This window comes from Hakea prostrata, chromosome 11 (assembly GCF_041222555.1).
Source record: "Hakea prostrata isolate BN-2017 chromosome 11, UWA_Hpros_2, whole genome shotgun sequence".
Taxonomy (NCBI): domain Eukaryota; kingdom Viridiplantae; phylum Streptophyta; class Magnoliopsida; order Proteales; family Proteaceae; genus Hakea; species Hakea prostrata.
The window spans coordinates 2,685,908-2,830,086 of NC_142610.1; the positions used below are offsets into that span (position 1 = coordinate 2,685,908).

The following is a 144,179-nucleotide window of genomic DNA, read 5'->3' on the forward strand; positions in this document are numbered from 1 at the left end:
GTATCAACGATAAACAAACGTGGAGCATTCCACCAAGACCAAGCCAAGGAGAACCTAGAAGTTCCTTTAGCAAAAAAGTCTGCAAACAAATTACCTCCACTAATAGCATGGAGTTCCATTATCATAATATTTGTTTCCAGCATTGCATCAGTGAAAAAAGCTCCTTGAAATTGCATTATCAGTGATGGTTAAACCCATCTCAGCGAATCATCCTCACGTATCATGCATGATACATTTGAAAACACCATCGACATAATACTCAACCTATCATTAAACAGCCAAAGAGTTTTCCTCTCCATCCAAAGACAGTAAATCATGCAACACAAGTCTCAAAGCGTTTTGGGTTGGTGTCAAGGTGGATGGCGAAGCCATTGATTTTCTTTCTGTGAACTGTGATGGGGATGCTCTGGTTGCTTTGAATGCCCATGAAGATACCTGCCGCATTTGCTGCAGCTCCAATTAAAGGAACCCATCGTCAGATCCCTATGGTGAATGATACTTCCACTTCTCAATCCGGAACTCATTGAAGTTTTGGCAACGTACTATAAAACATTGGCATTAGAAAGAAAATAGGATATAAGGGCTTTGCCTACACAGAGTTGTTCTATTGATGAAACCAACACCTCTTAGTGAAGATTCCGTAAATTCAACTCTTGCGAAGGCATATTAATATCCCCATTTCCAGCTTAAATAAAACCCTTTGTACAACAAACAAAATAAGGGCTTTGAAGGAAGGAAGTTATTTTTAGGTCAGTTCAGATCCGTCGACCCTCATGAGTAAACATTTCAATGAGTTAACATGAAAGAAAGAGCTTCCACCCACCCCCACCCAAAGAGTGTATAAAGAGAAAGTGAGATCAGATAAATTCACAACGTGGTTAGCGAGGGAGGATTGAACCAGCCAGCAAAACCTGCAAGCCAATGACCGAATGAGGTAATCATGCAAACAGTAAGCAGTTTAAGCTAGTAATAGTTTTTCAATGTATTTTGACCAGGGAAAAACTAGATAACCATTTTTTCCCCCTCCCATACTAAAAAGGACTTCAATGCAAACTTACATGTCTGAACGCCACTTTCTGCAAAAGTATAGACCCCAAGGTAAACCAACCAACCCCTCCTTCGCCCTCCCAAAACAACCCTTTTTGAGTTTTTTCAACTTTACATAATCACATCACAATGTTTCAAACCATGCAGTAAAGCAGCTATTGAAGAAAAATTCCTACCTACACTGTACAAACCTGCTGCTACACACCGCCCTATAAGCAAAGAAGTCCTAACAGTAAGTATCCTTCCTGATCCTCCTGCACACTTATTTTTATCAGAAAGGAATCATTTACAAGACATCAACATGGAGTTGATGATGTGCATAAGGATCCGCATGGTTGTAATATCATTGGAAGTTGCAGTTGGCAAAGTGATGTGATGAGCCAATACTTTATAGACCTGCTCAAAAATCGGCCTCACATGCATTGCAATCATTGAGTCCGTCGGATTTATGGCAACAACAACATCCATCATCCACGCCAGTTTTCGAGATGTTTCCTTGCTGATATCACAAGATAACTGCTGCATAAGGGATAGTAGAACTCCTTGATTCAGAGGTGGAGGCACCATCGTTAGCATACCTTTAAAATCAACCTAAGGGAAAGAAAAAGAAAATCAATAATATCAAATTAGCAGACGGGAACACAATCAACACCGGTAGTCCAATTATCAGTAATAAAAATTGTGAACAAACAGAGAGCTGACTAGTAACCAGAACATGTTACAATGATTTCAATAAAATACCAGCAAGTGTCTTATAGATGGATAGGTCAACAACCAGCACCAAGACTGAGAAAATAAGAAATAGCAACATAATTCTATCAAAAGAGTTTAATGACGTTTTCAATTAAAGATAACACACGCACCAGTGTTGAAGAATTAGTGTTGTTTAAAGTTAGTTTTCAATTATAATAAACACACACACAAGTGATAAATAAATTCTCTACTTTTAGAAATTGAAATTTTCTATTATTTAGGTCAAACCCAGTCTGAATTGCAAGTGATTGTTTCACTCGCTGATTCAGTCTGACAAAATTAACATGAACTTGAGTGCCTTTCCTGAGAGTTCCCTGAAATTATTAAGGATGCTGCAGGGATTATACACCTCTAAGGTTTTGATTCATTTTTGTTTCCTGAGAATAGACAACGAGTGAAATGAAACTGATAGATCTGATTCACTAGACCAATTTCACACATAAAAAGTATCTATAGCATAGAGCACAAAGAGTTATGTAAAATCCCCTATATATTAACGCAACTCTATATGATTATGTTAGAAAATTAACTCTATCGAGGGTGGAACTTGAATAACCCTATCTATAATATATGATTGTGGATGAAAGCACACCTGAGAACAAAGCCATGATACAATAGAGACATCACTTCTCTGTAGAGCTACAATAAATGCTTCCTCAAATTTGTGTTCGGATATCAATCTTGATAGCTCTTTCATAGGATCCAAAGGTGCCTCAACCTGTTGTACAGACATGGCCTGCTGAAAATCAGAGAAAGCCCAAGAGCATCTCTAGAGCTAATAATACTCAAAACTGATGCATGTCCAATAAAAGCTTTCAAAGAAAACACATGAGAGACTAGAACAGACCATCTCATGAAGACCACCTAAAGGACCATTGCTTAGTTGTGTGACCAAAGGATTTACTGCCTTTGAGTTTGCTCCTGCAGCCGCAAGAGCTATAAGCTTACGCTGGCCATCAGCAATCTCTCCAGTCAAGGTTTGAGTAATTGATGATGCCGAGTTAATTGTATCCTGCAATATCATGTTAGAATATTATTAAAAGAAAATACAAATAAGATGCGTAGCTCTACCTTGCACATGTTTAAGAGTAGGGGATCCTCACTCATTCCTGGAAAGCATATGGTTGGACGGCAAAACATAAAAGAATAAGAAAAATACATGAAATATAAAAATAGACAAGGTAGTCCACCAGTCTACAATTTTGTGAACTACAATAGACTAAGGCAAAAGGAGAATTTGCCAAAGGAGCAATCCTCACATGGCCAGCACGACATATAAAGGACATCCAACATCATAAGATAAATCAAGCCACCAGCCGAAACATTCACCATTAGCATCATCCATGCATTATAACTGCAATTAAAATCAACTGCGAGGATATAATATGTTTGCAGATGCTTCATGTTTGGAGCTAACAAAAGCAACTGCATTACAGTTCAGGTTCAGTATATTCAGCTAAGGTTTTCAGGGCTTGTGCTTCTTGGCTTCTCAAAGCCAGCTTCTGGAGATTACAAGGGTTAAAAGCATACATTTAATGGAAATACTTCTTTCGGATCTTTCCTATTAAAAGCTAGGATCAGCCCTTCTGTTCTCTTCAGTTGACTATATTTCAGAAAAGATTAGATGATTAATTGAATTTTGGTGTCTTATTCTTAATTACCACAGAGTACTAACTTGTGATACAGTCACCATGAAGGATTTTATAGATAGATAGTGACCCTCATGAAAGGATCTCACCAAAGATCCCCATGTCACACCTAGGGCAGCATATACAAAATTAAATGTCAGAATGCCTCTTCATTGGGTACTTCCAAAAATAATTTCAGTTATTAAAAGGACACGTTCCAACTTTCAAAGTATAAGCTAAGAAGAGAAAAAGACCCCAAGCAGCAACTTAATCAACATGTGTTTCTAGCTTCAGAGATAAATCTAAGTTTTGCTATTTCTTTGATTGCAAAAGCGACCATAGATTCAAAAGAATGTAAGATTTTATGGAATTAGCCACAATCCCTTCAGCCAGATTCATCCTTTTGCACGGCCAAGAGACAAGGTCAAGTCAACCATATATCCGTACCCAGAACAAATAATTTGTCTGACTGGAGCTTGATCCTAAGCTCAGGAAAACATAGAAATGTAGGGTAAAAGACCAGCAGTGGAAAAGCTGAGTTTGAGGAGCTACATCCAGAGAATAATACTGCACATAATTCAAAGGTACGAGTCCAATGTTTTGCAAAACCGATTGCCATCCGATTATGGTCATAAAAATTAGATGTTCATAAATGAAACATTTAAGTGTCATTTCTTTAGTAAGCAGTCAACCACAATTACCATGGGCTTGAATCAATTACGAGTATTAATTTGAAAAATATACAGATGCACAAAAAGTGCGGCTTAGGATAGCATTGTACATACCCTTAAAGCAGCAGCCAATGGAGAATGAGCAGACTCAAACTGCTGTTGAGCTGCAGCTGCATGTTCAACCATCCCTTTTTTAAATGTGCCATCAATTTGCTCAAACATGGCTTTGCATGACATGTCAAATGCTGGAATTACTGAAGCTTCAAAGGTGGACCTTAAAGCATCCTACATGTTTCAATGATAAAGAAGGTTCGGTCACATTAAGTTCATACACTAAATGATTATATATACAAGTGATAACCCAATTTGAATAATACTCATTAAAAGTGATCCCATGTTGAACCGTACTCAAAATTCAAGAGATACAAGAAGAGTTCCAGCCAAACAAAAAATGATACAACAAAGAATAATTATAGACAATTGACCTCAAACAGGATAATCCATCAATCTTGTGAATGAATCTACCTGAAGAGCTTGTTTTCCAGAAGTTTGGAATTGAGCCTGGATTTGCCTAGCTACCGTTGCTTCCAGTTTTGAATTAACTGATTTTTCCAACTGATTCACAGCCTTGTCTCCAACACCTCTCTGCAAAACAAGCTTCAATAAGATTCCAACAAGACAGAGAGAATGTTAAAATGGGGATATCTGTATGTGTGTGTTTCATTTTCGGGGGTAGGTAAGAGGAAGAAAAAGAAAATGGCACAAAATCAAATGTGCAGAAAAGCTTCCCAATGCAAAACAATGTAACACCTAGCATAAGTAATTTTAAATTGGCCAGCCATTGTCAAAATGATTCTATCAGGTGGATACCTCCTTGATGTTGCAGAGGTAAAAAGGATGACTATCCTGCAAGAAGTGGCGCAAGATGCGATAGGCTATAACCACCAAAAAGATACATATAACCTCCAGCTGGATTTTATGAGATTTTCCTGTATGAAACACTTCTTTTAGTTGATGGTGGTGAAGTATAAATGGCTTTGCCTCCTAGCAGGCTAGTTTTATTCATTCTATTATCAATATTCTGTTACTTATTAAGTATGTTTGAAGAGACTATTGAGTTTTGGCACCAGTCAAGAGTAGTTCAGGTATGCATTATTTGCTTATTTCTGATTTCACTATTGTGTTACTTACATATTGAATGAACTTTGTGCTTCAACACGAAGTGGAGAACTCCAAAGGTCTTTTCTCTTTTATTATTACTTACTTGCATGCTATCAAAGCAAGATCTCTAGCAACTGCTACAGCCTTTTAGCATCTTGTCTCCTCCCTTTTCAAGATCTCAGTCATTATTGATTGACTCATTCCTGTTAGAGTTTTGGAGTTGCTTCAATTTTTCTTTGAGGAAAGCAGCACAAATGCCACAATTTGGGATTGTTTTAGACTAGTTGCTGGTTGAAGATTGAGAACTAGGTCTCCTCTGTTGGTGATGATTGTTTATAATTGAAAGATCAATTCAAAAGCTTAAAATTTTAGTTTGCGATTAACAATTGTTGAAAATTAAGCTTTATCAATGTTTTTAAAGGACAGGTGATGTAACCCAGGGTCTGGCCCAGTCTCCAGGATCCTCTCAAATAGAACCAGTAGCAAATTAGGGTTTAAACTCCTGCTGTCTGGGTTGAAATCTTAATGGACAGCAGCTGTTTTTCATACCAAATACCTTGCGGATACACCAATTTGAGGCCCAAGTCATAGGAATAGTTTTAGGGTAGTCTAAGGGTTAATTGATAGGGGGTTTCAGGGTTCAGGCAGGTTAGGTCGGGGGCTGGAATTAATGAAAAGTATTCTGTTTTAACAGAGATGTAATTGCATAATCCTAATTAGGGTTTGTACAGTTTTAAGGCATCAAAGGTTAAGTATGGGATGATTGAAGGGTTTGGTTAGGCTAGAATTAACTCTGATTTCATTATTTTATAATTTCAGAATTAATCCCTTAAGGTTAGGGTTCAAACTAGGTTTTGTACTTGGCTTAGGACTCATGGTTAGTGTTAGGACTCTGTCCCATTGGGCTGAAAATTAAGATGGAAGGTCAGTGATGTTCCTAAAGTTTTAGACAGATCTAATGGTTAAATTGCTGTAGATCTGACCTTGAATTTAGGTCTAAGAAAAAGTCCAAAAATCCCAGAAAATTCTAGAAAAATAGAAAAACAGGTGATAATGGCAATAGGGTTACAGTTTTAGGGTCTGTGGGTAGGGAAGAATGGGTAGGGGTTGGGGAATGTCTGTAGAAGGCTGCTATTTCTGTTGAATGACCGCTGTGGTTTAAAGAAGATAACTCTCAAATTCCACCGTGGCCCTCTCAAGAAGACCACAACCTGGATTTCCCCGAAACTCAAATTTGTATTTATTTCAACTTGAAAAATTATATAACTAGAGGGCTTTATTTTTAGCTCAAATAAGAAATGAAAAAGGGCTCTTAAGTTGGAAAATCAACTAGAACTGTAATTGGCTTATCCAACAAACTCAACTACTCTGACATAAAAAATAATAAAAAATAATAAAACAAAAACTCTATAGGACTCCAATCCAAATTCTAAGAGTAGATATGGAGTCTTAAAAATGAGGAGATCAAAGTAGACTCAAATTGTGGGGTTCTAACCTAATTGGGAATTTAACCTAAACAATGACACAAATATCTTGCAAATGGTAATCAGAAAAATAAAAATACAAATAGATCTAGGGTCCAAACAACACACTAGACTCAACAATTGCCTACCCTTGCCCACCCTTGGGATAGAAGATCCCAACTCGTTACATTAGAAGTAACTAGATAATTTTTTAGCAGAAGAAAATACCTTGGTATATCTTTCATATGTGGAGAGAGTTACAAGAATATTTGCTGACTATAGATTGGAAGATTTCACATTGCTATCGTGAAACTAATACAGTGGCAGATTTTTTGGCAAATTCGGCAGCTAGGACAGGAACTTTTGATATTAACATTCTTTGGTCAGCTTCAATCCTTAATGAACTTGATGTGGATGCCTCTAGACGTCCTAGATTTCGTTTTATGAGTTAGTGGTTTTCTAATCTAAGTAGAAACTAGTGAGGAAGGGTGTATTGGGGGCAACAATTGTTGCGGGTAAGGGAGGTTGGTTCTTTATAAGGTATTAATTGATGTAATTTTAATATTTCTTCTTCGCTTAATATAATGATCCTTTTAGCGGAAAAAAACACACTGGACTCAACGGAACCTAGACCTAAGACACAAGCATTTTGCCAAGATGACCAAAATATGGCCAGCCCTTGGTGTGTCAGTTGGGCTTGGTTCTAGGGTCCATCTTTCAAGTTCTTTTTTTTTTTTCCCCCTCCCTCCTCTTGGTGGGTGGGGGGAAGGGGAGCTGCTAACATCATTGGGGTTTTGGATCAACCTTTTAGGCAAAAGGAACTTGAAATTGATTTACCAAGGTTCTAGATTGATATTTGTTGGAGTTTGGCACTCATTGAGTTAGAAGTTGGAAAGAAAGCTTCCCTGAGGTCGAGCATCAGTCTTTCGGGGTTTTAAAGAAAAAGGACATTATTGAAGGGAACTAGGAATCTATGGTCAAAAAAGGGAGAAAGAAAGGATGTTTTTTTTTCGCCGCCGGGGGGGTGGTTAGGTTGGCGATGATAAGCATACTTTGGATCGCATGGGAATAACCTAAAGGAGGGTTGCCCAAAAGGAAAGGCAGTTCTGAATATTGATGGTCCCTGAAATCTGCTATTGCAGATTTCACTGCGGTGTGGAAGGTTTAATGGAGCTTGTGGAGCTGAATCACAGTCTGAATGTGAAGGCCTGTTGGAACTCAGCTTTTATCCAAAGGAAAGTGATTGGGATAAGTGAGCTTCAATGGCAGCAGCTTCAAAAATTTGATCCGAATCAGCAGCCAGTTGACAATGAAGGTCCATAAAAATTGAGTCCACATTCCACAATCCAGCAGGTGACTTGGACTCTAAAACACCAGTTTGAAAAAAAAAAAACCTTGGGACTGATGCAAATCCAGCACTAAATTGGGTCTATTTCCCTTTGAAATCAACCTAGAGTTGACAGATTCGTGTGTTGAGCCTTTGTTCAATAGGTTTCTGAGGTCATGGGCCTACTCTGCGGGCGTAAATACATTACGAAGATAGAAAGGGTTTTTCTTTTTCCCCGGGTTTTTAAGGGGGGGGGGAATAAGCTAACAATGTCTAGAGCAAAGAAGTATCTAATCCCTAGGTAACAACAATGAGCCTACTCCTTGGGAACCCAACAAAGGTTTGGGCATGAGAAGATAAAACTTGAAGCAGACATGTTCACAGATGGCCTTCCAAATCTGCCCGGGAGAATGGGATTTGGAGGTGTCCATCTACGAAGGTTCTGCCCCAGCCAAATATGGACGACACAGGCACTCAAAAGGAGCTTCCCCACTGTGTTAACTATAGAGGCACCACCAAAGGAAGAGGCAAGACAGCGACAATCTGTCTCAAACAACTGAGGGCATCTAACGAAGGCCTAATTTTTGTCTAGGCCAAATACGAATAGGCTATTTGTTTGGTTTAATTGATCTAGATATGCAGATTCTAACCAACTAAAGTTATCAGGACAAATAGCCTTTTATGGTGTTTTTATTACAGTTTTTTAAGTGTCTTAGCCCCTCAATTAGTTTCTATCTTGAGTTAAGAGTTAAGTTAGAAGTTCAAAACATATTAGACCTCCAGCTTATTATGAATAAGGCCATCCCTAAACAGGAAAGGCACCCAGATTCAAATTAATAAATTCAGCCTTTTAAGGTCAGATTTGTGTTTACTTTGCTGTTCCATCAAGAATAGTGTGTTCTCAGCATTGATAGGAATCTCCAAGAGCATGAGAGTAGGGTCTCTTCAAGTAGGGATTCCTCGACAGCTGTGGATTTCAGCTTTCATTTAAATCATTCCACCTTGTCCACAGCATCAGTCAAGGCTCCTACGCTAATGTAAATGGCAGCTAGCATTATCTCATCCCCTTCTCTCTCACCTTTCTTTTTCTCGAATTTCCAGACCATATAAAACCTCTGGACTGTATAAAACCCTAAATCTAGACACTCCATACCTCCCATTTTAGCCATTGAACCTGATCTAGACTTAGGGGGATCATATCCTTATATCATCACCTACTTTCCCTCCAAGTTTCAGCCCATCCTGACCAGACAAAACCTAGAAATATTAAATTCCAAACCCTAAATTAAACTCCACATCAAGGTTGATTTTGAAAGAACTTTTGAAGAACCGGTGCTCATTCAATTGAGGCTACATCATAGACTTCAAGCATCAAGCATCTCAACCACTTTGACTTTGACGAAGGAACTCTGACCTACCTAGATCTGAAACTCTAAAAGAAAATAGCAAATATTGCACAAACTAACAACCTCTTTATTCCTCCCACATGGGGAATTTAAAGAATTAAAGCCTCAAAATATGGAGTCCCATAAGTAAAGGATTTGGAAAAATGACCAACAACTTCCACACATGGAGAATTAAAAGACCAGTAAGACTTTAGAACAGAATTAGAAACCTAAACAAACTCCTAAAACCAAACCAGTTATTTTAAAAGCACTTTAAACAACAAACCACTCCAGCTCTTTGGGGATGAGCGTGAATTCCAGAACAATCTAATAAAAATAAAAGCTACTAGACAAATGAAAAGATAATCTAAAAGTATTCTAACCTTGAATTAACTTGGACCAATAAAAAAAAAAAAACCAAATTGAGCCAATTTGATCCAACGTTGGACCTGGTTCAATTGGTTTAACTTAAAACTCTTCTTCCTATAGACATTCTTGTGGATGTGACTGCATCAAATTGACTACGGAGAAACATCTTCCACTGTCAATCTACCTGATATAAGCCTAAAAGATGTCCTATTGTTTCAAGTAGTAGATTGTGCTCAATCACTCTCTCCAAAAGTTTCATACAAATGCCGTGTATCACCCTGTTTGGTGCAACTATAAGTGTCGCATTGTCTTAGTAAATGGGAACCAATGTTGTACACTATCCCATGTTATTACTTATCATCAAATTCAAGCATTGAATTTTGATTTACACAGATAAACAACATAAATAAGTTTCTTGAGGTTGATCCACCCATGGAAGCTCCCATGTGATGACCACATAAAAGGATGACTTGACAAATCCAACCATTAAATAGGGACGGCATGGTCTGGATCAGCCCCACATAAAATTTCACCACTAAAACAATTATTTACACCAAACGTACTAGCCATTGATTCAAGATATAATACATCTTCTATACTGCTGCATGAGCTAACTCTGAGTTTCAATTTCATGCTTAATCAGGTTATCATGGGACTTTCTAGTGCACAGGATTTAGGACTTCATGATCTACCATGTGGCAGCTATCAAGTTTGACCACTTGACATGCTATGAAAGAACAGATCATTGGATCAGCTTCTGAATGAGTAACATGAAACACCTTATGAAGTTTCTGGAAGCCCTAGGTTAGCCACATCACTTGGAGAGTACCAAATATAACCAATAAGAGAACAAGTTCATTAGAAGACTGAACCTGGAATGCTTCTCCAACAACTGAAGAAAGCGTTTTCTCCACAACTGGAGTAATGGCACGAGCTACAGCTGGTCCTAGAGAAGACATTTCCTTTTTCGATGTTTTCTCTATAATGGCTGGCAAGTCTTTATTCATATAGTTGGTGACGACACTAATCATCTGCTGTGAACGATCTCGTTCCAGCTTCTCATGCTTTGCACTGTCCTCTTGAAGCCGAGCCCACAAAGCATCATTGTTGGCCTTTACAACTTTCTCTATGTTCCTTCCCAGAGCTGCCTCAATTCTTCTACCTTCTTTGGTGACTGGGACAGCCACCATCACTGACAACTGCTTCTGCATCTCTCTTTGCATGGTCACTAGCTGTAAATTTTGCAAAAAGCCAAAGTTAGGGGGGAAAAGGATGATCAAACACAGAATTTTACATATACATAAATAGGATGAGTAGAAATTTGAGAGAATTTTGGACATTTAACAGAAAGGTAAGCTTTTTCAAATTTTACATTCAACATAAAATTAGAGAAGACTAGACGGAATCAAATGGCAGCAGCAGATTTTTCTTGTTGCCATGCCTACTACCACCAATATAAAGGGACCTGTGTCATGTTGCCATCTACTTGGGCCTGCCTTCTTCCCTATCTCCTGATTACAAGACAACAGCAGATGCCCTAGTTGCTTGACAGAGTGGGGGCATATAAGACCTGGATGTCTCCCATCAGTGATGATAGGACGCTGCCCTGTACCAAATATCAAATTGCTCTCCCCACATCAGACTAGGTTACATAGTCACTACAAGTTTTCAGAAGCTTTTCTGCATCCACAAAATCCTGCAAGTGCATCTTCTCCCCAAAACCTCAAAAAATATTGGCCTTTCTTCTTTCTCAACTTGTTCAAATGAGTACATATACCTAAACCAATCTTCGAACCATTGACCATAAAACAGAACTAATTAACAACTGCCTGACTCTTAGAAGTTAAGATGTTTTTATTATTTTTCTTAAATTCCTTTGGGTGGGCTACTTAAGAAAAATAATTACAAATATCTTTAGGCAGCAGTCAAAAACTAAACTCGAATCCCCACTATGGTTAGCACTCCAGTGTGCAATTTGTATATGTAGATAATGTCATCAATTGGAACCTAGACTTCCATTATGATCTGGTTAAGTAAAAAAATTTGAAGCATTGCTTTCAATTTAAAAAATGAACAAATTGAAATATTATGAGCACAAGAATATGAGATCCATTGACAAGACATACTTCAAAACAAAATCATACGATGATGGAGTGTTGAGAGATTTTCAAGAATGTTCTCACCCTTAATAACATATATAACAACCCCGAAACCAGTTAGTTCAAGGATGAGAAGCTACACAAAGATCCTTTATGTGCAAAGGGATGAATAAAAACAATCACCTGGTTTAATGTCTCTTGCATGGCCATGATTTGTGCAAAAGCAGCCTCTGTAGAGGGAACACCAGAGCTACTACTTGGTCCACTGGAAGAATCGGTTGAATTGAAAGGGCTTGGAGAAGCGGATGAGAGTCCTGATACTTGAGAGTTTTTACCCTTCTGTTTCTTCGCTTTTGTAGCTGGAGCTGGACTCTGTGGAACTGTTGTAGCTGCAGTCGACTCAGAAACCTTTCCATGTGCTTCTTTTGAGACATCTTGCGATTCTTCCTCACCAACATTTGGAGGCCGGTTTACCACTTCAGTAACACAAGGATCATCAACTTGCCGAGTCTCCTCCACAAAAGTTTCACAACAATCTCTAGTCATCTCCATGCTAAGATCTGAAGCCTGGGAGCAGAAGGATTTCTCCTTCCTGTCTGCAAGACTGTGTGGCTCTTTCTGGGAATCAAACTCAACATTCTGGCTAGACCCAGTCTCACCAACAACTTTAACCTCTACCTCGACGCCCCCTGTATCATTGCTGACAACCACATCTTGTACCTTTTCGTCGGCCCTTTTCATTCCTTGATTAACCTGACCACTCTCTGCAGCTGTAACAGCCATTGAAAATATCTCTGATGGAGTTACCAAATGGGTTGGATGTTTGAACATCACAGGAGGATTAGGCATCATAGTAACGTCATTCTGTGCAGCTTTGCTTTCATCCTTTCTAGGGATTTCATCCAAAGAAGGAATATCTGGTGGTAAATTTGTACTAGCATTGTCCACTCTCCTGTCTACTGAATAATCATGAACTGGCAGGTCACTGCCACGATCTAGTTGGGGACCAGGCTCAAAGGAATTTGATTGAGTTCTAAAACCTGAAAGTTTCCGTGATAACCTCGGACTCAAAGGAGGAGGCTGTGACGCAACATGGATATTATCAGCATCAGAGGTTGCTGGCGGTAAAGCACTTGATTTAGATTCAATACTTGACACCAATTCACGTAAGCTAGGAACCTCAGCAGAATCTGAGAGTACAGGATAACTGGCAGCAGGTACACTTTCAGAACTGCTCACAAAGACAGTTGGTTTGGGTGCAGCATTTCCTACAGGCATCTCAATAGATGTACCCAAATTAGATGGCTCTGATGTACCCAATCCACTTGAAATCGTTGTATCTAGAGAACGCGAAGCATTAGACTCTGTCCTTTCAAATCCCACATTATCCAATGGCGGTGGGAAGCACTGAGACAGATCCAGAGCATATTGTTGAATAGCCTGTGTCTGGACACAGTAAACCTGAACCACATGCTCCCTTTCAGATATGTAGTCACTCGTACCGGTAAGACTCAAAATAGGCATTGTGACAGTAAATTCTGCAATATAATCCAGACGAGTTGACATTGGGTTTGGACCATAATCTATGTGTATCGCATATATAGCATTCTTCTTCGCATTTGCAAGAAGAATGAGGCCTGCACCCGGCAACGCTACAACTTGATTAAAGAATGCTTCCTCAATTCGGGGTTCTTCAGAACTCCTCAATTCCAATGTCTGAGTACACCGCCACGATTCAGCATCACCGGGTAAAAGCCAACCTTCTTCACTTGCTGACGCCCATATCTTCACTTCCCGATTCAGAGGGCCCTGCAAACAGATAACTTTTAAATTTTATATCTGATAGTTTTGAATTAAACACAAATCATAATCAATTGAAAAGTATTTATATGATTTCATGTAACTACAAGCCCCATGAAGTACAATACTCTATCATAATCCACAGAAGCACAAAAACCATGTTGATGAAAAACTACACATTATAAACAAGGAGTACAGGAGCATACCGCTGTGATAAGATTAATGTGATCAGGGCGGTTAGGTGCAGTTAAGAATGTGACTGAGTTAACTGACAGACCGTCATATGGCCTCAATACTACAGGGGGCAATGACTTAAGGTCTTCCCATATCTTTACCTGTTGCAGCATGAATTTTAGAGACAATTAAGAACATATATAATAGTTCTAAAATAAACAGAAATCATAATCAATTGAAAAGTAGATACAAATGAAGAAAATGAGAAGGAAAAGATTAACAACAAAAGTCCATAAACATCAGCTTATCTTTATGTTCTCGGGGAAAAAACATAAACAGTAAATGATTCCAAGAGAAGGCATGCAATATGAGATGCAGGACCAGTTTGGTTCAATTTGGGTTGATTTGGTTCTGTTCTAGACACCCCGCAAACAGATTCAATGAATCGAGGATGGTTCAAATACAATCTTATGATCTAATCAGGATGCCTCAGTCTAATGTGGGAATGTTTAGTACCGACTTACTTTTCCTTTATTATCATTAAATTGCATTGGTGTCTAGCTAGATATGGGACTCTATCAGTCCAGCCAGATTCTGTATTGTCTTAATTCAGTCTAATTACCAGATTATGGCACCCACATAGGCAGGTTGACTGGATGCAGTTCCCTTTTAGTTTAAAGAGAATCATGAAAAATACAAACCGTGCCATCTGTTGATGCAGATGCTAAGCGACTGGTCATCCATTGGCACATTGACAATTCAGTCACTTCCCCATCATGTTCACCAACGAGCTGAACACCCGTGATCAGCTTATCAATTGGACACTTGAGAGGATCTTCCGCTGAAAAGGCTTCACCTTTTCCAACCTTTGTTGTATCAATTTTCAGCACACGTCTTCCGATACCTACTACCAAAATCTCCTGTAAACAAGTGGTCATAGTTAATCATTAGTATATTTCCAAAAATAACATACAGTGTCACATTTACCTTGCCAAGAAAATTGAAGTAAAAAATATTATTCTTGTACAATCCAAATACTGAAAGGACTTTCCAAACTGAACTGCAACTTTGTTTACTTTTCTGAAAAATGCTAACGGTATAGGATCACTGGTTCACATGTCAAGAGAAGAACAAAGATACCAGGAAAACCTGATAATTGAACTTCATAGAGCTAATCTGGCAAACCAAAGGTCAAGGTAGCTGATTAAACTGTAGAATATAGCCTCACATTTTGAAAAAGAACTGAGACTTTCAATTTACAAAGGATCCTACAATAGTGGGAAACTGAGAACCAGAGGAACTAGCAGAAGCAACGGGCAGTCACAAGGGAATTCAATAATCAACATCAAATAGTGGTCTCATTTATATAATGATGAGGGAAAAAAAGTCTGATTTTAACAGAAGAATTGATGGACAGTTTCAACAGGTGATTAAACAAGGAAAACCCCACAAACAAAACTAGAGTAAAGAATAAAAGGTAGAACAAACATGCACAATATATAAGACAACCAAGATAATAAGACCAAGTGGTAAAAGAACAGATCATATGGCGAGGGAGAAAAGAAGGGTCTGTTTTATACTCCCAGAGATAGATTGCATTAGGGCTAAAACAGGGTCAGGTTAGGCTGGGCTTTCTAAAACCCTGTCCATGACCATGCAAGGCCTGGACTGGGTTAGACACTTAACCATGACCCTAGCCCCGACTATAACCACAAAATGAAAAAACAATGCATGACACCAAATGGTTGCTCTACTTAACCCAAAAATAACCTACAAGATGGTAGTGTTGGGCAACTCAAGCCACACAGAATTATGAGCCCAGACACTGTTATGACTCAGGCCAGGCCTAGGTGATTCTGACCATCACAGCCAAACTTGCACCCCTGGATTACATGAGAGGGAAGAGAAGATAGCCATGCCACAAAAGACAACATCCAAAACACCACAGTTTATCCATTCATTACATCTTGCAAAGGGTGGTTGTTTGTACACAAAAACCAATTAACTGTGATTGAATCCACCAATGACTCTTAAGTCTTAACCTTTCTAATATGTATAAAGATTGAATCCACCAATGACTCTAAGTCTTAACCTTTCTAATATGTATAAACCGACTCAAAGAGGGAGAAAAGTCACACGACTTAAAAAGTGTTCTTTCTATATTTGACAACTTAAGGAACTGAACAAACTTATCTTAATTTCATGTAACCTGCAAGTCCCAACTTCTAAGCTTATAAAATAGGTCCATTACGTTTAAACCAAATATAGAAAGTCCAAAGCCCATAGAATATGGACCCACATAAAATCTTTACGGTCCAATAGGGCCAATTGGATGCCCTTAATTGCATCAGATACAAATACACAATTTCCTATTCACCTGTTTGTGGGAGTGCCAACAAACTCGTGGATGTAATGGATCCCCTTCTCCTACGATTTGAATAGCAAGAACAATTTTTCCACTAATTTGTGGCTTATCTTCTTCGTCTGGGCCTTCGTTAATCTTCCATACAAAAACTCTCCCGTCTATGCTAGCACTGTAAACAAGCAAGTTAGCACATTCCAAGAATAACCAGATCAACAAAAGGAAGAAGTAAAAACAACGAGCAACCTGGCTAAAAGGTGAACTTCCTCAGCAAAGAAAGCCATGTCTGTGACCCTCTGACAAAAAGAAAAACAAAAATGAATAACAAAAGGTTCTTCAGAGAATAAAAATCTAGAAAGTAACATTTAAATGGTGCACTTATTTCTTGGGGGGAAAAGGGGGGGGGGGGGTGAAGCCCAAGCTATAGATATAATAACAAATATAAAATCAGAATCCAGCATTCATGCATATTATCCACAAGTTTAATAATATTACATAAAAAAGACAGATTCTTACAAAATTGCCAGAAACATGTACAACATTACACAAGTAGAATCATGAACTCCAATGGGTTCACTTCAAAGCACTGCAAGGGAATTGCTATTGTATCTCTAAAAGGAAGGATGGACAGAAAGCCTTCTTACACCTCATTAGCAAGGGTGATACAGGTCCGGTACCAAATTCGTATATTTTCCTTTGAAATCAACCAAGGGTTGATACATATGAGGGTAGGTCCTTTGTTTAAGGGAATTGCTATTGCATCTCTAAAAGGATGGACAGAAAGCCTTCTTACACCTCATTAGCAAGGGTGATACAGGGTCCGGTACCAAATTGGTATATTTTCCTTTGAAATCAACCAAGGGTTGATACATATGAGGGTAGGTCCTTTGTTTAACATGTTTATGTGGTCATGAACCTATAAAATGGGGCCCATAAGTTTAGTGTTTAGGTCAAGTACGAAAATAGGTTTTAAATTTAGTTTAATTGGTCTAATTATGTAAATTCTGCCCAACTTAAGTTATAATGGCAGAATAGCCTTTTTATGTTTTATTTTAGTTCAAGTAATGTTCGAGTCAATCTAGGATCTGATAGTCCTTTAAAGTTTAGTTATACGAGTCCAAATTGAATTTGGATTAGAAAGTTGAGTAAAACTGTGAAAGTCAGTTTCTAAGTCCTAATTTCACTAGGCCTTCTCATGTAAGGCTACATTAAAGCCATGGGCATGTAACAAAGGACATATTGGAGAAGATAATTAATAAAGAGTTTGTTGCTGTCTAAGAGAAAGGCATTAGTAGAGTTTCTCATCAGGATAAGGGGCCTCCATATGATCGGGAAAGCAACCTTGGTCTCTTTTTGAAAGATGATCCTTCAGTAGTGTTTGCAGCCTGCCTCCACTTCTTTCCATCTTCATCACACCCCATTGTAAGGCTTGTGCTCCAGGTAAGTAACAAGTCAGCACCCAATTCCATTCTCTCTCTCATACCATCCTTCTATATTTTTCTTGAATTTTCTAGAATTTTTGGACTTTTGACACCCAAAATTCAAGGTCAAACTACACCAATCTAACCACTAGATCTATCCCAATCTTTAGGGAGCTCATTCCCCCAACCCTAGTGACCTTCCATCCCAATTTCAGCCTTATCAGATCAATCGAGCCCTAGTCTAAGCTCTAATTCTTTTACTGCCCGAAATCCCTAAACCTAATTCCTTTGCTGCCCTAAATTCCCAAACCCTATCCTAATCCCTAAAATCCTCGCTGCCTAGATTCCCAAACTCTAACCATAAAATTGTGAACCCTAATTTGAACCTAGACTAAGGTTGGTTTTGATAAGATCCTGATGCAACCCAAGGTCTGGGCCAGTCTTCTGGATCCTCTCTTATAGAACCAGCAGTAATTTAGGGCTTAATCTTAGAGTTTTATGTCTGAATTCAGTCAACTCATGAAGGACAGCAGCTAAGTACACACCAGTATACCCTGCGGCTTAGAGTTCTCAGCTGAGTTAATGTTTGAGAATTATGTAATCTGGTTTTCTGATGTGGACAGCAGCAGTAATTGACCAAGAATGACCTACGGTTCAAGGGTTTTCACTTCCAAACTTGTGGATATGAATAGGGAAGTCTAAGGTTAAGTGGGGGAGGTCTGAAAATTGAAGAAACAATTATGTTCTAACAGAATTTTCAATTGCAGGATTGTTCCGCAATGTTAGTGTTCCTAAAGTTAGAGTTTTGTATTTTCTAGGGTTTCTAGGAAAGGGCTAGGATTAGGGTTAATATCAAATGTAGATAGAGGGTAGGAGAAGGTTATCCTAAAAGGGTTTCAGTTTTGGGTGAATGATTAAGGAAACATTCGGACTTGGATTAACTAGGGTTTCTACGGTCTAAGGGAAGAAGACGAATTACAGGTTTTTCCAAAACTAATGAAAGGTGAGGCTGTGATGATTTTGGAAGAATGAAAAGACAGGGAAGGGAGGTCTGATCCTAGGGGAGGGGTTCAATGTGGGGGATAGGCTGCTGCTGCCACTGGGAGAAGAGATGAAGGGAAAGGCTTGCGCAGGGCTGGGAAGGAGCTTAGGGTAAGTGTGGGAGTTGGAAAATCAAACTGACTTGATAAGGGATGGAAGGTCACTAGAAGGCTGCTGGAACTTGACTGTATCTAGGCTGCCACAAGCTTGAAGAAGAGAAAGGATGCCAGATAACTGCAGCAAACAGTAATAATCTCAGCTGTACGACTCCACTCTTTCTTTCAATTCTATATTTTTATTGTTGGATGGGGGGGGTGCTCTATTCATAGTCATATTACATTGAAAGAAACTAGGCACTCAATAAAGAAAACCCACTTGGACTCAACTAACGAATCCTATAAGGATTAGAGTTCCCTAGTAGAATTAGACTCAACTTCTAAACTAGGAAAAGGACTCTCTAGTTAGAGTTCCTAAACAAATACAATTTGCAAACCAACTTTAAAAGGAATCCTAATTGAAATTGGGTTCCAACTTGGACTCCTAGACAATGACTCTAACCACTTGCGCAATCTAAAAATAATAAGTAGATGTCGGATCCTAAAATTATTCTAGACTTGACTCTTTTGGACAATACCACTTTTGCCCCTCATATGGGGCAGCCAACCTATGGGTGGACCTATTGGGGTCTGTTTTAGGGCTCAAAATCTGAGGTACCCTATGGTTGCCAATCCTTGTTACATCAGATCCCGGAAGAACTGGTCGTCATCCACTTGAGGCTAAATCAAAGGGTTTTGACAGGCAGTAGTACCTCCACTAAAAGAGCGCTTTAATAGGGGAAAAATGAATCAGTAGAAAATAGTAATGTAGCCAGGAACTAAGCCAGGAGACTACACCTAACTCCTTTATGTGACAACCATATTTTATTTCCATTAAGCACCTAACGACCTAATAATGCCAATACTGTAGAACATTGAAAGGAACCCTAATTGAAATTGGATTCCAAATTGGACTTCTAGATGACGGCTCTAACCACTTGCCCAATCGAAAAAACAAAAAGTAGATGTAGGATCCTAAAATTATTCTGGGCTTAACTAGACTCTTTTGGACTCCAAATGGCATGGAAAAATACCACTTTTCCCCTCATATGGGGTAGCCAACCTATAGGTGCACCTCTTGGGGTCTGTTTTAGGGCTCAAAATCTGAGGTACCCTATGGTTGCCAATCCTGGTTACATCAGATCCTTGAAGAACTGGCACTCATCCACTTGAGGCTACATCAAAGGATTTTGACAGGCATTAGTACCTCCACTAGAAGAGCATTTTAACAGGGAAAAAAAATCAGCAGAAAATAGTAATGCCATCTGCATTAGCTAGTCAAATGTAGCCAGGAACTAAGCTAGGAGACTAAACCTAACTCCTTTATGTGACAACCATATTTTATTTCCATTAAGCACCTAACAACCAGAAAATGCAAAGACTGTAGTAGTAACATAGTCCATATAAACTTAGGCAAAACGATATACAAATAGTATAACAGGTTTGCAGATGAAAAAGTCAATCAACAAATGAAGAAAAAAAATGTTAACATATGAAAATTGAAGTTGTTCATTGCATTAAGGGAGGTAGGATAAATCAATTCTTAGCTGGATGAAAATAAAGCCGAGAATTCACAACGAAGAAAAGTCAGTGCCATAGAAATTCAGAAGTCAAAGCAATCACAACATGTTTAGGTAACTCTTAACAATATAATTACCTTCTAAATTTGGACATGGTCCTAATTTTGGAAGTTTGGCATCAACTTGCTCATTTTGGATAAAAATGTGTTTTCTTAAAACAGTACATAGAACATATAAGACTGCAAAGTGGGGAACGAGTGGCAAAGCTTTTATAATAGCATTGGTTCCATTTGATTTAGCAGTAATTGGATGGGGATAATTAAATCATCCGAGTGGTAAGTAACTTATGTAGAAGATTCATGCGGCTGGAACACAACTGTCCTAACTGTAACCTAAGCTTTTCGTTGAAAGGTAAGACAAAAAATATAAAGTTCACATCCGATGAAGCCTCCAGATTGGGTTTGCTTAAATATCTAAGATAATTCACGTATAACGAACTACACTGAAATTATTTGTGAAAGTTTCAAGGTAAAACAGTATGCTCAATTAGGAATAGTACCATATGCTCGATTGGATCCTTGCATCCCAATCAGCTCTAATTAAGGCCATATTAGACCCAAGGTCAAGGCGTCGAAACAGACTTCCAGGAAAAATAGTTGGGGCAAGATGGCACAACAAAGTTGCCACCCAGGACTTTGCTTGTGCGGAAGCCTTTAAGCCTAGGTTCGCCCTTTAACTCAATACAAGGCCTAAGCTATGCACATCCATCCTCACAAGTTCTCTTAAGGTTATCTTAGGTCTTCCCCTAGTTCTTCTATTTCCTTCAATAGAGATTAAATGACTTCTCCATATAAGGGCATTCAAGGGCCTGTGTTGAACGTAGTCATACTAGCTAAATCAGCTTTTCTCGTAGCTTATCATTTACCGGAACCATTCCCAAACTAGCTCCAATATGATCATGCATTACCTTGTCCTTCCTAGTTTTGCCACTCATCCATCTTAATTAGACCTATAAATGGATAGCTGAAATCCGCCTCCAAATTCGCATTTGTCTTCCTTTAAGGGTGTCCGTATCCAGAATTTTTCTTACCGAAAAATATTTGTATCCGTCCACTAAGCAACAAGATTTGGATTCGGATAATTGCTTATCAGATAGGATAATATCTGGACAAAAATTTATCTGGATAGAGTGAAGTATTCAACATTTTTTTCTTTGAAAATGGATGATAATTGGATTTGAAAACCAGTAATCGGTAACCAGATAATCAGAAATAGAAAATTATCAGGTTAGAGTAAAGTATTAAACAATTTTCTTTAAAAAAGGGCTGAAAATCGGATTCAGAAACCGGAAATTGTAAATCGGAAATCAAAAAAAAATGACAATCACCAATCAATAATCGAATAGTTTATCAAATCGGATTATTATCAGATATCCGATAAAATTCCGGATTCGGATTTGGATAGCGGTTTTGCTATTCGGATTCAGATACTGGTACATCCGAGCCGAATCCAATCCGTTTATAGGTCTAATCTTAACATCCTCATTTCTATTACCTTGAGTTTTTATATTTCTTAATAGCCCAATGTTCCTGCACCCTGAAACTATTTGCAGCTATTTCAAAGTAAAACAATACGCTTAATTAGAAACAGTTCCCTCTGTGAGTATAGAACTCACCCAAATTTAGGAGACTATATTTCATGGATGAAGAGGTCAATCAAGTACAACTTTATACTCATAACATTAGAACTCAAATGGAGCAATAAATTATATCAAAATTTAATTTTACTAGAAGCTACCAAACGGACATAGCATCTGAATATGAGACATACATACTCCTTTCTCTTTCAAGTTGAAATCCAGCATATAGACATGCACTAAGTGTACAGCCTCAATTGATCATAAGTGATTTAATCGCTGAGTATGGCTTAAGATATGTTGAATCTTCTGATATAGGCTTAAATTAAGTGGAATCCTATCTCATCCTTAAGACGGAACTAGACCTACTGATCAAAACATCAAATCTAAAATGAAGAGCTCATTAGGTCAACAATCTGCATAAAGACGTAAATTAGACAACTGAAAGTCATTAAACGGCCCATGCAAGTTATGACGCCACCCGCCAAGCAAATAATGTAGGAAGAATGGTTAGCATATCAAATTCACAGTTGGAGAAGATGTATCCAGTTTAACTTAAATACAAGTCACTTCAAACTAATATATTGGCATCCATAAACCTGAAATGGATTGACCCAGAAAACATACATATTAGCATTTGACGTTTTAACTAATTTAAACATTCATAACAAACGTAACATAAAGTTGTTAATTGTTACTAAGAACAGCCAACCTGGGTGTGGCCTCGCAGCAATGATCTCAATGCAGTGTTTATATTGAGGACCCGGATAGCCCCCAACTTCAATCCATAGCAGATATAAGTTCTATTAACTGCAATCTGCCGCCCCACGACAAGTCCCGGATCGGAGACATACTTGGTGATTGGGGTGACCTCTAGCTGGGGTTGGACCTCACCCTGCATCCTTACATCGACATCATACACCACGTTATCGCCAATCAAATGTCTGCCTTTGGGGAGCTTGCTGCTTGGTAACCTCATTGGGGCCGCCTGGGGAGCCCCCATGAGCACGGGCGGCGGAGATGGCATCGAAGGTAAGATCGGGGTATTGGTATGCAAAGGGAATTCTGATGCAGCAGCCATTGAAGAGGCTGCAGATGGTGAAGTCATTGTTGGAGTTGGCAATTCCATGTTGGCCGGGGCACTGGTGCCTAGTAGAGCCATCAGTCTTGCTCCATGGTTAGGATTGGGAGAAGCAAGGTAAGGAGGTGGCTGGAGATGAGGGGATGTTGGATACTGGATAGGCCTCTGATGGTTCATCCCAGAGAACTGTTCCTGAGTGTAAGAAGGGATGTAATGAGGGTTATGAAATGGAGTAGCAGTCTGGTTAGGGTACGAGAAAGGGCCAGTCGGTGGAGGGTAAGAAGAAGGTGGTGGAGGATAAGAAGACGCTGGAAATGGTGAAACGCTTGGACTAATAGGGTTTGAGGGAGAAGGGGTTGTCGATGGTTTGAAGAGCTTCTGCATATCGAAAGCCGCCGGTTGATTTGGATTCCCGGCGGAAGCCATGAAAGAACGAAAAAGAAGAAGAAGAATCTAAATCGGTGACAGAAACCAAGAATCACTGGAACGAGATCGCTAATCTGAACTATGAGAAGTAAAAAAAGAAAGAGCAGACACAAAAGAAGTGAGGAGAAAATGAAGAAGCTTACGCCGATACTTGCCCGAGTTCAAGATCTGAGCACCTGATGAATTGGAGTTAAGAACACGAAATCGAAACCAAAATCCAATCTCAGGAACGATGAGATTGCAGACAACAGCAGTGTTCTTTTCTCCCCCTTCCCTCAGATGGTTAAAGAAGAAAATGGAAGTGCGGAGACTTGTTGGACTTAGAGAGGAGCAACTGAAACGGAACAGCACACTATCACTTCCACTGAATCGAAATTATTATAAATTTTCTACCCAAAAAATAAATCCCCGAAAATCAAGTTTAAAGTATTCGGATCGAATATCTTATCGCTCAAATGATTGTAAGAATCGTCTTGTATCGAGTATTATATCGTTCTGGCTAATATATTTTAGTGCAATTTATTAGAGACATGGAGATGTATCGTATCGATTTGATCAAATATGGATATATATCGATAGTATCGTATGGTATTGTGGAATACTTAAACTTAGGCAAAAACTATTTTTCAAATAAATTATTAATCTTAATTATAAATATAAATTTTTCTTTTTGATTGAACATAAATATAAATTACGTAAAAGAAAATGAAGAACATGCTTATCATCAACATCATCATCATCATGACCGAATAAAGATAGGATTTCCATCCATTAGTGATAAAATTGACTAAGGTACCCTTTGGAAGTGAAGATTTTCTATTTCCTTTTGATTCTATCTGACGCGGGAAGAGTTTACTTGACCGGGTCTAAACCAACAGCACGGTCGGGTTCTTAGCCGACCGTACGTCATATATGGAAGGCTCCACTCACGCTGGATTTACATGGCAACACTGCCGTATACGGAAGGTCAACCCTTTCGGATGATTAGGCGGATTAATTGCCAAGAGATCTTGTCGGTATCCGAATAAGGTAACTTACATACTATTTAACAAAGACTCACTCCTTCGGTAAGACACAAACATTTTCTTATCAAATTCCTGTGTTGCACTCACACGGAATCTTAATCTGATTACCTACTGACTTAGCCAGCGAAGATGGCTGCCAGCATCCTAGCCGGCCTCGTATCTAACCTTTATTGCAAGGCTCATCATCTCTGAACATGAGAAGGTAATCGAGTATCAGCACGGCTTAGTCGGAATCTTGTTCGGATCTAAGACACATCGATAAATTCCTATTTTACCATTAACCTTTTAGTAGTTACTTATGTGTAATATTCATGTATGTTGTTAATTTGCACATCGTAAACTACGTTTTTTTTTTTTCCGAATTAGGTCTACCCTTTGTTGAAACATATGATTTTATTTAACATACATATCATATTTACTCAATTATTGGAACCTAAAAGAGTGTTTTTGCTTTTTTTTTCACCATAGTATGCCAAAAAAACAAAAAAAAAAAAATAGACAAGTACTAACATCATCAAATTTGCAGATTTTGATAGAATTTTCTTTTGTGTGTTAATGTGACCTATGACTATGTTACATTTAGATGCTTGTCACATCATCAATTTTATATCTAATTGCCTGAATCAAAATTGTTGGGTGTTTTTTTCTTTTTAACATTTTAGGGTTTGAATTTAACAAATTTGCAAAATCATGCCCTTGTAGACACCTGAAACTAAATCCAATTCATATAACTTTAGAACATGTTTGGTTACATGAATCTGGAAATTTCAAATTTATGGAGTCATAATTTATAAAATTAACTATTTGGTTAACCGAATATGCGAAATGAAATATGTGGATTCATCTGTGATTTTTGTGAATGCACAAATGTTTAGTGCTTTTATAGTAGAGATAAAATCTCTGGCTTTCCCCCATATCCATAAATCTACATATTCACGTTTTTAGTGTAAAAAGATGAATCTCTAGATTTCATGAATCTAGAGATTTCCACAACCAAATTGATATAAATATAGCATTCATGAATCTGAAATCTCTAGAATCGTGTAACCAAACAGGCCCTTTAGGCATTTTTTTTTTTTTTTTTGGTATCTGAGATTTATCCGGGCCAGCTTTTTGCGCACCTCGATTACATACTCAGAGGGTGCTTTGTCATCTGGGCCAGCTTCTTGATGTTGATGACTTCCTTTACATGTCATTCCAATAGATTTGCATATGTACATATTTTATGTAATATTTTATTATTTTACTCGTCCCTTTTTTTTTTTCTTTTTCTTTATCTTTTTTCCAGTAACCTCGTTTAAGTAAATTTTGTGTTTCCCAAAAAAAAAAAATCGTAAAATTTGAGTTTTATTAGTTTTAAAGCCTTTAAATGACATGTAAGTGGGAAAAAAGTAACAGAAAACAAAACCTTAAACTAAATAAAAACTTTTTGAATCTGGGTTGAAAAGCAGGTTCCTTTTTCAACGTTTGTCATTATTAATTTGAATTTATTGGATTAGACAAAAGAAGCGGAAAGGGCATTCGTAACGCCTAAGTTACGCCAGAGGTATATGGCATATCCTTACCCTCGTGAAAATTTGATGGTTATTTGAGTAAATAAATAGGAAAAATTACATTATCGGGTAATTTTAGATTTTTTTTTTTACAAAAGTTATTGCTTAATGTTTTAATTAATAAAACTAGCTAAAACTGAATTTGAGTTTATAAAACTATCCAAAATAGTGATTTCTCTCGATTTAGGGTCTGTTTGGTTACATGAGTCTGGAGATTTCAAATCTATGGAGTTATAATTTATAAAATTAGATGTTTGGTTATGGAATGAAATCTATGGATTCATCCTAAAAAACTATTTGATCGACGTGATTTTTGTGAATGTGCAAATGTATAGCTTTTTTGAAATATATGGATTTCATCATTTACCCACAAATCTACAGATTCACGTTTTTAGTGTAAAAATGTGAATATCTAGATTTCATGAATCTAGAGATTTTTACAACCAAACGGGTATAATTCTCAGATTCATGAATTCAGAGATTTGAGATCTCTGGATTCATATAACCAAATAGGCCCTAAGGAAAATTGACCATATCGGCATGGGATGAGAAAATAGTGATTTTTTCCCCTTCGGTTTGATTAGTTTTAGAGGTAAAAATGTCAAAAAAATAAAAATTACTGTTTTGGTTAGTTTTGTAAATCTAAATTAATTTTTGCTAATTTTGTTAATTGAAACATTGAATGTGTTTACTTTTGTAAAAGAAAACATAAGTAACTAATTATGAAATCTTCAAGATATGCATCATGGATGATTTAAGATTTTAATTTGACAATTATTGTTGAACTTGTCCAAAAATCTCGCTATCAGTGTGAATCAGATTTCAACATAAAAATCTTCCATCCATCAACTCAAAACTACTCAATCCTATTCAATCCCATTCATTTTCAATTGATTTGCATGTGTTTCTTGTAATTTTGTCTAACTTTACTTTCTTTCTCTTTCTCTTTCATAAAACTAAAAAGAAAAAAATTAAAGAGAATCCATGAGGGTAGAGAAGAAGAAAAAAAAAATAATAATAGAGTATTGTTAATTTGTCATGTCAATTTTTACCGAGTCCCAAACCCCGAGTAGACCAAGGTTAAGGCTGGGCCCATGGTTGTTGATTTCAGTTCTTGATGTCGATTTCTGGTCACTAATTCCCTTCAAGAGTTGAGGTTTAGCAATGAGGTCCCTAGGCCAAGGGGCTTCATTAGCAAGAGACCCTCGGCATGGACATCTTGGGACGTACCTATCCCCGTGGCAAGAGCTTGGACAAGATTGAGGTCTCGTACTCCTATCCCAGGATTAGCAGTGTAGTTTGTCCTCACCCACCTAAAGTTCTGACGTTCGTATCTGATAGAGATACATTGACCTAACCTCAATCTGCATGGGGCGCCATTTAGGCTAGTTTGTAGAGAGAGCAAATAAAGTCTTGTCAACATCAGCATTAATTTCCTGGTCAGTAGGCATAAGGCCGTTAGAACGGTTGTCTTGACATTTTAAATAGAATGAATGTATATTTCTTGGGTTTTTAGAATTAATAAAATAAAATGTCTTCTTTATTTTCTATATTAAGAAAGTATTTATGTTGAGTCCCACATCGAATAGCGACAAATTTTATTCCGAGTTAATTAATAGGTTTTACCTACTAATCCCAATTTATGATAATAGAACATGTCGTAACATGTATGCAGTGTACATGCAAGGACGGTTTATCATCCGAGCGTGCATGCGCACATGTTGCTTGGGCAATGGGTTGTTTAGGTCTTTTTGGTACACGAACATGGCACATTGGCACTTTGCATGCTTGCATCTCTTCAAGCAAGATTTGATCTAGACCGTTTCTTTTAATTAATGGTCAATCAAGGTGATGGAGATAGATCCATTTGAATCCAAGAAGATCCAATAGATAGATTGGCATTAGTAATCTAGCTGTTAAATCTACCTGTTATAAAGTATATCCAAATCAATACATTTGATCAATATGGACCATCAAATCGTGCAGCCGAACGATTTGACGGCACATATTTAGTCGTACATGGATGTGAATATACAAAGAGTTACATATTTGTACAAAGTCATGAAATTACATAAAAGGTACCTCTCTACTAATGGGTACACCCTGATTCACAGAATGAGCTCATCTCTTTCTATAAATACTCTGTGCTCAGATTAGTTAGTGCATAACAAAAATTTTAAAAACAACTTATGTTGGTGCTTTCTTGTATCCTGGGAGACTATTCGTTGAAATCCTCTTACACACAGTGGTAGGGGTGAATAAAGTCTTAGAGAAAGTGAATCAATAACGCACTTGAAAGTGCCAACATCCAATCGCCTTTTTGTGCTATTTCGAACCATTTTTTCAAACAACGGTAGCATCCTTGTATGCCACGTTATTATGGTGAAGATTAATTTTCATTACATGTGAAAATTGGTTTAAATTTAAATTGTTCGTAAAAATGGAAGCATAGAGGCGTCTCAACAAATTAAATAAAGTTTAATTTCATCAATATAAAATTTTGGAAAGTCTACGATTGCTAAGGTTGGATATGGATGTGGTGAAATGAACTTGGACTCATTTTGAAGGCCTAAGCACAATTAGAAAGTTTGTATCGACTTTTGGATTCCATATATAGAAGGCGTACATAAGGAAGTTGTTGCAATGGGTCTTAAAGATTATGGAAATTCTTGTATTTATTTTTAAGCATTCCTTTTGGGTACAGTGGAAAATCTGTCAATACTCATTTTTCTTATATCTATTTATAGTCTCTTAATTTAAGTTAAGAGATGTAAAGAGTGGGTAGAGAAAAATTGACTAGGTTGTAATATCTTTTTCTCCCTTCTCATATTGAAACACCAAATCTGCTCGGCCTTGGACATAGTCTTCGGGTGAACCACGTAAATTCTTTGTTTTGTGTGTTGTTTTCTTAACACACATGTCATCTCTGAAGGAGATCCACCACGTTGGACAATTCAACCACCATGAAGCATCAGGTTCCACTATAAACACCCCTCATCTGTCATCATATTTGATAACGTGCATTTTATTCCTTGAACATTTGATGTTCATCATTTTTCTAGCCTTCTAAGCCCCTAATCTTGGGGCGATGTTGATCCTAAATCTGACTTAAGCTTTGGAAGTGGTTCACCGGATTTAGAGTTGGCCTACACTCACTATTTCTCTTGTGAATAGGCTCTTGAGCCAACTAGTGGGACCAACCACGGTGTTGGTGCTAAAATTGCCGGAGGCTTTTAACCGTAATCCTTCGCACCAATCCACTCAGATTTGGATCGATCTGACTCGCTCTTTCGTCAATCAACCTCTCGCTCCTGAAAGATAGAACACCAGTGAGAAACGAAGCCAATTGTCTTGATCGGCCCGTCTCCAACGATCTAGTCAGTAGATGATCAGAAGTAGAGCTCTCAGAGAGCTTTAATGGAAAATAAGCGAGAAGTGTGAATATTCGAATGAGCTTACCTTTCATGAGAATCTTGGCTCTATTTATAGGCTTGAATATGTTGTCTCTTATCATTGATGACCGTCAGATGGAAAGTATAGATCGGATGGCTATGATTAAGCCTTTGTTTAACCTTTGGGTGGTCCCTTAAATTCATTCGTCTCATCAGCTGAATCCGGTTGAACCTGGTCAGACCGGTATAAACCGGAAGTGGATATTTTAGTCACAACACAAGCCCCCAAGCCTGGTGATCAGGTCGAACTTGTATGAGAGTCTGGTCAGGAGGTTTGAATCTTTCTGATAGATGACTTTGAATATTCTTCATCTTGTATTGGCTGTGAGAATTCTTCAATCTTGATCTTCTCTTGCATTTGGAAAATGTTCAGCCCCCAAATCATTTTAGAAAGGAAATAATAGGCGACGGAAGAGAATCTTGAGGATGAAAGGAACATAGAGGGGGCAACAATCTTTGACCTGCTGCACATCTACTATACTTCTGACCACTTGTTGTATTTCTGATCACTTGCTGTATCTTTGATCAGTTGCTGATGAAGTATTCTTAGGAAAGAGTGGCTGATGAAGCTTTTTGAGAAAGCAGCTGACGAAAGCCTTAATAACTGATCAGATGCCTTTTTGAGAAAATGGCTAATGAGAGCCTTAATAGTTGATCAGAAACTTTTAGAGAAAACGGCTAATGAGAGCCTTAATAGCTGATCAGAAACTTTCAGAGAAAATAGCTGACGAAAGCCTTAATAGCTGATCAGAAGTCTTTAAAGAAAATGGTTGACAAGAGCCTTAATAGCTGATCTGTAATACCCCTAGATTTTACTAAGGGTATTTTGGTCAATTTTCATAAAATAATCTTTTACTATATCTTTTAATTATATATGTTATTTTGTTTTATAGTAATTATCATTTCTTTAGAAAATAATAAAGTAATGATAAATTAATTAATTAATGAAACCAAATAAGTGAATCTTTTTTTTTTCAATTTACTTAAATAAACTCAAATATTAAACTAATAAATAATTTATTAGTTAAATATTTATTATGATCGTTAGCTTAATAAATCTTAAACATTTTTATACTTTAAGAAAATTAACTCTTCATTTTTTTGTAAACTTAAGAAAACAAAATACGTTAAGAGTTAAAATATAAAGTAATAAATTAGCTTTTATATATAATCTATACTTAATTCTTTGTTAATAATTATAATATCAGTTAAGTATTTATTATTATTAGTTTAATAATCTTAATTCATTCAATACTTTATAATCAAGTAAAGAAAATAGAATACGTTAAGAATTAAAATATAAAGTAATAGATTAGCTTTTATATAATCAATACTTAATTCTTTAAGAATTTATCAATACGTTTAGTTTTATTAATTTACTTAATTAAAATTATTTAAATCGTTATATCAACTTCTTGCTTATAAATAGAGGGTGAGACTTGGTCTCACGGGAGGGAGATTTCCAAAGAAGAGAGAGAGAGAGAGAGAGCTCATTAAATAGAAATTTTAAGTTTATTCAGAATCCATTTTTTTTTTGGTAGAAAGTAAATTTATTGAGACGGCACAGCCGAGGAAACAGAGCTACAAAGAGACTGCACCCAAGGAGAGGAAATGGGCCAAAGAGTCGTTATTCAGAATCCATTTCATTGTAATTGTTTGTGTTAATTTGTGTTTCCTTAGACCACTCAAAGCATTGCACTATTGTGATCTTGAACCTATCGTGAAGGCAAGTGATAGTTTTGCATTATATCCACTTGTTTGAATAATTACATATTTGATATATATTGCAAGTGAGAATCTTTTATGTATATCTACTAACTTGAACCATTGTAACATTTGATCTATATTTCAAATCCTGCATTATATCTATATGTTTCATTTATAGTCTTTTATAAATTTCTGAGTATCAAGATTTAGCATTGCATTGCATATTGCATTATAAGAAGAAGACATAAACTTTTCCATTTATCATGGTCCGATAGAGAATTGGATGGGTTGATAGGGCTGTGTAACGAGCGCAGGCCACGTAACGCGTGGATCAATCTTCATCCTTCCTATTGGGAAAACCCATGATAACACGGAGGGACCAACACACATATCGAGATAACGCGTGCAGCCATGTAACGGCATGGGGTATGATGTGTTGAATCCCAAATGGAGCAATACGCATGTCAAGGCGATAACGAGCCATGAACGGCATGGGCATCGATTGTTTCCAAATAAGATAAATAATAACTTGTGCATTAGCATTATTGCATTATTATTTCATTTGATTGTATTTCTTGTATTATTTCGATACATTATTTCAAACATGTCGATATCTTGCTAGATTTGATCTTGCTAAGTTTTTGAAACACCCAATATTTCCCAGATGGTGAAGTGTAGGGCATGACTTTGAAGAATTGGCCGTGATACGAAGAAGTCCATATCGATGAACCTCATTCATATATTATTTGTTAAGGACATAAAATATGTTTTTATCTATATTTAAATAATTATGTAATTGGTGTGAAATGTTCTACTTGATAAATGTAATAGTCGAACCCTTTTATTTTGGATATTTTAGAATAATGGAAATGTTTGGTTTAAAAATAGACTCACGCTTAAATATTCTAAATTTTTGAGTTTAATTTCGGTCTATTTTATCACGAATGGTTCACTACCTAAGGAAAAACTGGCTCTTGGGTTAAGTATCGACCTAACTTCCCATATTGGGAATTGGGGCGTTACATGATCAGAAGTCTTCTGTCCTTTAGACAATAGTTGAAGAGAGTCTTAGCAACTTTGATTAGAATCTTCAATATAATCTGCTTTGTGAGAAATTTTCTTGATCAGCTCCTTTTGTCTTTGACAGAGTAATAGTTTGAAGGAATTCTTTATAATATTAACTTATCATCTTCTGATCATTGCATATCTGATTAGATATATATTTCTGATCAAACTTGTATTTAGTATTAGCTTCTGATGAGATATTTTTGAAGAAAATATGGCTGATGAAGCTTTAATAGCTGATCAGATATTCTCAGATAATGGCCTGCAGAAAATCTTTGAGCTTTCGATAAATAATCCTCCATATAACCTGATCCTTGAATTGTTTTATTGATTAATTCCATTGTTCTCAATCAAAAAATTGCCTTGGGAAGATGCTGCCTTAGAAAGATGGCTACTGGAGCTTGACTTTGGAAAGTCGGGATCATTCCTCGGAAGGAACAATCCGAGATCACCCTCGTGAAAGGAATGATCCGTGATTAGCTTAGCATGACCTGGCTTCTTGAGCCTGACTTAAGTAAAGTCGGGACCACCCTCGGAAGGAATGATCCGTGATCAGCTTCGGAAAGCATGACCAGGCCTCGGAAGGCTGGCTACTTGAGCCTAACTCACGAAGAGTCGGGACCACCCTCGGAAGGAATGATCCGTGATCAGCTTCGGAAAGCATGACCAGGCCTCGGAAGGCTGGCTACTTGAGCCTAACTCACGAAGAGTCGGGATCACTCTCGGAAGGAATGATCCGTGATCAGCTTCGGAAAGCATGACCAGGCCTCGGAAGGCTAGCTACTTGAGCCTGACTTCGGAAAGCCGGGATCATCCTCGGAAGGAGTGACCCTGAGTCAGCGTTGAAAAGGCATGACGTGACCTCGTAAGGCTGACCACTTGGGCCTGACTTCGGAAAGTCGGGATCACCCTCGGAAAGAATGACCCTGGATCAGAAAATCTTGTCTCCTTTCTACTGATAGAAATAAGTCTTCAAGAATAATGATCAGTCTCTGCTCTATAGAAAATTGCTGGTCAGAAGCCTTCATAACTGAGATTAACCTTTTATGTGGCTGAGAGAAGCCTTTAGAGAAAGTTGCACAATGATCAATGCTTTAATGTTCAGCCTTTTTATTGCAGTAGATTTCTTGCTCCATGATCTCTTTCTGTACTCGAATTCTTCAAAAATCTTTGAAATGCTTCTTTGAGGAGTAGATGTTTGAGTACAAGAGCTATTGGAAAGGAAGATTCCCGTAGAGTTTGCATTTTCGAGTTTGCATTTTCTTCGCAATCCAGAGAAAGTTGCTTTGGCCAGGTTACTATGCGAAAGTCCATCTAAAGCCCTATCTATTGCAGATGCTGAAATGAATACAGTGGATGTTCTTTGTAGGATTCTTTCATCAAATTGTTCAATGGAACTGAAAAGAGATGCTGCTGAGTTATGTTATGTCCTTTTTGGAAATCCAAGAATCAGGTCTACAGTGGCTGCAACTCGCTGTGTTGAGCCTCTTATCTCTCTTCTTGTGACTGAGTTTAGTCCTGCTCATCATTTAGTTGTCCATGCACTTGATAAACTACTGGATGATGAGAATTTGGGAGAACTAGTTGCTGCAAATGGTGCTGTCATTCCCCTTGTTGGACTTCTTTATGGTAGAAACTACACCCTCCATGAGGCCATCTCAAAAGCTCTTATAAAGTTAGGGAAAGGTCGGCCTGTTTGTAAGATGAAAATGGTGAAAGCTGGGGTTGTTGAGAGCATACTAGATATTCTCCTTGAATCACCATATTTTCTCCGTGCTGTACTTGCAGAACTACTTCGGATACTAACCAATAATGCTACCATTGCAAAGGGCCCTTCAGCAGCCAAAGTGGTTGTACCCCTTTTTCTCTTATTATCGAGACCTGAATTCAAGCCAGATGGACAGCATAGCACTTTACAGGTTCTTGTTATTATTTTGGAGCATTGGCAATGCCGTTCTGAATATAACTTGACTCCTCACCAAGCAATGGATCCTCTTATCCCCTTATTGGATTATCCAACATCACCTGTGCGACAGCTGGCAGCTGAACTTCTCTCACATTTGCTCTTGGAAGAGCATCTTCAGAAGGACCCAATAACATAGCAGACGATTGGTCCACTCATACGTGTTCTAAGGTTTGGTATACCTGTTTTGCAACAGAGGGCTATGAAAACTTTGGTGAGTATTGCATTAACATGGCCAAATGAAAACTTTGGTGAGTTCCCATGTCCCATTGAGGCATTATATCGAACAATTCTATTGCTAAACAGTAACCAAATGAAATTGCAGAAGAAGGTGGTGTCAATGAGTTGTCAAAATTCACTTTACAAGTTGATCCTCCATTGCCTCATGCATTGTGGGAATCTGCTGCTTCTTAGATGTTGGTGGAAGCAACTTCTCAAATTTTGGAATCAAAGTATCTGTGTCCAGCTTTCTCTGCACAACCTTCGCATCCTCCTTATTCTGAGTATCAATATTCTGCACCTTCATTTTATTTCCCACCTCAACCAGTTTTCAGTGCATGGTAGAAATTACTATTTTACTTTCCAATTCACAAGTGCCCCGATAATTGATAATTTTGGATCAAGTCTTCCATGTGTATCTGCATCTGTTTCCAACTTATGATTTTCATTGTCAGAAGTTCTCTCTAGATTTATTTGCAAATCAGAATTCTCCCCCAAATCTTGTTTCTGATTCTCTTCAGATATCTCATTAACTGCAAAGAGATCATCGCCTTCTTTGCTCCTCTCTTTGGAACTCTTGCTAAAAGTCACCAACTCGTTTTCCATCTCACGCTGCACATTAGTAACCAGGGACATCGTTTCTAATTTTATGCCTACATCCTCATCTGTTGCCAATCTAGATCCAATCGGCAATTTTAGCAGAATTTGGAGAGATTTAAGATTAGCAGGAGCAAGAAGGAAACACTTAAATTCAGGGTCAGAAAACCTGTTCCAGAGCTTCGTTCTCAGGGGCAAAAATAGTGTTTGAATCCTTTCTTGAACCACCGGTTCTTCATAATTTCAAGAATCGTGATTCTTGTTCCTGGATTCATGTCGAGAAGACGAGAAAGCAAACGGATTAGCTCAAGGGAAAACCATCTAGGGCACCGGAACTGACCTTTATAGATTTTCTTATACATCTGCATAATGTTCTGATCATGAAAAGGAAGATAACCAGCCATTAAAACGAACAAAATCACTCCACATGACCAAATATCCACCTTGGCCGCATCATAACCCTTGCGAGCCGGAACTTGAGGGCTACATATGCGGGGGTTCCACGGAAGGTATGGAACAACCCATCTTGCCTCATCTGATCTGATACCGCGCTAAGGCCAAAATCAGAGACCTTAAGATCGCCATTTTCATCTAATAACAGGTTTTTAGGTTTGAGATCCCGGTGGTAAACACCTCTGGCGTGGCAGAATCCGACGGCGGAGATAAGTTGTTGGAAATACTTTCTTGCTACCTCCTCTTTCAATCTCCCTTTAGCAACCTTGTTGAATAGCTCACCTCCCTTAACATACTCCATAACAGAGTAGATCTTGGTTTTTGTCGCCATGACCTCGAAAAGCTGAACGATATTTGGATGTCGAACACGGCGAAAGATTGAGATCTCACGCTTGATGTGAGCAACCCATCCTCCTTTAAGAATTTTCTCTTTGTCAAGAACTTTGATTGCAACAATTTCTTTAGTTATGATGTTCTTCGCGTTGTAAACCTTTGCAAAGGTTCCATGGCCAAGAAACTTTCCAACCTCGTATCTGCCGAGAAGGAGAGTCTGGCCACTCTTCTTCATATCCGGCATGTTTCGATTTCTTAGAATTTCAATTTCAATTCAAATTGTAGTTGTTTACGAACTTCTTCTACAAATCAGCCATTAAAAGCTCTGGTTCTCAGCTCCTTGATTGTTGCTGTAGATTCGATTTGTTTTGTGCCTCGCCAAAAAATAAAGCAACCAAGTTGTTCGGCCATATAACACTCTTCGAAGGTCATGAACTTGCAGAAAAGAGCGATGGAGATCTTCATGCTTTTAGATCTGAAAGAACGGTGACTGAGGTCTCAGATCTGAAAATAGAGATACTTATTTCCGAGTGAAAGGAAAACTTATCAGCAAGATTGATGATGGGCAAAGTATCATCGTTGGCTGCAGGGATCTTGAAGCAGTAGCTACTGAAGAAGAGACTTCGCTTTGCTGGTTGTTTTGTGGAACCATAATCAGTAGATCCAATAGATCGAAGGTAAAGAACCAAATCTAGAAGAAACGCTAGTCACAGGACAAAAAGAAAAACTACCGATTGAGACACCGATCAGAATAATAGGGATCTTTTGAAATGCCGATCAAAGATCTAGAGATAGATCGAAGCTAGAACCAGAGATCAAGAAACAAGATATAGCAGGATGCTTCTTGCTCCACCATTATTGTGACTTTATGAAAACCAAGATATAAGAGTTGTGAAGAAGATCTCGCTTTCTTCTCCAAATTCACATAACCGACTCAGATCTCACTTGAAGTATATGAAACTTCATCGGAAAAAGAACATAGAAGTTCTGATGCTTCTCCAAGACTGTTCAAGAATCCAAAAAATGAAATAGATCTTAGAAGAAAAACTTGATCACTGAGCCAAAGATCTCCGAACAAAAAGATTGCAGAAGAACGATCGGTCAATCATCATGCTCTTCCGGTAGTTGAGCCATAGCTTCTTGCTCAGGTTCCCACAGACGGCGCCAAAATGTTGGTGCTAAAATTGCCGGAGGCTTTTAACCGTAATCCTTCGCACCAATCCACTCAGATTTGGATCGATTTGACTCGCTCTTTCGTTAATCAACCTCTCGCTCCTGAAAGATAGAACACCAGTGAGAAACGAAGCCAATCGTCTTGATCGGCCCGTCTCCAACGATCTAGTCAGTAGATGATCAGAAGTAGAGCTCTCAGAGAGCTTTAATGGAAAATAAGCGAGAAGTGTGAATATTCGAATGAGCTTACCTTTCATGAGAATCTTGGCTCTATTTATAGGCTTGAATATGTTGTCTCTTATCATTGATGACCGTCAGATGGAAAGTATAGATCGGATGGCTATGATTAAGCCTTTGTTTAACCTTTGGGTGGTCCCTTAAATTCATTCGTCTCATCAGCTGAATCCAGTTGAACCTGGTCAAACCGGTATAAACCGGAAGTGGATATTTTAGTCACAACACACGGTTCATGTGAAGGGGTTAAATTCGAGCACAACAAGTATTGTTGATACTAATTAGAAGTATTATACAGTGAAGCAGTGAAAGATAGTATTATACACTACTATATTATTACTATCCGTAATAGATTATTTATTTGCTTGAATAAAATGGGGTGGGTAAAAAGGGTTGTGAAAGATGTAAAAATCCCCTAAATCCTAACCTGGTAACCCATTGGTTCAGGTCCACGAACTCGGAGTTCTAGTAAAAAGAAACTCTGGACCATTCGAGTTGAGCCCAAAAGTTCAAAAATCGAACCTATGGTGTTGGATGAACTAGAAGAAGACCCAGCTACCTTATTTGACTTCAAGAGGAGAGAGAAAGTTAGTCCAAAAGGCATAAAAAAGAGATTTTTTAACATGCACGAAAACCAATGTTAGAGGACTCAAATACCAAGATAAATTCTAGCATTGATTGGGAAAAGTTTAGGAGTACCTACCCTCCAAAGCTCGTCGAAAATGTCTTTCACAGCTAAAAGACAAAGGGATTGTCAATTGGGGGCGGCAGGTCAATTTGATTGACTACCTACACAAAAAAGGTCATTTTCCGGAATTTGGGTCAAGAAACCCTATTTTATGGTTTTCTAACCTCATAAACGAATTGTTTATGCTAGAGGGAGGCTGAGAACGTGGAGAGGAGAGCTTGGAGTTTTGAAGAATATTTGCTCGTTTAACAGTGCTAAAGCACGGATTGTGGAGATTATCGTGCGAGAAGGTAAGGAAACCATCTCTCTTCATTATCTATGGGTTATTTAGGTTGGTGGTTAGCATTTATGTTGGAGAATATTGGTAGGAGAGTGCATGCTTGTTGTTAGGCGTTGGTTGAAGTTTCCTTGTATGCCTCCTAGTCTTAATGAGTGTCAGTTGGTTTCATTTCATCCATTTGAAACCGATCAAACCTCTTTGAGATGCTCGCAACAACTCTTCTCTGACGAGCCAATTTGGGGCTCTTGTACTGATGACAAATTGGAAGGTGTTTTTGGGACAATATTGCTATCTCATTGAAGTCCCAAACCCCCCCCCCAATCAATTGGATTTCGGAATGAACTCAAATTTGGGCATTTTGGTAGTAGCCCTAGGGGAGCGGTTGACTAGCCCTGGTGAGCCTGACGAATCGGCCCCTATTCGAGAGCTCAAGTTGGGTTCGAATGATTCATGATTGACTCCCAATTTATGCCTAATTTAATCCTTATGTTTTCTAGGGTGTTTGTAACTTGATTACATTCTTGAATTGGTGGATTTCTTGGGCATTTGAAAATTGTTTTTGTCATCGACAGGTGAAGGATGCATTTTCATATGTCATGTAATTAATTTAATTTTGATGCTTGTTATTATATTGTGAGGAAATCCATCCATATATTTCTGTATTTAATTGATTTTATTCTTGCCATTACAAAAATGTCGAATATTCTTTTATGAATTGCGTGAGATTTTGCACGGATGAAAGGTAATTTGACGTTTAAGTTCATGTTACTATATATGTACCAACCCGGGGTTGTGGGTTTGCCAATTACCCCTGGTGCTTATGCATCCCCATAGACTCATTAGGTGCATGGTCAGTATGTGTCTAGACTTGTTTGGCTAGTAAACTCGATTGAGTGTTACTACACTTTCAGCAGGGGTATTAAAGCCGAGTGACCCGTGAAGGCAGAGGCTGGGTCCTATGAGCATCATGCAAACTTACTGTTATCATATAGTGGTCGGGTTACATATGTTAGGGTTGGGCTCATGGACTTCCAAAAGAAGGCTTGAGTGCCATGAGGAGACATGAGATGCATCCGCCCCAATATATATGGATGACCGTAGGGTTAAGGAATGGTAGTCCAAAAGATAGCTTGAGTGCCATGAGGAATAACATTCCTAGGTGGGAAGGATACATGGATCAAAAGGGCACTAGGTGTCACATCCTCCCAGCCGGTACCCTATCTGGCATACCCGAGAGTGTGATCCACAGCCCGAAGATCAGGTATCGAGTAATCAACCTCCCACATAAACAATAACATAATCATGAACAATAATAATAAAAATGCGAAAGATAAACCATAGATCCAAATAAGAAAAGAATGAATCATATATAAATCAGAGTACTAAATATAATCAGAGTGTCTAAATCATATAAGTAAAGTGAGGCAAAATCCCACTCTACAACCAGCGGAAAAGTAGTTCTAAAAGAGAATAAGCAGGATAGAATCTAATCCCAATAGCATGTACAATAGGTAACTAAATTGTTCTCAATCTTATAGACAATATCCCTATAAGTATAAATCTCATAAACGGCACAAGGGCGCTTCCACTCTATGGTCGGACTAAGCATCGTACGGAGCATAACCACTCGCGGGATCTTCAGTGTAATTGTCGTAACCGCAATCACCTTCCTAGAGATATGCCTCTTCTCCTTGCACTTCTTCATACGGGCCGTCATGATATTCGAACCCTGTAGAATAGTCTAACAAACATTGTACAATAAAGGAATGAGTTTTAAAGAAACTCAAGTAAGGCGATTAAATCTATAATAACATAAATGGCAGGATTTCGAACAAACATAAATGCAATATGGTATGAGACAAACAATGAATGTATGAATCTAACTCTACATATGCTGGTCTCTATTAGCGAGACATGCTTTAAGTCATAGCACCGTACTTCTTTAGGAAGGTCTCAATCACTCATCATCAGTTGGTAATGGGTCCGGCATCCCTCGGGACATTCCATGGTTGGGGGTATAGGTCACCACTCTCTCACATCACCATTGGTCTAAGTACCGGCGCATGTCAGGGTAAAGCCTAGCCAAATGCAAGTCTTCTACTTAGTTACATCAAGTCGGATCCAGATACGTCCATTCCTCGTCCCGACGATCCTTTCCGGTATCCTTCACACTAGAGTCCTCATAGTCCCTGACTACGGACTCATCAACCCTATTGGTCATCCACATATGGTAAACGGGAAGCTCTCACGTCCTCTCACGGGTTGGTTACCGGTCTTGAGCGCCCGTGAGCCCAAGTCTATCCATATGCAACCCTACCAATAAATGGCCCCCACAATGTGATTCCTGTCCTCTCACGGGTTGGTTACCGGTCTTGAGCGCCCGTGAATCTCCATTGCTACCACGGGTCGTTCGGTCTCAATACCCCTCCGATTAGGGTCTGACATAACGGGACATCCTTGCCAAACACTACTAGACAGTCCTAAATATGTCATCCAACAGTTTAGGAAGGTGTCCAGAGGGCATCTCCGGAAACATCCCATAATATTCTCGTAGTAGTCCAAGGACAGAAGTGTCAAAAGGACACCTCTCCTTTCCAAACCATACTTAAGCATACACAAGCATCAATTCATAACATCACATATATGGTAACTTCATATATGGAAAGAAATCAATAATTACAATCAACTTGTATATAATTGGTAAGTAAATCATACATGAGTCAATTCAATATAAATAAGTAATGCTACTGATATCAAGACAGTACCACAGTAGTATAACATTATAAGAATCTAATTAAAGAAATAAATTAACAAGATTCAAATATAGAAACTAAGATATGCAATTTATGTTGTTAAAGAAGTAACCATCCTTACCTTTTATAACTTGCAAAGGAATCCTAAGAAATCAAGTAAGATCTTGACAAACTTGAGAAGAAGGTCCTAAACAAGTGTATACAACATATTAGGAAAGATCCCTAACAGAAAAGATACCAAAACATCCAAAAACAGACCAATTCCGGAGTTGCTTGTACTCATTGGTCGATTGGATTGGTCTCTTTGATCGACCAATCGTCGACCAATGCAAACGATAGCCTATAAAATCAGAGTTTTAAGATATAAAATCCGAATTTGGTGGTTCAAAATGGTACTAATCAAGGGGTAAACTACATTAGTAGTATCCTAACATATAGGGGACCTCAAAACACTTATCAAATCAAGTCTTCAAGATACAATTTAGGAAACAAAAAGTTACCATAATTAGATCAATCATGGTTCTTGAAGAATTCAAGATAGAAATCAAAGACAAGAACAATAGGAGAATGAATCATTGATTCAGATAAAGGTATCATGAAAGGCATACTTAGATCTTTAAGAAAATAGACCTAAGAGTATAAATCTAAATAAGGAAACAAAACCTACATATATGTAACTATCATGATTCATGAAGAGAACATGGTATGGTAGAAGAGAAACAACTAGAGATTGATAGATCATGGATCATGAAAAGAAAACACAGCAATTGACTACTAACATGATCAACATAGTAGATCTAAGAAGATCAGAATTCAAATCAGAAGATAAACAAAGACAAGATCATGATTTGATCATGATTCCTTCAAAAGCTTGCAATGATCATGGTTAAGATCATTGCATTAGCCATTAATCCTTAGGGAGATCATGAGAGACAAGTCCAGAGATGTTTGCAACAGAGAATGCAGCATCTCCTCTACTGTCTCAACTCAAAAAGGAAAGAAAAACAGAGATGGAGGAGAAGAAGAGAGTGTAGACATACCTTTGATGTAAAAGGAAGAGTTTTGACGAAGATCCGTCAAGAAAACACCAAGGATGCAAGGGAGATGACTTGCAGAGGTCTTTGGTTCGTTCCAAAGAGTTTGGAGGCAGAAAATACGAAGTAGACTCGAGATTGGACTTAAATAGAGCAAGCAAGACCTAATTGCCAAAGACAAAACCCATTGGTCGAGTGGATTGATCGACTGGTCCAGTCGACCAATCAGTCGACCAATCAGTTCAGCAACTCCTAAACAGGGAATTGAAGACCCAGATCAAATCCAATCCTAAAGGGGTTTTGCACACATATCAAGTGACTTACCTAATAGGTAGAAATGCCTTCAAACCATGATAGAGAGCACTCCAAGTCCATCAACTAATCCGATCTTCATCAAGATTCAGTTTCCATAAATAGAACCTCATCATCAACTCTCATGGATTCAAAACCAGACACCAAGTCCTCCACTGGGATGGCCCAAAGCTGACTTCTTACTTTACTTCGGGTCACTGGACCTTCAAATAACAAGGTTTCCGGGTCAAGGTTAGGGCTGGGTTTTACACTAGGAATGAGGGAAGGTATCTAGATCACATGTAGCACGAGATGTAGTTGACTTTGCATTTGGGCTAGTATCCCTAACATGCACCAGTTCCTAGACCAATGGTGTTGGTGAGAGACAAGTGACCTAATCCCCAGCCACAATATGATGTGACTTGACCGCATTGCCATGGAGAACCCAGGAGCTGCTAGCTTCAGTTCTTTACTCAGTCTCAACGGGAGTGGTTCAAGCCAAGCCCCTGGAAACAAACAGAGTCAATAGAAAGAAGCTCCGGCGGGCGGCCCCAGCTTCTGGCTCTCTTGATCAGGCCTGATTGCTTGTGTGCCGTGAGAGAGACTGACGAGACCGCCTAGAGGAGGCTGGTGTTGTAACTTAATGCATGTTTACCATAGAGACTACATTCGTTAGAGTCTAGGATCATATTTGTATCATCATCATTCATTATTTTATTATAATTATATTATATATAAATGTGTTTGATTGTTGCAGGATGTGTGATTATGTTGACCTCGTTGAGTTCTGTGGAACTATTTCCTTTATATGTGTTTTCTCTTATATTCTATTGCAGGTTATGATGACTCCTTCTACCTGGAGGGTCAGCCGCTAGCTAAGTCTTACAAGGGATCGGCAAGAGAGGATACAAAGATACATGGAGAGTTGTGCCATGCACAAGCTGTGCTTATAGACTCCAACCCTTTTGAAATTCTGAATATATCATTGGAGAAAGTAGTTGCCTTAGTTGCCTTAGTTGCCATTAGTTATGTTCTTTATTTATTTGTTTTGTAGGGGTGTTACTTGGCTCTTATCTATCATTCGATAACAATACTTAGGCTTTTGCTGTTAAACAATTTCTTCTTTAAAATCTGATTATGATTTCGACTAACTTTGAGTAATGATTCGATAATAATTGTACTAACATTTGATACTTGATATTTAATACTTTATTTCCCTTTTTGCTCTTGGATTATGCTATATTGTGTTGTATGATTATGTATTGGCTGTGAACCTAATCTTGTAGTGTTATCACCCCCACAAGTATTCAGGTGAGACTGGATCCAGCTGGGTGGGATGTGACAAAATATATTATTTTCATTGAAATTCCAAAAAATCATTTTGTTTGGTTCACTGAGTGAGAAAATGTGCAAACAAACTTCGTTATATTAAGGAACTTGTCTGCCAATGCTTAACTTAACTTTTCCTATCCTATGCATATAGAAAATCTTACTATTTTTTGTTGAATTTGTGCATAACTTAAGAGTCTGTTTGGTTTGATGAATCCATGAATTTCAAGTTTTTGCTTAAAAATTAGATTTTGTGGATTCTTAGGGCCTAGGTGGAACCCTGGTGTAGATTCATGCCTCATGTTCCATCGTTCCATCTAGTACTACTTGTGACTCCATAGATTTGAAATTCATGGTTTTGAAATCCGATTCTATTTCAAATCGATGGATTCATCCAACCAAACAGCCCTAAATAAGCTTGTGAGGCCTACATATTCTATATTTTGCCCCTCACTTCTACTTCCTTTCTTTTCCTATTTCTTGTCCCGTTACTAGTGATCCCACCTTTCTATCTTTTCTTCCTTTTCTTTTTTTCTTTTCTTATTTGTGTGTGTGAGTGTGTGTTTGAAAGAAGGAGCTTTTATAAATAAATAATGAGTTACACAAAAAAATTTACATCCAATAATATTTTATTCCGCTGGTATCATCTATAACCAAAGCAATTAGAGTAGATGGCAAGGCATCAACAAAAAAAGACTCGTTGGGGAGATTATTGGAAATCCGTCAAAATCCACACAATAATTAGTCTCATGCATATGGTGAATAAAAGAACAATGAACAAAGGAAACCCTTGGAGCCCTAATTTCCATGATCAAGTCCAAGGCCCTCCAACGTAGAGGGTATGGGCCTTAATTTCTTTGTTACTTGCAAACAAATGGTTAAAAAGGATTTTTTTTTCTTTTTTCTTTTTATGAAAAGAAAAGATAAGTTACTTAAGGATCTAAAATACAGTTAGCAAATTATTGAATCTGGGTAGGGGCGGTTGATCCAGCAATGCAACCAGCCCCAATTGACCGGCCCTCTATCTCCTTCATGTAAAGGCTGATTTTGACAGGCTTCGGAGAGTAAAAAGCTTAATTATTATTCAATCAATGGTATAGTTTACCTCAACATTTGAGTCATCTAATATTATTGATTTTCAGACATGTCAAAATCTTCTTTTAATGCCTTACGGATTGACCTTCTCTCTCCTCTTGAACCCCATTAGAATCGTCGGATCTTCTTCTTGGTCATCCACTTCCATAGGTTTGATTTTCGAACCTCCGGGTTCAACTCAAATGGTCTAGAGTTGTCTTTTACTCGAGTTCCAGGTTCGAAAACTTGAAATAATGGGTTAATAAGTTAGGATTTTAAGAGATTTCACACAAGTTCTTGAGCCAACCACTGGGACCAACCATGGTTCATGTGAAGGGGTCGTTGATACTAATTAGTAGTATTATATACTAAAGAAGTGAAATATAGTATTATACACTAGTATATTATAAACTATCCCTAATAGACAATTTATTTGCTTGAAAAAAATCGAGTGGGTAAAAAGGGTTGTGAAAACTGTACTATTTTCATTGAAATTTCAAAATTCATTTTGTTTGGTTCGCTAGGTGAGAAAATGTGCAAACAAACTTCGTCATATTAAGGAACATGTCTGCCAATGCTTCACTTAACTTTTCCCATCCTATGCCTGTTTTGTTGGATGAAACCATTTCAAGTTTTTACTTAAAAATTAGATTTTGTGAATTCCTGGGGACTGGGTGGAACCTTGGTGTAGATTCATGCCTTAGGTTCTATCATTCCATCAACATTACGTGACTCCATAGATTTGAAATTCATGGTTTTGAAATCCAATTTTATTTCAAATCCATAGATTTATCCAACAAAATAGGCCCTAAATAAGTTTGTGAGGGTTGGTAGAGTGGTAAGATCCATACTTCTCAGTGGAGAGGTCATGGGTTCGACTCTTACGGACGACAAAAAACTCCCTGAGGATGTAATCGAGGTGAGCACAAGCTGGCTTGGATGAACCTCAGACAAAAAAAAAAAAAAGACTTATTCAAGAGACTGGTTTCTAAAAGGATCCAAAAAACTGTTAACCTAACGAAGTGGTAACGTTAGGGCAATTTAAAAATAGTACCTCATTAGTTTTACCCTCACAAACTTCAATAGGAACGCAACCGTACCTAACATCATTAAGGTTCCTAGCAATAAAAAGCAAAAATGGGATGAAATCAAAAGGTCATGGATCACCCCTTAGCTTAGGAACAAGGTTAAAGCATTACACTATGAGTATCTAGACTGCAATACTCAGACCGTTGCTTTCAGCTAGTATTTATAAACTAAATTAGGTTCTACAGCTAATTGGACTCTCCCACAAGACCTGTTACACTGTTGGATCGTAACTGATCCGATGGCCTATATTATAACATTCGTTGGGTATAACTCAAATACCTCAACCATACCTCAACAACATGTATCAATCACATTCAAAGATTGAGGTAATATTTAAAAGTAAAATTTTATTTTAATTCAATCTGAACCTTTGGATGTGACTGATGAACATGTGTCCTTCATCCAGAGAGAAATGGATAATCCATTTATTTGTCAAAAATGGACCTGATAAAATTCTAGGGAATGACACATTGCAGTTCCTTAAAGTCATACCTGGATTAGCCTTCTCATTATTAAAAGAAGTCTCAGTCCTTGCTCTCCAAATGTACAAAAAAATTGATAAAAATTGACAAGATCCTCTAAGTCCAAATTTTTCGCCACTTAATTGAATGCAAGGCTTTTTGCATAAGTCAATTAAGGAATTAGCAAACAGGTACTTAGAGAGGACTAACACACAAATTATTATTATTAATACAGTTTAAGCTTTATGACATGTAGTTTCTATATTGTTGTCACATAAAATGCTAAGACCACTAAAATCAGACCATTTTTACTTTCTATTATTGACCAATAGAGGCCATTAGAAAACATTTTGTATCTAAGATGTATTTTTCAATGATTAAAGATTTTCCAAAACTTGAGAGAGTTCACATCCAAATCTTCCAAATCTGAGACTAAGAGCAATCAATTTGGTAGAGAATTTGTTTTCTTTAAGAAAAGGACTACTCCAACCATCATCTCTATGATTATAGTCAATTCTCAGAATTTTGGAGACAAAGTGAGAAGGTAACCAATCTTTGAGTTTATTCAAATCCCATCTTTGAGGGCCTCTAACTTTAGCCACCAAAGAGTTTTGAATCTGGAATTTTTAGGGAAAAGAGAATGGAATGGAAAGGAAAGGTATGGAAGGAATCCAGGGATTGTGCCAAAAGAAAGTGGTGTCCTCCCCTTCCCAATGGATCTAAAAGAGAAGGATTTAAGTGAAGGAAAAACTTCAGCATTCCCAGCCCAAGAGGGTCTAACCATATATTTCCCCCCCTCTGCCTTCTCTTAATAGTAGAAACCATCTTAGATTGAGAGTTCTTGCCATCCAAAAAAATTAAAGCAATAGAGTTAAGTTTAGAGCAGACAGCCAAAGGTAATTCGAAGTAGTATGTCTGAAAAGATGGAATAGAGGAGATGACAGATTTGACTATGACCGCTCTTCCAGCAAAAGAAATAAAGTTTGCCTTCCAAAAGGAGAGTCTAGTAGATACTCGGTTAATAATAAACTCCAAATTCTTTTTATGTGATCTAGAAGGGAAAAGATGGGAAAACATCCTTTGTTGTGCACTAGTTTATGTTATGCACATACATACTAAATGATTGATTGAGAAAATAAAGTAAATACAAGACTATTAAGGATTTTTAAAATTTAAAATTAAACTTTAATCCCGGCCAATCATTTGGTACAAAAATACATTGCTGTGCACAACAGAGGATTTTTTTGGGGAAAAGATAGGTCCCCAAATATTTACTTAAAATACTCATTTTCGAGATACCAGTAATAGCTTTACGATCTGGCAGAAAGGGGAAATATTTGGACTTTCAAGCTAAGAAAGGTCCTTTTGTCAAAATTGTTGATTTCGCCATTCGTGAAAAAGATCAAGAGCTGCCTTAATAGTAAAAAAAATTTAAATTTAGTAGCTCGATAAAAGATAAAGACATCATCAACAAAGAACAAGTGAACAACTTTCGAAACTATACTCATAATTTTTTTTTTTGGGGTAAAACTCATAATCTTAATGAGTCCGGATCTGCGATCCCGTCGGAAAGTGCTCCCCGACGACTTTTCCACTCCAAAATACAGGGGCCCAGGGGTGGGTGATGAGATTTTTTTTTTTTTTTTTAATATTTTTCAGCTGTGGAGCCCACCAATTTTGTGGTGGTCTGTGATAGGGGTGATGATCTGGATTCAATCTTAATCCCTCTACAACCGTTAAAAACGAGTTGGCCCCAACTTAAACGACAGAACCCTTGCATTTGTATTATCGAAAATTCTGATTCGAAAGTCCTCTTTTTTTTTTTTTCGGTAAGAAGGTTTCCAAAAGTCGATACACTTTTGTATTTTTTTTTTTTGGGCCCAACGGTACACTTTTGAAATGTTACTCAGAAAAACATTAATAAAATAGTCATATTCTCCGCCTAATTATTATGCATTAGTTGAAAGGAAAACGACGAGAAGATAAAGATAAAAGAAATCGAATTCCCGATAAAAAGTCGAGCACTAACCGATTCTTTTGCGTCTTACCGAAAACCCTCCCTTACCAAACCTGAAATTCAGATATCAGATCTGCAGTCTTCCCTTTCGCAATCGTATTGACAGAGGAGTCTCAACAAATCAATCAAACCAAACCTGGTGGAGTTTCTTAGAAGATTTCTCCTCTTCTTTCATTAGTTGATTAGTTGATTTCTCATCTCATCTGCTTTATAATTCATCTCCTCTTGTCTCATCGCTACTTGCGAGTTGCGATTGATCGGAATTCCAGCAGAGGCAGAGAAAACCAGGAAGGAAGAAAGAAAGAAAGAAAGATGTGCTGCGGAGGTAAGTTGTGTAGGATATTGACGTGCTTGATACTGTTGGCAGTGGTGATAGGGCTTCTCTTTGGTTTCGGTGTGTTCACACATGGCTTTAATAAGTTGAAGTCCACCATTCACTACACAGATCCTCATCATTCCTTACGGGGAAGGCCGTTCTTCTTCGACAACGGAGCACCTATTCGGCATTGATTTTCCAAAATTGTTTACTGTTTAAGTGTTTCTGCTCGTCTCTTTCTCTCTTTTTTTTCTTTTTTAAATCGATGTTGATTCATTTTTATTCTTTATGTTGGTGACCTTCTTAGTGGTTCTATGTTAGATGCATATATTTCTAGGGTTTTATTTCAGTTCATGTGTGTCGAACATAGTGTTGATCTGTACCTGTTGGATCTGAAAATCTGAATCTCAGATCTACACTATTTTTGGATTGTTAATTAATGATGATTTAAGAAAAGGATTGGAAATTGTGCGGAACTTAACCAAGTAGATGATGCGGATTTTGAGAGTCATGAGGGGGACAGGATCTACTGGATCTTGATTCCCAACTGGGTTCCTGGTTTTATTGATTTGTAGCTGTTGGAGTTGAAGTAGTAATTTTAATTTTGAAGGTTGAAGTTGGTTCGAATTCATATTTCCTTCCTACTCTTCTCCATTGCTGATTTTCTCAGTATCAGTTCCAACTTTCAACGGCTGAACAAAATTCAATTTTGAATTATACGTGTAATAACATACCCCGACCGGTGGCTGTAATTACCAAAACCCCAATTTCCTTATATAAAGGAGCCTTGTTACCAGAAATAAAATCCTCTTAACATCCTCAAGGTTTCGGATCTTAGTTGGCAAAATGACCAGCTTGATTTTCAGATAGGAGGAGAATTTGAATTCCATCCTCTTAACCAAGTACGGAAATTAATTACGCAAATTGGCCGGTAGATTTTTTTAGATCCCAAAAATAAATGAACATCCTTTAACCAAGTACAAATCAAAAAATTTTTGGTAGATTTAATACCACTAATGTCTTCTAATATTCTATGGCGGATGGAGTGTGGGCTGACTAAAATCCTTAATGTTAGTTTCCTTCATATTGCTTAATATATTTACCAAAAGTGGGACATAAGTTAATAGTCACCTGTTGTGGTTCTTTCGAAGGTGAAAGTAGGTCTCGCACATCCTTTTCGTCACACCAAACTTCATCTATTTGTAGGTTCCTTTGTTGTGCTTGATCTATTCCATCTTGTATCACATGTAGTAGCACTTCAGTCATATTCCTTTCCCAATTCCTCCAATACTAATATACTTTAGTTGTCAAACCAAACGTTATTAGCACTTACATTTTCATAAACAAATAACTCTCTTTCTTATTAACGACATTTGCTGTTCTCTTTCTCTTTTTCTTTTCTTTCTTCTATTTATTTTTTATAGGTTTTTTTAGTGGACCATAAATTAATGTTGAGTCTCTTTTAATTCAATGATATATTAAGTGTGGATTCTAACCAAACTAACACCATTAGCTTTACTATTTTCAAACTTTAAATCTAGGGAGACCAAATTACTGCTAAGGTTATCTTATATAATGTATTATGATTTAAATATCCTTTAATTATTCACAAATTTTTTTAATTATATATTAATTAACGCTTAATCATATATATGGGATTTCTTCAGGCTAATATATTGGTTGGGCTAAATTAGTTTTTTCTTTGTTTTGTTTTTCGTTGGGTCTTGCGTGACGGTGTGACCCCATTATTTCTACTAAAAAAAAGAAGAAAGATAATTTTGGTCACTAACTGTTAATCAATACATGGTTTAAATATATATATATATATATATATAGTGAATCAGTAAAAGATATTTTAGTTATAACATATTATATAAGATTTTAAAATTTGAAAATACTTGACGGTGTGGCTAAGGGTGTTAGTCTGGTTGGGACTCACACGTAATATATTGCACTAAGAAGACCTAACATTGGTTTATGATCCACTAAAGGGACCCTCATGTAACTTTTTTGATGAAATCCCTAGTATGTGAGAAAAATTTTCAATATACGCAATTAGAGTCATTCAAGATATATATTTAATTTAAAGATAGAATCTGAAAGACCATAACGGATTTGTTATGGTTTGAATTTGATTTTTGAATTTAAGTTTTTTTTTAAATTTGAATTCAAGTTTTTAATTTTGAATTCAAATTTGAATATTGTAAACGAATCTTGTACAACAGCCATGTTTATTTATAAATACATAAGACTTACCCATCAAGGTAAGCAACCTACTTATCAAAAACAGAGTTTTCTTTGCATTCTTTCATGGTATCAGAGCTAAGGTTTTGAGATTTTTTTTTCAATATTAAATCTTTCTTCAAATAGATAAATAAATAAAAATGTGCCAACAAAGAAAAGCACAAAAATTAATAATCAATTACAAAAGCTAGCAAAGCTAATTGAGACCTTCACGCTTTGGTGATTCTACGATTAAGTTGATCAAACAAAGTAAGATACGTGAGATAAATAAGACGATCCTTGGCACCAGTACGATGATTCCTTGTGTGCTTGCAGAAGTACTTCAATTGATTAAGCGTGCAATAACCAAGCATTTGCCCAAGAAATAAGAAAAGCCAATTGACCTCGTTCTTCTTTTCAATAATGGGCTTTACACAATTTACCTTTCCACAGAAACTGCAGTCAGGAAGCAAAGGAGTCAACCATTCTTTTGGAGCTCGATCATGCATGTTTCTCCCATTCCTTCTAATGAAACCTGCAACCTCAGAGAACTTTGTTTCTAGGTCAAATTCAATCTGGTGAGCAAATTTACACTTCTTGCATTCGACTGCACCAAATATAGAGAATATTCTATGGCATAAAAGGTATTCAAGGTTATATATAGTAGCACGCCTGTTGGTAGCCCATGGATAGGGCGCAGGGATTATCTCATTCCTTCCCAATGTATGGTCTCGTCGCCGCCGTCTGCCTGGGCGTGTGGAGGTTCAACAACATAAGGGTTTGGATGGACTGGAGGATTAGCAACATTAAGGTTTGAATGGACTTGATGATCAGCAACATTAAGGTTTGGATGGACTATTACAGGTGGTGTTAATCTTGAAGGATCACCAACGTTAGGGTTTGGATGAACTGGATGATCAGCAACATTAGGGTTTGGATGGACTATTATAGGTGGTTTTAATCTTGAAGGATCACCAACGTTAGGGTTTGGATGGACTATTACTGGGAGTGATAATCTTGAAGGATCACCAACATTAGGGTTTGGATAGACGAATGATGCTGTTGATGTTGAGGTGGTCAAAGTTGAAGGATCAACAACCATATGTATTGATGTTGAAGAACTCGGGGAGGGAGGATAACGAATTGGAAACAGAAATACTGATGGTGAAACTGTATTTTGTAATGGTTTTGCTTGAAATGGAGGTCTAAGGGAAAGATCGAGTGAATCTTGATCGAGTGAATCTTGATCATCATCATCAAATACCATCCTCCTTGAAATTTATCTGAAACCGCAGCACTGTGATTCATAAGATCTTCTCCCATATAAGAGACAGTTAAACTGTAAGAAACTCCCTATAACTCATATAGGCTCCTCAACTTTGAAAACAAATTCAAATCATTTATCTTTTAATGACATACTCATTGTTCCCCAATTGTCAAAGAATTTAATTTCCATTTCTCAACTTACATCTGACAATAATTGTTCTGTTGAATTTTTTCCATGGGGTTTCTGTGTTAAGGATTTGGAGTTAGGCATCACTCTACTGAAGGGTCCAGTCAAAGATAAATTGTATTCCTTCTTGGCTAATGCTGTGCCTCCTTTGGCTCTTTATAGAAATAAAGCTCCTTTTGATATTTGGCATCGCCGGCTTGGTCATCCTTCTTCTGCAGTACTTATTCATTTGAGAAATAGTGTCTTATTTAATTCTTTTGACACACTTAGATCCAATAAATTTGTGACGCTTGCCAACTTGGCAAACATCACAAATTACCCTTTTCTATTTCAGTTAGTAGAACTACTCGACCATTACAGCTTATTCATTGTGATTTGTGGGGTCCCACTAAAACTTTGTCAATTAGTGGATTCAATTCATATATTATTTTTGTTGATGATTTCGATCGATTTACTTGGTTCTATCCTTTGCGATTTAAATCGATGCAATTTATTGTTTCAAGCATTTTAAAAATATGGCTGAAAACTTGCTTTCTACTTCTATTAAAGTTTTTCAAAGTGATGGAGCCTTAGAGTTAACAAAGGGAGCTTTCAAAAACTATCTTGATGAATGTGTCATTGTATCCAGGATTTCATGTCCTCATACTCTAGAACAAAATGGAGTTTCAGAAAGAAAACACAGACACATTACAGAGATGGGTTTATCCCTTCTATTCCAAGCTCACATGCCCAAAGAATATTGGTTAGAAGCCTTTACTACTGCTGTCTATTTAATAAACCGGTTACCAACACCAGTATTGCAGGGAAAATCTCCTCATGAAGCACTGTTTGGCTTCAAACCAGATTATTATTTATTGAGAGTTTTTGGCTGCCTTTGTTACCCCAACTTGACACCCTACAGAGAAGACAAATTATCGCCAAAGTCCAAGGCTTGTGTCTTTCTTGGTTACAGTCTCTATCACAAGGGTTATAGATGCTTAGATAAGGACACTGGCAATGTATATTTATCCAGACATGTTATTTTTGAAGAAAAGGAATTTCCCTTTTCAAATCCCCCATCACACCAATCATCAAACAAACCACCAATTGAACTTATTTCTCTACCTGTTTTCATCCCACACACCCCCACCAAATGTGCCTCCACTCACTTCTCATTCTTCTTCACCTATTTCAAACAACCAACCATCACAAACAACCCCTACAACATCATCACCAGCCATATCAATGGCAAATCCAACCCAAGATGTTAATCAATCCCCACCAACAATAGACCAACCACAGCCCCAACCATCTCATCCTATGATTACTAGGAGTAAAACAAATTCCGCCAAACCAAAAATCCCTCTCTCTTTACTCACTATTAGACACCCGATACCTCAAACCTTTCTTACCACCATCTCCAACATCCCAACTGAACCTAAAACCTACAAATCAGCCTCAAAAGACCCAAAGTGGATTGATGCAATGCAAAAAGAATACAAAGCCTTAATAGACAATCAGACTTGGAACTTGGTGCCTTATTCCAAGGGTATGAATATTGTAGGCTGTAAGTGGGTGTATAGGATCAAGACAAAAAGTGATGGTTCCATTGAGAGATATAAGGCACGATTAGTTGCCAAGGGGTTCAACCAGCAGGCAGGAGTGGACTTTCATGAAACATTTAGTCTAGTTGTAAAGCCAGCCACCATTCGGACAGTATTAACCATTGCACTCTCAAATTCATGGCCAATACATCAACTTGATGTGAAAAATGCTTTCTTGAATGGCAACTTAGCATAAGATGTTTACATGGAACAACCACAGGGGTTTGTTTCCACATCTAAATCAACACATATTTGTCATCTACGAAAAGCAATTTATGGTCTCAAACAAGCTCCACGAGCTTGGTTTCACATATTCAAAACATACCTACAAGGAGAAGGTTTCAAGCAAAGCGTCGCAGATTCTTCCATGTTTATACGCAAAACCCGAGGTACAATGATAGTATTGTTGTTATATGTAGATGATATAATATTGATAGGAGCCAATGAAGCTGCAATTCAAGAGGTTATTCAAAGCCTAAGCAAAGAATTTGCAATGACAGATTTGGGACACTTGCATTACTTCTTGGGAATTGAGGCTAATCGAAGTTCAGATGGTCTTTTACTCACTCAAAGTAAATACTCCATTGATTTATTAAAGTCTACAGGAATGGAGACTTCAAAGCCATGCACAACCCCAATTGCAGTTGGAACAAAGTTATCATCAACAACAGGTTATCCTCTACCTGATCCAACACCATACAGACAATTAGTAGGAGCCTTACAATATTTGACGATCACTAGACCAGATATCTCCTATGCAGTCAATCATGTGTGTCAGTTCATGCAATCTCCCACAGAAGATCATCTACAAGCAGCAAAACGTATTTTACGTTATGTCAAGCACACTATTGGTGCTGGTGTTCTCTTGAAACCAACCCAACTTTCTTTTATAGCTGCTTACACTGATGCAGATTTGGCAGGATGTCCAGACACATGCCGATCAACTAGTGGGTTTTGCACTTTTCTTGGGGATAATTTGTTATCATGGTCTTCCAAGAAACAACCTACAGTATCTAGATCAAGTATAGAAGCTGAGTACAAATCCCTTGCTGTCATAGCATCTGAGTTACTATGGCTTTCTTATGTTCTACGTGATTTGCAAGTACAACTTCCAAGAGGAATGGACATTTATTGTGATAATGTGTCTGCAACACAAATGGCTGCAAATCCAGTGCTACATGCTCGCACAAAACATATAGAAGTGGACTATCATTTTGTCCGAGACTTGGTTCAGAACAACACCATAAAAGTGCACTTTGTTCGGTCAGATGATCAAATTGCAGATGTGTTTACTAAGGGCTTAACATCACAAGCTTTCTTCAAGCATAGAGACAAACTCTTGCACCTGCCAATGCAGAGTTTGAGGGGGGATGAAAGACCATAACGGATCTGTTATGGTTTGAATTTGATTTTTGAATTCAAGTTTTTAAATTTGAATTCAAGTTTTTAATTTTGAATTCAAATTTGAATATTGTAAACGAATCTTGTACAACGGCCATGTTTATTTATAAATACATAAGACTTACCCATCAAGGTAAGCAACCTACTTATCAAAAACAAAGTTTTCTTTGCATTATTTCAGAATCCTCTTTTAGATGACACAGGGGTAAAATCATTTGTCTCCTAAGCAAATATGTTCTCATGGGCAGAAAATTGAGAATATGTGTAGAACTTACCCTTCAGCACACCCAAAAAAAAGAATGACTAAATCATGAAGCCGACCCCATTTAGTTGGGACAAGGCTTTTTTTTTTTTTGATGGGACCTATTATACATAAACAAAGTTGTTTTATATTTGTGACCTTTTCACTAAGGGTGTCAATTCGGTACGGTAACAATAATTGGGTACGATATGGTATAGTATTGAAAACCTCAAACCATAACCGTATCGTACCATATTTATACGGTACAGTATAAAAATGGTATTTTTAAAAACGGTACGGTATGAAACCGGTATAAAATTGGTATGGAAAAACGGCACGGTTCGGTATATGGCACGGTTCAGTATACGGCACGGTTTTGTTACTGTATTGTATGGGAACAAGTGAGAAAAATCAAACCTAAATAGAAAACTAATAGCAAATTACTTAAAATATCTCAACCCATGAAGTTGAATTGTCATTGAATTAATACAACCATCATTCTAAACATCTTGCCAATGATGTTATAATGCATTATGGAATGGCCAATGACTAGTCTTGGCTTCCTTGCTTCGGTTATAATGCATTATGGAATGGCCAATGACTCGGTCAATTAAAGGAAAAAAACTCAACGGACCTTCAAAACATATGAAACAAAAACCACAAAGTCCTTTATACTGGGATTGCTTGGGATGCCAATCTTTACCTGGGAAGCACTTGGGAAGCTTCAGCAACTTTAGATAGACTTAAAGAGTTTAGTGGTGCTGGTAGGAACAATGATCACTACCAGGAATAAAGAACTTGAAAACCTATTTATAAAAATGAAGCATGTTATCAAATGCCTACTTGCAGATAAGAATGGCCATCAAACAAGCCATCAGGACAAGAGCCAAATGTGGAAGCCCAACCTCCCTGATTGGGGTCATAAGCTTGTCTAGCTGGATCAAAGCCATTATTAACTTGATAATCCACTGGGTCTCCTTGTATGTTTATATCTGCACCATGCTTGAATTTCTTTTCATTAAGCAGATTGAGGTTGTAAGGTGGGTATGAAGTGAAGTGTGAGATGAGTTTAGGGTTTAAACTTTAAAGGGTTAATAACTTTACGATATACGGTATAAAATACGGTATGGTAAACGATAATCGGTTTAATGGTACGGTAAACAGTATTTACCGACGGTATGATAACTTATACCGTAACCATACCATACCGAATTACCAAATTTGGTTTCGGTAAAAACCGTATCGAATTTGGAAACGGTTCGGTACGGTACGGTTTAATGGTTTTTTAACCAAATTGACACCCTTATTTTTCATTAAGAGTGTCAGTTATTACCAACCAACAATAATTTGATGAAAAAAAAAAAAATAAAAAATAGATTATTGATTATCTTTATACAATCCATACAATGGTAGAATTCCTGCAAAAAAAAGGAAACATGGATGGAAATGAAAAATCATAAATAACGCGTGTATATCCATAAAATGGTTGACTACACGATAATCTACATACATGACGATGTATGAAAGCATTTCCCCATTTTATGAGAGTTTTTAACACTTATTTTGAAGTACTAATTGTTCATATCTCTTCAATTGGAATGATGCATGAAACATTTATCCATTTTTATGAGAGTTTTATTAAGATGAAACCTCAATAGGAAAAATGGTTAAATAATTTCATATGAGAGAAACTCAAACATATAGACAACAAACATTCCATACTGTTTAACTATGAACAATAGAAGAAAGATACAAAACATGAAAATATATCATATGGAATGAAAACGTTTCAATAGAGAAACCAATCAAGCCAAATTACGGTAAATGGTATGGAAAAGAATTCAAATGAGAGGAGAAAATAATATGAAAATAATTTAAATTAGAAACAACTAGAGAAAGAATGAACAAATCATCTTTATCATGCTTATTACTCCTCCTCAAGTTGGAGAGTGAATGTTAAGAACTCCCAACTTGTCTCTATGACTGAGAAATAAATCATTTCCAAGGGTCTTGGTGAAAATATAAGCAACTTGGATAGCACTAGTGGTGGAGGTGGATTTAATGATACCAACACCAAGATCTTTGAGCAATGTAACTAATCACATGAGTTCACAAGTGGTGATGACCATAGCACTATGTTTAGTCTTAGCAAATGAGCGGGACTCAGTGGCTTGTTTCTTAGATTTCCAAGATAAAAAGTTGGAACTAATGAATATGCAATATTCAGTGGTAGATTGCCAAGTCATAAGGCAACTAACCTAATTTGAGTTACAATAAGCATGAAAAGATAACTCATTATCAGCAGATAGAAGAATTCCTTGTCTTGGAGTGCCATGGAGGTAACATGGTAAACGATTAACAACATCCATATGAGGTTTACGAGGCTCATGCATAAACTGACTAAGAACATTCAAAATGTGAACAATATCTAGGCGAGTAATGGTGAGATAAACGATGGTATGGTGTTGCATCAGACAAGGGCTCACCATCAGAAGTAATTAACTTGAAGTGTTGTTCCATTGGAAATTGAGTCGGATTAGTACCTATGAAACTAACATTAATTAAAATGTTCATTGTAAATTTTCGTTGGTTGATGTAAATACCTTTCTTGGAACGTGCCACTTCAAGACCCAAAAATATTTAAGCAAAACAAGATTTAATCTAAAAATGTTGTTGAAGAAGTGATTTTAAGTTGGAAATCACAATTGTATCAGACCTAACAATCAAAATATCATCAATATAAACAAACATAAAGGTAGATAAAGACTCTATAATTAGAGAAAACAGAGAATAACCTACTTTAGATTGTGTATATCTAAGATCAATAAAGGCACTAGAAAGCTTGGAAAACCAATTACATGATGTTTGTTTAAGCCCATAAAATCATTTGTGCAAGCGACAAACCAAAAATTTTCCTTTCGGTGATAACAGAGTAGAAGAGTCATATATACATCTTCATCAAGATTGCAATGGAGAAAAGCGTTGTTGACGTCTAATTGATACAATGATCATCCTTTGATAGCAGCAATGACAATAAATGTTCTAACAATAACCAACTTAGCAATTGGGGCAAATATCTCATGGAAATCAACCCCCTCAGTTTAAGTATAATGCTTTGCTACCAAACACACTTTATAATGCTCAATTGACCCATTTGAATGCCATTTGATTTTATAAACCCATTTATAATCTATGAGTTTCTTGTTTGGGGCCAAAGGTATAAGAGACCAAGTCTTGTTAAGTTCAAGAGTTACAATTTCACTATCCATTGCCTCCTTCGAATCAAATGAAACAATAGTCTTAGAAAAGCTTGTAGTTTCAGTTATAGCATTTGGGGCCTTGATATATCTGAAATGTAGTGAGGATAATCTATGATAGGATAAAAAATAATTAGCAAGAGTGAGACTATCTGAGCATGAAGGAGGAGCTTGGGCATCCATAGTGTAACAATGATAGTCTTTAAGATGGGGTGGCGGTCGATGAACCCCAAATGGCCGTGAGATGGTGGTGGATGGGAGGTTGGGTGAAGTAGGTTCTTCAATCAATTGGGGAGAGGGTGTGGTTGATAAGGTTGGATTCGACGATGTGGGTAAACTATCAATATAGGAGCTACAATGGGTAAAACAGACAATAATGGGATGACAATTTTAAAAAAGAAAAATAATCTTCAACAAATGTGACATCATAACTAATGTAAACCTTATGTATTTGTAAATCATAAATCATATACTATTTTTGTGCATATGAATACCCAATAAAAATACATGGAGATGCTTAGGAATCAAATTTATGACAAATGGATGGATGGATGGTTATGACCATAACAGATGAATCCTAAAGTTCGAAAATGAGAATATGAAGAGATATTGCCAAATAAAACTTGAAGTGGTGACTTACCATGTAGCAACGAGGTGGATAATTGGTTAATTAGGTAAGCAGTTGTCAAAACACAAGAACTTCAAAATTTATGAGGTAGACTTGTTTGAAAGGATAGAGCACGGGCCACATCAAGAAGGTGGAAGTTTGCGTTCAACAACCCCATTTTGTTGGGGTGTATCAACGTAACTATGTTGATAAATAATATAATGAGTTGTAAAAAATTCATTTGAAGGGTAATTAAAAAACTCATGGGTATTATTAGCCAGAGTTGTTTAATTTGGTATCCAAATTGAGTTTTTATCATAGCAAAAAATTCCCTTACTGGGACCAAGCATTATATTTATGATTTTACAAAAACAATCAGGTGCATTGTGAAAAATCTTCCGTAATAATTAAAAAATAGTTCATACCACAAATTGAGGGGACGAAGTAAGGTCCCCATATGTCACAATGTATCAATTAAAACAAGAAGTGATAGAAATTGTACTAAATGGAAAAGAAAGTTGAGTTTGCTTAGTTAAAGGACAAATAGAGCAAACATAATTTTTATAAAAATAAATATTTGGATCCAAACGTGCAATATAACTAGGAACTTTTAAAGATGTATGGCCTAAACAAAAATGCCAAAGGTCCTTGGTAGGAGAAACAATAGCAGGAATGGAATAATCCAACTCCAAATAATAAAGTTCATGCATGCCTTACTCAGCCCAATCCTCTCATTTGTGCATAAGTCCTGTATCACCCAATGATTAGGATAGAAAGTTAGGAAACAATGAAGTTGTTGGGTAAGTTGGGTAATAGATAACAAATTCAAGGTCCGGCATGTCGGCTGGTGTCGCCGTGTCGGTGGGCGACACCAGTGACACGGCGATATCAGCCGACATATCGAGCGATTTTTGAGGGGTTCGGTTATCGACTCATCGCCATCGGTGATTGCACAAACAACGTCGCCGATGTTTACCGGAGAGTTACATCTTTGAACTTGTATTGTCGTGTTATTCTGTAAATCTTCCTACTGGATTAAACCCTAATTCCTCCTCCTTTTTCTGCAAATCTGTCCATGGGATCCAACATCTTTGTTGTTATTCCTCTCTACATGCTTCAGATTAGCTGATAATCGAACGAAAAATACCAAAAATCAAACCAATCTTTCTTTAGGATTCTATAACCAACCTTCTCGTTTGTTCCTAGTTTGTTCCTTTCAATTATCATCCGGCTCCCGAATAGGTTGTGGGGTTTTTCTACAAGGGTGAAGAAGTAGTTATGGTGTGCCAAGCAACCTGAAGTGGTTCTGGACGGCCTGTGATGTCCTCTGTTCCTGGATGAACTTTGCAACGACTTTCTGAAGCAAATTTCGACACGAAATGGTGGGAGACTGCCGGACTGCAATGGCCTTGAGGAAGTTCAAGCAGACAAATAACGCGCAGTTCTCCTTCTCCACCAACGTCGCCGATGCCCTCCTCCACCACGCCACCATCTTCATCGCTGCAGCCCTCTGCAACTGCCCATCCAACCCCTGCAATTTCTTGGCTTTTGGGCTCACCCACGAACAGATCATGATAACTGAATGGGTCTTCCAGAGTAGAAAAGTAAAAGGAAAACAGGGGATAGCAAAAGTGAGCAATATCTCTTGGTTATCGACTTTCTGAAGCAATATCCCTACCGTCGATCACACTGTGGAAACTTGAAACAGGTTCGAAATATCGATCGTTGACGATATATCGCCGGTTTCCGGCGATATATCGTCGATGTTTAGTATTTATTAGGGTCCTGGGGGTGTCGTGTCGCCCCCCAGCGACACTTCGACATATCGCCCCGTGTCGGCGATAAATCGCCGACACGAGGTACCATGAACAAATTAAAACCAAAGGAATGAACATGTAATAAGTCTGTGAGAGGTGAAGTGGGTATGGGGTGCAATTCTTGATGTGTAACACGAGCAAAACACCATTTGGAAGGCTCGACCGGTGTGGTCGAGTTTCATCTCCGAAGAACAAGTTAGTTCAGAATGAACTGAAGGATTAACCTCAATATCTCAGTTAATTGAATATCTCAAGAGTGCATACCTCATAATGATGAATATGTGGGTATTTATAGATCTTAGGAGAGGTTACCTTAACTGTGCAGTAATGGAGTTCGAATAGAACTCTATAATTGTTGCTAACTTCCTGAGAGAGGAATCTTATCTGCCAAGAGAGTATTACTTGGATTGTAGTTGTGGAGTCCGACCTGGACTCTAAGAGTAATACAAAATACCCGACTTGATCGGAATCCTTATCCCTATCTTTAAGGATGTTAGATGTGATTCAGATTGTACACCTTGCTTTCCTTTGTTTTATTTATGGTCCAACCAACAGTCCAGTTCTTCTTTGGTTGACCTAGGTAGGTCTATTATAAAATATCCATAACAGTGGGGAACAAGACTATCCGAATGAAATAAAGACGAATCTGAAACCATATGAAAATTAACACCAGAATCAATAACTAATAGAGAAGATACTTTATGTACATCATTTGACAATGGTGTAATGTTACCAGATTCCAACAAAGATAGAAGTTTATGGTACTGATATGTGATGAAAGATGGTGCAATAGCAGAAGGATCTATAGTTGCAGGAAGAGAGTGAACTGTAGGAGATGGCGGTGTGGCGAACTTTGTGGCACATTTGGGAGGATACCAATGTTTCTTAAAACAACAGGATTTTGAATGGCCATCCAAACCACAGAAGTCACAATGATAGTGTTTCTTGTCAATGGTGGGTTAGTAAAGCGGTTAAAAGCCCAGACTCCCATGGGGAGGTCTTGGGTTCGCACCTATCCGGCGACATTTCATTTCCAGTATTAAAAAAGCACCAATACCAAAAAAAAAATAAAAATGATAGTGTTTCTTGCACCATTTTTTAAACTAAAACGAGAAGATGTGGCAGCCAAGGCAGAGTGCGTGAGAGCGGGAGCAATAACCTCATAAATTGTGCAATGACGCTTCTCTTGAAGTAAGAGAGAATAAGAACGACTCATCATTGGCAAAGGGTCCATCAAAAGTAATTGATAACGAAGTGAGCTATAGGAATCATTGAGCCCATTAAAAATTCAAGAAGTCGATCTCTATGAATAAGATCAGAATGCTTATTTAGTAGACCACATGTACAAGGTGGTAGATCATTATACGAAGAAAGCTCATCCTAGAGCCCTTTGAGAACCATATAATAAGAAGCCAATGAAGATGTGCCTTGGTGATGGGTGGAAATTGTACGTTGAATTTCAAAGATGCGGGGTGCATTTTATTGAGAATAACAAGTCTCAAGGTCGTCCCAAACTTCATGAGTAGAAGAGGCATAAAAGACACTATGAGCAATATCTGGAACAAGAGCATTAATGAGCCATAAAAGACCCATACTGTTACAGCGCATCCATTGAGGAAGCAAAGCTGAATTAGAAACAAGTTTTGAAAGAGAGCCATCAATGAATTAAAGTTTGTTTTTCGCTTCGAGAGCCATATGCATAGTGCGTCGCCAAGTCGAATAATTATCACCCTTCAATGGTTAGATGACCAAAATGGCATCTAGATTGTCCGAATGATGAAGGAAATATGGAGAAGAAGAATCCAAATCAGCAGACTCGATATTGATAGCCATTGAAGATGAGGTAGAAGATGAGAAAGAAGAAGACGTGGCTAATTAAGATGCAGAATCGTGTTTTAAGGTGATACCATATTAAGATGAAACCTCAAGAAGAAAAATGGTTAGAATAATTTCACATGAGAGAATCTCAAATATAAAGGCAAACTACATCTCATGCTATTAGGTAACTATGAACAATATAAGAAAGATACGAAACATGAAAATACAACATATGGAAAGGCTTATATGGAAATACAATTTATGAAAATGTTTCAATAGAGAACTTAAACAAGCCAAATTAGGATATTGATGAAATGGAAGGATGAGATAGTATAGAAAGAACTCAAATGAGAGTAGAAAATAATATATAAATAATTCATATTAGAAACTGCTATGGAATTGATGAAAAATCATCCTTATCACGCCTAATAAGTTTGAAGTATTAATTGTTCATATCTTTTCAATCAGGAAGGTAAGGAGAGACCAATGGATAGAACATATACTACAACAAACCATAAAAGCTGGACTAGTTGATGTCATTGGCACATTTCAACCACAAATGTACAGACTAAGGATGTGATCTAATATCCCTCCCATGAAGTTTATCCATGCTGAAAGCTTAAGCATCCAAACCTAGTTGGTACCTTTCGATGACAAATGTAACTAAATATGTCATCCATGGATTTATGTTTATCTAATCTGACATCTTACAAGGCTCTTTGTTTACCACCTCAACACAGACAGAAAACACCGAATGCCCAGGTTGTCACTAGGCCCCAAATGATTCTTTGGGAGAGCTATCTTAGCAAGAAGGCTTCTCAATCACAAGAATTGCTGTGTCACTTGTAGGGATCATTTAGAGCATACTTTCCTGTTGTGCCAACATAATTCCTAGTGAAGAAAACTTCTAGAATCGAATACAACTCTTCTCAATCAAGGAATCGGTCGAGAGAAGAGGTTCATTTCATTGTGCAACAATGATATACAATTTTTAATTTACACCATCAGTTCAAGAGATGAATATTTCTCTTCAACAGTAGAGATAGCCAATTACTGAGCTCCCCAGTCCATCCAAACACCCAAAAGAAGAAGAAAAAAGGGGAAAAAAAAATCTGAAAAATAAAAACTTCATTCTTATTTGGAAAAAGATGACATTCTGGATGACAATTTGCAGTCTGAACCGTTAAAACCAAACCGTACCGGCCCGTTATAGCTCAAAGCGGCTGAACATTAATAAGGTTTTGTTTGGCTAAGGGTTGCAGAGCCCACACCAATCTGAACCCAAACCGCAACCCGTTTTATAACTTATTTTATAGTTTTATGTTAAATATTGTATGAATTATCATATTACCACTAGGTAGTTGGTATAGACTATCAGAAAAATTGAAAATGAATTCAAAGATCAAATAGTCTTCTACTATTTGTAAAGGACAATTAGAAGGATTAAGTATAAATGCCTTAATTGAATGTATTAAGTTTTTTTAAATTAAATAAATATTTATCTAATCCGAAGTATTTCTTTTGTATATCAAGTTAAATACCAACAAAAAAAAGAGACGAATTTCATAGAAGGGGAAAAGATCAACATTCTCACAAAACAAGAACCCAATTTCAAGACAATCAACCATAGCACAAATTGGAATTTAAAAGAGTTTGGTTTGAATATTTGTCTAAGGAGGACTATCCAGTGAAACCTGAGGAAGGAGTTTGTAGTTTGTATGTTACTACTTACTATCTGGGTTCTTGATTTTTATAAGATGGGTGAAATTTTTACATGGAATGACTTTTCATGAGAATTGATCAATAGCAATTTTGCTTTCTACAGAATTTTGGCTCTTATAACAAGATGTTCAACTATTTCTTTTTGTTTTTTTCTTGCATACCATAAATTGTTAGCCCAAAATGTAAGTCAACCTGAGTATAGACCATTACCCCAAACCAATAATTAGCTCAAACCCAAACCACACCAAACCAAGACCGACCCGAAACCGTTATTTTGCTAATGGGCAGTGTTTGGGCTGGGTGTTTTTCACCCGAAACCACACTATTGACATCCCTAGATGACATAGTAGTAATTGCGAACCATACTAGCTACCATAGTTAGTTGAATAGATAATCGATTGCAACATAGGATTATGATTTTCCTGACCAATCCAACTCCTGCTCCCGTAGGGAATCAAATATCCATCTAAATGATATATGCTCAGATGGGTACAAATTGCAATCCGGCCTGTTGCATGATAACCAATAATCCTGTTTCGTTTTTGAATTCTTAACCTGTAAAATTAACAACATAAAGACTCCAAAATTAAGAACAAACTTCTTCCTTTTTTTTTTTTTTTTTTCTTTCTAACGAGGGAAAAAATTATACAATTCTCAAATGATGTATGAAATTGTTGGGATTTCCTAGCCGCAAGCACAAAATTTAATACACTACACATGTACAAATAATGATATGGTGGAAGTGCTAAGAATAAAATGCACAATTCCCCTAGACAAATCCATTTGGTTTATCCCCACTCCTTGTGGACCTCTTCTGCAGATCTGCATCGTAGTAGGCAAAGGCAGCATCTAGAGCCTAAAACCATGATCACATCCTTAGTTGGTAGTAGGAAATAAAATAATGATAAACACAATCCTAACTAGTTTAAGATCCAAAATGATTATTCTGTCATTATAAGCAAAGGCCCCCAACCCAAACCACAGCAACACCCAAAATCCATAAAGAAGCAAATGGTACCAGGGAAATAAATTTTAAAAACAAATAACAGAATGGCTTCAGAAACTAAATTACATCAATCCCCAAATCTAACAGAATAAATAATTGAAGTATAGTGCATTTTCTAGCTAAACATAAGAATCATTCTCAACTCCAAAGTAGAGAACAAAAATAATTTGTGGGGAAAGGTAGAAGGGAAGTGATTTTATACGGTGAATTATTAAAAAACAAATCCAGTCATTATACAACTTCCATTAAGTATCTTCTCCCCCCCCCCCCCCCTAATTCCTCCACCCAGTAGAAGAGAAATCCAATGAATTTTCTAGGAGATAATTCAAATAAAGCTAGCAAACCATTATGACTCCATATTCAGTGCCCTGCAGTGGTAGGAGCCTCATACTCTTAGGCTGCGTTTGTTTGCAAAGGTGGGGTGGGAAAAAAAAACATGTGGGTCCCATGTGTAGTGTGGGTGAGGGAGAAGAAAAGGAAAGGAAAGGGTTTTGTGGAAAAGTGATAGTGGTGGGTCCCACTTTTTACTTTTCCCAACTTTCCCACAAAGTCCCACCAAATATGTAGGGTTTTAAAATGGAATGGGGTGGGAAAGTTGGGCTACCACATCAGCAGACAAGTTTCCTTGAATCAAGGAAACTTGTTTCTCACTTTCCCACCCCAAGCAACCAAACAATCTACCATTTTGGGATTTAAGGGAAAAGTAAGAAATCTACCATTTTCAAGAATTTTCCCACCCCACCTTTATTCCAGCAAACAAACGCAGCCTTATGTATGCTAGCAGACTCTTAACAATCCACAGCAATCTTTTATTTTATCTGGATCCCTGGTTCTTTCCCTCAACCTCATAATTCCCGTCTGCTCTACAGGGAAGTCAAGATATCAACTATGTATTTGAAGCCTATGTCAACATGGATATTGTGATGACTTGACCCCTCCTATAACACTGGATCATTACTGAGCAATGAAAAAATTACTAACCTGGAGCATGGGTTGAACGAGAAGAGACACTTGATGTCGGAAATCCGAGTGCACAGATTCCTTTATCTCCTGGGTGGGACATTGAACAAATGCAAAATAAGCAAAAAAAAAAAAAAAGATTCCACATTGTTGATGACACAAAAACATCCCTCGCAAATTCATATGTAATAATTGGAGGGACCTGTCAAAATCTTATGATATGATGGATGCCAATAGGATCTGCAAATGAGGCTGTTCATACTGAATTTTATTGTAGTTCGCGAACTATTACAATTATGGACCATATAGATTTTTATGTTCACCAACAGAACCATTATTACCAAGTATAAGTCCCTGAGCATTTCCTTACTGCCAGTCCTAAGCCATGTAAAGTGCATGTCAGCTTGGCAATTGGAATAACGAAAGAAAAGCTATAGCCAACACAGTAACAACTTTCAATCATTGATATTTGCTTTTTCTGCCTCAAAGTCAAAGTTGAATAGCAAGTAAGATTAGCACAGCTCACCCATGTAGTTTGGATGTGGCACATACGGTTCGGTAACCATTATTACACAACAGAACCATAGTAGCATTGAAAGAACAACATCAAGAATGCCCCATATGAGAGAGGATTAAAAGAACTGACAAGCGCCACCAGACTGGGCTTCCTAGTTGCCAAATAAGCTACATCAAAGCTTAGGTGGTGCACATAGGAAGATAGGCCAAACCAACCCCACAATGCCAAATTTCAGTTCTAAAAAGACTTGACCAAAATATCAGCACCTGGACTATTGAGAACCCAAAAAGTGATAACATCCGGTTACCAATACAACAGAGTTGGGGAACATTTGTGATCTCTATTTCCAATGGTTGGATTGGCTATATCAGCTCCCTACTTGGCTCAAATTGGGCTACCTGAGCCTGTCATGAAACTGAAGATGGACCAACCTAGGGTTTAAAAAAGCTAATTAGGATGCTTACAGCACCTAAAACTAATCAAATTCCTAAACAATCAAACCAGGGGCAATTTTGTAGAATTTGGGATGAAAAGGTATTTAATTCTGGACAGCAGGTCTAAACATTTTCAAAGGGGCCTTATAGAAAATAGAACTCAGTAGGGATATCATTCAAAAACACAGTTCTGCAACTGAAGTGAGGCAATCCCTAACTCTTGAATGGAAGAGTGGTGACTGATTTAATTGTAGATAATTCACCTGTTATAACTCCAATAAGCTAGCATCACAGGACCTTATTAGAACTGCTTAATAATCATAGGCCCTAGATTTGGCCCCAGAGTCCCCCTCAGAGAAGTCTTCAATGCTCAATCTCAAGTTGAGTGGTTCCAATTTGAATGGGAATCAAACCAATTTTTTTTGACATTACAGGTAGCACCACAGGAACTTAAACTGAGTTGAACTGCAACAAATAACCGGATATTAATCCAATCAACTCAAAACTTGACTCAAGTTAGCATCTCAAAGGTTTCATAGAAACACAATAATAACCTCTCAACCAGAAGCTGGAATAACAATCTGTGAACTTGAACCTGGCAATAAAGGCAGACCAGATCTGGACACCAGCTTGGGTTTCCTTGATGCCTCAATATGTCAACCCCTGATCTGCAAATAGAGAAAATACCAGCAAAATCTTTATCTTCAATGCCTAAATGTCATTCAGTTGAGTAGTCTCCAGTTTGAATGGTTGTAAGCAATCCCAAGATCCTAAACCAATAACGGGTAGAAAGAAGAAGAGGGAATAATTGGAGAATAGGTAGGGGACAGATTGTGTTCTCTACCATACCACCCTCCGCATACATTTATAATAAACCAAAATAGAATTACATGAGGAATATGACTACTAACTCGTATCTAATTAAGCACAAAACTTAAAAAGAAACTCACTTAGGCTAGGACATTAATAAGTGAAGATCCAAAGCAACAAGGAAACCATAATAGGGGAACTCCACTATCCTATTAAATCATGTTGCCTCATTATCTCTAACACCCCCCCCCCCCTCTCAAGCTGGAGTATACACTCAGAAAGCTCCAGCTTGAACAAATAAGAATAAACTTGAAAGGCCGTAGCAGTCTTGCATCGTATGGCATCCAAACACCAACAAGCTCAAAGCAATACTCCATTAATTGTAATAAACCCATGTCCCCCAAGAAACAAGGGGTGGACCGAGATCTCAATTGAGTCTCACGAAATACACCAACTTGACTGAGATCTTGGTCCACCCCTTCTTTCAAAAACCAAGTTTTAAGTGAGACATGTCGAGATCTTGACCTGTCTCGCCTCCCATCTCACCGAAAGCTTCCCAAGTTCATTTTTTGCCAAATTGTCGCCTCCTCTCGTTGACAGCTTCCCTAAGCCATAACATCTATTCGAGTGAGACCCTCATGCATCGGGGGGAGGTCATCCGGAATAGAATGTGAAGCATGAGCCATACCCAACACTTCTGTTACAAACTTATGATTTATATTGAACTTATGATGGTTGTATTATTATATCCTCGAAAGTCAAGAATTTAATGTTATGTTGTACTCGTATGGTTGGAATTTTGTCGGTATTTAAGTTATTTGATGTATCTTACCACTTTCTTTTCATTCTTTTCCTTTATTTTCCTTTATTATATCCTCGAAAGTCAAGAAAGCTATGCATATCCTTTCTCACCACTTCTCTCAAGGTTATCTTAGATAGTTAGATCTGCCCCTAACTCTCTTCTAATTACTTCAATCTGGATTATATCATTTCTTTGTATAGGGGCATTTACAATGCTCCATCAAACATGGCCGTGCCGCCTCAAACGACTTTCTCATAGCTTATCACTTATTGGAATTACCCCTAGACAGCTTTAATATGATCATCCCTTATCTTATCCTTCCTAGTTTTGCGACTCATCCATCTTAGAACCCTCATTTCTGTCACATTGAGTTTATCTATATGATGCTTTTTAACAGTCTAACACTAAACACCATACATCATAGCTGGTCAAATGACGGTCTTATAGAATTTTCTTTGAGTTTTAAAGAAATATGTCAATCACACAAGACCCCATACACACCTCTCCTCTTCATCCACCTTATTTTAATTCTTTGGGAAACATCATGCCCTATATCACCTCTTTTTATTTAAGAGTGAACCAAGATACCTAAAACAATCACTTTGAGAAATCTTCTCATCATCAAGTTTGACCACCTCATTGTCTACCCGATCATGACCAAAGTTACAAACTACATATTCTATTTTCATTCTAATTAGTTTAAAGCCTTTTGACTCCACAGTTGCTCTTCTTGATTCTAACTTGGTATTAATCTTGCTTTTGTCTCATCCATCAAATATAATATCATCAGCAAAAAACATACACCAAAGAACCTCATCTTGAATGTCTTTGGTAAATTCATTCATTATAAGTACAAATAAATAATTGGGAATTCATCACCTTGTCCCCCCACTATTCTTACACTTGTCACTGAACCATCAGACATATCCTTAACTATGTTCACACATTTACTTGCAACATTTCTTTTCTCTAGTACTTGCCAAATCAACACTCTAGAGATTATATCATAAGCTTTTTCTAGTTCAATAAATATCATACAAAGATCTTTCCTACACTCTATACCTTTCCATAAGCTTCCTAATAAGAAAAATAGCTTCTATTGTAGATCTTTCCAACATAAAGCCAAATTGGTTTTTTGTAATTGTGGTTATTTGTCTCAAACGAATTTCAATTACTCTCTCCCGAACCACATTACCCTCAAATTACTAAACCAGCACTTTATAATTTGCAGATTTCCAATAGCAAAGGAAAGTGGTTGCCATAGCCTCCAAGGGAACCAAATAAATAAACCAGCGCTGATTCTAAAACCTCCTCCCAACAGAGAACCTTTTCGCAAATCAACTATCAATCAAAATCAATTCATAAAGCAACAGCAACAAGCATGACCTTCATAAAAACTAAAACCAGAACACTGAAAACAATTCTCAAACAGGCAACCAGTTATAGACCAGATACCATGTATACAATCCCAAGATCTATAACCAATATTGGGTAGAGAGAATAAGAGAGAACAACTTGAGAACAAGTTGGGTGATATATTGTGTTTTCTAGTATAGCATCCACCACATATATTCATAATAACCAAAATAGAGTTACACAAGAAATATGACTCCTAATTCTTATCTAATTAAGCCTAAAGCTTACCAAGAACCTTACTTGGACTAGGACACTAATAAGTGAAGACCTAAAGTAATTAGGAAACCATGATGGGGGGACTTTGATCATGTTATCTCCCATTACAAATTGAACTCACACAACCAATGAGCAATACTAAGATAAACAAAGCCAATATATAAAAAGGAAGATTATTCCCCAAGAAATATTTCCCAGATCCGCTCATCAACCAAATGATAGGTTTGTTCATCAACCTTGAGATAAGAGGGACCAATTCTCCATGATGAAACCAAATCCCATTACCAGTTTCCTATCTGCAGAATCAGTTTGAACATAGACATATAGACTCAACCGATTGGAAAAGAAAAACAAAAACCTTCCTAACGTAGTGTGAATCCCTTTTCTGAAAAGGAAAAAAACACTAGAAGTTTGGACTAGATCTCTAATCTCCTAAAAACCAAAAATAGAAAATAAACCAACGGAAAAATCCATATAGAAGTCATACCCCATGCTTGGGCTAGCAGATTTATAACAACTCAACTATTCCCATGTCCATACAACTCCATAGATCTTTCAATTTAGAGATAATCAAACCAACTGATGAAATTTGCATCCCCAGCCTGCACCATAAGAGGAATGCCAATGTTGCATTGCATTGGTAGTGATGAATAATGCAAATATTATAAAATGCTTGGGTAATTTAAATGGAGGGTAATAGCCAAAAAAGAATATGAAGGCAGGAGGCCTTGGTACAACAGCAAGTTTGCTCCATGAGAACGAGTGGTCACAGGCTTGAATTGGAGTTGGGAATCCAAACAGAGAGAAGGGGGGGGGGGGAGAATGTGATGTTTTACTTCATCTGACATTCTGACTATAGTTAATTCTTCTTCATATCCTTATTTATTTTTCAAGCTGAACCACATAAACAGAATGGCATTTAGCTGAAATTAAGTATACAGTGGAAGTGTAATGCACTAATATAATATGCAAGGAAGTCTAGAGGGCAGGGGCTGGTGCAATGGTAAAGTTGTACCATTCTGACCAAGTAGTCACAAGTTTAAGTTCGGAAACAGCCTCTATGTGTAAGAAGGGGTAAACATTATGACCCTCCCTAAACCCCACAGTGGTGAGAAGCCTTGTGCACCAGGTATGCCCTTTTCAACGGCAATCTCTCTGTACCATTTAAATGGGTCCATCACCTTTTGAAAGGAATTTGAACCCTAACATTGGAGTCACAACCTAAACAAAATAAACATTGCTCTTTTTTTATTTTTTATTATTTTTTTTTTTGGGGGGGGGGGGGAGGGGAAGAGAAATAATGGCTAAGGGAGTAAAGCGATACGGTATCAATAATTCAGTACGTTATAGTGGCAAATTTCGATACAGAAAACTGAAACCGTACCATACCGACTTTTGCATACAGATACCGTACCGGTATGGTACAAGATGGTTTCGATATGAGATCGGTACAGGAAAATTATATGAATATAGTACTGTATGGTTTCGGTATGAAAACAGTACAGAATATATGACCATGGTATGACATGAAGAAAAAGAATATGGTATGGTAATCGGTACAAGACTTTAAAACTGGTACCATTGCGTACTGAATCATTGTTGAAACGGTGTAGTTTGGCATGGTTTCATACAGTTTATTTTGGTATCGGTATATGGTTTCACTGCGAGATTGACACCCTTAATAATGGCCGTTCCTTGTGAAAGAAATCTTCTAAAGAAAAGGCTTAGTAGGATTGAGGTCAACAGGAAACTTGTCAATCTGAACAAATCAGAGGTTGTCCAAGTAATTAAACTGTGGGAGATGGAAGCATCTTTATTATTATTATTGTTTTTGAGGCTAGAGATGTTCCAAAATCTGTCCACTTGGACATTACAGGAAATTTAAGTTGTAGAATGCAGAATTTCGATACAACATCTAACTGGTATCTTGCAAATTTGAACCCTGAGCCAGGCACACTGTGGACGATTGTCACACATGAATTTTGCTACTAAAGAGATACTAAACATTTGAACAAGAAAATAACTAAATCTGAAAAAGAACAATAGTTTTTGCAATAGTACCTGAAGCTTTGGATAGATATGCGACATTGCATCCTTGATTCTGCTAGCCTGTAGTTAACAAAGTATGCGAATGAAGCCAACATTAAGATATTAAAAGCATCAATAAAAACCAGAGAACCAAGGAAAAATACAACCTTGGATCAAAATATACACAACTTAAAACATTCAGTCATAGGGATTTCGAAGAGGAAACTCCAATATGGTTATCCCATTCTTCTGCTGTTTATCCTTCTCCCAACAGGCTGCATAAACGGTAAATCTTAGACGTCCTAAATCTCAAAGTCAAACCCATACATTTAGTCCAAACAATGTCCTAATACAGCATTTGGTAAATGTCCAGACTAAATTTTTGCATTTTTTTTACAGTTGGTTGGAATCTGCACAGATGTTCCTGAACTCGAAATCATCAAATCATCAAAGATTAAAAGCAAATGCAAACCTCTTTTTTTTTTTTTTTTTTTTTTTTTTGGGGTGGGGGTAAACACTCAAATTTCAAGGTAAGCCCCGCATCTATCACATGGATTCAGTTAAGCATACGAATCAAAGCTTCCACCAGTATATTGGCAGGAAGACTGAGACTTAGGCACAACAAAACAGACAAGCATAACATATAAGAGACACCTCCAGTCTCCAATTAATCCCATCACATACAAGATGGGCCTATTTTTAACTTTATTAATTGATGCTACATATCTTACAGTGGAATATATAGCTCATCTACATGACTCTAGTGGTCAAAATGAAAATTGAAATGATAAATGCAGCATGCATCAGCAGGGAGAAAAAACATTTTGAGCTTACCTTATCATAAAGGTATGAAGTTGTAATTGGATATGATGACCAGAAATGCTTAAGCAACTCCTGGATGGATGTCCAGTGCTGAATACAGGAAGAAATACTAAATAAATAAGCATATTGAAAGGGTGAATTAACAAATAGAAAATTCACGAGCCAAGCAAGATAAACCAAATTTTGAAAAAAGCCTTGTCACTTTTTGAGTTATAGATGCAACGCAAGAAACAGAGCCCACTCACGTGCAGAAGTTCTTCTTTGGTACTTTTCGGCAACCTATCTAGGACACTCTCCTGAGCACTCTTCCCAAGATTATACTTGGTGCTCGAGAGATGTTGAGTCAATCCATTAAGAACCTAGACCAGAAAAACCGAGGGCATAATTAGAATTTGCCGTTTATGCTGTCATATAGATGTCAAGTTCAGAAAATGACTAGGAGTAGGCGTGTCTTACCTTAAGAGCAACTTCAGGTTTGACTACAGGATCACTCAATCCTGCTGCTTTCATTTCAGAAATGAGCTCCCTAAAGGAACTATATGCCTCCTTTGTGCTGATGGTACAATTTGATGGCCTTGAACCAGATACTGAGTCTCCTAAAGCTTTAAGTGCATTAGCTTGTTGGGAATCAAAGTACTCCCGAGGGTCCTGATTCAGGAAACATAAATTAATTACCTGTAAGGTAATGAAATTTTATGTAGGTCATATAAAGGAAGCACACCTTTATACAAAGAGGTGCAAGTGGAAGGGTACGTGGTGCCTGAAGATCCTCAATCTCAGTCATCCGAGAAACTCTCTCTAACCGCTCCTGGTTTGCATTCTCATCACAGTTTTTGGTGGCTAGCTCAGCTGTGAAGGATTACACAATGCACACATTATAATTAACAAAAAACAAACATGGCAGGATGAAATTTCTTTATCAAAAGAAAAAACAAATAAATAATAATTAAAATCACTAACCCTGTTTGGACCTAGCAAGTGCTTCAGCTACAGTTCTTGTGTCTCCTAACTCAGTTTCTACAAAAAAACATTGATAAATGTCAATAGAAGAATTATATTGACTGGAAAAATGATGACCCAAAATGTTACATACTTATACAAGGATCAATATTCACGAAATATGAAATATAATAGGAATACAGAACAATGTAATGCCTCTAGGAAACAGAAAGCAAACAAAATAAAAAAAAGAAGTGCTGCCCTAAAAATAAAAATGCATAGCTGCTGATTGAGTGTAACAGTCTTTAAATGTTACCCCCTTCTTTTCTATTATCTTTTGACAAGAAGCAGCACCCTTCATTAAAATTGAAAGGGAACCGAAATCAATAGCTGACATTTATTTATACAAAGATGGACAATTATACTAACAGAACCAAACAAAAGAGACGCAAATTATCTGTTTCAGTAAGTTCTCTGCCCCCACCTACCCCCTCTCCCCCCCCCCCCCCCCCCAAAAAAAAAAAAAAACCAAATTAACAGAACAAAAATTAAGGGTAGCAGTAATAAATTAATAATGTTCAAATCAAATACTGGGACAGCGCAAAAGCCCAACAAACCTAAAGCTCTTCCTTCAAGTACAACTGCAGCATGCCGATTAAGATCCTGAGAAAGAGTCCTTTTGTAGAGCTCATACTGTGAATCAGTAGTCTCCTTAATACCATCACGCAGAATTCCATGGTCCTACATGTCACAAAAAAGTAGATAAGTAAAAAGAAAGTGGAAATACGAGCCCCAAAAAAATGGGAATATTTAGACAAAAAAAAGGGAGTGGTTGATTTATCAAATACCGATGTTTATTCCTGCTGATTAGTTCTTTCCGAAGGTTGTATAAAGTTTTGACAATAATTCAACTTTAAACCAAACTGAAGTGCCACTTAGGATTCATGTCACTTGCTCCATTCAGATGGGAAAAACTAGTATCATAATAACTTAATCACTTCCAGAACTCTTAATTTCTCATTTTCTCTTTCTACCATGATAAACCAGAACTTGTAAGGAAGAGGGTGCTATCCTAAAGCCTTAAGATAACTTGCAGTGTAGCCTAATGAGAAGGCAATCAAAATTAGAGTCTCAGGACCCCTAAAAAGACGTAACATCTCACATTGATCTGATGACTTCGAGACAGTATCATAAAACTCCTTCCTGATTGAGGATGGGAATATGATGAGTTCACTTTGCTATGACGCACTGTGCAGGTTCAAAATGTAAGCAAACAGGCATGAAATAGAAATCCTAGCTTTCAGAAGAAAAAACAGAAAAGAGAATGGAAGAAGAAAGTATATGCCAAGCTCATGCAAAGCACCAAGAATTAGAGGCAGATAAGTCAACTAAAGGATTTTGTTTTAACAAGCTTGGGTAGGGATATGTGTGCATTTGGGCCTTTGAATTTATGTGGATTTTTAGTGTAGCCTTGAATGAGGGGCTCTAATAGGCCCCTAGTGTTGCGGGTGTATCCATGCAAGCGTAGGTGGATACGCACGCGATCAAAAGCAAAGGAACATCCAAACTAACAGAAAAGGAGCACAGGTGGCAGAAGATGACAACGGGGACAAGCACACACATGTATACTGGAGCAACCCTCATTTAGGCAGAGAATGTTGGAGACAGGTGCAACGCGTAAGGCAATGAGTGGGGGAGTGCGTAGAATTCATTAGAGACACTGTTTGATAGAGAAAAAGAAGAAGAAAGAGTAGGGAAGTTTTTGGTTTAAGTGTTGGGGCAAGAAGGTCTTGCAGAGGGAGAGTAGCGCACTCTCAGATGTGTTCTTGTGAGCTTCTCTGAAAAGCTGCATTTGATTTTGAATGAAGTTTAGTCTTATGCTGTATTGAATCTCCTATTAATGAGCTGAATGAAATACTAGCATATTACTACTTAACTTTGTTGTTTCCAGATCAATGAATGCTATATGTTTGTGCTGTATGGTCCTGCTATTGCCTGAGATTGTTATTCAGGGAGTGGGCAATCGAATAGGTGATAGAAAGAAAACTCAGGGACCTAACAACTTGGTGTCAGAGCAGGTCTGATCTCAGGGAACCGTCAGGAGCAGAGTGATGAACTCAAGACCCTTTCAAGAAGCTTCAGGGGCAGATGAGTGCAGTGGACTCAAAACTAGGTTCTCTAGCTCAACATATGGAAAAAGAAGAACAAAACAACTGGGAGTTTAGAAATGAGCTGACTTACTTGTTGAATGGGAAAGCGGAGGAGGTGGAGTCGGAGACTTCTCAGCCTTTGGTCGGAGATAATGTGTTCTCTGGATGCGAGGAGGAGCAACCCAGGTTAGGTGAGACACAGGCAAAATGTGTTTTTTTCCCTAGGCAACTAGAAATGCCCATCTTCAGTCGAGAAGATTCCATTGGGTGGGCTGCAAGAGCCGTGTTATATCTCATTGCCTGATATTGTTATTCAGGGAGTGGGGAATTGAATAGGTGATAGAAGGTAAACTCAGGGACTCAACAATCTCAGGCAATAGCAAGACCGTACAAAAAATCATATAGCATCCATTCATCTGGAAACAACACAGTTCAGTAGTACACTGTGTTTGAAGGATATTATTGGTAGAATAGGGCAAATTAGGGGATCTTAGTTTGGCACTACTCTGATTCAAGAATCCAACTTTCCTTTTTTGTAGTTTCCTTTTTCATTTGATTTCCTATACTAGTTGTAATCACTAGACTGTTCTATAAATAAAGACATTGGCTACAGACAGGTTACACAATGAATAAGGCCTCCTAGCCTTTCCTCTAAACTTCTTCTTCTTCCACTCAACCGATTCTGGTTTTCCTCTTTGTTTACTCTCTAACTTACATGGTATCAAAGTGGCAGGTGTTTTAGATTACCTTCAATTCAAAGCCATTAGGGTTCACAAACATACTTGCAACTGTTGGAGATTCATCGCAGCAAGTTGAGGGACTTTTAGGTCTTGTCTGCTGGGGGGGGCAGCAGCTGACACTGCATCTCTTTGTGTGTTGAAGAATTGATGGAGTAAAGAAGCTCCCAAGATTTGGTTTCGATGGAAGGATGGTTGCACAGCTTCGGTTTTGAGAGGTAAGAACTCTTCTCTCTACTATAATGAAGGATTTCTTGAAGATTGAGCGATCTGTTGTTTGAAGCATCAATTGATACATAGAATACCCTGAGTAGCATTGATTATCTTGCTATAGCCTTCTTCACCTAGAAGCTGTGCATGTTAAAATCTGTAATTTGAAGTTCTTCTGCATATTACATAACCTAAAGGAGTAAATCGAGTTTGCTCTGTTTTTGTTATTTGATTGGTTCGAGTTTGGTTCAGTTTGCCTGGTTTGAAGTTATACGTCGATTTAAAATTTTGGTTCAATTATGGTCAAGTGTGATTTATTTTCTGGTTCTATACTCTGGTTTGGTTCTGTTATTTTTGGATCTATATTAGATGGTTTAACTTCTGGTTCAAATTGTGGTTCAATTTCTGTCTCCAACTTGCAAGGGCAGATTTTTTATTGGGGTTGTTTTGAGTCGGGTTATGTTTTGTACAAATTTTGTGACGGCTGAAGCTAAGACTGAAAATAAAAATAACATCACTTATGTTGATGACATTATTATTGCCAGAGATGAATCTATAGGGACTGATAAATTAAAGTTACATTTATAGCAACAATTTCAGACTAAGGACTTGGGAAGATTAAAATATTTTTGGGGTAAAGAAATTGCTCAAATCCAGAAAGTTTTTCTTGTCACAATGAAAGTATGTATTTGCTTAGTTAACAGAGACTGGTAATGGATGAATTAACCAAAGACATTCAAGATGAGGTCCCCTGGTGTATGCTTTTTGCGGATGATATTGTGTTGATTGATGAGACCCAAGTGGGGATTACTACCAAATTAGAATCATGGAGATTAGCTTTGGAATCAAAAGGCTTTAAACTTAGTAGATCGAAGATAGAATATTTAGCTTGTAACTTTAGTCATGATCGGCCAGATGATGAGGTGGTGATACTTGACGATAAAGAGATTTCTCAAAGTGATTGTTTTAGGTACCTAGGTTCAATCATAAGTAAAAGAAGTGATTTGGAAGATGAGGTTTCCCAAAGAATTAAAATAGGGTGGATGAAGTGGAGAGGTGCGTCCGGGGTCTTATGTGATCGGCGTATTCCATTAAAGCTTAAAGGAAAATTTTATAGGACCGTTGTTCGACCAGCTATGATGTAAGGTGCAGAGTGTTGGGCTGTTAAAAAGAATCATATAGATAAACTCAGTGTAGCAGAAATGAGGATGCTAAGATGGATGAGTGGCAAAACTAGGATGGATAAGATAAGAAACGATCATATTAGAGTTGGGCTGGGAGTTGCTCCCATAAGTGATAAGCTTAGAGAAAGTCGTTTGAGGTGGCACGGCCACGTTCAACGGAGACCTATAAATGCTCCTGTACGGAGAAGTGATATAATCCATATTGAAGGAACTAGAAGAGCTAGGGGTAGACCTAAGATAACCTTAGGAGAAGTGGTGAGAAAGGATATGTATAGCTTAGGCCTTGTATCTAGCATGGCCTCGAACAGAACTGATTGGAGGGCAAGAATCCATGTAGCCGACCCCATTTAGTTGGGACAAGGCTTATTGTTGTTGTTGTTGTTGTAAACAGAGACTAGGTTTGCTTGGCTCTAAGCCTCTAGATACTCCTAGGGATCCTAATGTGAAGCTTATGCTAGAAGACGGAGATGTTCTTGATGATCCAAAAAGAGTTCGTAAAGCTTATGTTGCGGGATCGAGTTTCTTGAGATTATAAGCATGAATCCAAGTGCTATCATGTCGTTGACAATTCTTCCATTTGAACTTGCCATTGCCTAGCTTTAAACATTTGGTAATAGGTGTCATGACTGCACTGAAGTTCCGAATGACTCTCCTGGAAAGATGATGCAAGTCGATGGAAATTACGAACTTCAGTGATGGTCCTTGGGTTAGGCCAGCCGATGATGCTTCTTATCTTCTCTAGATCAGCTTCAAGCCCCTGTGTCATAACCCTCATGAAGGTGCTAGGTGCAGTCGTCATACAAAAAAGCATGACTTTCCGTTTGAATAGTCCATCCCTGGTTTTGAAGACAGCCTTCCATTCATCTCTAGGCCTAATACAGATCTGATAATAGCCACTTTTGAAGCCAATTTAGAAAAGATCTTAGCCTTGAATTTCATGTCTAACATGGCATCAAGCCGCGGTATAGGAAACCTATACTCGACTGTAATTTTATTGATTGTTCGACTGTCTAGACACTTATACCATGAGCCGTCCTTTGGAGTGAGTAATGTCAGTACAACATATGGACTTAAGCTCTCTTGAATGAATCCTTTATGTAGCAACTCATCCACCGGTCGTTTGAATTCATTGTGCTCTACTAGGCTGAGGTGATAGGCCAGTAGGTTTGGTAACACCGAACCCGATAGCAAATCAATGGCATGCAGAATATTGCGCATAAGAGGTAGCTCATTAGGCAACTCATCAAGAACCACCTCAAGAAAATCAGAAAGTAACTCTTTGATAAGTGGAGGGAATGTCACCTTAGGTTGAGGGGTAACTTTTCTCGTAACAAGAGCCAATACTAGCCCTGTGTTATGGTTAGTGTGAATGAACTCCTTGTGTTCAAGCTTTACCTTTTGAGAGTCACCAACATGCTTGTTGAATGTAGGTTGTTCTCCAGTGAAATAACTCCGTATGTGCTCTTCGAGGGTTGGTAGAACAACTGGAATCCTTTGGGGGCCCTCTCCCTGTATTCATCCGGGTAAGAAAGTTGGCTATAAAGTGAGTTGGCTGGGGTTCTTCACCAAGTGGAGGGTGTGGAGCATGAGTAGAGGCAACAACTCTAGCTTCCATTGCTGAGAACCTCTCTTCCACTTGCTTGTGGCTTGAAGTGATTTGGTTGCTTAATTGTTGCAACATCCCCCATTATTGCTGCCATAAGGTCAGTATCCAATCCAGAAGTTTCACTCCCTGTCATGGCTTTGATACCAAATAATGTAGTATCATATTTGATTGATCAAAACAGTAGCCAAATAGGACCTTTCACAGGGAATCAAGTTCAAATTTGATAGGATTTAAATGTGAAAGAGGGTTGAAACTAAAGTGGTATTATAAGGATAATAGTATAACAATACGGGCTGAATAGATCTTCAAAACAGAGGCAGAACTATGATGAAGAAATTGAAAAGACAATATGAGGGAATTGAGAATAACAATGTAAAACCCGGGCTTCACACTGCAAGGTGGATCGATTGGATTGAACACCAACCTACCTTGATCAAACACAAGGACTCTCCATAGAGAAGGAATGCTAACAAAGCAATTTGATTTCAATTGATGAGTTGTGTCTTCACCTCTTACATAAGTCTCTTTATATAGCATTATAAAGAGACATAAACATTAATGGTAACATCCAACCACTAGCTAACACCACATTACCTATTAATAACTCAACTACTACCTAACTCTTGACAAGAAAAACTCCTTTGACAAAGAGTTCTTTTATTTTCAAAACACATCCCCTTTTATTGACTTTTCAAGAACTAGACTTGGGCTTAGGTCTAGACCATGAATATGTGGGCTAACTTTAACCCACTAAAATAGCCTTAGCCCATGAAAGTCATGGGCTGATTTGAGTGATAATTTTAAACCTTTGATGGGCTTGACCCAATGGGCTTCTTCTTTCTTAAATATGTCTTCAATTCTGCATCAAAGAGTTAAAGGGTTTTTCGATGCAGATAGGGTTGGATCACTGGTAGATAGGAGGTTAGCCACAGGCTCGCACACGTTGATTGGTGGTAATCTTGTATTTTGGAAGAGTAACAAACAAACTATTGTGACTAGGTCAAGTGCAGAGTCTGAGTATAAAGCTATAGAACAGGTCACTTTGTGAGTTGATATGAACCAAACACATGTTGAAAGAGCTAAGCTTTGGTGATAACTCCTCTATGACAATATGGAGTGATAATCAGGCATCTATTCACATTGAAACTAAGCCGGTGTTTCATGAACGTGCAAAATATATTGAAGTTAACTATCACTTTGTTCATGAAAAGCTGCAAGAAGTATTGATTTCTCCAAAGCATATTCGTACAGGAGAACAATTGGTGGATTTACTCACAAAGTCCTTGGGGCTGCCAGCATTGACTATATTTGCAACAAGCTGGGCATGTTTAATCTCTATGCTTCATCTTGAGGGGGAGTGTTCGAAAGGCATGATTGGTAGAATAGGGCAATTTGGGGGGCCTCGAGTTGGCGTTACTTTGATTCAAGAATCCAAGTTTTCTTTTTCGTTTGATCTCCTATACAAGTAATCGCTGGACTCTTCTATAAATAAAAATATTGACTATAGGAGGCTTACATGATGAGTAAGGCCTCCTAGGCTTTCCTCTAGACTTCTTCCTTTCTTCCTCTCGCTGTTCTGATGTTTCCTCTTCATCTACTCTCTAACTTACCATATGCTAGTATTTCATTCAGTTTAGTAATAGGAGATTCAATACAGCATATGACTACACTTCCTTCAAAATCAAATGTAGCACTACAGAGAAACTCACAAAAATACCAGAGAGAATACACTACTCTCCCTCTACAAGACTTTCCTGTCCCTACACTTACAGAAACCAAAAACTCCACAACTCTTTGTTCTTCTTCTACTCTATTAAACAGTGTCTCTACAAAAAGCTCTCACTCCCCCACTCATTGCCTTACACCTGCCTCCAACATTCTCTGCCTAAGTCAGGGCTGCTCCATATACATGTGTGTGTTGGTCCAACTTGTTCTCCTTTTCCGTTAATTAGAATGCTCCTTTGCTTTTGATCCCATTTGTCTCTGCTTGCGCCTATACACACGACAGTAGGAGCCTATCAAGCTCAAAGAAGGATCAGTGCTGCCTGGAACTTTAGAAAACAGAACTAACACAAGGGGTTTCCAGACAAGGCTGAGGCCCTGTTAGGGTCTCCAATGGCTCTAATGGATGTGGGACTTTTAAGGCCTGAGATGGGCCCTGTAAATTTATGCTGTTTCGGAGTACACCTAAAGTTAGGAGGTATTTGAATCCATGATCTGATGTCTCAGCATTTGCAACACCAATGGTAATTCTAGAGAAAAACTCAAACTTGCTTTGGTGGATCAGATCACTTTATTGATTCCTACTCAATAGTCACCTCAAACCTGCAGACCTGAGATATCAAGAATTTGATTTCCTGATTACTCATAATCTAGATATTAGATTGGAACATATTTCAGGGTATGTTGAGTCTACCCAGTGTGAAACTTGACTACAGTTTTGGGGGGTACCCATTTGTTGGAAATTCAATTTGAGTTTTCCATCTGGGAGATCTCTGCCCATGAGAATATAAGATCATGTTACCAAGATTACTCGCAAACCACTCTCAGATCATCCGCACCTTTTGAGGGCTTCTTATCCTTTCTATAACCTATTTCCCAATAGAGTTTGGTGTTATTCTAAGAGTTTTGAGTTTTCAGTCAATTTTCAGGTTTCTGAGTTGGGGTTTGTTTGAGGATCATATTTGGGGTGGTCATAGATGGAGAGTAATGAGTTCCCTTGCCCCTGTAATCAGTTTACTGGTTCATATTTTGATTGAAGGTATTAATTAGCAAATTCTATGCAAATCATAGCCACAAAAGAGGAAGATTTAAACAATATTGACAAAAGAACAAGAGAGATCCTGAAGCTTTTTGTCTGAATTAGGAAATAAAATACTGGAGACTTCAAAACCAGCAATCTAGCACCAAAAGAATACATAGATGAGAAACCTCAAAAAGCAATGTCAACATTCGTCCAGCAATTATAAATAAGAAGCCTCAATGAAGTAATGTCATCATTCATCCAGTGATGTAGAGAGAAAGGAGAGTCCTTTGGAATAAAGGTCATGGCAAGGTAGTAATGGTGCAAAAACAGAACTTTAGCTTACCAAAATATGCATGTAATCATCCCCTTCATCAGCTTCCATATCAAGTGTTGGATCAACCCGTCTGATCTGTAAATAAAAACTCAAAAAAAAAAAAAAAAAAAAAGAGCAGAACATCTGAGTCAGAAAAGGACATATGCAGCACATTAGAATCACTACTTATGAGAACCGTCTTACGAGAAAAGCACCTTTTGCCGAGTTTCCTTTGCCAAAATGTCATCATCCTTTAAGAAAACGGCAAGCTCCTCATCTTCTGCAGCCTCTGCTGCAGCTGCAACAGCATTTTTGGTCCTATGGAGGTATTCAGCTCTACAATATTTTGTCCAGAAATCCTTTTCTGACAACTAGAAACCAAAAAATTAATTACAGAGGGACTCAGGGAAATCAAATGACCAAAACTAACATCACAACTCACAGACATCATAGTAATAGTAATAACGGGGGAGTGAAGTATTTCCTCACAGTTAAGTGCTTGCAACAATAAAAAGTGTAGAATTTATTCCTTACCTTGTTTGTTTGAACTAAACTCAGAAATGCTCGGTGGACAGCAGGTTTTTCAGCAAATATCTGTGAATCACAATTACCGAAAGTTCTAATCAATATTAAGTAGTTGTGCATAAACAATAATGTGTTCCCTGTCTAATACACATTCCATTGCCAGCCTCCAATATTTCTATTCATCCTCCCCCCCCCCCAAAAAAAAAAAAAAAAAAAAAAGAAAGAAGAACCTCCAATACTTCTATGGAAAGACCCGACTTACGGTGGGGGAGGGCAGTGAGTTGCTGCTAGCTACAGAGTGCATAATTTAGAAGGGGAGAGGGTTTGCCACAACATTTTTTATTATTATTTTTTTTTGGGGGGGGGGGGGGATTTCTGACGTGTGGTACCATTTACATGAGTTTCACATGGTCATGGTAGGAGAGAAAAAACCAGGCAAAATCCGTGTGACAGGGCAATTGTACACTAGTGCAGTGGGAAACCTTTCCCCTTAAGGCTGCGTTTGTTTGCTGGAATAAAGGTGGGGTGGGAAAAAAGGGGTGGGAAAATTCTTGAAAAATGTGTAAATTTCTTACTTTTCCTTTAAATCCTAAAATGGTAGAGTGTTTGGTTGCTTGGGGTGGGAAAGTGGGAAACAAGGTTCCTTGAATCAAGGAACCTTGTCTCTGTGAGCTCAACCCCACCCCAGCTATTTAAACCCCACATATTTGGTGGGATTTGTGGGAAAGTTGGGAAAAGTAAAAAAGTGGGACCCACCTGATCACTTTTCCATAAAACCCTTTCCTTTCCTTTTCTTCTCCCTCACCCCACTACATGTGGGACCCACATGTTTTTTTTTCCCACCCCACCTTTGCAAACAAACGCAGCCTAAGAGAATTAAGAATTTTGATATTTGATTGTCAGGATCATAGAAGAAATTTCAGTCGAAATTTCGACCGAATTTCGACCGAAATGCCTGCATTTTTTAAAATTGAAACAAAATTCCAATTATTTCGAAAAATGTATAGGTTTCGACCGAAATTTTGACCATTCCAACTTGTTTTATCTCAGTTTTTGTTGATTTATATCCCAGTTTTACCTAATTTCCATGATTCCTTTGCCTTCAAGCACATCTTTTGATGATCTTTTGCCTCCAAACACCTCCTAAGCCACAACAGCCAAAGGAAACTCCGACAAAAATAGAATGTGAAGCATGAACCATACCCAACAGTTCCTAACTTTATCCTCTCTTTTTTTGCCTTAAATGATCTTGTATTGCCTTGAAATTAATATATGTTTAGCCTAGGACTATGATCTATGATTGTGTTTTGTTAAATTTTATTTTTTTAATTTGCTACCATTTTTTTCAATTTCTGATTTTAATAATTATTTTCTAAATTATGTATTTTGAAATACATATGTATATATGACATATGGGTTTCAACTTAATACATGTAAGACACCATCACTTGATCTAGTTAGTCATTTTATTTTGTTGACTTCTTGTATGTGTAACCATTCTATCAAACAATTCATATATGTTGATGATTCTATGCCTGTACGCAATACAGTTTGTACTTGTCGGAACCAGTCATTTGTTAGTATACTTGAATGATAAATTTTCAGTGGTTTTTTTTTTTGGGCAAATACTAGTTCCATTGTGTTTATTATGTTTTAACTAGGTAGGAGGCAAGAAATCAGATGAAATGAATGTCATATAAGGCCCAAAACCTAAGGTCAAAATTTAAAAAAAAATCATATGTTTTTACCGAAATTTCAGTCAAAACCTAAAAAATTTCGTCCTTTTATTGGGTCAAAATCCTAGTTTTGACCGAAATTTGTTCCTAGGTCAGGATCAGGGGCTATGAAATTTGGGAATATGGACAACGATAAAGGAACAAAGAATCAAAAGTATGTAATACACAGAATTACATGAGTAATCGTGGTCAGCAACAGATGACTAAATCATACATGAAGAGGTGAATGATAGATATTGATGTTTATGGAGTCAATTAGGAAGAAGTTTCCATGAGGAAAAATGATTTTTTGAGTTCCAATAACAAGAGGGCAAGTCAAAAGAAGAAGGCATGCATGTGAATATAATGGATTTCTTGACTTTGATGCTTGCTCATCAAGCTCTACATATAAATACAATGACCAAGAATATCCATCCACTAATAAAGAATTAATCTCAACCAGTCTTGATGCCATGAAATGTCCCCTAGTATAATCAACCTCCCTACCGTAGGAGTCTAGAACAACGGGATGTGGGTTGTTGAGATATCAGAGAAGACAGATTATGGCATAGGAAAACTCACACATCCATGGTTCATGTTTTCACCAAAATGGGCCAAATTCTGGTTAACTCTCAGTTTCCCAAGAAACCGAGAAGGAATCATGTGCTAGTTTTAAAAGTCCCAAGTTATACAAGTTTCAACAATATCTGGAACTTTCATAGTTTCACCAAATACTTAAAAAAATTCGTAGTTTCAAACAACAAATGGCAAGTTATGACCTAATTTAAATAATTTCAACCAGCCCAATTTCAGCAGTTTTGGCAAGTTTCAACAGGTTTTGGTATTTTCAACCAGTTTGACTTTGAACATGACTACAAAAATCCCTGGTTCCGACATGGTTTTGACCCATCTTGGCCATTTCTCAGTTTTTTGGCTAGTTGAAACCAGCCTTGAAACCAAGATAACCTTGCACACATCACAATACAGTTTGCCAAAAGGCTAGATCCACCACTAACATGTGAAATGCGGTAAGAGTGCCTACAACAATCAACAACACAGGATGCTAGGGAGAAACCATATGTCAGAATGTATCTCAAAATGTGGGCCCGAAAGAATGTAGGATTGTAAATCTATCCTCACTTGACAAGAAATCTCATGATTAAGATTTGAGGAGTTAGAAGGGGTGATTATTTGAAGCATCTAGAAGGAAATGACTTCATGGTATTCACAAAGTTGTTTAGCTTGCTCCAGGAGATTTACGCCACTCCAAAAGGCTTCAAAAAGTGGTACTAAGAGAAAGCACGATCTGATGAATATTCTATACAGGCAATGAAATTGCCAAAGCTGATGTACTAAAAAGAAGGGTATGTAGCTCTCAAAATAAATAAATAACAAGGGTAAGGCTCAGAAGAAATGAATAATATAATAAGCAGTTGGTTAGATTGAGCTCATGAACCTTGATGGTTGTTTCTGTTGTGAGCAGTGTTTAGGTTATTGATGGTCCACTGGAAGTTGAGATCCCAGAATGTCCAAGTTATCTTCTAAAGCTTCTGTAGCCCGATCCCCTTTGTTGACAAATCGTCCTTGCCTGGTTTTTGCTTCTAATGAAATGTAGTGGTTATGATGTTTTTGGCTTCAGACTCCCCCCCCCCCCCTTCCAAAAAAAAAAAAAAAAAACACACACACAAAAACAAAAGACCCTTCTCCCTGGGTCTCCAGGAACTGTCTGGCAAACTACTAAAGAAGTAAAGATACAAATATATCATACCTGGTGAATGATCTCTGGAGTCAGGCTAAATGTAACCTTATTCGTCTGCCAACAGAACAATTAAAAAAACAAAAAAGACATAAGGTTTCATGACAGTTAGGATAAGCAAAAGGTACCTGGAAAAATAAGTCAGTCTTACAAATAATCATAACGGTTTTTTTCTCAACATGCCATCCATTAAACCTAGTTCTGCCACTTAGCAAGTAGGATGGGGCCAAATTTTCGTAAGGAGATAGACCTCAGTATTCCCTCCTCTCATATCAAGTTTCAGCTCAAACGGAGTTGGCCAAATGGCCCAAATTATCAAAGCAGAGCATGAAGTTTCCAGGACTAATGAAAGAGTGCATGCCTGATATGGGAGGATATATACTTAAGTTGGAGCCTAAGACTTGAGAAAAGCCAGTTCAGATACTACCTAGATATCCAATGGTTAAAGATGCAACATCACCTTTCTCCATCCATAGGTAGTGGACTGGTGAGTAAAGGAAAAATCTTGCCATAAACATTGCACTAGATCTGTAAATGGTTGGCCAAAATCCACATCCGAATTCACATTCATATTTGTTTAAGGGTGTCTAAATTTAGAAATTTTCTCACCGGGACATAATGACATATATCCATATCCGTCCAATAAGCAACCAGATTTGGGTTTGGATAATTGCTTATCGAATCGGACAATATCTCGTTAAGAGTAAAATGTTGTATAGCATGTTTAAATTTTAAATGCTATCTCACAAAGTGAATTTTGATATGTAGTAAAGTCTACCCAGTTAACCCTACTTAATAGGTTGAATTCACCCCTAAATCCCATAATTATCCATAGCAGATTGGCCAAACTATGGAAAAACCATTAGACTAAACCATTTTTTTCCACTCTAAAAAGGTTGATGATTGGATTTGAAAACCGGAAAATGGCAACCAAATATTGGAAATCGGAATCAAAAAATGACAATCAACAATCAGTAATCGAATAGTTCATCGGATCGGATAATTATTGGATATCCAATATAGTTCCCGACTTGAATTCAGATGCCTTCTGTAAATTTCCGCCAGATATCGGGTCGCAGTTAGATAGCGGCTTTGCTTATTTGATTCAGATACAAATAGCAATGTATCCAAGCCAAATCCAATCTGTTTACAGGTCTACATTGCATGAATGTCCTTCGCAAAGCAGAGTAGAAAGTAGAACTTGAAAGCAGGAACAAGAGAGGTTTGATGCTTTGAATATCAGTAAGAAAAGCAGAGTAGAGGTTCTGTGCTGTACCCGTCCATCAGTTAGTGGCCTAACATCAGCAAGCATTGCACTTTTGAACCCCACTTGTTGTTTTGATGTTTTCCGGCCATCAGCATCAAGCAATTTCTGCACCAAAAGATATAATTAGGACACTTTACTACTAGGGAAAAGGGACATCCATGACCACTTGGTCACAATAGAGCAACCTAACTATTGCACCAAGGTCTGCCCTCTTAGGACATTTGACTGTTATGTATCTCAAAATCATTCCCTCAATATCAACAGAAAAAGATATCAGAACAACTTTGTATATAAGAAAGTAGACTAATCCCCAAAAGAAGAGAAGGTATTCATGAAATTTTAGAGTTCAAATATGATAAAGATAGCACACGGTCCTTAAGGACAATTACCTTCCTTGTCGCCCAGAATTCAGCTTCTGTCAAGATGCCAGTAATGACAAATTCCTTGTGCAATTTCTGCAGCTCACTGTTAAGTATCCTCTTAGTGACAAAACAATAAATCAAAGAAAATAATTCAAAGGAAATGAAATAAAACAATGCTTAAATAATGGTTCTACAGAGGGAACAGACCTTGAGGTTAATCAATTATTAAGGGGTGACAAGATAGAGCATGATCATTTTAAACATGACAGCCCATAATATCTCATTATATCTGTTCATTGAACTTGTAGAAATTTTTTTCCTACTGAAAGCAATGGAAATTGATAAAAGGAACAACAGGGAGAAAACGCAAAACAAAGCAGAGGATTATCAGCTACCATAAAAACAACTACGCAGACATGCATTGCAGCATTACATAGAAAGCACCCATATGGTGCAAGATTTGGACTTGTGAAACCGTGAACTTTGGGTAGAGTGGCCAAAGTGACAAATAACTATTGAAGACAATCACTCATCCCCATCCAGGGCTCCCTGAATATCTTGGATCTTTGTCCAATGCAAAGAATCTTTGGATTGATTCAACTGCATTGGGGCATTACGGAGCATTGCCCCATGGGTCAGACAGACACACTTCGCCTGTTCCCTTCCCATGTCTACTGACACTCCAGTCCAAAATGAAGAGAAGGCAAAAAGGTTAACAGAAAAACTGAAAGCCTCCACTTTATTCACTAATGAAATGGGCACTGCATTTGTAAGAATAAACATTCAATATGCCCAGAGCACAAACAGGCAGGGAAGTTAACAGTTCAACAACAATCAGGGATGATAAGAATCCTAGATTCACCAAGCAGGAATAATCATTCTGGTTCTAGGAGAGGTGGCAACTCTAGTCCAAACTTGGGGAAGTCTAGTAACTGAAACAACTGAATAAACTGCCACACAGTTCAAACAGTTCAGCAGGTGAAGAAATATATGTATTGAATGCTCCAACCTCTATGAGACCCAATAAGGAAGTCAGAATAGGTGATATGAATAAGATTAGCATAAAGGCAGGTCATGCAAACTAATGCATACTGATTCTGATCTTTACAAAGCAAGCTGCTACAAGATCGGAGAATCTGTCTCATGAATTTAAACAGGAAATGGGTCAAACTATCAAAATCAAAACAGAATAGATCAAAGAAGGATGTAATCTTGTTATCTTATGAACCAAGTTCCCTAAGTATCATGCAGAAGGTTATTCCTATTACATAGGAATGCCATATACCATATTTTATTGGCATGCCAACAAGATAAACAGGAAAATAACCTGAATTTATGTATTTAATGTTTTCAACTCTAAACTGACAAACATGAACGTTAAAATTCGAAGCACATACCTCCACCATGAAAGACACTAAAAAATGGACAGTGAAACCTGGATAGAAGCTAAAATTCGAAGCATACAACTATAAGAAACACTAAAGATTAATGGGGGAACCCTAGACATTCCTCAGCTGGGTTTGCTATAAGGGCCCATCACAGTTCCAAGTAACCAAGACACAAAGTAGTGGCAAAATCTGTAATTTATCACAAGTTTTAAAGGGGAATCTCAAACTTGTAATAAACAAATGTTTCAGAGGGTTATTGGTAATATGAGAGAAGATGAGTGGGGATTATATTTATTGATGATGGTTAGATAGAAACATCACATGGGAGCCTTGAGCACTCGGTATGGTCCTTTCAAAAAGAATGAGTATTAGATAGAAGCGGAGGCCAATGCACATATGCCCGTGATACAACTCAACTTTAATTGTCTTTGCATTCCAATCCGTTTACCTCGTCAACGGTTACATATATAAAGAGGAAAGAAACTCAAATACTTAGGTAACTAAACAGTTGCTCCATCCCTTAGATGCAACCAACTCAAGAAAACAATAAAAATAATACAGAGAAAAAGGTAAATGATACTATCCTCCCAAATAACATAAATTCCTGCAAACCTATTAGAAAGCACCCCCCCCCCCCAAAAAAAAAAAAAAAAAGAGAATACCAGGGACTTAGATTAGTGCATATTGGTCTGGATGGTCACAAGGGTCACGGCAGTTTAGCCATGAGACTGTATCAAAGGTACTTGATGTGAACCAAATATTAGGTTTAGTCACTGGATTATTGCCCTAGAATGAAGCTCACTCCAGGATTCTCTTCCCTTAGAATCAGCAGTCATCTAGGGCTGTAATTGCCTTTGATATAGGATTTTTGCAGCACTAGATGGAAGCCAGGGCTCCTCAGTGTTAGAAATAGGTTTTGGCCAGGCTAGGGGACTTAAGGTTTTTATGATTAAGGGTTGAAACTTGCTGTAATTACGGTTCCAGATCTGAAATTGTAAAATTGTACCTAGGATTAGGTTTGAAAGGAATCTAGGGCTGAATGGAAGGATACTAGGATTCGTCTAGGTCAGGAATAATGCTGTTGTTTTTATTTTGTAATTTCAGATTTAATCCTAAAGAATTAGGATTTCCAAATTATGTCACCTACTTGGATCAGGATTCAACAGGTGTGGGTTATTAAGATTTGTAGCAGGAGGAAGAGAAGGTCTAGGAGAAGGTAATCCTAAAAGGGTTTGGAGTCTGACAAAGAGTTTAAGGAGTTATAGTTGTTCTAGTGAAACTAGGGTTTAGGGTTTCTAGAGGTTGAAGATGAAGTGCGGGAAATTTCAAACCTAATGTAGGTATAATGGGGAAACTAATAGTAGAAAAAGGGTTTAGGGGAAGGTGCAATCCTATAGGGGAAAGACGGGGTTGAATGTGGTAGAGGATCTAGGGTTTTAAAGGGAAGGGAGGCTGCTGCTACTGTCGGGAAGAAGGGGGAACTGGGGAGGTTGCGTGGGAGATAGGAGCTGGTTTGAACTTGCTTGAATGGGGGAAACTTGAAACTGCTTTAATGCTTGAGTTAGGTTGCTTCCCCAGGCTTGAAGGAGGGAAACTTAGAAGAAGAATTGCAGAATTATCACACACACAGCTGTGGGATTCCTCTTAGGAATCCACGACTCCACTCTTCCTTCAATTTCTAATTATATTCAATAACTCAAGACTGGCTTATTTATAGCATACATTAAGGAAAACAAAATAGCAATCAACTTCCAAAAGATAACATACTAGGACTCTAACTTGCACACAAAATCTAATTAAGACTCTTAGTAATTTAACTCACACAGGGAACCTTCATATCTCACTCTAGAAAAGTCCAAATTGAATTCTAAGAGTAGATATGGGAACGTTGCAAGACGTAGGACAACACTAGAGAACTCCTTCACAAACTAGGAATCCTACCTTAACAAGGACTCTTTAATAACTCATAAAATAATGACTCAATTGCAAAAATAAAAATAGATCTAGGGTCCAACAGCACGCTGGACCCAATGACACCCTAATCTTGGACTTACCAAAATGACCAAAATATCCCTGGTGGGATTAGGGGCCATAGGTTCTGGGGGAGCAACCTTAGACCTGATGCTACCCCTGGAAATGATTTACGTCATATTAGCACATATATTTTGGATATCAAAAGAAACTTCACCTATCATCTCGCAACAACTTCATTCGACGCTCCATTTCTTCTGGACTAAGTTGTTCATCTTGAACCATAGCTGGAGATCTTTCTGAAACCACTTTAGCATCCTGTCCAGATGGAACAGTAGACTGAAGTTTCCCTAGAATTTTACCTATTCCAAGAGAAAACAAAGCATAAATCTTTAGGTAAGCCAATTTCTTACATTGTTCAAGAAGATACAAACAAATGCATTGTAAATTTGTAATACCAAAAGACCTATTGCATGTGTTAAGAAGAGGAGAGATTTAGGTTAGTAAAAAGAGGAAGAGGAAAAGAGAAGGGCTTACATCTCAGGACAAAGGATCAGGGCAGAATACTTTGATAAATTTGTATTTAATGCTTCAAGGAGTAACAAGGTTTAAGGAGGCAGAAGTTCTATGAAGTATAACATCTTCTTTATCCTCCTTTTTAGATTAAATTTTTGAAGGCAGATGAGGCAAGTCAAACATGATCCATGGAAGGTGATCCAGATTCATTGCCAAATTGGGCTTATTTTCCTAGGAATAAATCTAGGGTTGGGTTCAATACAAGTTGGGCATCTGACCCCATGAGTTTTCAATGTAACATGTGACTTTATGGGCCTAATCTGTATAATAAGGTTGTACAGAAAATTAGGTATTCTAATTTCCACAATTTGAGTTTATGTTTAAAATAAACGATTTAGCTGGTTTTAAATAGCACTCTACTAATACTCATTTTGGAATTATTCTTTCTCTTTTCTTTTTTTTTTCTTTTTTTGGAGGGGGTGTTGGGGGGGGGGTGTTGGGGAAGGGGAACATTCGCTTTTAAGTTGTAACTTGTAAGTGACTCTGCTTTTATTCTAATTCAATATCCTAGTCCGTTTGCACTACCTAGCAGGTTAAGGATTGGGTCAGGTCATTACTTTCTAGCATAAGAGTTTATTTTCAAGTATTTAATATAAGACAGTAACTTATAATAGAGGAGGAACGGAAAACAAATCGATCAGTAGAATTTTGAGTTCAGTTTACTGGTACTTGTGAGGCACAATGTCATAGCATGGTTGTGTGACCATCTTCTTCTCATATTAGCCACTCTTCATCACAGAAAGAGAGAGCTCAGAAGACCTTGTCTATTACAGTATGGAAAAATCAATGGCAGTGAAGGGAACTCAATGCAGAGAATGGAATGTCAGTTAGGGAACACTAATCAGATGCAGCCCAGCACAGGTGGCATCACAGATTCACAGTTGTCTTCCTCAATGTGCCATCATGCAACACCTCCCTCCTCTTTAAAAAAAGAAGCATTTTTTGTGATTTCTTCCCCTTCATGTTGCTGAAATTTATTGCAAGTTCAAGGAGATGCTCTATTAAACAATCTGCTCTCGAAGTACTTTTGCAACAACAGTAAGTTCAAAGCATTCCCAGCCCCATTGTTCTACTTTTAACCTTCAAAATTCCCAAATTTCCCCCTTTACTTTTCGTTTTCCAACACCACCACTCATTGACCATCAAAACATCTTAAATCTGGTTCCAATAACCCTCTCCACTCCTTTGATCTTTGATGAAAGTTGGCCCAAGTCTGTCTAGCAAAAACCCTAAACTTCCAAGTTAATCCCTGAACCACTAATTCAATAAAATCCAGATAATTTTAAATCCAGCCATTAAACCCATCATATTTTAATCACATGCTTTGCATCCCCCCCCCCCCAAAAAAAAAAGACCCTTTAGATATGGTTAAAGTCTAAACAACTGGAAACCGACAGGCAGATCTAGTTGCTATTTCATTGTAGTTTATCTTTGTTGGCCCCGTCTATGTAAACCCCCCCCCCTCTTTTTCCAACCCCACAAAAAAGAAAAAAAGAACCTACAATTTCATCACTTCCCATTTTCAATACCCATGAAACCTTAGTTTTGCTGAAACTCCAAATTCATCAAGCAGACATTATCAGCAAATGCCCAACCCTAAACCCTAGCACTCAAGTGGACCCCTGCCCTGTTTTGACCTACTAGAACTATGTTGCTACATAATAGATCCTGAATACTGGCTCCTGATTTGTCTCCTACCAATCTAGGACTATATCAGAAGGAGCATCTAATATACATGGATCACTAGACATCTTTCCATTACATGCACAGTCAAAACCATGCACCAAAAAATAATCTCTATATTTTTAAGTTTGCATTTTCTCTGGCTCTTCCTGATTTTTCAGTCTAGTATTAACTTTGGTTTCCCCTTCAAAGTCTCCATCAAAAACAAATTCACTACCCAGTACCACACATTAAATGAGAAATAGAAGACCTTTCGGAAAGATACAAACAGTGTATTGTGCATCAAAATTAGGGGCATAAACGAATCAGATTTAGATTGGATAGTGGTATTGCCATATCCACATCAAAATGAATTCATACAGATTCAGACGAAATCCTATTAGCTTTTGGATGGATGCAGGCGGAACCAGACAGTTTTCAGATAATTATTTTTTTATACAGAACCTCCTAAATGGATATGAATGCAAATTGAATACAATATTTTTTTTTTTACTCTGATAATAGTTGCAGTTGGGAATTTAGAAATTTGGCAAATCTCCTTTCTTCTATTCTATTTCGCCTTTGGATTCCTTACATTTTTTACAGCTGATTTTCTATTTATTCATTTTAAGAGAAAATCTTGAAAAATAAACACATTATCTTAACTTGTGAATTTAAAACAATAAAAAAATATACTAGGCTCCACATGCAACACTTAAAGGAGACCAACGCAAGCAATGAACATACTGGGCTCAAGGGCTGCATGAATTGTACTGATTCCATTAAATAATATAAACAAAAAGGACATAAATTAGCAATCTAAACAAAAGTCAACATACATTTCAGAAGAACATAAATTAAAAACAAGTTCCTTTCCCCAAAGTTGAGTTGTGTGTCATAATAGCAATCAAGATTGGAACTTACCCACGAAATCTCGGCACACATCACGATCAGAGAACTTGTCAAACTCGAAAATGTAACCTCCACCCTATAATAAGGAATAGTGTCAAACGAATTTTGACATCCAAAGATGGACTACAGAACAAATACAATTCGAAAGTACAGCTCCTGTGCTGAAGCACCATTGGACTAATTCAGAGCCCAAAGCAGCAGGGATGCATGTGTGTGTACATGCGGCTTTAGCTACCGCAGTGTAGGGGGAATATAGATATAGCAAAGGACACAGGATAAAATGAACACATCCAAAGGCTCCATCAAGGGGTAATTTTTGGTCCACTCAAACATTGCTATGTGTTGAAATAACATAAGAACTTGAGAGTACACGGAAAAGCAACTCCAAAAACCCCAGAGATGGTGAACCATGCATCTCAGATAAGCCAAGAGATTTGACATCTGGCCCATCTATAGCATTACCCTACCCCTACCCATATAGGCAAGTGCAACAGCGGCATCAGCAACATTCTGCATTGGAAAAAAAGTTGGACACATACAGACAAAATTTAAATGCATTTATCTAGCAATACATATTTTAAGTCCATGTATCTGCTTTGTTAACCCAATCTAACAAAAACTTCAAGTTTATTGATCAAATTCAAATTCAAAGCATAAATGCGTAATCTATTGTATTGTGGATCAGATATAAGATATAATTAGATCAGAATTAAACGAATCCAGGTACAGCCTATTTGAGCTCAATCAGTTTAAAGCCCAACAACTCGCATTGTCAAGGCATTCAAGGCCAATCAATATAAAACAAAGACATGCATGATATTGCAGTCAAAGCCATACAAGACATAGGATTTAACTAGTTGCTGCAAACCTGATCCTGTGTAAGATTCAATAGTGCCTGTTTTGATCCCTCCTTGCTGAACTTGTGACCTAAGAAATCATGAAAGACCCCAAGAAGATTAATTAAAAAAAAAAAAAAACTGGACGTAAGAAAGTGCCAAGAAACAAAGAAAAGAATGGCAGAAGTACTAAGGAGTGGATTATAGACAAGACATGCATGCTTAATACATATGTGTGTAATATCTCTACCATCTGAAGCAAACTCACTCCCTTGCACAATGAGAAGAATACGCAAGACCAACCTAAAAAGCTACATGAAACTCTAGAGCCTGGAGCTGATACCGTTTACCTTTGGCAGGTCTAAATGAGGGAACAAATGCAGCAGCATGTTCCATATTGTAGTCCTCCAGGCACCACCAACAGATTCTTCCAAATGTATGTAATGAGACCATGAGGGACGGAATAGAGAAGAAAGTAGGATAAAGAGGATAGGAGAAAGAAGGGGAAATTTGAGAAGAGTTAGACTTGAAGAAGGGGAGAAAGGAGAAGAACACTCATAATTAGAAGAAGTCAAGAGGAGAGAAGGGTGGAGGGGCTGCAAAAACACAATGTTAAAGCCTCAATTCATCCTTTTTTTAACCTCCAAGTCTTCTTTTTAATGCAATGCAAAGGCCTATTTCTAGTTTGGCTGGAGTTTTATAAGAAATAGAAACTTAGTAGACCGAAATGGAAAAAAAATCCTATTTAATAGTGACAATAAAATCTTCTGGAAATAGAAACTAACTAAAATCAGAAACTAAACTAAGGTCCTATAATCTCCCAAGAATAAAATCTTCATGTAATCTGATCTTAGGCCCCACAAAATCCTTTGTAGATATACCCGATATGCCAAATAATGGGTTGTGATACCGTTCACTTGAACAGTATGTTGGACTCCCTTCTTCATGTTTTGTCCCATTGTAGCAGTCCAGGTTGATTGGTCAAAATTGTGGAGCAAGCAGACCTTCTAGTTGGACCAGCTGGCTGGTTTGAAGTGAACTTCAATGCCGGTTTGATATGATTCCTGGCTGGTTGTCCTGCATCAATATGCCTAACCCAAATAACCAACTAACCTAAATGCAATAACATTGATATCATAGGGGACTCATTTTGCAAGTATGCACCACTAGTACCTTTTTATCCACATGAAAATTGAAAACCAACAAACCTTAAGAAACAATAAGTGGTCTAACAATTGTGGTCACATGTATTTATTTATTTAAAGCAGGATACCATGTAATCTTCTGTTGGCAAATCAGTGATGTAAACCCAGGTTTTGGGTTATCTTCAGGATCTTCTAATTCAAGTTGCAGCAGCAAATAGGGAGTCTCTGATGTTTCGGCCAAGGTCTAAAAGGGATTTCAAAGCTGCTGGAGTTTAACTTCAGATCTGAAATTAATAAGGGAATTCAGAATTCAGACTTGAGATCAAGTCCTAGACTAATTAGGACTAGGTTTAGAGTTTCAGATGGGTTGGTTGTGGACAGAGGGTTTGCTGGTTTGATAGTTTTAGACTTAGGGTCAAGCGTTTAAGTTTTAGGGCAGATCTGACAGTTGGGGCTGAAGTAATTAGGTTTTCAGAAAATCTGGAAGAAAAAAAATAAGAAATTTTCTGCAACTTCAATGGAGAAGATGAATTGAAGAAAAATTTCAAACTAGGTTTTCAGTACTGGAATGGACATGGGGTTGTGCGGAGGTGTTCTTAAGGTAATTGACATTCTAGGGTTAGAATTTGGGAGTCTAAAGATCAGGGAAACTAGGGTTTTGGAAGGATTAAAGAAATCTGGAAATCTGAAATTTCTGCAATCCAATGAAGAAGATGAATTGCAGGTTTTTTGTTTAAACTCCAAAACTAGGGCTGAATTGGGGTAAATAAGAGTAGGATTATATTCTAGGCTTAAGGTCGACCTAAAGGGAAGTCAAAAGGGTCCAATTGGGGCTGGGAATATGGGTTTCCTAATAGGGTTAGGATTGCAAACGTGGGAAGAAAGAAGAAGGTTCCTAGGGGTTGGAAAGGGGCAAGAGTTGGACTTAATAGGGGAAGGGGCAGCAAGAGTCTGCGATGGGGTTAGGGTAGTATCTAGGACAAACAAAAGGGAATTGGGACAGGGCAGCTACGACTGCAGAGGGTGATTCCAGGATTTCAGATCAAGGAAAGGGAAGGGGAAGGCTACGGACAGAGGAGGGTGGGGGAATGGTCTGACTTACTTGTGGATTGCTGTTGAAGTGCTGGAATTGTACTTGAAAGGTTGTTGCTTGGTGGAATTTCTAAAAGCTTGTTTGAAGAAGAAAAAGAAAGTTGACGGTAGGGTAATCTTCCTACCCAGCTGCAGGTCACCCTCCAAGGGATCCCACGACTTCCCAAGTCGAATTTTCTCAAACTTCATTCATTCATTAAGGGCCTGTTTGGTTACATGAATCCAAAGATTTGAAATCTCTGGATTCATGAATCTGAGAATTATACCCGTTTGGTTGTAAAAATCTCTAGATTCATGAAATCTAGAGATTCACCTTTTTACACTAAAAACGTGAATCTGTAGATTTATGGGTAAGGGGTGAAATCCAAAGATTTCAAAAAAGCTATACATTTGCAAATTCACAAAAATCACGTTGATCAAATAGTTTTTTAGGATGAATCCACAAATTTCATTCCACAACCAAACATCTAATTTTATAAATTATAACTCCATAGATTTGAAATCTCCAGACTCATGTAACCAAACAGGCCCTAATCCAATCTCAAAATTACGAAGTGAAAGAAGTTATTTATGGCCTAAACAACAGACGCTGACTCGAAATAGGTTGCTTGGTTACAAAGCAACCTAAACTTATTAAATTAGCCTCTAACAAATCAACTTGCAAACAAGGATCAACTCAGACTCAATAACTAAGACTCCCAACAAAATAAAACAGAAATAAAAATTCAGAATTTAAAGCAGCCTAAGACTACTCAAACTAGGGACTAAAATGACTATGTTGCCCCTAGATTAGATTTGCCCCCCCTGGTTTGCCTTCTAAAGCCAAATGGACTTCGGCCCAATTTGGACTCATTTTGGGGGGTCCAACCCCAGATACATCAATCAGCTTCAAGTGCTTTCACTGCCACCGGATTGAACAAATACTGACATATAGAACTGCTGAATGACATTTTTCATGGTTTAATTGGAAAGGACTCAATGTGATGTAAATCATTTCCAAGGGCAGCATAGGGCCTAGCATTACTTTTCCTAAACCCTACGGCCCCTAATCATACCGGGGGTATTTGGTATCTTGTTTTGAGTCCAATAATACTATTGGGGTGTCATTGTATCCAGCATGTTAGTGGGACCCTAAATCTACTTTTATTTTTGCAGAGTCATTATTTTGGAAGTTACTGAGGAGTCCTTATCAGGGTAGGATTCCTAAGTTGTGAAGGAGTCCTCCAGTGTCATCCTTGTTCTTGCAAGGATTCGATATCTACTCTTAGATTCCATTTTGGATCTTCCTAGTGTAAGATATTTTTAGAATCCTTGTATAAGCCAGAGTCCTTAGTCAAGTAATAGTCTTAATTAGAATTGGATTGCAAGTTAAAATCCAAGTTGGTTTCCTAAGTTGAGTCCTAGTGTGTTTTCTTTTTAGAGGCAATAAATAAGCCTTCATTCTTTGTAATTAGCAAGTTGAATTGAATTAGTAAATATCGATTGAGAGTTTAAGGCAAGAGAAGTCGTGGGTTTCCCTTGGGGAAGCCTACGGCAGCTACAAGAGTGAGTGCTCTGCAGTTTTCTTCAATTTCCAGCAACTATCTTCAAGTAGTGCAGCAGCTCCAAGACACCTCTTCAAGTAAGTTTAACCCCAGCCCCTTCCCTACCCTCTGCCACCTCCCTAGACATTGTGCAAACCACAATTTCTCCCCCTTCTTCCTACAGCAGCAGCAACCTCTTCAAGCACGAGTGTTCTGCAGTTTTTTTCAATTTCCAGCAACTATCTTCAAGTAGTACAGCTGCTCCAAGACACCTCTTCAAGTAAGTTTAACCCCAGCCCCTTCCCTGCCCTCTCCCACCTCCCTAGACATTGTGCAAACCACCATTTCTCCCCCTTCTTCCTACAGCAGCAGCAACCTCCCTCGCCCCTAAAACCCTAGATTCCCTACCCCATTGAATCCCTCCCTTCCCCTATAGGATCACCCTCCCTTAAGCCCAATGCCTGCTTGTAGTTTCCCACTTTCCCCCACCAAACCTTCCTTCATTAGGTTTGGAAAATTTCTGCAATTCATCTTCATCCTCTAGAAACCCTAAACCTAGTTTCATTAAAACTCTCATAATTCCCAAACCACTCAATCAAACCCTGAACCTTTCTATGATTACTTCTCCTACACCTTTTCTACCTCCCCTCCAAACCGTAACCTTAGCCGATACCTCTAGAGTCCGAATCCAACTAGCAGACCTATTTTCCTAACTCCAATCCTAAGGATCACTTCTGAAATTACAAAATATTAGCTAGAGCATTATTGCTAGACTAGATGAACCCTAGAATCCTTCCCATTTGTGCTATATTCCTTTAAAACCTAAACCTCATTACACTTTCAGATTTGAAACCATAATTACAGGCTTGCAGCAAGGTTTCAAGCCTTAAACATAAAAACATGCCCCTAGCCAGGCCGAATCCTCTAAACCCTAACCCAACCCTTGCAAACCCTAAATCCACCCAAAACCCTTCCACCAAAGGCACTTACAGCCTTAGAAGACTGCTGAGTCTCAGGAATGAGGATCCTGGAGTAAGCTTGATTCTAGAGCAATATTCCAACAGCTCAACCCTAGAATTTGGTTCACATCACAATGTATCTATCTTTCTTGCATCAATATATATCCTCATCCTCAAAAGTCAAAATGTGAATATGCATTTAAGTTGTGCCACATAATTGAACTAACCAGTTGCCAGCAGTCACATTTGTCTATCTTTTGATTTATAATACAAAAGAGTTGATGATATAGGGTGGTAGACCTCAGCACAAAAGTAAACAACCACTCCACAAAGTCTCCCAACCCCAGACCCCGTGGTGGCAGGAGCATCACTCACTGGGTATACATTCTCAAACAAGCTGAAAATGGTTTAGATAATAACACTTCCAGTTGCCCTTCCTTCCATAAGTTGCTATCTTACACAGTGCAAGTGACCATTCCAGCATCACAAACAAGTAGTCCATGCTTGCAGAACTCCAAAAAGAAAACGTAAAACTGAATCATCATGCTATTAGAAAATACACTTGTTTGAGAGAATTGTCAGAACTAGTACCCAAACAACCAAAAGAAAAGAACTATTACCAATAACATCTTCTGACAAACATCAAGAATTCCTGCGCAGGAAAATACAAAGAGAAATACCTTTAATGGATCTAAATCCCACATCAAGCTTCCCAGGTGACCTTGGATCGTTTGGAGTAAATGTAAATTTGTCCCAGGTCTGCACAATGAATAAAAATCGTAATGTCAGCATAGTCATTTGGGAAGTATGATTAAAGGCAACGGGACTAAACAGTCAAGAACCAGCAGGCTTAAATATAGGCATTTGCTTAAATACAGGCATTTATGAATTCAATGTAAGAAAAGAATTCACAATACCATTTAGAGGTTCGATGTATTTAATTAAGCTCTCCCAAAATAATTATCAATTTCAACCACATAAAAGTGTGTTCTGAGCAAGTAGGTTCCAATATTTTAAATGAATAACACTAGTTGATTTACATGACAAGGTGTTTATGTTCTTATCAACTCAATGTTTTCCCCTTGCACAATAACACCGATGAACACATCAAATAGTGCGAATGGTTCAGCAAAATTCCGAATCAAATATAAAAGCTGAAGCAACAATCTCCAACCAGAGGGGCAAAAAAGACCGAAGTTGAACTAATTCAGTTCAAATACCAACCATCTTAATCACCCCTGGGTTGCCAGGATCTTTAACAGATGTCTTATACTTTGCGCGCATAACGACCTGTCCAGCCGCCATATCCAGAGATCGAAACCAATGACAGAGACAAAAATCAAATGGAGAGTCGAAATAAACTCGTAGCAACTCCGACTTTATGATTTCAGATCTCTAAACTGTATCATACTGCACTGAAATAAACGCAAAATATCCACTGGAAGGGAGGTCGTCATGTCCTAATCGAACTGAGATATAGGGTTCTTCCGAGGATGTTTGATCATCAAACGAAGGTTGTAATCGAGATAAATGGCTCATGCATGAACCGTTCAGAGAGGCACAGCACTCGTTACTGTGATTTCGGCGTCGTTGTTCAGCGAGATGGCTCACCGATATTCCATCCAGAACCTTTCTTCGGCTTTGTCGTCTTGATTAGAATTTAAAGTTCCAAGCGTACGGGTGCTACAAGGCTGCGTTGGGTATTCTGTGAAAGCCCGAAGCTTGCTCAGGATGTTAGGGCTCAGCCCTACGCCAGGTCCGATCCAGAGGTAGTTTTTTTTTCTTCCTCTGTTTTTTGGGGTGAACTGGCGATATTTTACGTAAGTAGGGTGTCAATTTGTAGTTTGAACCGCTAAAACCGCACCGGTCCATTATAGCCTGAATCAAACTTTAATGGGCCGTAATTGGGCTGAGGGTGTTGGAGCCCGCACCAACCCGTTATAACCCGTTTTGTAATTTTACATTAAATAATATTTGAATTATTATATTACCATTAGGTAGTTGGTATAGACAATTAAAAAAATTAAACATGAATTCAAAAATCAAATTATCATTTTACTACTTAATATCTAGGTTCTTGATTTTTCCAAAATGGGTGGGTTTTTTTAATGGAAATTTATCAATAGCAACTTTACTTTTCATATAATTTTCGCTTTCGTTGTAGGATGCTCAATTGTTTCTTCTTGTTCTTTTTCTTATACACCATAAACCGTTAATCAACCCGAATCTAAACCGTTAGTTAACCCGAACCCCAAACCACACCAAACCGAAACCGCCTGAAACCGTTATTTTGCTAATGGGCCGTGTTTGGGCTAGGTATTTTTCAGCCTCGAAACCGTTAAGCCCAGTCCCAAACCGCCCCAAACCGCACCATTGACACCCCTACGTACTGGGATTGGAAATAGGGGTGTAAATGGATAACCGAAATCCGCTTCGAATTCGCATTCACATCCGCATCCATTTAAGGGTATTCAAATCCGTCCGATTACTAATAGGATGCGGATATGGTATACCCCTTTCTTACCAACTATTATCCGTCCAATAAAACTATCCAATTAATTTACTTATTTTGATTTATTATTCTTATTTTTATAAATTTTTTACTTGTGATATGTGACTATTTTTCTACATTTTCTACTAAAATAGCTATCAAAGTTGCTAAATTTTTAAATTTCAAACATAGCCCTTACAAATAAAAGGGTAAAGATGTAAATAGGTAGTCGAAAACTTGTATTCAATCTATATTCATGCCCATTTAGAAGAAATCTACTCAAGAAAATAACTATCCGATTATGATCCGAATCGACTAAATTCGTCCGAAAATCGATAGGATATTATCCGAATCCGATCGAATATAATAGGGAATGTGAATATGGTATTACTACTATCCGATCCAAATCCGGTCCGTTTACATCCCTAATTGGGATGGGGTATTACATAATAGAAGTTGGGGACTTGGGCTACACCCATTCGCGAGAAAATTCAAACTCTAACCTACCATTTGGATTTGGAGGCATTAGTTTTTTTATCAACGGAGCCACCCTCAAAATTAAAGTTTTTTTTTTTTTTTTTTTTTTTTGGTATCTGAGGTTCATCCGGCCAACTTGTGCGCACCTTGATTACATGGGATGCTTGTCATCCGCAAGGGTCGAACCATGACTTCTCCACTAAGAAGTATGGATCTTACCACTCTACCAACCCTGCATTGACTAAAGTTTTTGTTTTTTTCCTCTCATGAAAAAAGAAACTATTTATTAGATTAAACCACAAATACAAAGATCATGGGTATATGTATTCACCCGTGTCCTAGGAGCGAACTATACACAGTTTGAAGGGCCAGATTTTAGATCCCGTAGTCGTGAGAATATGAGAACAATTTTGGCGCGTTACACTGGATCTAGAAACCACAACGTGGGAAAGTGGAGCTTGATTTAAACCCATCCAAAGACAAGAAAACATGGCTTCTAAAAAATTATTGGACTCAATAAAGTCCATAGAAATGTTTTCAAATGACCCCCCTTGCAAAAAAAAAAGCACAAAGCCACCCCCGTCCGGGTCAACATGAACTATGAATCCCTACACACATTAAAATGGTTAGTTAAGAAATTTTAGATCCTACTAGTAGAACAAATATATTGTTTCTTTTTTTTTTGAATCTGAGGTTCATCTAGGCCAGCTTACGCGCACCTTGACTAATCCATTTTCAATATTAGAAAAGCGTGCATCACAGATATCAAGCTCCTTGACTCTAGGAGGCTGAATCCCTAGATCACAATCCATTTTGCTACATAATTCTTAACTCTCCCTATGTTGGGGGTTTATTATTGAAAAGCATGTCATTATGCATAGACCAAATAGAGTAGCAAGTAATCATAACAAGAGAGAATCTAAGGGTAGGTTTATCAAGATTGAAATCAATAATTAAAGAGCTACAAGAGATGAAGCATGAACTCCGTGAGAGAAGCTTAGTTTTTAATCCCAAACCCAAGGTATCTTGTGTCGGCGATTTATTGCCGACACGGGGCGAAAAATCGCTGTGTCGCTAGGGGGCGACACGAAACCCCCTAGCGACACCGACATTGCAATAAGTCGGCGATATATCGCCAAGAAGTCGGTGATATCGGCGATATATCGCCGACAGACTCGATTTTTCAAACCCATCTGATCCGGCCATCGGTGGTTGAGGAGAAATGACATAGAGTTGCAGACAAGAATCTCAAATGACACAGATTTTTCAAACAAATCTTGTGAGCTCAAGGCAAGGCAAGTAACCTGAAACCTTAGCCTCTAATTCCAACCCTACAACAACGAGATCTGAGGTCGACAGTTTCCGGCCAAAAATCTCATTAACAGCCCCAACGGCAGCGGCGCCGCACGGCGAGCTAGACCCGAGACCGCTTCCTAGTGGTAAACTGGTAATCCTTTATCTAAAGAGAGCGACAGACCAACCGATCGTATGCCAAGCATTTTCATGGCAGACATCGCGCGCCCGAGTCCCAGCACAATTCGAAAGAGGATCTTTGCTGAGTCTAGAGGAACTGTCCCCGACACCATTAATTGATGAAATTGAGATCTCACCTGGACGAACATCAGGATCCACCACTAAAGAAATGAAATCTCCTACTCCATTGACTGCGGCGCCAAGGAAGTTGAAGCCCTGGCCGAGATTAGCAATAGTTGCGACGCGGTGCAAAGGGACGGAGGAGGACGGCGGTCGGCGAGGGTTTGGAGAGAAGAGTGATGTTGGCAGTTGCATCCGAAGCTCAGAACCGAAAGGCAAGGAAGAATTAAGAGGTTTAAAATCGTCCGACATGTTGACTGATGTCGACATGTCGGTGGTGTCGCCGGCCACCGACACGGCGACACCAGTCGACCTATCGAACATTGCCCAAACCTCCTGCTGCCAAATCCACTTAGTACAGTCACAACAAATAAAAACATGTCAAATGGACTCTATACTCTCTCCACATAAAACATAAGAATATTGAATTGAAATCCACCAAGACAATAGTGTAACTGAAATCCCTGCATGTTACAGATGCCAAAAACACACTTTGAATTTAGGATGAAGTTTAATTTTCTAGAAAAAAGACAACCAATTAGAGTATTCATATTTAATAGTATGCAATTTCAACTTAACAAGATCTTGACCAGCAAGTTTTATGGAAAACTCCATTGAAGAAGATGAAAAAGAGTTCAAAAACAATGAAAATAGTATTGTAACAATGTTTGATGGAAACAAGTTTCGAATTTCTTTAGCAATGCCTTCTTCCCACCACATCTGCAACATAGGCTCCCCTTGTTTGAAAATGGTTAACAATCTACCAATTTTATGAAAAGAGATGCACGAACCCTTCCTATAAAATCCCAAATGTTGCCTCTGAGACAACAAAGGCATAGCTCTTACAATCATAAAGCAATAGCTCAAAAATAGGGTGCCGAAATGAACCTAATAGCGACCATCTATTACCATTCTCCCACTCCCAACCACTAATAAGATGTGCACGAAATCACGAGAACTTTTCAATGCGAGACTCTCAAACAGAGACCCCAACCCTAAGCTACCAAAGGAATAACCTAGGATCCCTTCTTCTGCACCATCTACTCCACCGAAGAATGCATAATGAAAGCTTGTTGAGCATCTCTCGACAACTTCGGCGGAGAACAAAAACTTGATGTATACCATTAACTCACCCTCAAAATAGAAGGACGCAATCCGAGAAAGAAACACACACTCCCTTCACAGCACCCCATCCCTACATAAATCCTTTGTAATGGGCTACTAGAAGGCAAACAATTATTCTTACCAAGCAGCATAAGGGCCTAAACTTGCAAGGGCCCCATAGGTGTTGGGATTAACAAACCTAATAACCTAGTATGTATTTGAGAAATAATAAAGTAGAATAAGGGAAAAGATAATCACCACAAAGACACTAAGAATTTTACGTGGAAAAACCCCTTCAATGTCGAGGCAAAAAACCACGGGGCAAATATTGCACCAATCCACTATGGAGAAAAAGAGAAGTACAAATATCCCTCTCAAATTGATGGAACAATCAATTGGTAACAACAATTATTAGGATTACCTCAGAAGAAATCAAACCAAGAAAAATACTACACACTCTAACAAAGTATCATTGCTCTGAATAGATCTCTAGTTGTAGATGGATTATTTCAATGGTAACCAAAGTTTCTTTGCTTCTCTTCCTTCTCCTTCTCCTTCTTCTTTCTCTACTGCTTTTCTCTCTCTCGTAGCAACACACATCAACGCTCTCATGGAGAAAAACCAATATGAAATTTCTATTGTTATGTTGAAGACAAAATTACTTGTTGCCTCTATTTATAGGTTTTAAAGAAACCCCCATAACTACCTTTCACGATTTGATTCAAAATAAGAAACTAGAATCCTATTAGAAATGATCGTGGGCTTATTTGGGCTGGAGTTAAGTGGGTTGGACCCCACTAACAATCTCCCCCTCTAGCCAATGAGGAGGAGGAGATCCACAACAACATGACTTCTCACTTGGAGTCCATTCCGACCAATGTAATGCAAAAGTCGAGCTTCTCTTTGGGAACAACTTTGGTCATCATATCTGAAGGATCTTTCTCAATATGAATCTTCTCAAGTCGCAATAACTTCTTCTCTACTGCCTCACGTAGCGAATGATATCTTACATCTATATGCTTCGTGTGGGAATGATATATAGCATTCTTGGTCAAGTCCATAGCACTTTGACTATCACAAAATACTACGTACTCTTCTAGTTTCAAACCCAATTCACCAAGAAAATGCTTCATCCACACCACCTATTTCCCTACTTCTATAGCAGCAATGTATTCTGCCTCAGTTGTAGATAAAGCAACACATTTTTGCAGCATAGACTCCCATGATACAACTCCCCCTACAAAAGTAAATAAAATACTTGAAGTGGATTTTCTGCCATCAAGGTCTCCTGCCATATCTGCATCTGTATAGTCTTCCAAGACTAGTTTAGAACCTCCAAAACTCAAACACAACTTGAAACTACCTCTCAAATATTTGAGGATCCACTTCACTACCTCCTAGTGCTCCTTGCTAGGATTAGATAAAAATTTGCTCGCTACACCAACGACGTGAGCAATGTTTGGACGTGTGCAAACCAGTGCATTCATCATCCTTCCAACTACAGATGAGTAAGGAACATATGACATCTCTTCTTTTTCTTCTTTGGTGGAGGGACAAGTTTTCTAATCAATTTGAGGTGGCTTGCAAGAGGTGTGCTAACTAGCTTAGCATCTTCCATATTAAATCTCTTTAAGACCCGCTCAAGGTATTGTTGTTGTGACAACCATAATTTCTTTGCTTTCCTATCACGAACAATTTTCATCCCCAAAATTTGTCGTTCTTCATGTCAAAAGACATAGACAATTCATCTTTTAACCTATTAATCATCTTGCAATCTTGTCCAACTACTATCATATCATCAACATAAAGAAGAAGTATAATGAAATTACCTCCAGAAAAACTTTTGAAGTAAACACAAGGAACTGCAGAGGTTCTTGTGTAGCTGTGGTTCACCATGAATGCATCATATTTCTTGTACCACTGCCTTAGTGCTTGTTTCAGTCCATACAAGCTTTTCTTCAACTGGCAAACCATATGCTTCTTCCCATTCACTTCAAATCCTTCTAGCTAATCCATATATATTTGTTCTTCCAAATCACCATGGAGGAGCACAATTTTCACATCTAACTACTCTAACTCAATATCCAAACTAGCTGTCAAACCCAAGATAACACAAATGAGTTCATCTTTATAACTGGGGAAAGATCTCATCAAATTCAATCCCTTTCTTTTGGCCAAAGCCTTTTACTACCAATCGAGCTTTTTACTTTACCACTTTTTCACCATCTTTTTTGAGCTTGAACACCCATTTATTTTTCAATTCTTTTCTTCCTTTTATAAGCTCCACCAAATCATAAGTGTCATTATTTTTCAAAGAATTAATCTCATCTTGCATTGTCTTGATCTAGTGTTGTCTGTTTTCATGACTTTGTACTTCTTCAAAATTTTCTGGCTCTCCATCATCAATAAGCAAAATATAGTTAACACTTGATGGTTGTTGCCTTCTTGTAGACCTTCTAACTTGAGGTTCTATAATCCCTGGTGGAAGGGGTTGCTCCTGCTGCTCGACACCCTCTGCATCTTGAACATCTCCATCAACATGTTATCTGATGGAGAATAGATGGGGGTGGGATCAAGAATGATATAAGCCTTTTCTTTAGGTTGTATAGTCTTCTCAATATCTACCAAGGTTTCATTTTCATGAAACACTATATCTCTGCTTCTAAAAATTTTCTTCTTCACTGGATCCCATAACCTGTAACCAAATTCTTTATCTCCATAGCCAACAAAAATACAAGGGACTGCTTTATCATCTAGCTTTGTCCTATGTTCTTTAAGCACGTGTGCAAAAGCTTTTGCACCCGAATACCTTCAAATGGCTATAAGAAGCATCTTTACCAGTCCAAATTTTCTTAGCAGTACCAAAATTCAAAGGCACCCTTGGAGATATTGATTAGGTAACAAGCTATACAAATTGCATTTTCCCCAAATGACTTAGGCAACTTAGCCATTCTCAACATGCTTCTAACTCTTTCCACAATGGTGCAATTCATCCTTTCAGTCACACCATTATGTTGTGGGGTATTAGGGACTGTCTTTTCATGTCGAATTCCATACTCTAAGAAGGAGCATTCAAATGGAGTAGATGTGTATTCCCCTCCGTTGTCAGTTCGGAGATACTTTAATTTCTTTCCTATTTCTCTCTCTCCACCATAGCATAAAAATTTTGAAATTTCTTAAATACCTGGTCTTTAGTTCTCACAAAATACACCCACACTTTCTGTGAAGCATCATCAATAAAGGTGACAAAATATCTATTACCACCTAATGACTCAACCTCAATGGGACCATAAACATCAGAGTATACCAAATCAAACAGATTAGATTTTCTAATAGAAGACTTCTTAAAAGATACTCTATGATGTTTCCCAAATAGACAACAATCACAAGAATCCAGTGACATACCTTTGGCAAAGAGAATGAGTAACTTCCTCGCCAAAATTTGCAGTGCCTTTTCACTCATGTGAGCCAACCACTTGTGCCACAAGTTTGGTGATGTCTCATCATCTAATGCATTCAATCCATTCATGCATACATTCATGTATGTCTTGTAAAGTGTATTATAGGCCTCTCCTTTAGCAAGCACTAGCGATCCTTTGATAAGTTTCCATTTTCTATTGCCAAAATGACTTTCATAACCAAGCCAGTCCAGTGCACTAACAGAGATCAAATTCAAGCGTATGTCAGGAATATAGTGTAAATCTTTTAGGGTTAGTGTGCAACCACTATTAGTCTCTACCAATACATCACCAATTCTAATGATTTTTGAAAAACTCTCGTTTCGCATCTTCATAGTCCCAAAGTCTCCTACTTTGTATGAGGTGAAGAGTTTTTTTTTGTGGAAGTGACATGAAAAGATGCCGTTGAATCAACAATTCACTCAACACCATTGTTTGCAACATGATTACGTTGATCATCTTCAAAAGAAAGCACCACCAATTCCTCATCATCAAGATACGGAGCTGTAGTACTTTTGTCATTTGAATTCTTTTGATCTTTTTCCCCTTTGTGTTCCTTTTTCCATTCCTAACAATTTCTTTTCATGTAACCCTTTTTACCATAGTGAAAACACTCTTCTACATTCTTTGGATTTTGACCTGCCTTTTGATTTGCTACTATTCTTTAATCCCTTGTTTTTACTTCTCTTATTGTTCTCCGTGACAATAGCATGTGAATTATTTGAACCTACATCTTTTCTTCTGGTTTTCATTGAACATACTGTCGTTAACAACATTATGGATAACTTACTTTATGGTGTAGAATTGTTAATGAAACAACCAATTAAGGTCTCTCAAGTGTCAGGGAAAGAACTCACTAATAATATTGCTTGCAATTCATCATCCAAAATCATCTGTGCGGTAGCTAGTTTACTAAACTCTGAAATTCACTTAAATGATTAACAACAGAACTTCCCTCTCTATACTTCAAATTAACAAGTTTTCTAATCAAAGAAACTTTATTTTGTGTTGTCTTCTTCTCATAAAGATTCTCCAAAATTTTTCAAAGTGTTTTAGCATTTGTCTCATTAGAAATATGATGAAACACATAATCATCAACCCATTTTCTAATGGTACCTACGGCTTTCCTGTTCATCCTTTTCTATTCTCTGTCACACTTATTTTTTGATCTATTCTCATCTTCTTCAATTGGATCATACAAGTCATTGCAATAAAGAATATCTTCCATCCTCAGTCCCCAAATTGCATAGTTTGATAAATCAAGTTTAAAAATGGTAGCCTTTGTTTCTTCCATCTAAAAAACACACTAATAACTGAAAAATAATTTAGCCACAACTAGGCTTTGATACCACTTTATAGGATTAACAAACCTAATAATTTTGTGTGTATTTGAGAAATAATAAAGTAGAACAAGGAAAAGATAATCACCACAAAGACGCTAAGAATTTTACGTGGAAAAACCCTTCAATGTAGAGGGGAAAAAACGAGGCAAATATTGCACCAATCCACAGGGGTGGAACCAGGCTAGGATTCAACATTGGGGGGGGGGGGAGGCGAAGAATAAAAGTCTAGATAACCTTCCCGTTGGGAAGGCATTAATATTTTTCTCCACACATTGTGTAGGCCCTAATAAAACCCATTGAGGGTCCCACCTCTGAATATATTTTATTATATTATGGAATAGACCCATATATATTTGTGAGGCCCGGTAAATTATTGAAAATGATATTTTTTGGGACAAAATATTAGGTAAATTAAAGACAAAAAAAACACACACACATGACTTCAACCCTAAGAAGTTAGATGCAAACCAATTTTTTTTTTTTTTAGTTAAGAGATGCAAGCCAATGGTAATTATTTACCTTACTAACTATAGAAATTTTATTTACAATATAAAATCAAATACCAAAAATTGCAGAAGAAATAAAGAAACAGAAAATATAAAATCAAATAAAAAGAATAACAATAAAAAATAAGAAAAAGATAAATGATAAATAAAATGAGAAAGAGAAAGAGTACTTAATTGTGGAGAATATTTTTTTCCAAAATTTCCTTGACCCACGCTTATAGAAAGGGAAGAGAATAAATAGGAAGAAAGAAAGGGAAGAGAATAAATAGGAAGAAAAGAGGAGGGAGGAGATAGGAGAGAATAAATAGGGAATGAGGAATTAGTTTCTAATTTGGAATGACATTCTCAATACCTAATAAGATTTTTTTTTTCAAAAATTTTCTTTAACCCATGTTTATAGAAAGAGAAGATAATAAATAGGAAGAAAAGCTTGGAGAAAAGAGGGGAGAATAAATAGGGATTGAGGAGTTAGCTTTTAATTAAAAATGACATTTATACCCATTATTTTACTTTTGAAAATTGTTCTCAATATTGAGGGGGGCCAAATAGTGATATTTTACATGTGGGAAGAGAAAAAACTGAAAAAATTAAGGGAATTAATAAAAAAATTGAAAAATTAAAGGAATTAATAGCATTTTTTTCAAAAATCTGGGTAGCCCCACTGTGGTTCCGCACCAACCAATCCACTAGGAGAAAAAATAGGAGTACAAATATCCCTCTCAAATTGAGGGAACAATCAATTGGTAACAACAAAAATTAGGGTTTCTTCAGAAGAAATCAAACCAAGAAAAATACCATCTACCATAGTAGATCTCTAACAAAGTCTCATTGCTCTTAATAGATCTCCATTTGTAGATGGATAATTTCAATGGTAACCAAAATCACTTTGCTTCTCTTCCTTCTCCTTCTTCTCCTTTTTCTTCTTCTTTTTCTTCTTTCTGTCTTGCCTTTCTCTATTTAGGGGCAATGCACAACAATGCTCTCATGGAGAAAAACCAATCTGAAATTATTGTTATGTTACAAACTATTGCTACATCTATTTATAGGTTTTAAAGAAACTGCCAAAACTACCTTTCACGATTTGATTCAAAATAGGAATCTAGAATCCTATTAGAAATAATCATAGGCTTTAAGTTTGAGTTGGAACTAAGTGGGTTAGGCCCCACTAACAATAGGATGCCACCAAAGGCACATGGAAGAACAAGTCAATAATAAACATCAATCGACTTACCCATATACATTAGCCTTCTTTTGTGTATTTTTTTACAACTATTTCCAAAAGTTTTCTACCATGTTTTATCCCATCTTGTTAGTGCGTGTTTTTGGCCTCTAATTTATTATTTCACCCAACTTATGTGAACACCAAACTTTCACATTGGCTACTAATGTCTAAACCAATACTAAAATCTACATATAATCAAATTGTCACCTAGCTGTGGTGTTCAAATTTTTAGGTGCCCATACCTAACTCGTAGGAGCTAATATTATGGGAATTCATGGTAAAATCACAAGGTAGACTAGAAAAAAAATTGATTATTTATCAAACACCAACATAAATATGCTTACAAAAATAATGTTGCCACCTTTGGTCCACATATGAATAGTAGCATCCACCAAAACAACAATGCGCACCACAACACAACTGACACTGATACTACAACAAAGGTACAACGACCACAAATAGTGGAGGAGGCAAGGAGTGTAGCATACGGAAGGACATGAGCGGAGCAATGAGACAATGAAACCAAATGAAGGTGAAGTCGCTAGTGGATCTTTACATAACTTTACCAACACTTGATAGGAATACATAAATAATAACTTAACAAAGTTTATTATAGCAAAACACAGAATTGTGAAAGTGCAGAGAAAAGTGCTTGCTCAAGGCCAAGATGACGTGAGCCATCAGTTTGGAAACCCAAGTTTGAAACCACCACACAACAGCTTCTATTAGAAAACAGTAAGTACTCAAACACATAAGACTATGGTATATGGATTTGCAAGAGAACTTTGAAACTAGTTAAAAACAATCTAACATACTTGGGGGGCGGGGTGAGGGGGGATGCTAGAAATTGCATGTTTTGCAGTAGTAGAACCATGCACAAACAGTGGTCTCGAAAAATTTGAAGCCGAGCCTCCTTGCTTCTATTACTCAAATGGGAATGTAATTCTAGCACCAACAACAATTCTCGATGAGCTTTTAGCTTCACACATCCCAAGATGAAGAAGCCAAATAGTTGAGATGATACATGCATGCTTGTAACGTGCTTGTAATAACGTATTTTCATTTACATCCTTTAGAAGTATGACTAGGCAACCAATTGGCATATGCAAAAAGAAGGTGTCTACACATTCAAAGCTCAATGCTAGGTGTACCATGCGTTGCCCTTGATTACCATGGATGAAGATAACCAGCCATGCAAGATTATCGAATCTTCTCACCTCAAGGAACCAATTGTACAAAATCTAATGCGAATACGTCACAACAATCAACATGCAAGATTTTCTAAAAGCCTAAAAAATGTGCCATCATTGAAATGCCATGAGATACTAATCAAAAGTGATGTTCAATTGTTCCAGAGAGTATACAGTGCACCAACAGTTGACCAAGTTAGAGCAATTTGGGGAGAAGAAAATCACCTAATTACCCATAAAAAATGTGATATAATAATCCAAGGCCACTCAAGGAAGACTTATCGGGTGTGACATTGCTATATATGATTGTTGTGATCCCTTACAATACCCTCTTCTACTCCTAGATAGAGAAGTTAGTTGGGCATAGAAAAATTAGAAAGAGAGGTCAGCCTACGCAATTGAACAAAGAATAACTAGAGAAAATGAAATCTACGAGAATGAATGTATGAGCTAATAGAGAATACTAAAAAATAACTGATTGCCCTTCCATACTGAAATGTAGGATTTAATGAGAATAGGAGAGATATGGTATCACCTAGAGCCTACTATTGCCAAAAGCTCTAGGTCCATAACAAAAATTTGATACTTTTACATGCAGATGAGTCGATGACTACTACATTAGTTTGTTGTAGACATGTATATAAGAATAGAAGTGACAAGATTAGACTACTATCTTTCATGCCAAAGTAATATCCGTGCAAGACTTTACCAAGGGATATAAGACAACATATTATTTGGAGAGACAAGATGCGACCAAATACGCAGAAGGATCGTCCCCAATGTTTAAACTAAATAATTGTTGAAAAACCAATCTACCTTGACGGTTAGAGTAAAATGTTGCTGAAAACTATTTTCCTCGACATTTCATGTAAACCATCGCCGAATATTTTTATTTATCCACGCTTTTCAATAAATGTGGCAATATATCCATTTTTCGCTACGGGTTATATGTGTATATCATTTATGGTGAGATTTCTTTAACCGTTGGAGAAAAACTGTTGCCAAAAATCATTTTTCATGTAGTGAGGGAAGTTTCAGTAATGTTAGATTGTGCTTATGATAACTTTTTTTTTCCCTTTAACTCAACAATCTAAATCATTTTTTTGGTTGAAATCTAACTCACTTGTTCCAGTCTAGATAAAGGAGATTTAGTAAGGATAAATAACAAATCTACACACTTTGTTGGGAAGGTGGTGGCTGAACAGCCATTAAATATGTATCGTCCATCATAAAAGGTTCAGATTTAATTCAATAAATTTAAAGGTATTTTTCATCTGCACCCCCTGAGGTTTGGTCCAAGTCACTTTTAGTCCAAAAAAAGTTCTTCTTTGCATCTGACTCCCCTGTGATTTTGAGAAATGATAAAATAAGGACATATCATAATTTTGATGACCAAAATGCCCTTATGGTGCAACAGTCATGATTATATCCATATATACCATTTCGATCTAACGGCTCATATTAAAAGGACAAATTATAATTACAATTATAATCTTTTCATTTTATATTAAGGGTTTTAAGATTTCAAATTTACAAAAATATGCCCTTGCACTACAAGAAAATGGATCTAATGGTTGGCGAAGGAATTTGAAGCGTCAAATAATAAAAAAAACAAAAGCCACTAGAAAAGGCAGTATTTGCTTCTCTACTCCCGGACACCCGGCTAAACCCAAATGCAGATCGTCTCCCCGCCCCTGCTGCTGTTGTTGCTGCAGCTGCTCTTCTCTTCCCGCTTTATGTAAAAGAGAAGTCTTGGCAAAACCCTAAAAAACCTTCCATTTCCCTTGGAACAAAATTTGTTCTTTCACTGAGAACCCTAGCATTTTTTTTAGCTGAAATGGTAGTTGTGCTAGCAGGTTCTTGGTATATTTGAGTGGTGGAGATAAAGCGTTAAAGGTTTGAGTTGGTGAAGAGGGCAAGGAAGAAGAGAATCGGTTGGCGAAGGAATTTGAAGCGTCATGATTCTGCTACAAATTTATCAGAAAATCCTCGCCGTCGTCAACCTCCTCCACGCCCTTCGAATCAGTCCATAGACTGGTATGGCTTGACAACTCTTGGCCATCCAAAGTCATCGCCTTCAGAATCTTCAAAGGAAGAGTTATCTTCTTTGAAAAAGTATCACTTGAAGGATGGTCTCACCGGGCTGGTGAAAGCTTCTCCAGAGACGGTATTATCTGAAAAATCTGCAAAGCAAGAACCATGCATTGGAAACCCTATTGATGTTACCAAGAGTTCTATGTGTATAGGTTCTGTTTCAATCTCTCACAAGAAAAGTATGGAGCAAGAAAACAGGCCATTAAACCGTTAGATCCATTTTCTCGTAGTGCAAGGGCATATTTTTGTAAATTTGAAATCTTAAAACCCTTGAATATAAAATGAAAAGATTATAATTGTAATTATAATTATAATTTATCCTTTTAATATGAGTCGTTAGATCAAAATGGCATATATGGATGCAATCTTGACCGTTGCACCATAAGGTCATTTTGGTCATCAAATTTATGATATGTCCTTATTTTATAATTTCTCAAAATCACAGGGGAGTCAGATGCAAAGAATAAATTTTTTTGGACTAAAAGTGACATGGACCAAACTTCAGGGGTCAAGATGAAAAATACTCTAAATTAATGAGATGATTTATTTAGGTAGGTCTTCAACCACATTTATGCTTTATTAATTACCCAAAAAATCTCTAATTGTACGGGTCAACTTCATCCCCACGTGTCCATCATCAATTGGAGGAGTACAAGACCATTCGAGGCATCCATTGGCCAATATGAGGCTCGTTTGTCATCCCAGAACCAATGGTCTCTCATCTTCTCCCGGTCTTTTTATTCCCCGCCTCCACTTGGTTCCAGGGATAAGATTCTTCATTCGAACGGTCGAAATTTCAAAAAAAGAAAAACAGTAAGGTATATTTGTTTTGCTTTGTTTTGCTTACGATTGAGAAGGAGGATCATGGTTTCTCCATCTCTGAAATCTATGTCAATCAATGCCCCTATCTCTCTGTTTCTATACCCAAATCAAAGGAACTACTCTAATCGATGCCTGCGTCTCCAGAAGACATGGAAGCACTCCATGAGTTTAAGCACAAAGCCAGTTCCAGAAAGGATTTTAAGGGTCAACAGTAATGATGCGCTTACTGGGGTGCCCGAGAACATTGTTGTGACCTCGTTCACAAATGGTTCTGTGTTTCTGGGTGCTACTTCAGCAAATACGAGTTGCCGCCACGTTTTCAAACTTGGAGTTCTGTAGGTCCTCTTTTCCCCTCGGCCTTCTGTTTTTATGTTCTTTGAACGATCATGACTCTCATTTTGTTCCCAGATTACCACGCCGAAGCCACTGATACTCTTTATTTGCTATAAAGTTCCTCAATTCTAGCTTTCTACAAAAGTTCACCAGAAACAAACTCTCTTCCCATCTAAGAAATATGCTGTGTTGAAGTGGAGTCTCTTCAAGAATGTTTGGAATTTTCTCAGGGCATGAATGATACACACTATTTTCGCTTATCGACTGAAGTCTTAGAATAGGGATTCTCTGAACAACACCTGGGTTTTTACAACATGTAACTGTGTACTAAAAGGGCAAAAACCATAGTTAAAATGATTTGGCTCCTCAAGTGGGTATGAATAAGAAAATTCCTCTCCCATATGTTTCTTGTTCTTGCTTATTTACATGTTCGAGAAAGTTTTCCGCTAGTGAAGAGAAAATTGCTTCATCAAGGTGATTTGACTTTATGATAGGACTTATGAAATAGTGAAATGTCTTCATTAACTCCCATCTCATATTTCCAAATTTCTGAAACATCCTTTTATTGGTGCGACCGGAGGATCAGATCTCATGGATCAAGATGTTCTCTTTTCACCATTGGTGAAGGGAAACTGGTCCTTATTTCTTTCATTGGATGCATATTTTTGCTGTAAAGAATGGAGCTTGGAGGTTATTCGTTTCTTCTCTCTTCCCCCTTGTTTTGAGTCCTACATATTGTTAAATAAGGTGGAGTGCCCTTTGTAGGAAAAACAAACAAGTAAGTTTCAGTGTCAATCACAAGTGTTATGCATGTGTAGTCGAGGAGATAATATACAAATCTGAAACACCATTCACTTGAATCTTGGAGCTTTTTGATTTTCATCCAGTATCAAAAGGATGGGGTATTGATAATTTAGTCATAAATTTGAAGCAACCTTGGCTGTAAGTCCAGCAGCCAAGACTCTGAAGAAGGAGATGGGAGAAGGTTGAGAGCCATTTGAATCAAAACACCAGATCCCTATTACTTTTAGCCCATTCATTTGGGGCCCTAGGAGAAGTCCACAAACATAGATAATGCTCCCATAAGAGACGGTGTATAGTCCAGATTTTTGCCTTTATAACAATGGTTTTTGGAAGATGTCATTGTTTTCAGGTTTATATTTGTTTGAATGTTTTGAGAATTATGCATTTTTATATTTTCTTTTGTCTCCCATACAGGGAACCAGAAGTCAAATTGCTTTCTTTGTTTCGGTTTAAGATTTGGTGGATGATACCCAGGATGGGGAATTCAGGAAGTGATGTTCCTGTTGAGACTCAGATGCTACTCATGGAAGCTAGGGAAGACAAAATTGTTTCTACATCTAATGCATCCACATCTTACATCCTTTTCTTGCCTGTATTGAATGGTGATTTCAGAAGCAGTCTGCAGGGTAACTCAGCTAATGAGCTTGAGTTTTGTGTAGAAAGTGGTAAGCTCTAGGATGATGATCTGGGCATTAGGCTATATCATAGAATTGAATGCATCAAATCTGGTTCTGTTCAATTCAATGCTGATTTTCAACACCCCCCCCCACCTCCCCCACAAAAAAAAAAATAAAAATTCAATGCTGATTGGAACAGCTTCATCCTTCATTTTTGTCAGAATGAATTCTTATATTTTCTAGAGCTAGTTTTACAATCATAACCTAATGACGCTGACCTCTTTTATATTTTCATAGGTGACCCAAATACAGTTGCATCACAGTTTCTAAAAGCAGTTTTTGTGAACTCTGGAGACAACCCATTTGATCTGATGAACGAATCTATGAAGTAGGTTGGCTACCAAAATGAATTTTGATTCCTAAATTCCAATGCCAAGTTTCATATGACAAGAATCTAAGGTGTGGTCTTAGATGGCATCAATGTCATATCCCATGCCAATGGATTGATGTCATATGCAGCTGTGTACTTGGTTCTTATGTAGAATATGGATACAGGATATTGGAGAAGCATAAGGGGACGTTTTCACTACGTCAATCCAAAAAGGTAAGTCTATTTGCTTCATCTATTTCATGGGACTCATTGTAATGTGCATTTTGATTGAGTCAACTTTCAAGACAACATATTCTCTTCCCAATACTTTTGTTTTTGGGTGTAATGGAAGCAGATGCCTGGAATGTTAGATTGGTTTGGATGGTGCACCTGGGATGCCTTTTATACTGAGGTTAACCCTCAAGGAATAAAAGAAGGTCTAAGGAGGTAGACTTGATTCCTGGTGCATACCATCTTAATTCTTTTATGTTTTTTATCGTTAGTCATGCATCCATTCTAGTCTGTGTTATTGCTCTCTGTTATTGAACAGGCCATAATGCCTTAAGTAGATACTTTTGAAGATCTTTTACCATTTGTTTCTTACTCAGCTTATCTGATGGAGGCACCCCTGCAAAATTCATAATAATAGATGATGGGTGGCAGGACATATATAACGAGTTGGAGAATGAAGAAGGGCTGTCTCCCGAAGAAATACAGTACATCAAAATATCCATTTTCTTAAATTATTTTTATTTCTATCAAATTTCTTGCTCATTTTGATATCATCTACAGCTGTATCTGATTTTGTTTCCCTTCAAACGACAGGTTTGGGTCCAGATTAATGAGCATCAAAGTAAATCATAAGTTTCGCGAGAACAAGAATGAATCTCCCAGTGAGGCAGCAAATGATCTAAAAGATTTTGTTTCAGAAATTAGAAGGGCTTTTGGTTTGAAGTATGGTTTCCTTGATTTTTTTATTTCAAATGGTTGTTTATGCTTTGAACGGTAATTTAAAGTACAACCATACAAGTAGGATAGAGTGTAAGAGTGGTGTTACCAATGGAAATGCACATGGAATTTGGCCTAGCATTCTCTGCTCCCACTTGGGACATCTCCAGGCCAATTTGATTTAATCATCATAACCAACCAGACACTGTCAATGACCTGGAGCTAGTATTGTCTGACAAGCATACTGGGATCTCCTTAGTTGAACCAACTGAACTTTTCCTTAGGATAATGCCATGAATCGGACTATGTCATTCATCAACCATCCATTAAAGTCTTGCTGAAAGGTATTTAGCTTCTTCAGTGCAAATTATATTAGGAGGTAGAGTTCAATTTTTTACTTTTTCCCTTCATTTTTCTAGTGAAAATTTGTAGGTACGTCTATGTATGGCATGCACTTATGGGGTATTGGGGAGGAGTAAATGCCGATGCGCCAGAAACTAAGAAATATAATTCAGAAGTGAGATTCCCATTTCAGTCCGTAGGCAATCTAGCACATATGAGGGACGGTGCTATGGATTGCATGGAGAAATATGGGGTTGGCACCATTGATCCAGATAAAGTATCCGAATTTTACGATGATCTACACAGGTATCTTTCCTCTCAGGATGTGGATGGTGTCAAGGTAGATGTTCAAAATATACTTGAAACACTTGGGAGTGGTCTTGGAGGACGTGTTTCACTAACCAAACAGTTCCAACAAGCGCTGGAGAAGTCCATTGCCACAAACTTCCAAGACAATAGCATAATCTGCTGTATGGGTCAAAATACAGATTCACTTTACAAGTAAGAGACTCACATTATCCATTCCTGTCAATTATGTATATCATAAGAGGACACTTTGTTTCTTAGGAATCCTGAATATCTGATTGATTCAAGCCAGAACTTATACCACGAACAATCTTAACACAATTCCTTCCCCCCAGTGGTGTTTCTTTTGTAAAATTTCAAAGATATGGAAGAAATAATAAACTATCCTACAGCCCCCAGTTAACATGAAGGGATATGCAAACAGTTGCTTGACTTGTAACAGTCAAATATGTGTAAACTGTGTCTGCCCAAAAAAGGAAAAAAAAGGCTGAACAGGATGACTTTATTATAGGATTACTATAAACATGATGTAGCATATTGCAATCTAAGCTGAAAAAGATGATCATCTTTTGCAAACTCTTCTAATTCTAGCAGCTTATTATTACTTATCATTTCAGCTGTAAACGAAGTGATACAATAATCTTCTATAAACTACTGTAACATCGCAGTTTTATGACTTATCATTTCAGTTGTAAAACAAGTGCTATAACAAGAGCATCTGATGATTACATGCCAAGAAACCAAACATCACAAACAACACATATTGCTGCTGTGGCCTTTAACAGCATCTTTCTTGGAGAAATTGTAGTCCCAGACTGGGACATGTTCTATGTAAGAATTCTTTGCCCATAACCATTCCTCATTTTGCTTGTGCTTCAGGGTTTCTTATGTAAACTTATATTTCTGAATTTCAGAGCCTCCACTATGCAGCTGAGTTTCATGCAGTTGCTCGAGCTGTGGGAGGTTGTGGGGTTTATGTCAGGTATATTGTATCTGCAGTTAAAACATTGAAAATAGGAGCAAGAAAGAAAAATTCAAAAGAAACAAAAGATATTGTGACATTAGCTTGACTTAAATAACATGCATACATGAAAGAGGGTTGACGCATTGAAGGATAGTAAATTCCTCTGATTCTTCATGGAGGTCTTGTGGTGCATCACACCGGGGTTCTGGGGACAGCCAATCACCAATGAACAAATCAAGTTGGAAAGTTTTCAACATGTTTTTATTGTTGACTATCTTATCGATGTACTTTCTTCCAGACAAATTACCATATTTTTCAGTGGAATTTTGGATCACATCATCACTTCAAATTTTATATTTTATTTTTTTAATCTTTTGAATGGTTTCCCTGTGTTGCTACTATTACTAAGGAACCATTTACACGTTTGTACTCTTTTATATAACAGTGACAAACCTGGACAGCATGATTTTAGTATACTTAAAAGGCTTGTACTTCCAGATGGGTCAGTTCTTAGAGCCAAATACCCTGGCAGGCCATCACGAGATTGTCTGTTCAATGACCCAGTTATGGATGGGAAGAGGTAGGGTTTTCTCTCCCAGGTTCATATCCAACTTAATTTTTTTTCTTTCTTGACAACTTTGCTGCCTTCTGAGCTGCAGCCTTTTGAAGATTTGGAACCTGAACAAACATTCTGGAGTACTAGGCATTTTCAATTGCCAAGGTGCAGGTAGTTGGCCATGCTTACAAAGAATTGTCCAGAAAAGTACAGGTTCTGAGCTATCTGGGCATGTAAGCCCTGTTGACATTGAGTATTTTGAAGAGATTTCTGGGGAGACATGGGCAGGAGATTATGCAGTCTTTTCGTTTAATTCAGGTAGAAGCATACAACCCATTTGGTTGGTTATGTGGTATGCATATGCAGAATATATTGTAAAGAGTTGCAAGAGCTTTGAATCAGAAAACTATCAGCTCCTTTACTTGTTTTCCATGTCCAATACAGATGATAGATTATGAGAACCTTGAATTCTGGAATCCCACCCTAAATTAGATTACCTTCCTAATACTGAAAGGGCAAACCCAGTGCTGAAGGCTTCCACACAAGCAGAGTCTGTGGCACTGTCCTATGCAGCCTTCCAAATACTTGGAAGTATAATTTTTGGGGTCTCATAATTCTTTGTTTTCCACAGATTCTATTAACATTTTCTGCTATCATGACTATTCCAGGATCAGTGGTTAGATTGCCTAAGGAAGGAAAATTGGATGTTTCACTGGGGGTCTTGCAATGTGATGTATTTACCATGTCTCCAATCAAGGTTAGTTTCAGCTTCTCAACTCACATGTGGAGCAAAGTATGTTAACTACTAATTTAGACTGAAGATGTGTTACTATGTCATGGTTTCTGCAGCTTTATGACCAAAGATTTCAGTTTGCACCCATTGGACTATTAGAAATGTATAATTCTGGTGGAGCTGTGGAGGAAATAGAATTCTTCAGTCGTTCTTCTAATTGTGGAATGAACATCAAAGGCAGAGGACCAGGTCGTTTCGGAGCATATTCTAACACAAAGCCAAAGGTCTGCACAGTAAATGGGAAAGAACAGGAATTCGAATACAAGGATAAAGATAATTTCTTGACACTAATGATTGCCACTGGAAGTAGCCATTGGGATATTGCTATCAATTTTTGAAGCTCATTTTTTGCAGAGCTTACCTCTGAAAAGAGGAAGCGTTATGCATTCTTTCAAACTACCACACATAAACACTATCAGTGAGTTATATTCTTTCTCATCATTGATAATGTGATTCACTATTTGCTGTTATTCTTTAAGTTTGTGGCAGTATATTGTTCTCTCCAGCTGCAGTGCTGCTATTACCTGTTGTTATTCTTACTCTTTAGCCAACCAAAATCAGAAAAAATCACTGTCTCTGTTTATTTATTTTAAAAATTAGCAAACTAAAGCAAATTTTCCTAAATAGGATCCCATTCTTTTTCTTGGCCTGCAATTACATGAGAACCCTAATTTTCTCCTTTGACTAGCATAGGGAAGGGTATTTTTTATGACAGAATGACACAATAGAGGGGGTCTGATCAGAGAAGCAAATTCTTTCTATACCTATATGGGTAAAGGATCAAGGATCCAATTCGAGACTTACATTTCCATCGCCGTCTATTTTGGGTATCGATAAAATCCTTTCTGTGTTCTGAAATGGACTAGGCATAAAGCCAAAGTCCAAATCACTTCCCTGTCGGGATACTAACATTTTTTCAACAGACATTTATGTGGGGCCTATGTGGGATTCATTGGGAGTCCTACCTTTGAATTATTTTATCAGTATTCAGAAGTTGGCCTCACACGAATATGTGGTGAAAAAACATATGTGCTCTCCCAATAGGGAGGTGATCCAGACAAGAGCACTCCAAGAACTGTATCCTAGACTATACAACTTTCTTTGAAAGAACAAGGATCCGTTCTGCCTATGCCTTTCGTGTGAGCTCTGCTCAAGGTGCTACCCCATGAAGTGAGGGAAGAGGATACCATTGACTGTTTTTAAAGGGATGGGTCAACTATTTGAGACGATTCCCCCAACCCCAACAGAAGGTACCTCTTATAAATCCTTCGAACAATGAATAAACCCATCCGTGCCCATCTTAACCATTCGATAACAAAACAACCAACGAAGTCTAACTCCTACCCAACCATGAAAGTACCTCATAAATCCAAGTCTGCAATACCAACAAGGCAAAGTGAGAGTCAATCAAGCAAAAACAAATGCAGAACTCCCACCAAAAAAAAGCCCCTCCGTTCTTAAGCCCCTTTTAGACTTAGACCGAGCAACCAACACAAAGACATAGAAGAATGCTATAATAAAGAAAGGAGACCTATGGAAATTATGAAGTAATTCATAGAGTAAAGCTCTTAGGGGTGGGTCAAATCAAGTGCTGAAACTCACATAATGGTCGAATGACAACCTTTTCTTTTTCTAGTTCACTCACAGATGTTACTTCTAAGAAGTTTCTTACAACAAATTAAATCTTAAACCGAACTGACAAATCTTGATCCTATCCTATTGTTCACCTTCCTAGGGTACGCTCAAACCAAATTCCTTGAATCTCCCCTACAGGTTATGCATCAATCTATCGCGCACACACACACACAAAGAAGAAGAAAACAAACAATTTTTAAAACAAGGAGCAATAAGAAGCAGTAGGCAGTGGAATCCATCTAAAGGTCAAGAATTCTGATGCCACTCATACTTGGAGGCAGAAATGGATAAGGTTGCATATATTAGGTCATCCCCAGAATCTACTAATGGAGTTTGTTAAAACAAGCACCACAAAATAGCGAATCGAAAGAGAAACAAAACGAAGGTTGCATATATTAGGTCATCCCCAGAATCTACTAATGGAGTTTGTTAAAACAAGCACCACAAAATAGCGAATCGAAAGAGAAACAGAACGAAAGCACATAGAGATTTAATGTGGTTCACATACCGATGTGGTATGCTACATCCATAGGTGAAGAAAAAGAGTTTTTTTTTTCTCACTATGTAGAAGAATAACATAAGGAGACCTCACAACCAATCGCCAAGAACGACGTTACAAGAAATTTAAACCCAAAAAAATCGAAAATCCCAAATTTCTCAATAATGTGGTGGGCGAACATAAGATACATACAACAATATATATATATATATATATATATATATATATATATATATATATATATATATATATATATATATATATATATATATATATATATATATATATATATATATATATATATATATATATATAACTCCAATAGGGTAAACAGGTTGACCCATCGGGTCGGGTCATATTGTACCACCCTTGCACCCCCTCCATAGACCAAGATCAATGGTGGGCTCCGGGCTTGGGCCACTCCACTTCCACCATAGGTCTCTACAAAAAGGTCATTTGGATCACCCATCAAAATATGTCAGTGCGGGTCCATCTTCCAAATCTGGTACAAGACTTCGAGTCAAAACATAACAAATCTCCACCTTGATCTGAATTCTTCCACAAAGCTGAATAATTTTCATCTTCTCCAAAAGCCCCTTCATAGGCTAAGCTTTAATAGATCCAACTCCAATCAAGTCCAATCAATGCTTGAACTTGCTAGTACATAAAGGCTTTGTCAACATATTAGCTAGATTGTCTTTAGTACTAATCTTCAATACCTAGATATTGCCTTTAGCAACTACCTCTCTGACATAGTGATATCAAAATCAATGTGCTTCCGTCCTCTCATGAGACATCTGATCTCTAGTCAAGTGAATAGCACTCTAGCTATTACAATGGACAACAATCACCTCCTAAACCATGCTGAGCTCTCCAATCAAGCCTTTAAGCCAAATAGCTTTTTTAACTACTTCAATCACTGCCATATACTCTGCTTTTGGAGTAGGTAATGCAATTGTAGCTTGTAAAGTAGCCTTCCAACTGATCACATGACTTCCCAAAGTAAACACACACCCTATGAGTGACCTTTTTTTTCAACATCACCTACATAACACATAACCTATCAACTTGTCACCATTCCTCCCAAACTCCAAACACACACCAGAGGTTCCCTTCAGGTACCTAAGTATCCATTGCATTGCTTCCCAATGAGTTTTACCTAGACATGATAAGTATTTACTCACTACACCATAACATACATAATGGAACCAACTACATTAGAGTTTGGACCACGTGACATGTAACTCACATCTTCATCTGCTTGAGGTGATAGAGCCGCTGAAAGTCTAAAGTGAGAAGCAATTGGAGTACTAACAAGTTTTGCATCTTTCTTGCCAAAAAGCTCCAACACCTTCTCTATGTATTTTTGTTGAGATAGCCATAGCTTTCTACCTTGCTATCCCTCTTGATTTCCATACCAAAAAATTTTCTTGCTGCCCTCAAGTCTTTCATTTCAAATTCAGTGTTTAACTGTTGGTTCAACCTAATGATCTCATTCGTGCCTTTAGCAACAATCAACATTAAAGAGCAAATATATGAATGAACCATCAAAGAGTTTTCTAAAATATATACAATAGTCATACTTGCACCTACTATAACCCAAAGTAGCCATGACAAAATCAAACCTCTTATACTACTATCTAGGAGGCTACTTCAAACCATATAGGGACTTTTTCAACAAGCAAACATGTTCCTCTTTTCCTTCTACAATAAAACCCTCGAGCTAATGCATATAAATATGTTCTTCTAGTTCACCATGCAAGAATGCAATTTTCACATCAAGTTACTCTAACTCCAAATTATGCATAGCAACAAAAACAAGCAAAACATGAATGGAACTATGCTTAACAACATATGAGAACACATTATTAAAGTCAACACCTTGTACCAAACTGTCGCCTTTTACAACCAATCGTGCCTTGTATCTAGCATCTCCATCACCTGTGATGGATTCTTTCTTCTTGTAGACCCATTTGCAACCAACAATCTTTTTCCCTCTAGGTAATTTGACAAGCTCCCATGTTTGATTTTTATGAAGAGACTCAATCTCCTAATTCATGGCCAACAACCACTTTGAAGAATCAACTAAAGAAATAGCTTTTGAATATGTTAGGTTCACCATTATCTATTATATTTGCAGTAAACAATGCATAAGCAACAATTTCAACATGCCCATATTTTGTGATGACCTAATGTTTCTCTTTGGCCTATTTTTGGCAATGTTGTACTCTTTGTTTTCCTGATTTCCTAGAACACCTTCTTCTTCAAGAAGAGTGAGCGGCTAAATTGGAATTGATTGTGTTTTTTTTTTAAGATGGATCATCTACTTCAAGCTCCACCTTCTCTCTAGAATTTTTATGATTTTCATCATTGTGAACATGAGTTTTTTTTTCTAGGATTCAACATAGCAAATTCATCAAAAGTTACATCTCTACTAATAATAGATTTTGGATTATGTGGATCAAGACACCATAACCTAAATCCCTTAACTCCATGCCCATATCCAAGAAAAATACACTTCCTAACCTTAGGTTCCAACTTTTTATCATTCACATATGCATTAGTAAGACATCCAAAAACTTTTAAATTACTATAATTAGCAAGTTTACCTGACCATACCTTCTCAGGAGTTTTGCACTCAATAGCTATGAGGGAGACCTATTCACCAACTATGTTGTTGTGTTTACGGCTTCTACCCAAAACTCCTTGCCCAATCATGCATTTGACAACATACATTTTGCCTTTTCTTATGAGGTTCTATTCATATGCTCTAGAAATCCATTCTACTCATATGTCTTCACAACTATATGGTGTCTTGCAATTCCTTCATTCCTATAGAACTCATTGAAGTCTCCTTCACATAATTCTAGACCATTGTTTGTCTCAATCTTTTAATTTGCTTCTTGGTCTACTTCTCAATTAAAATCTCCCATTGCATGAAAGTAGCAAATACTTCATTTTTGTGCTTTAAGAAGTGGACCCACAACTTCCTCAAATAATCATCAATAAAGGTAAGTAAATACCTAACACCATCTCCCTTTGAAGGATCCTTGGATGGCCCCCACAAATCTAAATGAATGTAGTCCAGAGTTCCCTTGGTTCTGTGAATAGCGGTATTGAAATTAACTCTCTTCTGGTTCTCGAACACACAATGCTCACAAAACTCCATATTGTGTACTTTAACCACACAATACACCCATTTCACTCAATGCAACCATCCCTCTTTCACTGATATGGCCTAGTCTCATGTGCGATAATTTTGTAGTATCTGAATTAGAAACTAATGATGCTATTGCAACGGATCCAATGATTCTAGTATCCTACAAACATACAAATTACCAACCTTATTTCTTTTTATTAATAAGAGGGCACCCCTACTGACCTTCATGACTCCACCTTCAGCTATGTATTTGCACCTGTTTCTATCAAAGGTGCCTAAATGATGAGATTTTTCTTCAACTCAGGAACATGCCAGACATCACTTAGAGTTTTAATAATATCATTATGCATCCTAACTTGGATATTTCCCTTCTCAACTGTATTACAAGGAGAATTATTCACAATCAACACAACTCCACTTTGAAAAAGTTTTGTAAGTAGAGAATCACTCACAATTAAGGCACATATAGTGGGAACACCAGAATCAAATATCCATTCTTCTTGCAATCTAACTTATTAGACACCAGTAGCATCTCAAAATCACTCACATCTTTAGCAACACTAGCTTCTGCAGAGTTTTCTCTCTTGGGTTGGTTGACACCACCACTTGCTTTCTATTTTTTCTAAAGCTTGTAGCATTCAGATTTGATATGTCCTTTTTTCTTGTAATATTTACAAGTCAAGTTTTTGTTATTTGATTTTGATCTAGACTTTTTCTTGTCATTGTCTAAATTCCTCTCAATAGTTCTACCCCTAACCGTCAAACCAACACCCTTAGATTTTGGTTGATATCAATTTATCATCAATTTTCTATTTACTCAAAAGATTCTTTTTGACATCTTAACTGAATTGTCTCTCTGCCATAGATCATGGTGTCTCTAAAGTTCTTGTATGATGGAGGCAGTGAACATAACAATAATAGGGCTAAATCTTTCTTCATCCTCAATTTTAACATCTATCTTTTGTAAATAAGTAACGATCGAGTTAAAAGTAGCAATATGAGATTTGAGAGAAGTACCTTCACCCATATGCAAAGTATATATCTGCTGCTTTAACTTGAACCTGTTAGTGAGGGATTTCGTGAGGTACAAACTTTTGAATGTCGACCACAATTATGTCATTGTCTTCTTCGAGAGAACTTCTTGCAAAACTTCGTTTGATAGGCATAACTGAAGTGCAGTGAAGACTCGATCATCCATATCATTTCAATTTTCTTCAGACATAGCCTCAGGTTTCTTCGTCTTCCCAAGTATGGCCTTCTTCACTCCTCGTTGAATAAAAAACCTCAAACATTCGAACTTGCCATAAACTGAAATTGATGCTCCAGTTCAATTTTTCAATATCGTATTTCATTGATGCATAAGCCATGAATATACAGATCAAAAACAACTAAGAGATCTGACATTAGTTTGTTAAAAACAAACACCACGAAATAGCAAATTGAAAAAGAAATATTATGGAAACACACAAAGATTTAATGTGGTTCACACACCGATGTGGTATGCTAAGTCCAAGAGCGAAGAGGAAGAGTTTTTTATTTTCACTATGTAGAAGAAGAACAAAAGGAGATCTCACAACCAATTGCCAAGAACAGATTTACAAAAACTCTCACCCAAACTCTAATAAAAAATCCCAAATCTCTCAATAATGTAGTAGGTGAACATAAGATACATATATATAGACTCCAATCAGGTAAATGGGTTGACCCATCGGGTCAGGTTGTACCTTTCACCCCCTCTGCAAACCGAGATTAGTGGTGGGCTCCAAGCTTGGGCCTCCACTTTCACCACATGTCATTTGGGTCACCCATCAAAATATTTCAATGCGGGTCCATCTTTCAAATCGAGTACAAAAGTTCGGGTCAAAACATAACAGAGTGGTCTTTGTGTATTGCATATTGCCGTTTTTATCCCTTAGGAACACCTAGACAAATGCTAAGGACAATAAAAACTAAAAGTTAGAGAAGTCCAACAAATAATCAAATTAAGACAACATACCAACTAGAATTAGTAAATCAAGTCCATGAAACATTTTACCAAAAGTTTAAAGAAACATGTTTTGCTAACAATTAAAGTAATATTGCAAATTATCAAAGTAAGGAGAACTTTTAGATTGCATTGTAGGCAAAAAGAAGGGTTGAAAATTGAGGTTTTGGATGCTAAAGCAAGTAAAACGTTTGGCTTGCACTTGTATATGGGTAAAATATAATGTTCTTGTTGGTTCCCAAAAAATTATCAATACTAGTTGTGCCAAAGATGAACCTGGTTCAACACATTTGGATGAGGTTGAGAAGATAAGTTTGAATAAATCAAGATTACATCAACGCTAACCCAGGATGAAACCAAATTTCATCTAGGCAGGCCGAAACTCAGGGAGGACAAAATAGTTGTTGCAGTTGTTAGTGGTTGCTTATTTGAATTCAAGTTTTTATTCCTCCAAACTTTTGGGAGATTATCTTATAGTTAGTAATAAGTAGTTATGAGGGAGTAATTATGGAAGTTGTAGTAGTTAACTGGAGTTATAGAAGTTAGTAGTGATTATTAATTATGGTGATTCCTTTTTCCCCAAAATTCAAGTTTTAAGGTTGTTATGTTAGTAATTAGCTACCTTTGTGCCAATTTAAGGAGAAGAACGTAAGATGAAAGGAGACCAACATCAAATCAGAATTTAACACTCTACTTAGTTGTTTCATCTTCTTTCTTTCTTTTTCTTTTTTTTCTCCCCCCTTTGGTGATGGAGTTGTCGTTTGCCCTCAGCCCCCTTTGGATGATGGAGACTCAAATGTAGTTTAGATGGGTCAAACCACTCAAAAAGGACTCCATGGTTTGAGTTGCCCCCATGCAGCCCATGTCAAATCTAACATTTGCGAAGGGGGGAAACAGGGGGGGGGGCCCTAGGGGGGGGGGGCGGGGGGGGGGGGGGCCCCCCAAATACAAAGGAAGGGGAGGGGGGCAGAAAAGGAATTTTTTGTGGAAAAAAACCCACAAAAAAAAAAAAACAAAAACAAATGTGCTTTTAAGAATTGTATGAGTGGATCACAACAGCAATTGTCAAGGGACTATTTTACATATATCTCATTAAAGTTAAGTAAGGGATAATGAGGCTCACATCACTATGGGATTCAAAAAAGATCATAATATACATAATCTTACCTTTTTTGTTCCCGTAGCAATGTAATTTCAAACACTAACTCCACATATCATTAGTTGATCATACGAAAACACCTACTATTCAAGTGGGGCCTTTGAAAAAATATGTTTGATATATGGAAACAATGAATAAAGGTATCAATTTTTTTTTTTTTTTGATGAACAAACAATAATATAGCATTAAACCAAAAAAGCAGTTCATGTAGGTCCAAGGCTAAAAGAATGGGGAGCTTTTTGGCTTTGAAGCCTTATAAACAAGATACAAAACATAGTTAGAAATATCTAATTGGGATGAGAGCACAAGGAGAGCTTTAATGCTCCAAAGCCTTATAAGTTAAAGGATGTTTCATGTGATACACGCCTAGTTGTATGATGAAAATGGACACGCACCATTAGCTGGATATGCTTCACTTCAGCTCATGTCCACCACACTCAAATTTGTGTTGTGAGTGATGTAATGTCTGGATCACCCAAATAACCTATCAAAAGCATAACAATCAACTTCCAACCCATATTAGGGAAACTTAGAGGGCGAATTTTGACCAAGTATTCTTCCAATAAAGTGAAGCCCTTTGAGTAAAAAACATAATGCAAAAAGAATCAAGTCAATTGGATCAATAGCAAGGAAATTATGGCCCAAACATTGAGTAATGGCCAAATTGACAAGGTGTTCAATAAGTATCAACGACCTATCATCGACATGGTTGTTATTAACATAAACATTTTGTGAGACAACTGATGCCTACAGGGGTTGTCTTATGGCTCTACTTAATATGCTAATTCATTTTAGGGCAATTTGGAGGCATAAAGAAAGGGAAAGAAAGGCTAGAGGCCAATATATGGAAATCCAAAGGAAATGAGATTTTAAAATGGATGGAACTCTACAATAAATGCTGAAATAAGATAAAGCTAACTCCCCTTTACATCCATACATTAATTTTGTTAAATTTGGCTAAGATTAGAGGTATTAATGAATTGATTGAATTTAGGAATTGGGGTTAATCAAAGAACTTTTGGGATTTGGGATTAGATTTAGCATTATTGGCACATCAAGAGAGGCTAAATGATCCTAAATGCTAGTAATTAGTGCAATGAGTGCCTCCAATTATAATTATATGCAATATCGGATTGATGTAGGCTAATAAATTGTGTGGATGATATTAAAGACAATTGATAGGCTAAATACCTTAGGAATGTTAGTGGAATGTTGTATCTTCACAAGGGAAAACCCACTAGAGATTGGGAAGAAAAGCCCCAAGTTTTGAATTGGATTATGCATAGCAACAAAGCAGTCGATAAATCATTATTGGCATCAAGAGAAGCTAAATGAATCCTAAATGTTGTAATGACTGCAATGATGTCTTTAATCATAACTATATGCAATATTGGATTGACTTGAGGTAATACATTGGAATGATGAGATTGAAGACAATTGATAGGCTAAATACCTTAGAAATGCTAGTGGAATGTTGTATCTTTACGAGGGAAAACCCAACAAAGATTGGGGAAGAAAAGCCCCAAATTTTGGATTGGGTTATGTGCAGCAACAAACGCAGTCGATAAAGCGGTCTATATAGTATCAATTGGCTATTTGCAATATAATTGGGAGATGTGCAACATACAGAATCCCATATTGTCTAAAACATCTATAGGGGATTGTGCAATATAATTGGGGAATTTTCTTTCAAAGGTGACACCTAAATTCAACCAACCAATTAAACTTCAAAGCAAGGTGGGGAGAAATTTGATGTTACCTTTAGGCTTGATTATGCATTCTAGTTACTTTTATTGAACAATATGTTAGTTGCATCTTTAAATGATATGAGTATGGTAGCATTCATGGGGTGCATTCATATGGGTGGTTATGATATGACACATCTTCCATTGACTTTACTATACGTGTTCATTGTTTTTATGATGCAATTTAATGGAAGTGATATAAGAGGTTCAATGACATGAGAGAATGGAAATGATATGAGAGGCTTATGATACAATGGAATGGAAATGATACGTAAGGATAAAGGAGGTGGTGGCTATGGCCATTGCCTCCAACTATTCATGCATCTAACTATATCATGCATCTTTGCATATGCTTAAACTCCATATAGTTGCATTAGGTAAGATTAAGTCCTATGGTGCAATCACCCTAAACACACAAGGGTTGAAGTTGACAACCCATGGTATGGGGTAGTAGTACTAGTAGGCGCCCAAAAGGTGGAATGGAGACCATGAGAGGACACTAAGTACACTAGTATACAATTCATAACATACCAAGATAGAGGCATACTTGAGATATCGATAGGGATGTTGGGTTGAACATCCAAAAGAGAGGCCCATTTGAGGATCTATGCCCCCAAAATGGTGGGGGATATCAGGCCAATAGAGCAGCGTACTTGAGAGTGGTATCGCTTAACCATGGTTTGCACTTTGAGTAGAAGACCTTACACTAGGCTAGGCAAATCCCTAACAACCGCCAGTCCCATACCAATTGTTGTGAATTTTCTTTCTTGTGAATGGTAATGATGATGATGAGTATGAGAATGATGATGGAATATGATAGTGAGAGAAAGAGATAATGGATGATATGAGAGGACCAAGAGACTCTTAACCATGATCATTGTGTAGAGTATGTATGGCCTTTACCCCAAACTCCGAGTCATGGATTTGGTGATATGGATTGAGTGTGGCTCTCCTACAAGCGACTAGATATTTACTTTGAAGTGTGATGTAGTGGTTAGAGACTCGCATAATGATACATGTATATGGATGGCATATAGGATTGCACCGCATGCATAATAGATGTAATTGCTTTCCCCTCACAAATTCGGTGGAACTCATCCCTCATGAAATCTTTATTTTAGATGATGTTATAGGACTAAAGCTAGTGCCAGTACAGGAGATGCCCCCACAGACAGGAAATGTGGAGTCTAAGGAATCATTTGTTCCTCTACATGACGCACTATGCTGCTGCTATACATGTTTTTATGGCTCACATATTGGGGGTGGGACATGCTCATTATTATTTGTTGTCATATTTATTTACTCTAGATACATTTTATTAGATATTTTACATGGATAATTATTATTATTTGTTGTCATATTTATTTACTCTAGATACATTTTATTAGATATTTTACATGGATAATTGTATTAATTAAAAGTCATTGTTATCATCACCATGTTGATAAACTATAGTTACCAACAACATTAGGATTTATTATCTATCAGACAAGGGATCCATTTCGTGGGATTTTGGGTTACTTTGGTAGACCTGGCATGCCTAGGGTACGGTGTAATAGTTTTTTTTTTTTTTTTTTTTGGAATGAGGTTCATCTAGGCCAGTTTGCGCGCACCACGACTACATCCTCAAGGCGCTTTTTATATAATTAATATAGACGGGGCTTCGCCCCTAGCCCCGAAGGGATTCGAACTTTGACTCCTATGCGGAAGCGTTGGGCTTTGCCAACTGATCCACCCCTCGAGGTTGGTACGGTGTAATAGTTTCGACATATGCTTTTGGTATGGGATTGCACCCTTATTCCTATGGGCAGAGCTACCCCAAGGCTAAATAAAAAGCTCCCTTGCACCCCAAAAAAAAAAAGAAGAAAAGGGTTCTTAGAAAAAAATATGGAATGGCAAACACAATGGACATTAGGAGGAAAAAAAAAAAAAGAAAAGTTGCCATGTTCCATAAAAAATAGCAGTCTCTGGGATAAAATAGGTGGAAAGATTTTTATAATTTGGGAGTAAATGACGTTCTTACCCTTGTTTTTTCGAATTATATGAGCACATGCTCATTAAAGTGCTCAGTAAAGCTACTATAAAAATGATTAGAATGAAGTTTAGTCTTAAATCTATAAATAATAGTTCATGATGGATTATGCAATTTTTTCGATTCTCTTAAATAGAAATAGATTTAAGAGTAGATACCTGATACAGGAAAAATATCATTGAACCGGGTCCATTCTTGGTTTAACCCATCCCCGACCGATTTAGGTTCGAACGAACTGGATTTGAAGATAGCGTGCTAAGGAAGAAACCCTGCACGATCGGCAGACGAGCACATGTCCGGGATTCTCGGGATGGATAACCCATCAGGAAACGGTTATCAGCACTCGCGGAAGCTGACAATCTTGCAAACTTGGATAACTGTCACACCCGTTACAAAAGATCGTGTGATCGAGGGAAGTTGTCCATCACCCCACTAATGGGTCTAACCATCAAGATCCGATGGTCACCAGAAGAAGGCTCAATCGAGTTCAACGGACGAGATTATAAGGTACACACTATAAAAATCATAATCTACGTACGAAGAAGGTAACTGAATCGTATTCCCAGTAATTGTATTCATATTTTAGCTCTGCAATTAGTCAAAGCCTTTGTGATCAGTTCATCAATTGACTTAGCCTTCGGAGGTGGACTCCCAACCCCCATGGTCGAGCCACGCCACATTTGACCATTGTTTTGCAAGTCATTCATCATGATTTAAGGGGCTGGGCAGATTTTGGACACATCAATACCAAATAAAATGAAATCCATATATCATAAAGACTTTGAAAATGACAAAGAGAAAATTTAGAAGTTCAACCAAAGATGGTATTTGAAATGAAAATAAAACAAATCACAAAATAATGTCTAAGCCCGGGTTCGAACCGGGGACCTCTAGTGTGTGAGACTAGCGTGATAACCGACTACACCACCCAGACATGTGAAAGTCAATGTACTTATAAAACTACAAATCACAGATGTGCATTGTGATGCGTTTGACAAATCAAAGATATGTAATAATAATAATAAATGAATAAATTGAAATATCACAAAACTAATGAAGTGAAGACTATCGTACCTCTACAGTTGATGAAGGTGGTTGTACCTGAATAGTAGTTTGAATTTTCATGGATCACTCCATTTGAAGAAGAAGCTGGGAATTGGGAAGTTCTCCAAACGTTGACTGATTGTTTCTTGAAAGTTTCTTTTGCAAGCATTTAAAGCATCAATAGGGATTAGCAACCTGCGGTGGAACACAACTACACATGCAAATTTAACTCTGATCATGTGAGATATATACAGGAAAGACTTAGAAGAGGAAGACTATAAAAAAGAATGAAAGAAGAAGAGAGTTAGCAATTCATGATATGCTTCAAATCTCTTTTTCCAACTGTTTATTCTCTCCCCCTCATGTTGAAAAAACTAATTCATCAAAATAATACTCAGGAAGAATTGCTTTAAATAAATCTCCTATCATTGGCTAGATATTGAATTATATAAGGAGATTCATATCCAATATATATTCCCAACTTTATTTGGGAACTCATCTTTGTGCGCTGTGGTGGAGCAATTAGAACATAAGCGCACATTCAAAAAATTTTAAGATGAGAAATATTTTGCTTCTGACCATAAGCCAATTGTAATAGGGAGAATTTATGACAACCTTTTGGCCTAATGCATACAAATGATGCTTTGTTTTCATAAACGATGGTTTAGCTATTAATTGGAGACCTTTAATAAATAATTTTACCAAACCATTTTGGATATAAACATGAGCAACAGGCTATTTAACTGTAATCTCAGTTGTTATACAATAATCATGAAGCCTTAGATGTAAATTCACTAGCATTATCAAGACAAACTGTCTTTATCTTATAATCCATAAATTGTGCTCTTAATCTAATTATTTGAGCAAACAATTTCGCAAATACCAAATGCGAGTTCATAATGAACATACATGTGACCATTTTATAAATGCATCTACTAAAATAATATATTATCTGAATGGTTTACATGATAGGTGAATGGGCTCATATATTTCACCATCTATACGTTTAAAAAACGTAGAATGTTCAATCTCAACTTTAGCTGGTAAATATCTAATAATAGACTTTCCTTGAGAACAATCAAAATAAGAAAATTCACTCAATTGAATAATCTTATGGTTATTCAATAGATGACAATTGAATTTTCAATAATTTTTCGCATCATACTTAATCCGGGATGGTCCAACCGATCATACCAAATAATAAAACTATGAGAATGAATGTTCTTTTGATTTGCCCAAGCATGTGTTTACTTTTGTAGTAATACATAGTTGCTCACTTTTATTATTATTTGTAGTCTCAATCTGATAATCATTTTGGCAAATAGCTTCGAAACTTAACAAGTTTCTTTGAGACTTACTACAAAATAGTGAATTATTTATAGCCAATTTTTATCTCCTAGATAATAATAGATTAGCTATTCCGGAGCTTCTAATCAATGTTATACTATCGATTATTATATGAACATTGGCTTCCGCATCATCAAATAAAATAAATAAATATTTTTTTCTAAGTATAATATGCGTCGTAGCATATAAGAAAATATTCACATTCTTCATCAAAATGAAACAAAATAAATCAAAAGATATATAGAAAATCAATAAAAAAAATTATAGAAGAAAAATATTAAATTTAAGATAAACTAACATATGAGATGAGATTTGAAGAGAAAAGAATTACAAACTAATATAATATTATTTTTATTTTTATTTGAACTCGATTAACATAATCAAATCTTCAACTATTATCTTTAAAGGAGTTTGCAGCATTTAGATGTGTAGTATCTGTGAGGCCATCAAAATCATTCTTTTTATAGGTAAAAATTGCTCAAGTATCATGATTTTGAAAATTTCAATTTATCTTCACATTATTTTTATTTCTTTAATTAAGGCTTGACAAAGCTTAATTAAATATTGTGGAGTACGACAGATACATGTCTAATGGCTTTTATACCACATCGATAACAAATATTATCTTCACTCTTTGAAGAGTTATATTGAGAATCTTTATTATTCTCTTATTTATTTCCATCATAATGAGGGTAATTATTCCGTCTTTTACCTCGTTATCTTCCTATAGTTATGATCATAATTATAATTTTGCCTTCTTTCAAGCATATCATGAATTGCTACATTCATTTCAGGGAATGGAGCAATACTAATAAGACGAGCTTCATGACTTTTCATTAGTAGTCCATTATTTTACTCAACCACAAATAAACATGATATCATTCATATTTCTTAAAACTCCTTTTACAATATTGCTATTGTAACAACAAATATGAAGTTTGAAAATTTGTTGGCATATTTTCATCAATAATATTTTCTCCACATAATTTCAATAGTAGAATTAATTTAAAAAACTGCAGAACTGTATTCATTTACAGTTTCAAATCTTACAACCTTCAAGTGCATTTGCAAAACTGTACTCATTTACAATTTCAAATCTTGCAACTCCAAGTGCATCTATAAAACTATACTCATTTATAGTTTTAAATCTTGAAACTTCAAGTGCATACGTAGAACTGTATTCATTTATAGTTTCAAATCTTGCAACTTCAGGTGCATTTAACAATATTTGTGGTGCAAAGTTAGTAACCACTATATACAATAAATAAAACCAATTGTTAATGACAAACCACAATTGTTAAGGCAATCTAATATCTTATTATTTGTTTGATTCTTAGATTCAATAAAACACATACCTTTTTATAACAATGCACTTACATTTCAAGATGGACAAGGTAAACTCCATTGTTTACAAAAAAGTGCTAGGAGGTCGATCATTCTTTTTACTTTGGAATAGAAAACATAATGATACATAGTCTGTTGTCTTTCTTCTCAAAACGCAACACTTCGAGCAGAGTCTTTCACAATTACTTCGAGCGGAATCGTGCTGATAACGTGTTATAAAATAAAGAGAAAATATAGAATACAAATAAGAGAGACAAGATCAGTTCATCTCTTCTATTGAGTTAGTCATTACATATTTATAATGGAACTAGCATCTTCTCTGATATGGTAATATCAGAGTCTACAAAGAAATACAATATATGATTCTCACACACAATAAGATAATCTTGATATGGAAGGATAGATTGCCACCCAAGATAGAAGGTGCATAGAATGAAAATATCGACGACCAACATTGTGTAATGAGATGGTTGTGATTTTCACCAATATTGCATCCTGAGGTAGTTGAGATCTTCAATTGGAAGTACAATCTCTTTGGGTAATGGACATCCATAATAAATATTATTTATAACAAAATCCATATATCGTAAAGACTTTGAAAATGACAAAGAGAAAATTTAGAAATTCATCCAAAGATGGTATTTGAAATGAAAATAAAACAAATCACAAAATAATGTCTGAGCCCGGGTTCGAACCGGGGACCTCTAGTGTGTGAGACTAGCGTGATAACCAACTACACCACCCAGACATATGTAAGTCAATGTACTTACAAAACTACTAATCACAGATGTGCATCGTGATGTGTTTGACAAATCAAAGATATGTAATAATAATAATAAATGAATAAATTGAAATATCACAAAAATAATGAAGTGAAGACTATCGTACCTCTATAGTTGATGAAGGTGGTTGTACTTGAATAGTAGTTTGAATTTTCATGGATCACTTCATTTGAAGAAGAAGCTGGGAATTGGGAAGCTCTCTAAACGTTGACTGATTGTTTCTTGAAAGTTTCTTTTGCAAGCATTTAAAGCATCAATAGGGATTAGCAACCTGCAGTGGAACACAACTACACATGCAAATTTAACTCTGATCACGTGAGATATACACAGGAAAGACTTAGAAAGAGGAAGACTATAAAAAAAAAAAAAGCAAAAAAAGAAAGAAAGAAGAACATACCTCTCTAGTTGATGTAGGTGGTTGGACGCAGTTGAATAGCAATATTAAGTTTCACCTTCAGTGATTCAATTCAATTGAAGAAGAAGGTCACAAATGGCAGATGTTGTGTATCGCAATATTCTCAAACTTACTTAAACATGAAAGATTATTTAGAATGGACAATCATTTACACTATCACAATAATTTTGAAGAACATATTTGTTAGCTTGTGTCTAAAAATCTACTCAACTGCACGTGTTTCAATCAAGTAGTAAAGAATAAGTAGAGTATCGATCCCACAAAAAATATTATCCTTGAACCTCAATTAAAAGAGATACTTATTTAAACAAAAATGACAAAATTGCGTTGATTAATGAACAAATAAAATGAAGGAAGAAGAACAAAACAAGAAACCCTAAATTGGAAAGCACGCAATTGGAAAGAACTATAATAAGTATTATGAATGTTGGGAATACATTTTTTGTCCCCTAAATTTGGGCTGTGAATGCTATAGCAAAGCGCAAAGCTAATTAGAGAACCTTAAACAACATTGTATACGGGTATCTTCCGATCCACTAATGCATTAACATTGTTGTTCAAAACCATCATACTCCTATGGGGAATTGAATTAATGATGCAAATTACGTTTGGGTTCCAATGGTGGTTACGTGAGGCAGGTGAGTATCCCTACCCTAGCCACTAATTAGCTAACTCCACATAAGGATCAAGCTAACTCACGTTACTCAACATTGATCTAGATCTAATTTACTTTCCAAGTAACTAACCACAACTCTCACTTAAGGATGGTCAATTAATAAATGAAATTACTCAAAAATATGCATGTTGAATACATTAATAATAAACTTTGCTACAATAATGCTACAACAGACTAGATAATCACAAGTTTAGGTACTTTATCATCCCAATAGAATAAGAAGCTAATTCATATTAAAATCTAAATACAGAGAAATAAATGCAACCATTAAAGAGTTCAACTAGAACAAAAAGAAATAGAAAATATAAAACCCAATAGAGAATTAGAAGAATGCTTCCATAATACTCCAACTCCCTATCTCCAACAGCTCCTTCTAAAGGCTAAACTCCTCTTTACATATCTGGTTCTTTTTTTTCTTCCTCCCCTAAATATTACCCCCAAATTTTTCTTAAGTGATAAGGTAAAAATGGATTGTAGGATTAGAACATTTTCTTTTGAGATCAACAATTGAGATCCTTTATATAATGATTAGTGGAATATCTAATTAGCTAGCCATTTTTTTTGTGATTTCACTTGAAAATGCCATGTGTGTTCAATCCGGAAAAGTCATGCTGCCGCAATGTTGTAGCATCAATACAACAAACTAAGTAGACTTGTTCTTTGTTCCTCTTTATGACTCATATCATCTCTTCATACATTATAATTCTTTTCCTACAATGCCAAGAAAAAGAAGACTGATCAATCCATCCATTAATTCAAGGGAAACTTATGCATAAATGACATAAAAGACCTATACATGATTTAAAACAATAGATTCACTTAACCACCATTTATTGAGAGCTAACACTAAAACAAAGAGGAAAAAACTCTTAAATCAAGCTATCTCAAGTATAAAATCATTAGAATCAACTCTATTTCATAGAGTTATCAATAGTACTTCTCTATTCATAAGACAAACGGTAATAGCCTCAACAAGTACTGTGGTCCGAAAAAGCACTCTTGGAATTCATTTTAGTTAAGAGATTTTTAAAAAACTAATAAAAGCTGTAATGTTTCAATATAGAATGGGTTGGAATAGGAAACTATAATGTTTAAATATTTAGTGTTGTTTGATTTGATTGAGTTTTTTATTTGATTCTATTGGGGCTTCAAGTGGTCTAGCTATGTTTTGGCAGCAAGGAATTCAAATCAATTAGCAAGATATGGATAAGAAAATTATGGATGTGTAGGTTACTATAGTAAAGGATGATAAGTTTTGGTTAACTGGAGTGTATGGGGACCCTAGCAAGGAACACAGGCAGGTTTTTTGGGACCATTTGATCAATCTTGGAGAAGATAAACAAGGTGGATGGTTGTGCCTAGGAGTTTAGCTCCCATCTAGCATGGTTCGAGAAAAGTGGGGGAAAGGATTCAAGTTCAAGAGATTGTTGCATTCCAACAGATGTTAAATCAATGCCACTTTATTGATTTGGGTACTAAAGGATCTGCATTCACTTGGAGTAATAGGCGTAAGGGAGATGGCTTGATCCAAATCAAGCTCGATAGAGCTTTGGCAAATGCACAATGAAGAACTCATTATGAAGATGCAATAGTGCTAGTAAGGTTGACCTTTAGATCAGATCATAATCCAATCTTGATGAATACCAAAGGAAGCAAGGTGAAGGGAAAGAGGCCATTCCGTTTTGAATGAATGTGGCTTAGAGACCCAAGATGTAAAGAGGTGGTGCAAAAAACTTGGGGACAAGAGATAATGGGGCCAAGTGCTGAAGTTATGATTAGAAAGTTTGAAAATTGAAAGAAAAAGCTCAAGAAATGGAAGAGAGAAGAGTTTGGCCATGTGCAAGAGAAAATCAAGATGCTGAAATGGAAATTGGGATAGATCCAAGCTGAAAATTGCGATGTTGAAAAACAATTAGAGATGAAGAGATCCTAAAGGAGTTAGATGAAGAATTAGAAAGAGAAGAGGAGATGTGGCATCAAAAGTCGAGAATTTCGTGGTTACAAAGTGGTGACAGAAATTCCTCTTTCTTTCACACCTCAACTCTCCAAAGAAGACAAGAAAATAGAATTTTAAAGATTAAGACAGCAAGTGGGGAATGGGTGCAAAAGGAAGAAGAAGTAAGTTCTATTCTTGTGAATCAATTTTCTGAAATAATTAAATTCCAAGGGGTGAATTAAACAGCTCTTTTACAAATTATGGAGGCAATACAACCTATTGTGCCGGAGGGAGTGTAAAATCCAGCTTTTACCTAACCTTGACCCGACCCGGACATTGTTGTGTTTGTAGGTCCGAAGACCCGAAGTGGTAGTAGAAGGGACTTATGGGCCCTACTAGTTGATGACGTGGTGTCGGAACTCTAGTCTATGGACATTGATGATGCTGTTCCTTCCTTGAGCACATTATCAGTGTTAAGTTAGAATCTGCACACTGATGAAGAATGAGACAGTTGAGATATCAAACGGATTCCTGTGCACAATCCGAAGGTACTCCCTGAAACTAGACCTCTTGAGTGAACTGTAGGAGAAAACCCCATGCAATTTGACCTTGTATAGCCCTCCAAGTCCACACCTAAAGTTGCTGAACTATTCTGAAAAATTCTGCAGAAACATGAATTGGTCGATATTATTGGTCGATACTATCGACCCAATGTATCGACCAACAGTGTTGTTGAACCCAGGTTTAAAGATTCTCTGGAATATTCTTCATTCTATTTATTTATTCCTCGAGACTGGAGCCCTATTCCAACGATTG

At 37.3% G+C, this 144,179-nt stretch overlaps 4 protein-coding genes, 2 non-coding genes and 1 pseudogene across 11 annotated transcripts; 2 read left to right on the plus strand and 5 right to left on the minus strand.

The window, feature by feature from the left end:
- Positions 1 to 941: 941 nt before the first annotated feature.
- LOC148999577 (enhancer of mRNA-decapping protein 4-like) lies at positions 942 to 23,825 on the minus strand. 2 transcript variants are annotated; one of them, XM_089141020.1, is made up of 12 exons: positions 22,665 to 23,825; positions 16,486 to 16,535; positions 16,255 to 16,411; positions 14,579 to 14,797; positions 13,910 to 14,038; positions 12,087 to 13,712; positions 10,677 to 11,036; positions 4,625 to 4,744; positions 4,214 to 4,384; positions 2,648 to 2,812; positions 2,393 to 2,536; positions 942 to 1,638 (listed from the first exon to the last, which is right to left on the minus strand). In XM_089141020.1, exons 1-12 carry the CDS (start codon positions 23,457 to 23,459, stop codon positions 1,330 to 1,332), a joined length of 4,245 nt encoding a protein of 1,414 aa, XP_088997146.1. In that variant the 5' UTR covers positions 23,460 to 23,825; the 3' UTR covers positions 942 to 1,329. The 2 variants fall into 2 exon arrangements, with proteins under 2 accessions (XP_088997146.1, XP_088997147.1); XM_089141021.1 differs by having other exon boundaries at positions 943 to 1,638; positions 2,393 to 2,518.
- Positions 23,826 to 35,228: 11,403 nt separating this feature from the next.
- On the minus strand, positions 35,229 to 36,070 carry LOC148999578 (CBL-interacting serine/threonine-protein kinase 12 pseudogene; annotated as a pseudogene).
- Positions 36,071 to 48,204: 12,134 nt separating this feature from the next.
- On the plus strand, positions 48,205 to 49,021 carry LOC148999579 (uncharacterized). The gene has a single exon (XM_089140095.1). The coding sequence runs from the start codon at positions 48,562 to 48,564 to the stop codon at positions 48,757 to 48,759; it is 198 nt and encodes a 65-aa protein (XP_088996221.1). The 5' UTR covers positions 48,205 to 48,561; the 3' UTR covers positions 48,760 to 49,021.
- A 15,495-nt stretch (positions 49,022 to 64,516) lies between these two features.
- On the minus strand, positions 64,517 to 103,064 carry LOC148999580 (general transcription and DNA repair factor IIH subunit TFB1-1-like). 5 transcript variants are annotated; one of them, XM_089140096.1, is made up of 20 exons: positions 102,497 to 103,064; positions 101,953 to 102,031; positions 96,586 to 96,644; positions 95,730 to 95,793; positions 92,785 to 92,929; positions 89,236 to 89,311; positions 88,856 to 88,951; positions 87,592 to 87,636; positions 84,118 to 84,177; positions 83,799 to 83,954; positions 83,614 to 83,679; positions 75,255 to 75,378; positions 74,659 to 74,715; positions 74,420 to 74,547; positions 74,155 to 74,346; positions 73,944 to 74,057; positions 73,711 to 73,788; positions 72,910 to 72,957; positions 66,675 to 66,743; positions 64,517 to 65,543 (listed from the first exon to the last, which is right to left on the minus strand). In XM_089140096.1, the coding sequence occupies exons 1-20, from the start codon at positions 102,575 to 102,577 to the stop codon at positions 65,457 to 65,459; spliced, it is 1,824 nt and encodes a 607-aa protein (XP_088996222.1). In that variant the 5' UTR covers positions 102,578 to 103,064; the 3' UTR covers positions 64,517 to 65,456. The 5 variants fall into 5 exon arrangements, 3 of the variants coding, with proteins under 3 accessions (XP_088996222.1, XP_088996223.1, XP_088996225.1); XR_016170740.1 differs by lacking the exons at positions 64,517 to 65,543; positions 66,675 to 66,743 and adding exons at positions 66,756 to 68,069; positions 68,200 to 68,272; XR_016170739.1 differs by lacking the exons at positions 64,517 to 65,543; positions 66,675 to 66,743 and adding exons at positions 66,756 to 68,069; positions 68,159 to 68,272.
- Positions 103,065 to 117,489: 14,425 nt separating this feature from the next.
- Positions 117,490 to 124,075, plus strand: LOC148999581 (putative galactinol--sucrose galactosyltransferase 2). The gene is made up of 14 exons (XM_089139689.1): positions 117,490 to 117,907; positions 119,124 to 119,374; positions 119,624 to 119,714; positions 119,882 to 119,930; positions 120,052 to 120,143; positions 120,305 to 120,412; positions 120,522 to 120,650; positions 121,077 to 121,487; positions 121,982 to 122,123; positions 122,207 to 122,274; positions 122,702 to 122,836; positions 122,916 to 123,130; positions 123,481 to 123,569; positions 123,662 to 124,075. Exons 1-14 carry the CDS (start codon positions 117,615 to 117,617, stop codon positions 123,941 to 123,943), a joined length of 2,355 nt encoding a protein of 784 aa, XP_088995815.1. The 5' UTR covers positions 117,490 to 117,614; the 3' UTR covers positions 123,944 to 124,075.
- A 12,604-nt stretch (positions 124,076 to 136,679) lies between these two features.
- On the minus strand, positions 136,680 to 136,753 carry TRNAV-CAC (transfer RNA valine (anticodon CAC)). The gene has a single exon. It is a non-coding gene; the product is annotated as a tRNA-Val (tRNA).
- Positions 136,754 to 140,228: 3,475 nt separating this feature from the next.
- TRNAV-CAC (transfer RNA valine (anticodon CAC)) lies at positions 140,229 to 140,302 on the minus strand. Its single transcript has one exon. It is a non-coding gene; the product is annotated as a tRNA-Val (tRNA).
- Positions 140,303 to 144,179: the final 3,877 nt, after the last annotated feature.

Coding starts and splice junctions, on each gene's coding strand:
- LOC148999577 (XM_089141020.1), bottom strand. CDS start 23,459: ATGGCTTCCGCCGGGAATCCAAATCAACCGGCGGCTTTCGATATGCAG. Junction 16,412..16,485: donor GAAGTTCACCTTTTAGCCAG/GTTGCTCGTTGT, acceptor GCTTGTTTACAG/TGCTAGCATAGACGGGAGAG. Junction 4,745..10,676: donor TTGTTGGAGAAGCATTCCAG/GTTCAGTCTTCT, acceptor CTTGTTTTGCAG/AGAGGTGTTGGAGACAAGGC.
- LOC148999579 (XM_089140095.1), top strand. CDS start 48,562: ATGTGCTGCGGAGGTAAGTTGTGTAGGATATTGACGTGCTTGATACTG.
- LOC148999580 (XM_089140096.1), bottom strand. CDS start 102,577: ATGGCGGCTGGACAGGTCGTTATGCGCGCAAAGTATAAGACATCTGTT. Junction 74,347..74,419: donor TTGCACCTCTTTGTATAAAG/GTGTGCTTCCTT, acceptor TTCCTGAATCAG/GACCCTCGGGAGTACTTTGA. Junction 66,744..72,909: donor ATATCTATCCAAAGCTTCAG/GTACTATTGCAA, acceptor TGTCCCACCCAG/GAGATAAAGGAATCTGTGCA.
- LOC148999581 (XM_089139689.1), top strand. CDS start 117,615: ATGGTTTCTCCATCTCTGAAATCTATGTCAATCAATGCCCCTATCTCT. Junction 120,651..121,076: donor AGAAGGGCTTTTGGTTTGAA/GTATGGTTTCCT, acceptor GAAAATTTGTAG/GTACGTCTATGTATGGCATG. Junction 122,275..122,701: donor GGTTGTGGGGTTTATGTCAG/GTATATTGTATC, acceptor TTTATATAACAG/TGACAAACCTGGACAGCATG.